This window comes from Mya arenaria, chromosome 2 (assembly GCF_026914265.1).
Source record: "Mya arenaria isolate MELC-2E11 chromosome 2, ASM2691426v1".
In the NCBI taxonomy this organism is placed as follows: domain Eukaryota; kingdom Metazoa; phylum Mollusca; class Bivalvia; order Myida; family Myidae; genus Mya; species Mya arenaria.
In genome coordinates, this window is record NC_069123.1 from 43,462,903 (window position 1) to 43,568,720 (window position 105,818).

At 36.8% G+C, this 105,818-nt stretch overlaps 9 protein-coding genes across 14 annotated transcripts; 6 read left to right on the forward strand and 3 right to left on the reverse strand.

The window, feature by feature from the left end:
- Positions 1-207: 207 nt before the first annotated feature.
- LOC128221192 (EF-hand calcium-binding domain-containing protein 6-like) lies at positions 208-21,860 on the reverse strand. Of its 3 annotated transcripts, none has more exons than XM_052929673.1 (16): positions 21,119-21,860; positions 16,075-16,166; positions 13,556-13,653; positions 12,552-12,812; positions 10,350-10,487; positions 9,534-9,646; positions 9,039-9,098; positions 7,813-7,961; positions 7,381-7,592; positions 4,996-5,109; positions 4,676-4,852; positions 4,023-4,343; positions 3,547-3,793; positions 2,520-2,692; positions 2,014-2,185; positions 208-1,729 (listed from the first exon to the last, which is right to left on the reverse strand). In XM_052929673.1, the coding sequence occupies exons 1-16, from the start codon at positions 21,471-21,473 to the stop codon at positions 1,487-1,489; spliced, it is 2,925 nt and encodes a 974-aa protein (XP_052785633.1). In that variant the 5' UTR covers positions 21,474-21,860; the 3' UTR covers positions 208-1,486. The 3 variants fall into 3 exon arrangements, with proteins under 3 accessions (XP_052785633.1, XP_052785640.1, XP_052785651.1); XM_052929680.1 differs by having other exon boundaries at positions 7,393-7,592; positions 21,119-21,857; XM_052929691.1 differs by lacking the exon at positions 9,039-9,098 and having other exon boundaries at positions 21,119-21,856.
- A 2,744-nt stretch (positions 21,861-24,604) lies between these two features.
- On the reverse strand, positions 24,605-48,753 carry LOC128221912 (U4/U6.U5 tri-snRNP-associated protein 2-like). The gene is made up of 14 exons (XM_052930575.1): positions 48,461-48,753; positions 45,393-45,456; positions 45,051-45,145; positions 44,628-44,764; positions 43,952-44,048; positions 42,302-42,357; positions 41,282-41,507; positions 40,291-40,436; positions 35,300-35,440; positions 34,946-35,074; positions 34,169-34,230; positions 28,925-29,066; positions 28,238-28,324; positions 24,605-25,503 (listed from the first exon to the last, which is right to left on the reverse strand). The coding sequence occupies exons 1-14, from the start codon at positions 48,738-48,740 to the stop codon at positions 25,228-25,230; spliced, it is 1,938 nt and encodes a 645-aa protein (XP_052786535.1). The 5' UTR covers positions 48,741-48,753; the 3' UTR covers positions 24,605-25,227.
- Positions 36,164-38,228, forward strand: LOC128221914 (solute carrier family 46 member 3-like). Its single transcript, XM_052930591.1, has one exon. The coding sequence runs from the start codon at positions 36,670-36,672 to the stop codon at positions 38,182-38,184; it is 1,515 nt and encodes a 504-aa protein (XP_052786551.1). The 5' UTR covers positions 36,164-36,669; the 3' UTR covers positions 38,185-38,228.
- Positions 48,754-51,249: 2,496 nt separating the features above from the next.
- Positions 51,250-56,624, reverse strand: LOC128241551 (40S ribosomal protein SA-like). 2 transcript variants are annotated; one of them, XM_052958560.1, is made up of 6 exons: positions 56,559-56,624; positions 55,606-55,771; positions 54,303-54,508; positions 52,673-52,831; positions 52,063-52,191; positions 51,250-51,661 (listed from the first exon to the last, which is right to left on the reverse strand). In XM_052958560.1, exons 2-6 carry the CDS (start codon positions 55,736-55,738, stop codon positions 51,353-51,355), a joined length of 936 nt encoding a protein of 311 aa, XP_052814520.1. In that variant the 5' UTR covers positions 55,739-55,771; positions 56,559-56,624; the 3' UTR covers positions 51,250-51,352. The 2 variants fall into 2 exon arrangements, with proteins under 2 accessions (XP_052814520.1, XP_052814524.1); XM_052958564.1 differs by having other exon boundaries at positions 56,565-56,583.
- Positions 56,625-56,711: 87 nt separating this feature from the next.
- Positions 56,712-73,657, forward strand: LOC128242072 (protein N-terminal asparagine amidohydrolase-like). Of its 3 annotated transcripts, none has more exons than XM_052959118.1 (11): positions 56,712-56,736; positions 63,854-63,952; positions 65,999-66,101; positions 66,408-66,473; positions 66,826-66,934; positions 67,229-67,302; positions 67,811-67,864; positions 68,037-68,090; positions 71,165-71,265; positions 71,576-71,689; positions 72,003-73,657. In XM_052959118.1, the coding sequence occupies exons 2-11, from the start codon at positions 63,869-63,871 to the stop codon at positions 72,165-72,167; spliced, it is 924 nt and encodes a 307-aa protein (XP_052815078.1). In that variant the 5' UTR covers positions 56,712-56,736; positions 63,854-63,868; the 3' UTR covers positions 72,168-73,657. The 3 variants fall into 3 exon arrangements, with proteins under 3 accessions (XP_052815078.1, XP_052815069.1, XP_052815086.1); XM_052959109.1 differs by lacking the exon at positions 56,712-56,736 and adding an exon at positions 62,624-63,258; XM_052959126.1 differs by lacking the exon at positions 56,712-56,736 and adding an exon at positions 63,287-63,350.
- Positions 73,658-74,665: 1,008 nt separating this feature from the next.
- LOC128245927 (gastric triacylglycerol lipase-like) lies at positions 74,666-79,111 on the forward strand. Its single transcript, XM_052964151.1, has 8 exons — positions 74,666-75,043; positions 75,563-75,677; positions 75,800-76,001; positions 76,245-76,488; positions 76,781-76,936; positions 77,237-77,308; positions 78,363-78,431; positions 78,756-79,111. Exons 1-8 carry the CDS (start codon positions 74,876-74,878, stop codon positions 78,996-78,998), a joined length of 1,269 nt encoding a protein of 422 aa, XP_052820111.1. The 5' UTR covers positions 74,666-74,875; the 3' UTR covers positions 78,999-79,111.
- A 1,875-nt stretch (positions 79,112-80,986) lies between these two features.
- On the forward strand, positions 80,987-84,368 carry LOC128219935 (gastric triacylglycerol lipase-like). The gene is made up of 8 exons (XM_052928124.1): positions 80,987-81,133; positions 81,387-81,498; positions 81,827-82,028; positions 82,174-82,417; positions 83,021-83,179; positions 83,464-83,535; positions 83,755-83,823; positions 84,086-84,368. The coding sequence occupies exons 1-8, from the start codon at positions 81,044-81,046 to the stop codon at positions 84,320-84,322; spliced, it is 1,185 nt and encodes a 394-aa protein (XP_052784084.1). The 5' UTR covers positions 80,987-81,043; the 3' UTR covers positions 84,323-84,368.
- A 2,383-nt stretch (positions 84,369-86,751) lies between these two features.
- LOC128224224 (gastric triacylglycerol lipase-like) lies at positions 86,752-93,972 on the forward strand. Its single transcript, XM_052934017.1, has 8 exons — positions 86,752-86,946; positions 87,360-87,474; positions 87,996-88,197; positions 88,444-88,687; positions 89,101-89,256; positions 89,612-89,683; positions 92,983-93,051; positions 93,722-93,972. The coding sequence occupies exons 1-8, from the start codon at positions 86,842-86,844 to the stop codon at positions 93,953-93,955; spliced, it is 1,197 nt and encodes a 398-aa protein (XP_052789977.1). The 5' UTR covers positions 86,752-86,841; the 3' UTR covers positions 93,956-93,972.
- Positions 93,973-96,363: 2,391 nt separating this feature from the next.
- On the forward strand, positions 96,364-99,394 carry LOC128215063 (gastric triacylglycerol lipase-like). Its single transcript, XM_052921793.1, has 7 exons — positions 96,364-96,496; positions 96,881-97,082; positions 97,291-97,534; positions 97,834-97,989; positions 98,408-98,479; positions 98,811-98,879; positions 99,152-99,394. Exons 1-7 carry the CDS (start codon positions 96,364-96,366, stop codon positions 99,392-99,394), a joined length of 1,119 nt encoding a protein of 372 aa, XP_052777753.1.
- The last annotated feature ends 6,424 nt before the right edge of the window (positions 99,395-105,818 follow it).

The window sequence follows — 105,818 nt, forward strand, 5'->3', positions numbered from 1 at the left end:
TATAGAGGGGGTATATGTTATGAAGTAAGGAGATTTTGGCCGTATTCGGGCGCTTAACGTACATCGTAGATCATCATCATATCATCATCATCATCATCATCATCATCATCATCATCATCATCATCATCATCATCACGTACAATGGTGAGCACAAATCATTAAAAGTATTGACCGACTGGCTTTTGTAGAAATAATTCGAAGGCAGAATGATAACGTAGTTTTTTATTTGTATAAACAGACATGGTTAGTGCTTGAAAAGATACAAAATCAGTTGAAAACAGATATAACTGCAAACAAAGAATAATGCGAAATTATCACAGAAATATGGATCACATATATCTATAGAAACCATTTTTACAATGCAACAATGAGAAATAATATGATCAATGAACTTAGTAAAGTTAAAACATAGTTCTAAAACTAGCACACCAGGTTTCCATAGTTCCCGGATTATGTTGTGTATGCAGGGTGTCGCTCCCTGACTTGCATACCAACTACATCCGGGAACCCGGCGCTATTATAATCCGAGACTATCCGATAAACCGGTTCCAGCAAATACATATTGTTTGAACGTGCTGGCAAAAGAGGATGTTTTTGTTTTATTTTCACGTCTTTTGCTTTCTGCAATTTCTGGACATCGGTCCTGCTTTGGACATTTTTTTTTAAAAGTGCAAGTTTAGCATAATTATACACAAGATGTAAGTAGAATCATTATTCATCATAAATACGCAGAAAGGTTCGAATGCAAATGGGAAAACGAAAAACAATAATCTAAATCTATAAATATTACACTGGAATGTAACGCACACGAGATTACGTTGGTAACAAGTATTTACAAAATATATATGCACATAAACTATGAATAACAGAAACAATCAAAACATGAAATAACAAAACAGTAAAAAATATGAAGATTTCATAGATTTTTGTTGTACAAATTTGTCAACATGTACGGTACATGTATGCTTATCATGTTATGTTTTGAACACGAAACGTGCCATGTAATACTGGACGAAAAAAAGTTTAAACGGCAAAACAATTTATGTGCATACACAAGGCCATTTTTAAAATCATGCATACATACAGATATCACAAAATCAGATATATCACACATTTGCAAATCACAGACTTATAAATCGATGCATCGCAGAAAATGCCTCAGAGTTATAGGAACATTTTGATGTTATGATTATTTCGAATTTTATACAATACACGTAAATATGTATAGATAATTTAAATTGAAGGAAAATCAACAACAACAATGAAAATACAGCGTTTGAAGTTCCATAGATATACGATTTACTAGCTTTGGAAAAAAGCTAGCCATTCAAAAGAAATAAAACACATTTCAAAAACATTTATTTATATATAAATGATATAATATAGTTGTTTGCTTGGTCGCATAATATTAAGTGAACATGAAATAATACTAAAATGAATACTGACTACCTAGTAACAGCCTAGAAAGTTTGTCCGACCCTTAAAATCATGCCGGGCGTACACTGTGTCGCGTTTCCGGTTTAAATGTTTCTTCGATGAATTTTTCATACTGAATCTTTCCGCTCATGTTATTATCGAACCGGTTTAATACATGGTAGACTTCATCCTCATCGAGTATGACGTTAGCAAGCTTCAGTACCGAACGGAATTCTGGGACGGACATGTACCCGTTGTTTGACTTGTCTAACTTCCGGAATGCGCGACGGAGATTTTTCCAGTCGCCGGCCAACTGAAAAGAACGAAATGATTGCCAGTGACTCGATTTGTAATAATTACCATTCTGCTGTGTCATATATGAATGATCTGTTGCAAAAATGGCTTTATTTTCATAACAGTATTCTTAATTGATGACTTGTTCAAAACATTAAATGAAAAAGCTAATAAATGTTTATTACAGAAAGAGAAAACATTTTCAAACGTAAATACAACACTGAATGTGGTTTTAAAAAAGACGATTTTATAACTATATTAAAGATGTCCCCACCACCCACAATACAACGTTCGTTTACTAACCTTCTGTCTGAGCTTGGCGGTGATGCCATGGAGGCCCTTCTGCGGCGGCTCCACGATGTCGCTCATCGGAAGTTCCGCTTGTGGATGCTGCAGCAGCGACAGCATGTTATTGCCATGACGCCAGATCTGCTTGCGCAGAGCGAATGGCTTCAGGAACTCGATGTAAGACACCCTGAAATGGTTGGATAGCGATATAATTATCGTTAACTTATTCCTATTGAATTTAAGTAAATCAGAGTAAACGCCTGTTATTTTTGGCCCAAATTGAATAAACACTTAAAACATTTTGGGTTGGCGACTGCATTTGGTCAGGTAAAGTTGCTGAAATGCATATACATTTACAAACTTAAATACATGTATAACAACACTAATCGTCCGAAAATTAACCCGACCCACCTCTCATGTCGACCTTCTTGAGGGCAAATCCCACCTGAACTGGTAACCCCAACCACTTAGACACTTATACACACACTCCTCCCCTTTAACATAAGTCTAACAACCCTTACCTTCCGTCCTTCTTGATGTCAAACTTTTGGACAAGTTGATCGAGCTCAAACGAGGACAGATGGACGCAGAGCTCCTTGCAGACGTCACGGAACTCCTCCTGGGAGACGAAGCCCACGCCGTAAGGGTCCATATTCACAAACTCTTTCCGTAGCTCCTCCCACATGTAGTCGATCTGTCGACAAAACATACACATAAAGATATACACATATAGATCTATATTGCACAATGTATGATTTCTCTTCGTTACGGTTCCTTTGAAAAGTGAACTTGTTGATTTAGATGTGTTTGTATTCCTGGAATGATGTTGATGATTTATACTGCTATTAATTGCAGTATAAGTATCTTCCATGGCCGAGAGTGTAAGATAGATTCATTCCGATCCGAGCGTTGGGTGTTTTGCGGAAACGAGATTTACCGAGTTTCCGCAAAACACCCTGCACTAGGGTCGGGATGAACCTATCTTACACGAGCGGCTATGGTAGATGCTTTTTCCCCCACCTCAGTTAAACAAAATTAAGTCGTATTAAGTTGTATTTTTTCTGGAACTCTTGTAAGCAAGATAAGAATTTCTAGCATGGTTTAATTTTTGGATCTACTTGAAGTAGGTGGGAGAAATATTTATCTACTGCATTCCATTCATAATTAAGTTATTTGATCTACATTTGTATTTAAACTTCTATTATGATGGTGGTAAGGGGTTGTTGTTAAGATATGTATTCGACCTATTTTCAAACAAAGCGTTTTTGACGGAAAATTCCCTCCTGGACTAAGTTGCCACCTGCCTTAAGCAGCAACTTTGACCTCCTCCAAAAAGTGGCCACTTAATACAGGTTTGATTGTAGCCTTAAAGAGGAGGTTTACCCTCGTGCTACGCGGCAAGTGTCTGAAGTCCTGTAGCGGCAAAAGTGCTTTCATTAGGAGCCATTTTCATAACTGCTGAAACAGGTTATGTGCAACTTTGGGGGGAATTATCCAGCCAGCATTAAGATTCCTCAAACACAGGATCAAGTATTGTCTCGTTAGTACCTTTGATCGGAGGCTGTCCTGAAGCATATCAGAAGCGCAGTTTAGCTTTCGTGAGCGGATCATAAAGTCAGCGTCACCGTGACGTGGCGGGTTTCGTTTTGCGTTCGGGAACGCTGCCGACGTACGAGAGAATCCGAAATGACGGACAAACTCGTAATAGTCGAGCGTCTTGTCCTTGTTTGTGATGAATGTCTTCCAGAGATCCCGGATCTCTCCTCGGGTCACTTCCGGTTTCATTTCCGGGAACCTGTGAGAAGAAAAAAAAGCACAGGTAAAAAGTGAACTGCTAAGATGGCGTCATAAACGCCATTTACGTTCCAAGAACGGTAAAAAAAATGAATATTGAAACCTAAACAGACGTCTTAAGAGAACCTATAAGAATACCACAAATTCCCATTACTTAGAGAGATAAAAATGGTACCACTTGTTTATATCGCTGAAAAGAAATAAGTAGGTAAACTATTTATTCAACATACCTTCTTAACAACTGGAACATTTGTTCTTGTGAAAATCTCATGGAATTAATTTCATCTAGCTCAAAGAACATGCGCTCAACGTCGTTGAAGCGCTTGGTTAGCAGATCTTTAATGACCCTGAACATCTCCTGCGGTGAGCGACGAGGTGCAGCCTCGTCAATGAGCGGCTCGTCGTCAAAAGTCATGTACTCGGCTATTTCCGTTTTCTGGAGTTTGGGGGCCGGTGGCTTGATTTCCGGTTTATCTTCCGGAAGTGGCCCGACTGTGACCTTCTTCTTCTGTTCACCCTCCCTACCAGGGAACAAACTTGCAGCCATACCCCTGAAAAAATAACAAACGGACATAGTTAGGTTCTGATCGTTCGCGAGTGTCATTTAATATATATAAGAAGAAGATGATTTGAGCTCGATTGTATTTACTGAATTAAATCATGCTTAAGTCCATTTTTGGGGGTAGACGCAAGAACTGGTGGCCATTTTGAGAGATCGTGAAAAGTTACACCCAGACCTGCGACCTCTTGGTGATTGGCGGAAAACTATACTATTAGGTTGTGCTCATCCCATTTTCAGCTAAAAAACAGTTTAAAGTTGGCTTGTTGATATCAAATATTCATATATTATGATATTACAAATGTTTCATAATTTAGCTTGTACCGCGTATCGAACTGCTGCATAAAATCCGTGTACTTGACTGCCCCGTCCTCGTCTAGTGGTACGCGGTCAATGAAGGATTCAAACTGGTCCTCCGTCAATGTGAGGTTGAAGCGGCTCTCCATGGCTGCACGGAACTCCTCCTGGTTGATCACGTTCGTCTCTAACTTGTCGATACTCCTGTAGGGGAGAAGGATACGTGTCAGTAACTTTCACAGAAATAGCGGGACATTAGCTGGGATAATTAATGGCGGTTAGAAAGATTGAAAGAAAAAGTGACGGTCACAGTTGTACATTATTGCAGAAATTGGATGTCTACTCACTTGAATGTTCCCAGAAGGGCGAGGAAATCTCGTTGGAACATATTCATAAGCTGTGCTTCAATAGCGCTTAGGTTGTTCTCGGACTTGGGAGACTGGCGTCCGTCAGCGTTAAACCTGTGGGAGAACAGATAGGATATACATTGTGATTACCTTGTTATGATTTGTAGCCATAAGTATTAACAAACTTATGTACAGAAAATACCCAAAGAGAAAAGGGGATATCTGCATCATATTTGTGAGTATATGACGACCTTCATTTATGTTCGAGAATTATCTACGAAAAATCAAGTCTAAGGACACCGAGTCCATCGTAATTGAAACTAGAGCCGTTACATGAGCGACGAATAGTCCCACACGCCGCCTGGACACACGAATGGTAAACTGTTTCTTTGAAAAGGGGACACAACCGCGTAAAGAATCGGTGGATTGTGACAAAAGTCGACAATTACATGTATGTTATAGTGTTAAACAAGTGTACCAAGATTTTTTTTTAAAATGAATTGTCCTGTATTAAGTTAACATCAATATACCAAATTTGGAAAATTCTTTGTCGAAAGGGGTCTATAACTGTCCAAAAGTGGTATTTAGTAATCAAAGTCAAACTTGACCTGTATTTTATAAGGTATTAGCTATGTATACCAACAATTGTTAAAAAGCCGTCGACCTTGTCATAGGTAATCGTTCGGACACAGTTTATTGTAAAGACAAATATACGTAAGAAATTGGTCGTGTGTACACCTAGTCGGACTTGACCCTTATTCCATGGTGATAAACATCATTTCATGGCTTATCGTCCGGACAAGACCGCGCGCCCAACCAACAAGCACTTTCCTATAGATACCCTACCTCATCTCTCAAAATAGTAATAAGTAACTTAAAACTTAAAAACACTTAATTCTAAGCTATTTAAAGAGTCATATTCCGAAGTAAAACACAAGATATTTATCTGTAGGAATTCACGTTTTTCTCTATGCTGATCTACTTTGTTCTAAACACTATATTCTATTGCTCTATCTTTGGTCTAAAACTACCATCAATTACAACTATAACTTAGCATGGTAATAATCTTAAACCTACTGCCTGACATTCAATTCGGCGAAGGGCAAAGTTGTGTATATACTAATGATGTCAATTATTTTGTTATTATTATTATTATCATTGTTTTTTTTTACAACTATTATTATAATTATAATTATTATTATGATTATTATGATGATTATTATTATTAATTCTTATTCTTCTTCTTCTTCTTCTTCTTCTTCTTCTTCTTCTTCTTCTTATTATTATTATTATTACATGTTTTATTATGTTTTGTGCATTTTACTGAATAGAGAAAGAATGCAACTGATGAAATAGCTAACACCATGAAACAGACAGTTTGAAAATTGATAGTTCTTTATGTATGGATTCTTCCATGGCCGAGAGTGTAAGATTCATTCCGACCCGAGCGTAGGGTGTTTTGCGGAAACGAGGTTTACCGAGTTTCCGCAAAACATCCTGCGCGAGGGTCGGGATGAAACTGTCTTACACGAGCGGCTATGGTAGATGCTTTTTCTCCCACCTCAGTTAAACAAAATTAATTAAAAATGTATTTTTTTCTGGAACTCTTTTGTGCTTAGTGAAAATAATTGCGTATGGATATGCGATAGCACGTGGTTGTCATGGATACGTGCGCAGCGATCCAGTTAGTGTTAATAGTCAAATCGGTCTTTTTAAATAGTTCTGATCCAGTTAGTGTTAATTGTCAAATCGGTCTTTTTAAATAGTTCTAAGGAAAATGAAGCATTATTTCTTTAATGGTGCGTGAAAACTCATTTATGGTGACATCTGAAGCGAGAAATAATTAATTAGCGTTCTAAATATTACCATACGACAAGGTTTCCTTGATGCTACTGACGACAGTCTTCATCAAGGGAGGTTATTATAATATGGTGACCGTTAAAAAGGAGTTCTATACGGGCATTTTATCTTCGCCCGTGGGCAAGATAAGAATATCTAGCATGGCTAAATTATTGGATCTACTTATCTGAGGTGGGAGAAAAGACTATGTAACAATCATGATAATTGTGATGATGTAAAATCAGAACGAAAGAGTTTACAATATAAGAAAGGACATCGGTCATGGTTTTTTACTTAAATATTATTTTATTAAGTCTTTGAAACATATGATGATTGGTTCCTGTAAGACATGACTGATGCCCTTGTACAAACCCATCATTGATACCGGGAATACCCGGTCAGAAAAGAGTCGCACTAGTCAACCGAAAGTAGGCCGTTCTAGACCGGAAGTAGCCTGTCACTCAGGGGTGCTCTACAGGGTTGGAGAAGTTCGGAGAAGTTTGGCCACACGTGGGTTGTTGCACAAATATAATGAAAAAAACTAACAGTCTGACTAGCCTGTGTTTGTTATCAGTGAGGATGGTGTGCGTCATGCCGCGCTCGCTACGGTCCTGGAAGCGGTGGAGGAACTCGCGGTACGGGATGGTGCCGTTCCGGTTGGCGGACACAGAACAGCGCGACAGGAAGGCTGCAAGGTATTTCTTCTCAAGTTTGAGTCCAAAGTTGGCCAGCACCTCCAGGAAGTCGTCAAAATTCACCTGAATAATACATGCAATATGTTATACCTCTGTTAAATTCCTGATTAATTTAGTTCATATACATATGATTAAATGTACACACGTAAGTTAACAATAATATTTTAGCTCTTCGGTTAATTAATTAATTAATTGATTAATTAATCAATCAATCAAAGACTTTAAATCAGTTCCGTATGTTCGTTTCATATTGTTTCCAAACATCCAGGACGTTTTTACTCACGGTGCCGTCACTCTTTGTGTCCTTCGCCTCAAAGGCTTCCCTCATGGTGGAGAATCCCTCCCGGAACTTGTTCTTCAGCCAGCGCTCCACGTCCAGCTGGTGACGCCGCTCAACCTCCTTACGACGAGGCGTCCGTTTGTTCGACCTCTCTGTGAATTGAAACAGAGGTATACAGATTATGTTTGGGAAAAGGACGGAGTTGGCATTTAGATAGCGTTGCCAGTTCAAACAGTTATTTAACTAATGGACATAAACGCATATCGTTTTTTTTAACATTTCAATACCAAAATTACATGTAACATTCAAATGTTTTTGGGTCATAGACTAAAATTGTATTGCTGTCACATTGAATGGTTTCGCTGAAAAGCACAGCTGTCCAGTCTCACTTTTAAATAGCCATTTAAAAAAGTGTTTACAGCAAAAATATATTTTTGTTAAACATTTCTAAGAACTGAAAAATAAGAAATTACATCATATCATGTCTTATTAACAAGCTTTCACGAACATACCAAAATGGTTGATGAAGCCTCGCCGAATGATTTGTAAAAAGCTTAAAAATGTGTACCTGAATAAATCCAGAAAGGTACAAACAAACAGTGAAACACCAAGCCTATACAACCGTGCAGAAGACCTAACGTGAACAGTTTTATTTTTTCATGAAGTTACACGTCAAATAAATGAGTTCATGGTCGTTTGTTAAATTCATTATATCTTTTAAAAACATGAAAGTCCATTCCCATATTTGGAAAGCTAGAATCCAGACATCGTCGTCAACCACGGTACTTTCTTCCGTTACACTTCATTCATACCGTGGGACAAATGACTTACAAAATCTCGTTTTAATGAATATGCATGAGGCAGGAGAGTCAACTCTTCTTCAAATGAATTTGCATGTTACACTAAAATATTGCTCAATAACTCTACAGGGTCAGAAGCCTCCGTGGCAGTGTGGTCTGGAATACTATCCAATATTATTGTACTGAGAAGGCGTACCCGGTTCAACTCCGGCAATCGCCAGAATATATTTCAACCGTAAAGCATCTGGTACTTTGCGGAACCAATGAAACTGCCTCATTAATTATTCATGAAAACGATATTTTCCTTGACAAATTGCCTACGGTACACAACGAAGCATAGCGTAGTGTGTATCGGGAGTATCCGACAAAGGAACCCAGAGCACCAGGCAAACTACCCAGGCAAACTCAGATCATTTCCATTCAACTTACGCTCGAGCTGTTTGAACTCTGTTACAACCCTTTTGTCCGAGATCTTAAGCTTTCTCAAATCTAAGCAATTTATAAAAAGTAAATATACTTAAATATAAGGAATACTGGAAATGATTATAATGTTTCAAAACGCTGTTAAATGCTTTTAAATTACAAGAATATTATATCTTACTGTACATTCACGTGCAATTGTACTTTAAATACTTAGATCAAAATTAATTAAATTAAAAAGAACAACTGTATTCCAAAAATGACGAAAGCAGAATCCTAATCAGATAAAGCACAAGACCAAACTCTCGCGTAACATCATGCCAACGTGAGTGATTAATATAATTGTGTAATAACTTTTTTCACAATCGTTGTAAAAAAAAAAAGTTTATAAAGTAATAAGATAAAAGGAAGTATGTATTTTCATAAAAAGGTAATTTGAGCTATTTTCTAGAACCTAACTTAAACCGAAACCAAATGTCACATGGCACCGTTCCCTGCACGTACCTGACTCTTGTATGGGTGAGAGACGGCCGGAGTCCATGGCGCCCTGGAAGTTGATTCCCAGCTTGTTCAGAAGCCGTTCACCGCTGATCGTCCCCGAGGCGTCAGGGTCGTACCTAAAATGCACAACAATGGCGTCACTAGAGCGTCGATTGAATGTCCATATCCGTTCACTGTTTCGGTGGATTTGGTGATTTTACAAATATTTACAATGACTCCGGTGCGTTTGCAAAAATGCTCAAACGATGGTGAATCTTAATAAGCCAATCTTTCTTTACGTCATCCACGCTTACACAACTCTAAAACGCCAACGTCATTGGCCAAAAAAAACACTCTAGAAATGACCTCACACGTAATGTAGGGCACAATTTACTACAAAAGATACGTTTTACTTACGTATTCATATCCTCATCAAACTATCTAAGTTTCAGAAGTACGGATCTAATGCCGAAATGAACACTTTTGCAGTTCATAATAATAGTGTATGTCACTAGTTTTACGGTCGTTCGCAGAAAACCTGCGAAAAGCTCGAAGGTTTCTTTTGATTATAAAATTTCTTGTGATATTTTCGTGTTGATATTTTCGTGTGATATTCGCTGTATATTTTCAAGTTTCCCATTATTTAAAATCCGATTCTGTTCAGAAATATGTTCGTTATTTCAGCTAGTTTATACCCGATATCATTAATCCCCTCGCATCACCATGAATCCGTAGTTTTTTTTTCAATTTCGTCACCATTCACATGCAATGCACCGCTATGCCCCCCTCATTGCACATCCATCGCCCTTGTCCCAACCCTTGCCCCGCCCCAACACGCACCTGTCCCAAAGTTTGTCGAATTCGTCGTCGTCCATGTAGAACATGAGCTTGTTAAGGAGCTGGCGAAGTTCCGGCTTCATGATGCGGCCACTTCCTCCTGGGTTCATCTGTGGAATCAGCTCAGCCACGTCCATGAACCTTCACGTGCACATAGCAGTGTTGGACCACAAAATTCACAAATCACATTTTCCACAAAATTGTGAAATATGTGATAACAAATGTCACAAATCGATTTGTGAAAAATGTCCACAGACAAACATGGGGGTCGCATACCAAAGCATATTTTTCACAGAAGTTGTTAAATATGACTGTTTATGCTTATGTAACTTTAAGTGACTAATGAAATACTGTTCCATTGTTTGTTCGTCTGTCCGTCTTCACTTAAACTGCCACTGGGCCACATGTTCAATCACACTTTTAGAATAAGCTGTACAGGTATAAAGATACCACAAAATGGCGAAATTATCTCTTAAGGAGGTTTTCCCGCAATAGTCCTTCAACATTCAATACAAATGTATATTTGCTATTCTTTCCTTTATAACCGAAATTTACAGCTATTAATTTATTAAATTCAAAACCTTTTTTAATATATTTATTTATAGCTTTATTCCAACTAAGGGACTAGTTCATAAATTGCAGAACAATGCTTTCAATATTTTCCACGTTGCATGATAAAATATGCAGTTTAGTATGTTTTATAAAACTTTACACTTTAATTGATAATGAAACCTTAAATTATAATAGCCCTGCTTATCATTTTGAGAATTTTGATTTTTAATACCAACTCAATCGTAACAACTCGGCCATCTCGTGCAAGCTTCGAGATAAATACAGGCCGAGGAGTTCTGAATGATACCAACTTCCGCCCAAATAGATGAAGGTTTCACGGTACTATAGCAATATCCATTATGTTTGTAAACCTCCTACTTAGTAATCTCCCTTGGCGACAGCAAAATTGCGAGTTTTGAAAAATGAACATTGAGCTTAATTGTTTGTTTTGAAAATGTCATTCGAAATATTGAACTCCTTATAATTCCCTCTTAATGTAAAGTATTTTTATATTTCCGTTCTATATACTCATATAAGTGAAATGTGTTACAAAAAACTTATACATTAAATAAAGCAAGGAATACACATAACATGCCGGTACAAATAAAAGGTGAATGTCATGCTATTGAAATCTATGTATTAGACCGTTGACAATATTTCTTCCGATGAAACATATGTATATTTTTGATATAATTTAGTTTTTACCGGAGGATTAGCTTGGAAAAAACAGAATATCTATAATTCCGGGCTTAAACTATTGTAACAATATTATTAACCATAATGTCCTTCGAACATATGTACACCCAACATAAAAAATATAATCATTGAAATAATAACCATTTTTGGTTATCTACATGCAGGTTTTTCTTCTAATTTCATTGCGCCGACTTGATGCTATGCATCAACTTTTTTCTTGTTCCGTTAGATATAGTTTCACTGTCCGCTGTAATGTCCGTATGTCTCCCTGTATGTATGTCAATATTTTACAACTCTGGGGCTTATCATTAGCCGTGCACCTTATTTTTCTTAATGTGGCACTCAATACCTATGCCATATCATTTAAACAAGGTCACACTTACACCTGTCTTTTTTCTGGCTGGTCTTTCTTGATTTTGTTTAAATTGATTAACATCATAAGCATCTTAATCAAATTTGTGAAATGAAAAAAATGTGAAAAATGTGCTCATGGACAAAACTACATACAACCATATACTGTGAAAACTGTGTCTAAAGGTGTGGAAAGTGCCATATCGAGCACATCATTTTGTGAACAATGTTATCACATATTTCACAATTGTGAAAAATGTGAATTTTGTGGTCTAACATAGCCGGGGTCAAGGACATTTAAAAAAAAAATCATCGGATCTTCTACTATTTTGCAGATTTTAACGGTTCGAGTGCAATTAAACAATAATTATTATTTATATGTTTAAAGAACAGAACATTTGCTTACATTTGCATATTAAAAGTATTATTTAATAATTTTCCCCGATAAGAAAAAGAGAGCAAAGACAAGGATGCAAATGTATTACAGACAAATTATTGCAAATAGCCTCTTAACTTATTCTTCTTCTGAAAAGACTTCTGCAAATCAGTGTATATAAATGCGAGTACATGGGTTACACGTCTGGACAGTATTAGTGCGCCCCCTACCTCTGTCTCGCCTTCTCTCTGAGCTGCCCGTGCACCTGATCGGCGTTCATTGTCGCCTTCTCCAGGTGTGTGCGCTGCACAGGGTCCATCCAGCGCGGATAGGAGGAGTCCTCGTCATTCAACTTCCGGAAGAGCGAGAAGAACTCAGAGTAGTTGATCATGATACGGTTATTGAAGCTAAAGCGCTCCAGTAGTTTGGAGAACTGTGACTGTGTCAGCTGGCGGCCCAGGACGGTCATCAGGATCCGGTATAGGGCCTCCCTGGGTGAGCAAATACACAACTTTATTATTTTATGACTACTTAAAGTATTAACTCTAATCTAATACTAAGCTTTATTTAAAACATGTAGATAAAAGCTGGTATTGATCAAGCTTGCATCTTGGGCATAAACTAGTGAGACTTGAACACATGATGAAACTGTTGTCTGTTACAGCAGTAAGACTGCCGTCTGTAGCGCATCATGGAAACCTTGTCTTGTAGCAATATTTAGAACGCTAGTTAATTATTTCTCGCTTCAAATGTCACCAGAAAACAGTTTTCACGCACCTTTCAAGAAATAATGCTTCACTCTTCTAAGAACTATTTAAAGACCGATCAGACCATTTACATACTCTGAATCACTGCGCGAATATCCATGACAACCACGAATTATCGCATATCCATAAGCAATTGTTTTCACTAAGCACAAAAGAGTTCCAGCAAAAAACACATTTTTACTTAATTTTGTTTAACTGAGGTGGAAGAAAAAGCATCTACCATAACCGCTCGTGTAAGATAGGTTCATCCCGACCCTCGCGCATGGTGTTTTGCGAGAACTCGGTAAACCTCGTTTCCGCAAAACACCCTACGCTCGGGTCGGAATGAACCTATCTTACAATCTCGGCCATGGAAGATACTTATATTCTAGCATGGTTAAATTAATGGATCTACTTATCTGAGGTGGGAGAAAAGACTCTTTGGTTAATGATAAAAGTAACAATAACAATAATACAATAGTACTTACCTGGAGACGTTTCCCTTGCCCTCAGGGTCGTTATTCTGGAACTGTTTTCTGATCTCGAAAAAGTTGCCTCGCATTCTCTGTCGTAATAACATCTCCAACTGAAAGCAAAAAAGCAAATGATACTTTTCTGTATCAATTGTATGGGAAAGATTTTTCAGATGTGTATATACATGTGTGTATTTTATTCGTGTCCTTATGTTTTAATTATTTCGTTCGTTCGTTTGTCCGTCATTTTGGATGTTCCTTTATTGCTTTGAAATAGTATACAGAACATATTCAGTGATTTTTTTTATAACTTAAAAAGAAGAGTTGCAGAGAAACCAACGGTTCTTTTGTAGGGCAATTCCGGTTACTTTCTTATCCGATTATAATCTACGTATGGGAACATCGGGCTGCGTATAGCGCTAGGATTGCAACAGTTTGATACGACGCTCGGATTGCAACAGTGTCGTATATCGCTTGGGTAGCAACAGCTGATTCAATGCTAGAATTGCAATAGTACCGTATAACCATCGGGTACAACGCTCCGGGATGCATCAGTGCCGTATAACGCGTACATCGCTAGGGTTGCAACAGTGCCGTATAACGCGTCCATCGCTAGGGTTGCAACAGTGCCGTATAACGCGTACATCGCTGGGGTTGCAACAGTGCCGTATAGCGCGTATATCGCTAGGTTTGCAACAGTGCCGTATAACGCGCAACAGTGCCGTATAACGCGTACATCGCTAAGGTTGCAACAGTGCCGTATAGCGCGGTATAACGCGTATATCGCTAGGGTTGCAACAGTGCCGTATAGCGCGTACATCGCTAGGGTTGCAACAGTGCGGTATAACGCGTATATCGCTAGGGTTGTAACAGTGCGGTATAACGCGTATATCGCTAGGGTTGTAACAGTGCGGTATAACGCGTATATCGCTAGGGTTGTAACAGTGCGGTATAACGCGTATATCGCTAGGGTTGTAACAGTGCGGTATAACGCGTATATCGCTAGGGTTGTAACAGTGCGGTATAACGCGTATATCGCTAGGGTTGTAACAGTGCGGTATAACGCGTATATCGCTAGGGTTGTAACAGTGCGGTATAACGCGTATATCGCTAGGGTTGTAACAGTGCGGTATAACGCGTATATCGCTAGGGTTGTAACAGTGCGGTATAACGCGTTTATCGCTAGGGTTGTAACAGTGCGGTATAACGCGTATATCGCTAGGGTTGCAACAGTGCTGTATAGCTCTCGGGTTACAACAGTTTTTACGAATGTGCGATTTTGACATTTAGAAAAAAATATTTTCCTCATCATCCCCGTACAGACTGAATCTGTTAAACAATTCCTACATTTTAAGGGACTGCTGATCCATAGTTCTATGTTAAGGCACTGCTTTACTGTTTTAAAGATTTAAGGGACAGCATAAATATCATTATGTTTAAGGGACTGCTTAACTATTGGGACTGCTAATCTACTATAACATGTTAAGGGACTGCTTAACTTTTATTACGTTTAAGGGGCTGCTTAACTTTTATTATACTTTGAGGGACTGCTCAATTATTATGCCATGTAAATGGTCTGGTTAATTTCAATTTTACAAAACGTTTTAAGGGACTGGTTAACTATATATTTTTATGAAGCACTAGTGTGCTTTTATCAAACCAAATACATTGTAGTTGGCAGATCAACCAAGGTTCACATGATCTGTTCTGATAAATTTGGATCTTATCATAAGGCGCGAAGCACAAAATATTGAACAACAAAACCCCAGCCAGTCAGTTATACAATGTCAACTATTATACATGTCTGATCAAGATTATATCGAGCCGAGCAATATGGTTAACTCTATTCTTTAAATATTGTAGTGCCATTCATTAATACACATTAGATACCAATAATTCTAAAATGCACTTCAAAAGCAAACCGATAAACGATCAGAAACGCTTTAACCTTGACGTATAATTATTGATCAATAGAATGGGATTTACTATAAGAAGATTTTCGTTTGCAGGATTTTAATTCGATTAGTGTTCATATTGCACCTAAGATGAACATATAGCAACACAGTTCCACAGACAGAAAAGCCGAAACTCTGACAGTGTCTATATGTTCTGCATAATGGCTATTGCATTTCTTTACCACCAAAGTATGGTTTTACTAAAGTCACAGATAATCCACTCTCATTTATAACCAATATCCACCACCATTGCCGTCCTACAGTAGTGGTACTCGTGTTTAATTTAATAAAATCTTATTGTTTATGCACAGTATATGGTTATTACTGCAAAAAATATATGGTATTGTTATACAATTTAGTTAGGCCACAATTAATAAGCAGCATTAGAAAACGGTCCTCCCCGCAATGCGCACTGAGGGTGGTGAGTACTCCGATTAGCTGGGTAAGTCTCCTCAGTGCATTACTTAGGCACATATATAGTGCTCAACTCACCAATATACTTAAGTTTTGGGTACTTAGCTCGTGTATAACAGCAGTTTGTATTGAAATTACGTATAGTAGAAAATAGTGAGTACTCACCTCGTCGATCTCTAGCCTGGCCTGGGCGGAGGCGGTGGAGAGGCGGGAGCCGGCGCGGCTTGGTGGCACGGAGGACACATCCGCCTTGTTGCCTGTAAAGAGTGAAATAGAGGGGCCTCAAACTGGAGTACACAAGAGGATCAGGGTAGATGGTGATGGTTTATTAATGAAAATTGGCATGATACGGACAAGGGCGGGTTGGTGACAGTGGCACGGTAATGTCCGCCATGTAACTTATGCCGTGAGATAAAGAAAATGGTGTCCGTTGGTAGCGGATGCATGTTCACAATTGGGGAGAGATGTTGGGTGATTAAGGCGAGAGGTGCCGTCAAGAGACTGTTATAATGGACTGACAAGGCGTAGAGAATATTAGATCTAGTTCTGGTCGTAACGAAGTTAAATATCTTTAAAAAAAATCATTACAAATTATAAAAATATACATCCCAACCCATGCTTTATAATATGAAAATTTGGATAATAATTGTGTTAATGGCAAAAGGCTTTCACATTCAGAATAAAACGGCTGTAAAACAATGCCACAAGAAGGTCGCCGATAGTATTGTGATATTTGCTAAAACACTACAAAACAGTCTTATAAAAACATCAAAGCTACTATAGTCATTTTAATAACAACACACTTAAGTTGAACCAAAGCAAGAATGGATTTTCTGTGAACTGATCGTGTTTCCAAAGGTGTGTGTCAACTACTTTTGTCAACTACTTGTGAAACTAACTCGACTAAAACAAATATACCAGCACTGCGACCTTGTATGTTTGTATAGTAATGCTAACTTTGTTTGGAGAACTTGAAATATGATCAAGAGAATGTGGCCAGAAAGTTATAACTGTGTAAATAGCACTGACATAGACACATACAGCAACAGTGGTACGATTACAAAGTATTAAGTATCTAATAAAAATCATAAAGGTATACGTAATAATAGTACTGTGTCACTTTTAAAAACAACAACAACAACAACAACAACAACAACAACAGCAACAACAGCAACACACGCATGAATGCTACAACTATCATTCCGTATTTTTCGGTATACATCTGTATGTATATTCTTAAATAGAAAATTGTGACTGCTAGGCAATACCATATAGTTTTAGAATATTTTAACAATTATTGAGTAAAATCCATTTCCCTATAATGAGTATCATACCTTCTTCTTTATATGTGGAAGAAGAAAACGCATGAAAATAAATCATAAGAATTGAGAGTAAATGAGTGCTTTCTGCGAGAAGTTATATACGTGTGTTTGGAAATATCAGTGTTTGTTTTCTTTTAAAAAGAACACATGCCGTGCCCTTCTAGTTGATATTCCGAGTCCTGGACGGTCGTCATGGCTCGGACAATGAGTTTCCGGGCTGATACGGTGTATATAGCGGCATTAAAGAATTAAACAAACATGATTCGAGCCTTTGAATGAATTGGAACCTATTGATCAGTCTGCCGTTGTAACACTTGAATTGTTCCCTTCTTGTTCAGGGAAATTGTTCCCTTTCGAAACCACGGGAGCTTTAATAGGCATTATCAATTGATTATAGGTGTATGTACCATAATGAAACTACAAATTCATAAACATTGCGTGCGTAGATTTTCATATACTCAGATACAGAAGCATGCGTCCGGTGAACAAAAATGTGAAGGGTTTATAAAACATGGCAGCCAACATGGAGAAGCCAAACGTAGGATGGTGTCATCAATTACTCTTTATAAAGGAGCTTCTAGATAAGACACGTGCCTTTCAATCCTAGCTATTTTCCAAGACTTATTTTGTAGTATGTCCACATGACAAACATAATTCCATTTACGTGTATATGGTTACTCACACTATATCAAACCAGTTATTATTATCAATAAAGCCATTAACCATTACCATTATATACTCTTTGTCAATGGTAAGATAAACATATGTATACTAAATATATTTGAATGTATTCCGGATAACTAAGTAGATGAATACTTTCTTTTGGGTTATAAACTCAATACCCGAATAACATAGGTTTCTGTATTTGTTAAAAAAATAGGAAGCTTCCAAAAGATGATTGTAGAATTTCTAAATCAAAGGATTTAACAAAATATACATTTTAGTATAAAAACGGGTAGAGGGAATGTGATATGCGGGTTTAGCATGCAGACAGATGATAAAAAGACTTCAAAAGTAAACATATGCATTACAAATGGCAAATATAAGAATTCTTTCACCAGATGAAATCTGCTCTGACAAAAATAGCATATGTTGAAAATAACTACATTGGTGTCACTTTATAGAAAATAATCAAAAGGAATAGTTCAAGAATAAGTGAAACCATTTTTACCACCTACTGCACAAAAAATGTATGAATCTTTTTAGAAAAGCAAAGTATTCTGATCAGTCTCCATACAAAAGTACGGTAAAAAAACCCAGACTCTTTCTAAAACCCTACTTCTACATAAAAGGAAAACTCTACGGGGTTGGTTTATACTTACTATCTCTTCCTTGACCTGTGGATAGGAACAGCATTAGTATGGTTTTGTTGAGACGCTAAAGGGTTAACTGACGGTATGAGGGCCAACCAATAAATTCATATGGCAATGGTTATATGAAATGTACGTTTAGTTAACTGTAATGGCAATGGTTATATGAAATGTACGATTAGTTAACTGTAATGGCAATGGTTATATGAAATGTACGATTAGTTAACTGTAATGGCAATGGTTATATGAAATGTACGATTAGTTAACTGTAATGGCAATGGTTATATGAAATGTACGATTAGTTAACTGTAGCCGCACCCAAGATTTGTCTAAGGTTGTATGACTAAGAACAGAATAGGGCCCTGTTTCAATCACATATCTTGTTGTAAACCTTACGTTGCTTCAATTACGAATAGATGTTCTTACGATACCTTTTTTATTGAAACGTAGATCACGCCAAAAACGGGGCCTGGACATTTACGCATTTATAAGTATTACGATCTTGATTGAAACCGGACCCAGGCGTTTATGTGGGATTACTCGAAATTCCGTGCACGGTCCGCTTATAACCGCAAGGAGACACTTTATCAATAGCTTTGCTGGGGGTAGTGTGGTATAATAAGAGTTTCACTTAAGCATATCGTCTAAACACGTGAACTCATTTTGAATATGTCATGTGTATGTCAGTGCGAAACAAGCAAACGTTTAAAACTTTTGTATTACAACAACGAGAAATGAAGTATCATTGTATTTTTGTATAAAGTATACCGAAATACCGAAATGTATGTTAATAACACACTAATGTTCCAGTATGGGAACAATAGGTCAACATAATTAAAATGATTATTAAGAATAGCATTTAAATGGATTGTATTAGTTTTTTATTCAAGATATTTTAAATGAAAATCAGGCCATCTCAAAGAGAAACCAACACTCGTCGTTTTTCTTCGTCGTTCAGGGACATAACTCAATACGTACTAAAGCAAGAGTTATGGGACTTGCTGAACACATTAAGTCGTTCAAGGGACATAACTCAAGAAGTACGAACGCCAGAGTTATGTAACTTGGTGAACACATTCAGTCGTTCGAGGGGCATAACTCAACAAGTACTAACGCCAGAGTTATGGGACTTACTGAACACATTTAGTCGTTCAAGGGGCATAACTCAAGAAGTACTGACGTCGGAGTTATAGGACATGTTGAACACAAAAGCGGAAAGTCACTGCTGTTGACATCCGTCTGAGTTGTACGTGAATGTTTTAAAGTAGATATGTGCATGACCACGCTGACAACACAAGGGCTTCGACAATACGAAAAGCAGGCGACCTAATAATAAGATTTAACTGACCAACGCAGAAATGTACATGGAATTGAAATGCCAACTACATATTGAGCTGACCAGTGAGAGGTATAGATATGGACATAATTATCCGTCATTCGATTATGTCCGGTAATCTCAGTAAATCTTCTACTGGAGGCTAGACTAAACCAGTTATCGCGTTACTTACGTTAATTTGGGCTGTCATTTTTTTAGTAAAATTGATTCAATAATCGGTCTAGAAATCGAAGGACAAAGATATGGATTAGCTATAGGGTCTTTGGTGCAGAATATCTGAGAGACTGTCAGTTGGTTTCTTAATCTCAGTTTTGTTAATAAACATTCATGGTTTGAAGGCAGTAGATTATCGGATTGTCAGTAAATGAGGTTGTTTTATAAGATGTTTGTCATACATTCTCAAAAAGTCAGAATAGTTGACACTAGGAGATAACATTGAAATCCTTACACTCATAAAAGACGATTATTGATCTAATACGCTTATAAATTTAATGTTATCCGTATATTTGTAATGGGATATGATATTTTGATAACTTTCCTGTTTTCAGTAAATATATACAATTGTAATTGTTAAAAAATAACAAAATGAAAGAAATTGAAAACGAAGCCATGCGTTTGTAAATTTAAGCAAACATACCAATTCCTTTCAATGCCGATTTCTTACAATTCTTACATACTAAGCAAATAGTTTGTGTTTAACTTTTCATTACAGTCAAATAAAGATGTTTGCTGAGTTGTTAAGGCGCAAACTGCCAGGACAGATTACTTAACAATGAGTGAAGGTGAAAAGGTTTAAATGAAATTGAATAGAAATTTTACGAAAAAAAAGAATCGTTTGAATCGAGGCCAAAACAATATATCCCCAATATTGAAGTACGCGGGATCCAAACCTTCTAATTCTTCGTGAAATATTGTCCCGCATGTTTTATGTTTGAAGTAGTTATGTGTAGAAACCATTCACTATGAGAGAGACGGGTGTGAACATATGGTATGCTAAAGGGACAACTAATGAGAGGATGAAAGAAACTCATTTTTCTGCGTTAGTTTTAATTATATACGCTTACCTAGAGTTTACGATTTACAACACGTTTCTGCGCAATGTGTACGTATAGCTCATTGCGTGCTCTTTCATTCAATGTTTTTTAACATGAATGCATCAAAACGTTGAAAACTTGCCAAACAACCGTCAATGGTATAACCTTAACCGAATTATTAACGTAAACGTATCTTTATATACCTACCAAAAATGGGCATCCTGGTTTTTCCGGGGTCGCCATAGGTGACCTCGACCCCTTCCGGTATACTGTCAATGTTCATCGCCTGTGGAATCTGGTTGTGGCTAAGGCGGCTGGCTTGGCGGCTTTCACGGCCGCTGAGTGCGCTCAACGACTTTCGGAGAGGATAGTGGCTCTCATTGGCGAGTGGACGGCCACTCACTGGGTTGGAGAGCGGGCGGTCGCCAGAGCGGGAGATACCGCGTACCCCCATATCCCCGGGGTTGCTCATCCGTGACAAAGGATGCTGAATCTGTGGCAGCGTCACCCCCGGGCGCCCCGTAGACAGCTGGGAGGCCGGACGGACCCCAACTTGCGACATGGCTGGAACTTTACTATACTACCTAAGTAACTCCACAATTGTCAAACACAGTTAATATCCAACAAATACTGCTCAAACTCCCTTAAAGTATCCCTAAACCACGTCTATATCCAACCGGATGGTAAACGGTGGCACCGGTTCTTTCAGAGACCTCAAGTTCTCGTTTCAAACAACGTCGATCGCTATTGACGACGATCGGTTGGTTACCCGCTTTCGTTCGTCACTGATTAATAACCAAACAGTGGCAATACGCTATTATTGCCCCTGACTTTTTTGTATAGGCCATATAGAAAACAGATCAACCATAGTCTATCGGTTTGAGAGAGCTAATCCACTATTGTGAAGGCATTTGGAATTGTATGCCACAAGGTTACGGTTGAAAAGAAGCCTTTAAGAAGAGGTATCAAATATGTCTCAACATTGCGCGCTTCTCTGATATATTGGTTAAATAAATAATTTCATGACAAACGGTTTTGAATCGATAGTGCTATCGGTTTAATTTTGAATTTAAATAATTATAGATAAACACTGGTGATCATTACGCAGATAGTTTTGTTAAATAAATGTGTAAACGGATGTGCCCCATGATTTTTGTGATTTACAGAACATTTATAAGAGGTGCTAGATTTTCTGATTAGGGTGAAATTGATACAAATTTATTTTGAAATAAAATACTGTATGTTTCAAAACCTAGTTAGTGATGAAGATATCAATAAGTTATAAACCAAAATAACAATCATTGTTAAAATCCATTCGCACTAGGATTAAAATACTAAGCCAGAGATTTGCCACACATTAAACATGTGCTTTTTCTAAAAAAGGGAAAAAAGTATGGGTCAAATTGGGAAGTAAAGAAACAGATTTAAAACAATGATATTTGTGTTGTGCTGTTGGACACCTTTAAAATTCAGAGGTCAACATTATATTTTGTCCAATGAGAAAGCAGTATTTCTCAAGTTTTACAATACATTTATTTCTATAGATCAGCTGTCAGTCTTTATTGAGTTTAATCAGGTGAAGTGGTAGATGTAAACAGTGGCTGGTCCAGTTAGTGGGTAGTTTACATATTATAATGTAGACCACTAAAAGATTTAAAGATTGTTAGTTCTTACACAAAATAAATGGTTATGCTCCTCTGTCACAACAAACCATTTATTTTTAAAAGTACATACTAACAATCTTCAACAATTATCCAATGATTCTCTAGTTCAGTCCCAGTAAAATTTAAATCAAGCAATCAGGTACTTATATCGTCAAATCAGAAAACCAACATGCTATCTTTGAGGGCTATATACCATTTCAAACAATTCGCTTTTTGCTGTCTGTATTTTTAAACATTATCAGTATTTCGAGTGCTCGCCACTACTGTTTATCAATTTAACGATTCAAATTTCTAAAAACATTCCTTCCCTTATTTAAACAATTAATACTTAATTCAATATAGCGCAGACTTTAACAATTATCTTCTGGACCAGCCATGTAAATGCCAGCTATGAAATTGTCATATTTACACAACTTATCTCACGTTTGCCCAATTCCAAATTAAAATCAATTCAATTTTAAACCCTATACAAACACATTAATATATATTGATCATCTGACTATGGTGCGGTATATAGTCTCAAATATCAGCCCGAGTTATATTGAACCATTGGTAGTTGACATGTCCTGGCAGTAAGGCTTTAGACTATGTTGTTCAGATTTCGAAATGTTTCCATGGACATAGATGCCCCTATTTTGCCTGATTTGCAATGATATGGCCAAGTCTGATGTAATTTGACTGGTTGTGATAGATAAAATTTGGTCCATAAATCAGGAAACCTATTAGGTGCATTCTACAAAAAGCACACATAAATTTGATGTATAGCCTTGTTTGACACTCAAGTTTGAAATGCTGCTAATTGAAACTTCAATAGTAAAGCCAAGGCAAGCAAAGTGATAAAGAAGATCTGATGAATGCATGACTTTTTTGCAGGCTCTTGAAATTAATTGAAACTTAGGGAATCCACTCGTTGAACGAGGTGTGTTTGTCTCAATCGATCAATGATTCTAACAAATATTTGCAATGAATAGAATAAGTGTCTTGAAAATGTTCTTTGAGGTCTCATGTTTCACTTCAAAGTACAAAATGTATCATTCTTAAACCACCTCAAGATACAACTAGTAGTCCATTATCTTCAAGTTTGAACACAATTCAATGAGGATGACATTTTCTGCACAGTCATTGGAATAACATATGATATATAAATAATTCCATTTTTCAGTCATTACCTGGACCCAATTTCTCAGAATATCTTTAGCACAATAAGTTGAAGTATCTTATTTCAGGTCTCCAAATTACCGAATTGAACTTGATTGTAAAAAAAAACGAAAAATAGTTCATTTTGATGTTATTTTCATATAATTTTGCTGTAAAAGCAGGAAGAGGATAAAATTACCCTATTCATATCAACAAAAAAATGCAATGAGTGTGATCCAGTGCCAAGGGACTTTATTATTCAATAATGTGGAGAAAGATCTAAAAATATTTGGCCTAATGTTTGAAGCTACAATATAACAGACACAATGAATTTAACCCTACCAATATCATTTTGTAAACTTCTCCCTTTAATATCTGAGATTAAAATGCAATAAAACAAGCAGACTTGATAATCTGGTCATGAAAGTGACACTGACTTTACAATCAAAGCCTGGTCAAAGAGGGAAGAAACTGTAAACATTTTTCTTTGAGGCGTGAAAAATATTGGTTTGCCATTAAATAATTTTATATCAATTTACATAAAAATTGTTTAATGTTCAAATCGAGTTTTTATTGAACATAGAGTGAGGATTTGTTCACTTCACATGCTACAGTATCATTAAATTGATCCTTTTTATTAACAATTAACATATCATTTAGCCAGAGATATTAATCTGTTATAATGTGACAAACAGAGGCTGAAATTCACAAGAACTTCACAAAGAAATCTTTCAAATTATACATTACAGTCATAAACGATTGATTTGACAAAAATCATACAAACGCATGTGAAAACCAGCATTTGGTACGCAATCAAAATGACCTCCTGCACAGAATATAACATGATGAATATGGGAAATTAAACAGATTTGTTCAAAATCAATACCAAAACTTGTCGTTTATGTCATTTTATTTGCCATCTCATGTTTTATATAAGGATAACAGGTTTATCATTCATTACTGCCTTCAGATATTTAACTAACATATTAAAAATAAAAGAAATCCATAATTTCAATTGAAATATGCTGCAAGTAAAATACAATGAAATCCTTACAGTCATTGATATCTTGTGTCAACAGACTATCAAGTTATTCCATTAATCCGCAGGCAAAATACAAAATTACATTTACAACTCATTTTCGATTCATTATTATTTAAAAGGAAATACTCTTAACATAATAGTTTAAACATGATCATTTCTAATGTATAACATAATTTTATATCCAATGACTATTTAAAACCTTTTTCTGTGCATACAATGTCTATTTTTATACTATGAATGGAAAGAAAGAGTTGAATCAGGTTCTATACATCAAAACTGCACATTTGTGTTAAAAACACATTCTCTATGCAATAACTCATTTATAGCACTATCCTTAATCTGTTCCTATCATCTTTCCTTTAGTGTCTTTTACCAGGAGTGTCATTACCGCATTACTTGATGTACCAATACATTCATTTACATACTGACACCATCACACTATACATCATTTTGCCAACGCCATCCTGTTTCCCTCATTCTCCAGTATCCATATCATCTGACTGTTCCTCAGCATTGTCACCTGCATTATCCCCATTGCTAGCTGACTGGTTCCCACTATTTTCTGATTGGTTATCAGATGTTCCTTTCTGTTTACCACTTGACTCTGATTGGCTCTTTGATTTTCCTGCCTGGTTTCCACTGCCTGCTGATTGGTCAGCACTTTTTCTGATTGGTTTCTTGTTACCACTGGCTGCCTGTCTTGAAGGCTCATATGAAGGGTTTGGTATGTCTGTCCTAAGTTCAAATATCTGCATGGCAAAGAACAAGTTGTGTCAACCAGATATATGTATTGGGCAAGTGTATAATTCTGGACAGTGTCAAACAAATCGAGAACCTAATGAAAAGTAATAACACACCTAAATTCAGTACCAAATTATCTTTAAAACAAAATTCATCACTAGAAACAATAATTAATACACAAGTGAGGTGTGTGTGTGTGTGTGTGTGGGGGGGGGGATTTTGAATTGAAAAGTTTTCATGTCAGTTGCTGTTCAATTTGTTTACAACACTTTTAACTTTTGTGGTGTTTAGTGAGTTTATAGGAAATATTGACCCATTAAAAGCATCTGAATATTTACATACTCTGCTGTATTAAAATGACAGGTGTTGCCAAGCAAATTGCTTGTATTAAATACGAAAAAAAAATTGATTTCAAAAATTCAATTTGTGAAATGAGAACCAAAGATTATTTTGTAGAAATCACATGGTGACTTTGCATTTTCATTTTAGAAATACTTTGAAAAGTGCCTGATATTATATCCACTTGCCTGGTAATACCAAAAGTTGTACAGTCTTACAAATGAAAACGATTACACATTGGAATTAAATAACTTATATATATCTTGTTTAATATAAATGCATGTAAATGTAACCTCATATAAATCAGTATCTGTATGACACAAAAGGGTATCAAATACCATATATGTCATAAACTTTGGTATTATTCTATTACTGCTGATTATTATAACACATATGATGAAAAGGCTTTTAAAATAGTTTTCATATTTCATTAAGGTTTTACCCTAGGTATGGACCTCCAATCATTGTGTATAAACATGTAGCTAAACCCTACCTGTACATATCACTTTAGCCTACTTGCATCTGTGGCAGCACACCTGTACACATCACTCAACCCTACCTGTACATATCACTTTAGCCTACTTGCATCTGTGGCAGCACACCTGTACACATCACTCAACCCTACCTGTACATATCACTTTAGCCTACTTGCATCTGTGGCAGCACACCTGTACACATCACTCAGCCCTACCTGTGTGTAGCTCTCTGACAATGTGATCATCTGGGGCAGTCTACCAGTCCTGTACTCATCACTCAAACCGACCTGTATGTAGCTCTCTGACAGTGTGATCATCTGGAGCAGCCAACCAGTCCTGTACACATCACTCAAACCTACCTGTATGTAGCTCTCTGACAGTGTGATCATCTGGGGCAGCCTACCTGTACTCATCACTCAAACCTACCTGTATGTAGCTCTCTGACAGTGTGATCATCTGGGGCAGCCCACATGTACACATTACTCAAACCTACCTGTATGTAGCTCTCTGACAGTGTGATCATCTGGGGCAGCCCACTTGTACACATCACTCAAACCTATCTAGGGCAGCCCACCTGTACACATCACTCAAACCTACCTGTATGTAGCTCTCTGACAGCGTGATCATCTGGGGCAGCCCACCTGTACTCATCACTCAAACCTTCCTGTATGTAGCTCTCTGACAGTGTGATCATATGGGGCAGCACACCTGTACACATCACTCAAACCTACCTGTATGTAGCTCTCTGACAGAGTGATCATCTGGGGCAGCCTACCTGTACACATCACTCAAACCTTCCTGTATGTAGCTCTCTGACAGTGTGATCATCTGGGGCAGCCTGCCAGTCCTGTACACATCACTCAAACCTACCTGTATGTAGCTCTCTGACAGTGTGATCATCTGGGGCAGCCCACCTGTACTCATCACTCAAACCTACCTGTATGTAGCTCTCTGACAGTGTGATCATCTGGGGCAGCCGACCTGTACTCATCACTCAAACCTACCTGTATGTAGCTCTCTGACCGTGTGATCATCTGGGGCAGCCCACCTGTACACATTACTCAAACCTACCTGTATGTAGCTCTCTGACAGTGTGATCATCTGGGGCAGCCCACTTGTACACATCACTCAAACCTATCTAGGGCAGCCCACCTGTACACATCACTCAAACCTACCTGTATGTAGCTCTCTGACAGCGTGATCATCTGGGGCAGCCCACCTGTACTCATCACTCAAACCTTCCTGTATGTAGCTCTCTGACAGTGTGATCATCTGGGGCAGCCTGCCAGTCCTGTACACATCACTCAAACCTACCTGTATGTAGCTCTCTGACAGTGTGATCATCTGGGGCAGCCCACCTGTACTCATCACTCAAACCTACCTGTATGTAGCTCTCTGACAGTGTGATCATCTGGGGCAGCCTACCTGTACTCATCACTCAAACCTACCTGTATGTAGCTCTCTGACAGTGTGATCATCTGGGGCAGCCTACCTGTACTCATCACTCAAACCTACCTGTATGTAGCTCTCTGACAGTGTGATCATCTGGGGCAGCCTACCTGTACTCATCACTCAAACCTACCTGTATGTAGCTCTCTGACAGAGTGATCATCTGGGGCAGCCTGCCAGTCCTGTACACATCACTCAAACCTACCTGTATGTAGCTCTCTGACAGTGTGATCATCTGGGGCAGCCAACCTGTACACATCACTCAAACCTACCTGTATGTAGCTCTCTGACAGTATGATCATCTGGGGCAGCCCGCCAGTCCTGTACTCATCACTCAAACCTACCTGTATGTAGCTCTGAGACAGTGTGATCATCTTGGGCAGTCTACCTGTACTCATCACTCAAACCTACCTGTATGTAGCTCTCTGACATTGTGATCATCTGGGGCAGCCCACCTGTACACATCACTCAAACCTACCTGTATGTAGCTCTCTGACAGCGTGATCATCTGGGGCAGGATATCGGCCACATGAAGATCCTGAAGTTCATACCACTTGCCCGAACCCTGCACAAAACAGAAATTAGCAGAATTAATGGATCTGACATCAACTGAATATTTATATTTACAACAAATTTCAAACAAACAGACTCAAAATATGATTTTAAAGTTCTCATTGTTTAAATTATTCTATTCTAACAACTGGGGCTATGAAAGTGTGGACAAGCAGTCATTGTAGCAGCATTTTTCTGTTAAAGAAATATCTTGCTATATTTTCATCAAAACTGCCAAGCCACTACTCAGTCAATGGGAAAAGCTACATACAGATTTAAGGTCAATGCTGACTGGTTGCATCAAAGTCAGGGAGTAACATGGGAGTAACATGGTGAGTGTTTCAACACATGTAAACTGATCAGGCAAAACTTGTCAACCACCAATAAACAGTTTACGGTGCAGTTAACAAGTACTTAAAAGGGCACTGCAGTTATTGACCGCAAATATTTTTTGACTTTGTCAACAGTCATAGATGTTTAATTATTTTGTCCACATTTTTATAGTCATAGATGTGTTAGGTTGTAGCTGCATAACCAGACCTACCCCTTCATTGTCAATAGAAGTACTGCATCATTTGTTTTTGATCGGAAAATTAGTGTACATGATACTGACCTTGTGGAGTATATGGACCCTGTACGTGCCCTTGCCTGGCCCCGGCTCCCCATCATGTACAATGTTTGCCATGAGATCATAGGTCGTGTTCCTGTGGCGGGCACGCACCTCTGTTGACAACAAGTCACCAAAGTCTATGTTCCTGTAAACAGGTAAATGGAGAAAAGTTAGATGATTTTGTGGTGTGAGAACTTGAACAACTTCATTTCCATAAATATAATTTTAAATGTATGTCACAAACTTGATGACAAAAGTCGAACAATTTTATGATGCTGGCAACGAATTAAAAGAAAATGTCTAGGAAAGAGTCAAAATAAAATTTTAACGGACCATCTTACCCTACTAGCCTATTACTTACTCTATATCGAGAGTAGTTGAAACCCTGATAGAACATTGTATCGTAAACCCTAACTCTATATCAAGAGTAGTTGAAACCCTGATAGAACATTGTATCGTAAACCCTAACACTATATCGAGAGTAGTTGAAACCCTGATAGAACATTGTATCGTAAACCCTTACTCTATATAGAGAGTAGTTGAAACCCTGATAGAACATTGTATCGTAAACCCTAACTCTATATTGAGAGTAGTTGAAACCCTGATAGAACATTGTATCGTAAACCCTAACTCTATATAGAGAGTAGTTGAAACCCTGATAGAACATTGTATCGTAAACCCTAACTCTATATAGAGAGTAGTTGAAACCCTGATAGAACATTGTATCGTAAACCCTAACTCTATATAGAGAGTAGTTGAAACCCTGATAGAACATTGTATCGTAAACCCTAACTCTATATTGAGAGTAGTTGAAACCCTGATAGAACATTGTATCATAAATCCTAACTCTATATAGAGAGTAGTTGAAACCCTGATAGAACATTGTATCGTAAACCCTAACTCTATATCGAGAGTAGTTGAAACCCTGATAGAACATTGTATCGTAAACCCTAACTCTATATCGAGAGTAGTTGAAACCCTGATAGAACATTGTATCGTAAACCCTAACTCTATATCGAGAGTAGTTGAAACCCTGATAGAAAGAACATTGTATCGTAAATCCTAACTCTATATAGAGAGTAGTTGAAACCCTGATAGAACATTGTATCATAAACTCTATATCGAGAGTAGTTGAAACCCTGATAGAACATTGTATCGTAAATCCTAACTCTATATAGAGAGTAGTTGAAACCCTGATAGAACATTGTATCATAAACTCTATATAGAGAGTAGTTGAAACCCTGATAGAACATTGTATCGTAAACCCTAACTCTATATAGAGAGTAGTTGAAACCCTGATAGAACATTGTATCATAAACTCTATATCGAGAGTAGTTGAAACCCTGATAGAACATTGTATCGTAAACCCTAATAGAACCTAGTGTCATACACCCTTAATGAACCATGTGTCATACACCCTTAATGAACCATGTATCTGTTAAGTCTAGTAGAACCTAGTGTCGTACACCCTTAATGAACCATGTATCTGTAAAGTCTAGTAGAACCTAGTGTCGTACACCCTTAATGAACCATGTATCTGTAAAGTCTAGTAGAACCTAGTGTCATACACCCTCAATGAACCATGTATCTGCTAAGTCTAGTAGAACCTAGTGTCATACACCCTCAATGAACCATGTATCTGCTAAGTCTAGTAGAACCTAGTGTCATACACCCTCAATGAACCATGTATCTGTTAAGTCTAGTAGAACCTAGTGTCGTACACCCTTAATGAACCATGTATCTGTAAAGTCTAGTAGAACCTAGTGTCGTACACCCTTAATGAACCATGTATCTGTTAAGTCTAGTAGAACCTAGTGTCGTACACCCTTAATGAACCATGTATCTGTAAAGTCTAGTAGAACCTAGTGTCGTACACCCTTAATGAACCATGTATCTGTAAAGTCTAGTAGAACCTAGTGTCGTACACCCTTAATGAACCATGTATCTGTAAAGTCTAGTAGAACCTAGTGGCATTCACCCTTAATGAACCATGTATCTGTAAAGTCTAGTAGAACCTAGTGGCATTCACCCTTAATGAACCATGTATCTGTAAAGTCTAGTAGAACCTAGTGTCATTCACTCTAAATGAACCATGTATCTGTAAAGTCTAGTAGAACCCCTTAATGAACCATGTATCTGTAAAGTCTAGTAGAACCTAGTGTCGTACACCCTTAATGAACCATGTATCTGTAAAGTCTAGTAGAACCTAGTGTCGTACACCCTTAATGAACCATGTATCTGTAAAGTCTAGTAGAACCTAGTGGCATTCACCCTTAATGAACCATGTATCTGTAAAGTCTAGTAGAACCTAGTGGCATTCACCCTTAATGAACCATGTATCTGTAAAGTCTAGTAGAACCTAGTGTCATTCACTCTAAATGAACCATGTATCTGTAAAGTCTAGTAGAACCTAGTGTCGTACACCCTTAATGAACCATGTATCTGTAAAGTCTAGTAGAACCTAGTGTCGTTCACCCTAAATGAACCATGTATCTGTAAAGTCTAGTAGAACCTAGTGTCGTTCACCCTAAATGAACCATGTATCTGTAAAGTCTAGTAGAACCTAGTGTCGTACACCCTTAATGAACCATGTATCTGTAAAGTATAGTAGAACCTAGTGTCGTACACCCTTAATGAACCATGTATCTGTAAACTCTAGTAGAACCTAGTGTCATACACTCTAAATGAACCATGTATCTGTAAACTCTAGTAGAACCTAGTGTCGTACACCCTTAATGAACCATGTATCTGTAAACTCTAGTAGAACCTAGTGTCGTACACCCTTAATGAACCATGTATCTGTAAAGTCTAGTAGAACCTAGTGTCGTACACCCTTAATGAACCATGTATCTGTAAACTCTAGTAGAACCTAGTGTCTTACACCCTTAATGAACCATGTATCTGTAAAGTCTAGTAGAACCTAGTGTCGTACACCCTTAATGGACCATGTATCTGTAAACTCTAGTAGAACCTAGTGTCGTACACCCTTAATGAACCATGTATCTGTAAACTCTAGTAGAACCTAGTGTCGTACACCCTTAATGAACCATGTATCTGTAAAGTCTAGTAGAACCTAGTGTCGTACACCCTTAATGAACCATGTATCTGTAAAGTCTAGTAGAGCCTAGTGTCATACACCCTTAATGAACCATGTATCTGTAAACTCTAGTAGAACCTAGTGTCGTACACCCTTAATGAACCATGTATCTGTAAACTCTAGTAGAACCTAGTGTCGTACACCCTTAATGAACCATGTATCTGTAAACTCTAGTAGAACCTAGTGTCGTACACCCTTAATGAACCATGTGTCATACACCCTTAATGAACCATGTATCTGTAAACTCTAGTAGAACCTAGTGTCGTTCACCCTAAATGAACCATGTATCTGTAAAGTCTAGTAGAACCTAGTGTCGTACACCCTTAATGAACCATGTACCTGTAAACTCTAATAGAACCTAGTGTCATACACCCTTAATGAACCATGTATCTGTAAACTCTAGTAGAACCTAGTGTCGTACACCCTTAATGAACCATGTATCTGTAAAGTCTAGTAGAACCTAGTGTCGTACACCCTTAATGAACCATGTATCTGTAAACTCTAGTAGAACCTAGTGTCGTACACCCTTAATGAACCATGTATCTGTAAAGTCTAGTAGAACCTAGTGTCATACACCCTTAATGAACCATGTATCTGTAAACTCTAGTAGAACCTAGTGTCATACACCCTTAATGAACCATGTATCTGTAAAGTCTAGTAGAACCTAGTGTCATACACCCTTAATGAACCATGTATCTGTAAACTCTAGTAGAACCTAGTGTCGTACACCCTTAATGAACCATGTATCTGTAAAGTCTAGTAGAACCTAGTGTCATACACCCTTAATGAACCATGTATCTGTAAACTCTAGTAGAACCTAGTGTCGTACACCCTTAATGAACCATGTGTCATACACCCTTAATGAACCATGTATCTGTAAACTCTAGTAGAACCTAGTGTCATTCACCCTAAATGAACCATGTATCTGTAAAGTCTAGTAGAACCTAGTGTCGTACACCCTTAATGAACCATGTATCTGTAAACTCTAATAGAACCTAGTGTCATACACCCTTAATGAACCATGTATCTGTAAACTCTAGTAGAACCTAGTGTCGTACACCCTTAATGAACCATGTATCTGTAAAGTCTAGTAGAACCTAGTGTCGTACACCCTTAATGAACCATGTATCTGTAAAGTCTAGTAGAACCTAGTGTCGTACACCCTTAATGAACCATGTATCTGTAAAGTCTAGTAGAACCTAGTGTCATACACCCTTAATGAACCATGTATCTGTAAAGTCTAGTAGAACCTAGTGTCATACACCCTTAATGAACCATGTATCTGTAAAGTCTAGTAGAACCTAGTGTCGTACACCCTTAATGAACCATGTATCTGTAAACTCTAGTAGAACCTAGTGTCGTACACCCTTAATGAACCATGTATCAGTAAAGTCTAGTAGAACCTAGTGTCATACACCCTTAATGAACCATGTATCTGTAAACTCTAGTAGAACCTAGTGTCGTACACCCTTAATGAACCATGTGTCATACACCCTTAATGAACCATGTATCTGTAAACTCTAGTAGAACCTAGTGTCATACACCCTTAATGAACCATGTATCTGTAAAGTCTAGTAGAACCTAGTGTCGTACACCCTTAATGAACCATGTATCTGTAAAGTCTAGTAGAACCTAGTGTCGTTCACCCTAAATGAACCATGTATCGGTAAAGTCTAATATAACCTAGTAACTAAAATCTTAATAGAACCTAGTATCATTAACCCTAATAGAACCTTCCATCTGTCACATTAATAGAACCTAGTATATTTTATTTACCCTAATTTAAGAACGTTGATGTTATTGGCATGAACATTGCAGATTGAAAAGACACATGTATTGTGACATTCATATAACAGACTAATGATTATAGGCTATAAGCTGATTTCAAAATGAAATTCTAAAATATCAATTTAATTGCACAAAAATGTTTAAATAGAAGCAATTATTTAGATACAAAATAAAATGATTTCAGTTTAATACAGGATGAAAGAACCTTTCAAATATCAGTTTGCAATTATGATAACGGTGTTTATGTGCTAGGATTATGCCAATCCATTGAAGAGTCTCATGTGAAGGCAAATTAACTCATCAAATCTTGAAATTGGATAAAAAATTATCGAACATTAAAAAACCCCAGCTTGATAACTTACTTGATGGGGAAGTTTACAATTGTTGGGTTCTTCTCCTGCACAAAGAAGTTTTTTGTAAATCTCTGGAAGATAAAGTTGACAATGAAGTTAAACCAAATCAAGAGATCGAAATTTCTGTTAACTTTCAGTTCAAATTTAATACAATTTAACATAGTCATGAACCCAACCACTTATGAAATGAGATCACAGTAATTAGGCATAGAACATATTTTGATACAAACATATCATGTCCAGCAAAGCAATTATCATTTTTTGTGGACACTCTTTTTAACATAATTTATACCTTGAAACAAATTAAATTGCCAAATAAATATTTGGAAGCTATGCACTGAATATGTCATATCAAATATGTTTGTAATAAATAATTTATGCTGTTTTTTTTCAATTTATGCTATGTTTTTTACAGGTTCATGCTTTTTTGGGCTTAAGTTATCTTCTTTATGGCTGAAGGCATCTTGTATACTGATTCTATGAAAGTTTGAATTTCTAACCCTAATTTGAAGCTTGATAACATGTTATCTGTGATTATATTGATAAATGTATGTGATTAACGTATAAATTGATGTTCTTAAGTATTCACCTAATGCATGCAGTGATAACAATTTCATAATCATTATAATATGTACATATTTGTGTAGTTATATACGAATACGATATGTATTGGCCATAAAACAAAATATTTAATAATGTTTGTAAACTATGCTGATTGCTGTTAAACTCTAAATTAAAAGTTTAAGTTATCTTTTTTCCCAAACTTATGCATGAAACAATCCTGACCTTTACATAGACGATGATGTATGGTGGTAGTTTGGTTAGCTGGAACCTCTTGAGCGTTGAGTCCTTACTTGTCTTGTACTCTTTCTCGAACACCCCGTTGAACTTAGCCAAGATTGAGTGGAAGGGCACCTACAGGTGTACGAGTCAATACCGTAACCAATGAATTCATACAAGATAATTATGAATAATAAATTATTTTGTGCTTGAGGTTTCTCTGACTATGTATTCATTTAAGAGTTTGAAAGACATCATTTTAGTGTTTTCCAAGTAACATCAGAAAATAATTTTTAGCATGACCATAATAACTACACCATAGAAAAACTTCGCGTGTGTGTAAACAATGTCCATCTTCACCTGGGGGATGATATTCTCCTGAAGCTCATCAGGAAAGAGTGGCGTTGGCGGCAGGTCACAGGTCAGGTACAACCAGGGCATTTCCTCTTCCCGCTCCTGATACTCCGGGGTCAGCAACAACTTCTGTTTCTCATGTTCAGCCTGTTGGGGGAATAAAGGGTGTATATTGTATAATTGAATGGTTTTCAGTATGCGTTACCTTGTCCTGGCGAAGGGGGAACATTGTTCTTGGCAACAACAGTATGCATTCATTACAACTATGTGAATAAGTCCAAATTGGATTTATTTAACTGAACACCTTCTGTTAAAGCACATTGATCAGTTGAAGAAAAATGCATCTTAAAAGCAGCCAACTTCATCAAAAACTAGAACTGTGACAGGAATGTGATAAATGCCCCCGAAAGACCACATTGTACAACCATTACTATTAGGGCCTATATGGCCTTCCGAACATAACATATTTTCAAAATGAGCTTCCGAGCAGTTTGGAAATAATAATAAGAGCAAAGCATGCACACGAAGATGATAAATCGCTGCAAGCTTGAGTAGATTTAAACACATACTTATAAATGAGAATGTTGGGCATTATTGATCATGTCTGTATGTAAACACTTTACATAATGTTATAGAGGCCTAATATATAGGAAAAACGCGAAAGAACAACTCTTATACATGACAGGATAACTACATACCCAGATACTTGATATGAATAATATAACTTGAAAAAAAATATACTAGTATGTAACTTTTTTGTCCCTGCAGTTACTGGTATTATATTTCACACTACGAAGAATAGTTTAACAGCTCTGTATCCTAACAAGGTAATGATGTCATGCATATGTTCATATCTTCATAGGTAATTGACACTGGCTTGCATAAGATATGAACATGAAAAGGAAAGTAAAAACAAATCAAAACCATGAAATACTTCTTATTCACTGAAATGGGATTGCATATAATTATTATAAAGAAAGTAAAAGTAAAAAGAAGTTCAAAACCATGAAATACTTCCTATTTGGTGCATCATTTAGTTATTATAACAGATTTTAACCTGCTTAGGCCAGCTTTTCATAAGGAAGATAAACTATTTCGATCAAATATCAGCTTATCATCTAATCTTCATAATCACATAATGATATAAATTATGACAAAACTTTCTGTGTCTAATAATGAATATATTCATTTGTACACATGAAGTCACTAGTGATTGATGACAGAGTTCAATAAAAAAATAAAATAACAAGAAGTGTTATGAACTAGTGTTTAAATGGAATAGATTTTTGGCCAAAAAAATAAATGTTTGAACAACAATTTATGTGAAGATTTATGAAGATAATTATGTGTTTCAAAAAAGTAATAGGAAATAGACCATGGTAAATTACACAATAAACAACGCCACCATGTATGATGAAACTGAGCCACTTGTTCAAAAATCAGAAAAAATCTTCAATCCAGCAAAAACAAGACCACCAATGAAGTACGCCATCATTATTCCTGCCATCGTGTTCACAGTTCTCGGTGTTCAGATTCATCTGTACGTAGTCAATGAGTGGACGCAGTACGTCATACGGAACAGTGAATTCCCGAACCTTACGGCAGTGGCAAACTTTACAGCATGCAGTGACACTGAATCGAACCACACTAACAGTGAATATAGTCAATACAAGACTGTTCAACAGAAGTCAGCAGAATGGATCACATTTTATAACATCGCGCTTCATGTGCCAGCACTTTTCTCGTGCTTCCTTTTCACAAGTTTAACAGACGCCCATGGACGAAGATTTCTATTTATTTTGGCATCGTTTGGACTTTGTTGTCGAAGTTCATTAATGGCAGCTATAATCTACTTTAAGCTTTCCTTTTCCTACGTTGTCAGTATTTACGCCCTCGATGGAGTCCTTGGGAGCAGTTATGCTATATACGCCATGGCGTATTCCTATGTTGCAGATCTTACAACCAGAGACAACCAGAGAGTGCTTTATATAGTGTTTATCCAATTTACAATAGTCGCAACAACCATGTTATCAAGTTTTTTATCCGGAAGTTTGATTGAAGACTGGAACCTTGGGTACTTCTACACAGACCTGATTTCAGTTTTTATCGGATTTATTGGGTTTTTCATGTTTGCCTTTGCTGTTCCAGAGAGCTTAACAGACAAAAGCATGATAACCAACAGACCATTCTGTACCATGTTCAAAAGACCCTTGCAATTTTACTGCAGTCAAAAGTTCAAGGAAACGCGATTATGCTATGTACTTTTACTAGCATCCTTTGCTTTTGCAGAAATAAGTGGACTTAATCGATCATCTATTGAAACTCTGTACTTTCTAGGTCAACCATTCTGCTGGGGTCCGAAAGCCATCGGGTACTTTCAAACTACAAGACATGCCATACAAGGATTCCTGGGACTTGGCTCAGTAAAACTGTTCCAAAAATGCATATCTAATGAATTTATTGCAATATTAAGTACACTGTCAAATGCTAGCTCTTTTGTATTAGAAGCTTACGCCAAAGACTATATTATATTTATTGTACCTGTGGTAGGAATATTCGGTTTTCTACTCTCACCGCTTATACGCGCAATGATGTCAAATATAACATCACCAGAGAAACAAGGTGCTGTATTCGCAGGAATTGCCGCTGTTGAAGTGTTAAGCTCCATAATAACGCTCATTGCCGAGAACGCCGTCTATGCCTGGACACTTAGCCAAATGAACGGATTTGTTTTCCTTATTATGGCAGCATTTTGTGTGATAGACTTGACTTTACTGCTGTGTTTCTGTTATGTGAAGCCATACAAATCTTTAGGGACAGAGGTTTTGATACAAGAAAGTTCTAGAGTCATCAGAACTAAATGGGAAAAATCAAAATCAGAGTGGTTCTGAACATGATAACAGTTTTCTTCTTTTGTTTAATATTAAATGACCAGCTGTTGTAAATTGCATATTTTTTTATTAAATGAAAAACAAAAATTTAAATACGAAAAAAGATTGTCAAGTTCCAATACTGTTAGGAAAAATTAAAGTAAACAAGTTTAATTAATTTTACATAATATACTTATATAATGCCCTTGATAGAGATTAGTTTAAGTTTCCTTGTTTGTTCTGCACTTTTGTTTGCAAACATTGAATCTTAAACATGTATTTGTAATTTAATTTATCTGGACAAGGATTTATTTTGTATGCCAAATTTAAAAATTAATCTGGCTCGATTCCATCCTCTGTAACCAGTCTATTTGCCATGTATAACCCTGGGCAAATGGACTGCAGAAACTTCATGTTCATGAATAATTAATAAGGTGTAATCCGGACTTTTCATTGGAAGCCTAAGACACTCCTCAGGCAATAAGGGCTAGTCAATAAGATATGGTTAAATATGAATATTCATGCATAACATAGTTTCAGAGTTTGTACATTGCATATTCTATAGAGTAATCTCTATTCATTTCTGGTAGACTGGTAGTATTTGATTGTGACATTTACATATAGAACCCCGGCATAATAGCAGTGCATTTAGATGTATATTTGTAATTTATATATACAGTAAACAGGGTCTTTTCATTCAATGCACTTATCCTTAAATATCACGAATACATTGATAATCTTTGAATGTGTTTTGACATGGTCTGAATTTCATATTAACACAGTGCATCACACCATCAATCTGAGGCTCAGATAACACATTCAGAACATGATAACATGTTTCATGTAAATAATTGATGTAATATTCATATCCATCTACAGTCGAAAATGATGTATTGACATTCTCACTGCTTTATCTATTTTTGCATATAAGAACAGATAAGTTACTTTTTTTTCACAGAGTCACACTAAAACCAAAGGTACAAATTATTTTGCCTTAAAGCCATAACAATTGTATTACATGTACCTGGATTATTTTTCTTTTGGAGTGCAGACATAAAATGAGAATTCAGAGATGCAAACATGACCCTTCATCCACTTTAATAAAAACATGTAGATAGAACTGTCCTTACCATCAAATGCAAGGACCATAATTTGATATGCCAATTTTTTGCTAATTGAAGGGCAATATGTCCTACCTACTTGCAGCTGCTAACAAAACCTGAGGTGCACAACTAATTTACCCCAACAGTAATGAGTATTATTAGGTTTCATGGCTGTTGTTCATATAGGTTTGGAGTTTTGAATGACACAAGTTTGATAATGCCAGTGTTTGGTAATTGAAGGGCAATAACTCTTCCCTTACTATGTGCAGCTGCACATGAAACCCCAGGTGCACACATTCATCATATCAAGAACATTCTCTATGTTTTTAAGATTCTAGGTCAAATCGCTTTTGACTTTTGAATAACACAAGTTTGCATCATACAGAATCACCGACAGACGCATGGATGCTTTGAGAGTCACTACTTTAATACAATAAATGAATTAAAAACCAAAAGTGACCATTCAACTTTTTTTAATGTGTGTAAAAAAATAAAAAAAAGTTCTTATTCTTTACCTTCCTAGAGCCATTAGGCCCACAGAAATCTGCAGACAAAACACATCCCTGATTATGCCTACACACACTGTCACCACCTTGTATCAGGATTGTGAAATAAATGCTTAATTGATTGTCTGCACAACACTTACTGGTAAACATACTTCTTTTTAATGAAAAAGTGACACTTCCATAAATCAAGTAACCCCACAATATGGCTTGAGGAAGACATTATGCCATTGACACTGTAAGAGATTTTCATCACAAATAAGTTATTTTCTGCACAAGTTTAAACTTTTCTTTTAAGTAAAAGGGAAATAACTGTGATTTTCCCCCCATGATCAACCTGGACTGAGATAACATAAACATAAAGGTTATTATCTGCAAGAGTTTTTGATGCCGCTTTGACCCAGCCGCCCACCCCAAAAGTTATACTTATATGTCGCATTCATTTTCAGGTGACAAAAAAAAACAAGCTAGATAAAAAAAGAAGACATATAATTTCATATACATGTCCTTTATCCACTTACCATTTCAAGAGGAGGGACTTTCCGAGAGAAGACTTTCATTTTCCCACGGAACGTCTTGTTGATTATGGAGCTGGAGAGTTTCTTTGTTCCATTAAGTGCGCCGTGCATCGCATTCAGGAACCAGGACAGAAAATCTAGGGCATCACCTGTTCAGAAAGGAAACCAGTGAGATATAAAATTGTGTACTGTTGCAGACAAGATAGGTTACAGAACACATTTTCATGCTGTTCTCTTTAGCTCATTCAGAAACAAGGGCATGACCTGGTCAAACAAGGTATAAGCCAAGATTCAAGGTCCACAACTCTATTTATTTAAGGAAGCATCATGCTTTTATTTACATGTTCCTAACCAATCTCAGTGTTTCTAAAAATGCACTAGAGTTAACAAAGGGAGATAACGTTATAATCCCAGATCTTCAAATATTTAGAAAATTTTAATGACAGCTGTCATGATTCCTGCACATACTAATAATGTTTCATCAGCATGGCCTTCTCTCCGGCCTGCTTGTGTTTTTTTCTCCCCACTCGGACAACCAATTTGGTCCATTCAAAGCCATCATTATCTTCCAAGTAAGTTAATTTTAACCATAGAAAGTATATTTATTTTGCTGCATTTCTTTGCTTTCAGTTTTGATACTGGTGTTTTTTTCTGAGTTAAAATAACCAAAATGTTTTAACACTGCCTACTATGTTTCAGAAAAAAAGTGTATGGTAAGAAATTAAGCTGAATACATAGCAAGTGTATACTCTGTAAACAATGCTTGACACTTTTCTTCATAAAGAAGTGGCCACATCAGCCACCCCTTGTTAATCCCATCATTATATATTTTTTGAGTAACAGGCCTATCGATTACGCCATGGATAGAAGAGTAAAATAGTATCTATGAAGGAAGGGTTATGGACCAGAAATCATTCTGTTCAAATCATCACTCACCAACAGACCCACATAAAGGTCAAACCCTGTTTTTAATTAATCTAAAGGTAAAACGTACCCTGGCTTGTGATCTGGAATCTCTTCTTGCTGCACAGCACTACCGACTGTAACATCTCATGTGGACTAACATGGGCCTTGAAGTTACGTGGGTTCCACAATTTCCGTAGCAGCTCACCAAACCTCTGCACGACCAGGAACATCTGGTCACCAGGCGGACGTTTGATAGTCTTGTAGCTCGCCTCTTGAAGAAAGTAGTTCCTCAGAGGCATCACATGTGAGAGAGCCTGGAATGAGCCAAGAAGTAGTTCTTTTAATGAGATCAGTAAAGCACATGAATCATTTCAGGATTTTCAGCTTTTCATTTTAGACTTTTAAGCTTTGATTTTAGTATCATGACAAAGCCCTAGATATAAATAGATTTAAAGAAAAAGAATCATAGGGTGTTTTTCTACATGCCAAGAGGTGTGTAATACTGTTATATATCAACCAGAAGAGATGAACCTTGTATGTGCAACATGTATGTGTTCTTACACCGTTAACTGTGAGCTGTCTCATGTAGAAATCTTGGACACTATCAAAGAGTCATATGTAAATAATGAAGCTACTTTATGTAAGACTCCCAGCTTTTACAAGACTTTGTCCATACTTAAAAACATACAGACTATTGATAACCAGCCTAACTCCAATTTCACCAGACAGTGGGTCGATTGCTCAGAACTTTGTAAAAGTTAAAAAGGTTGTTAATGTCATTGTTGTAAACTTTCAAAATCTTTACAGCTCTAGAAAGTTAATAGAGACACTAGTGATATGCAGTGTTTTTTGTTATATTTTTAAGACACATGGTTAAGCTTGGCGTGTTTTATTTGAACATTTCAACATTTCATATCATAAAATATTTCACCTTTAATAGTTAACAATGATGCTGTTAACAACATTGTCAACATTAACAAATTTCTAAACAATGGGTCCTCAGACTTCTGCAAACTCTATGACATCAGGGCTTTGCAATACCTTATAAAATTGTTTATTGCTATGAAAAAGGCAACCAAAGACATGGTGACATATCACTTAGCTTTACCTGTAAGACCACGTTGCAGTAATCGTTTGCTTTGATATTGTTCAGCCCAACAATACCTACAAAGCAAAAATGTTCTTATCACCACTTCAAAGTTAAAAGTTTTACAAAGAATACATCTCACAAATGAAAACAATAAACAGATACCACTACTGGCAGTACATATTTGGTATGTAACCATTATTATTTCAAAATGCCTTAAAAAGGAAGAAGTTACATAATTTTTAGTGTACAAATATAATAAACAAGAGCTGTCACAGAGACGGCGCGCTCAACTACTAGGCCGCTTTACAGTGTAAGGACTGAAAAAATTTGGCGAAACATGGATCACTGTAAAATTTGATTAGATTTCAATGCAATACATTATGTATTTGCTGAGATATTAACATGAATGTGGTAACATGCAAAATATTAACCAGAATTTCTAAGTCCAATAATAAAGGGCCATTATTTGCAAAATACAGTTATCCAACTTGGTTATTCAGGTTGGGTGGTTGAGTTCCATTGTATAAAGTCTCAATGCAATACATGAAGTAAAGTAGTTGCTGAGATATTAACCGGTGTGTGCTAACATGAAAAACCTTGCCCAGAATTTCTAAGTCGCATAATAAATGGGCAAAAATTATATAATATGCAAGATAGAGTTATCCTTCCTGATTAATTAAGAAGGTTGAATGGTTGGGAGTCTGTGTATAAAGATTCAATGCAATACATGATGTATTCGAATTTCTATGTCGAATAAAAAAGGGCCATAATTTGAATTTATTGCAACCTAGAGTTATCTTACTTGGTTAGTTAATTAGATTGGATGGTTGAGTACCATTGCATAAAGCTCAATGCAGTACATCAAGTACATGTAGTTACTGAGACATTAACCTATGTGTGCTTATATGCAAAATCTTAATCAGAATTTTTAAGTCGAATAATAAAGGGAAACCTTAACCAGAATTTTTAAGTCGAATAATAAAGGGAAATCATTTTGCATTAAATGCAAACTAGAGTTATCTAACTTGGTTAATTAAGTAAGTTGGATGGTTGAATACCATTGTGTAAAGTCTTAATGCAATACATGAAGTAGTTGCTGAGATATAAACCTATGTGTGCTTACATGCAAAACCTTAACGAGATTTTCTAAGTCGAATAACAAAGGCCCATTATTTGCATTAAATGCAAACTAGAGTTATCTTACTTGATTAATTAGAAAGGTTGGATGGTTGAGTACCATTGTATAAAGTCTTAATGCAATACATCCAGTAGTTGCTGAGATATTAACCTATGTGTGCTTACATGCAAAACCTTCACCAGAATTTCTAAGTCAAATAACGAAGGCCAATTATTTGCATTAAATTCAAATAAGTGTTATCTAACTTCATTAATTTAGTAGGTTAGATAGTAGGGAATACATATCCAAAGTTTCAATGCAATAACTGATGTATTTACTGAGATAATGACTTAAAGGTGCTTGCATGCAAAACCTTAACCAAGGTGTGACGCTGACACCACCGCTAGGGTGAGTAGTATAGCTCTCCTTATTCTTCTAATAGTCGAGCTAAAAATAGTTTGAACAGGTCATTTCATACTGATATGAATAGTTTTGGAATATTTTCAAGAGTTAAAGTTCATAATAATATATAAGTAAAAAAGTGTCAATACCAGGGAGATATGTTGTGCCATCGTATGCCCTTGACAATTTGGATGAACTATCCAGACTGGATATATGCTCACTTGTAAATGTAGGGTTCAAAACATACTGAAACATAGATATTATCATTTATGAAAAGTTGATGTTAAGTATTTTCTGCTTTTAAACTGCAAAAATTATGAGTCAATCATCAATTGGAAATCCAAAGTACCATAAGCAGATTTTGTTTGTGGTGTGTTACGGACCTTTCTGCAGCACAATTTTTCATAAATTTCAAATAACCATTGCAGTAGATAAAACAAGAGGATCTTAAAGTGAAAGCCAACACTAGTCGGTTGTATTTCAGTAAAACAGGAGGCTGACTTCGAGCATAACTGTTATTCAACAATACTTAAGTCAGAGCTACATGTATGAGTATTGCTATGCATATGTGTATTGTCTCAGGCAACATTTCTATCAAAATTCATTCAGATATATTGAACAGTTTTTCAGCTAAGGTCAAGATTTGTAATCAAAAAGTAGTAAAAGAACAACACAAGCAACACAGGATATGACAAAAACTAAAAAAATATCTTCAAAACAAACAGACAAGTGAAAAATACAAATTAATCACTCACAAATACTACTTTGCATGTAAAAAATCTTTGGTAAAATGCACAAAGTTTGTAATACAGGAAAGATACTCACGATGATGTCATCAAGAGAAGAGTCAATGATCTCATAGTTGTCAGGGATACAGTAGAACTTGTGGGTGGAAAGATTCAGAAATACATGGTGTGCATCCTGAACACTGTGGGTGTATGCATGGGACTTGTTCCCACGCCCTGGAAAAAAATTCAGCTTTGTTTTTTTGTTCTTTCACATGATACAAAACATTTTATCGTACCAGTTATCAATGTTTTGCATTAAAAGACATTCTGGTTTCTATTTTTTATATTTGTTTTCTTGTATAAAAACCATATATAACATGTCATACATGTACCGTTCATAGCCAATTGTGAAACAGGTTATATTATCCTACTAACAAAGTTCAACAGGTGAGTTTTATCAAATTAAAAGCAAAATATTTTAGAATATTTTAAGATATTAAAATTAAAAGACACAACTGACCTTGAAAGTATTTTCCACAAACAAGACAGGCGTACACGTTGATGTGTGAAAGTGAGACAGAGCATAGCTTCTCAAAGTCAAAATCCAACAAAGATCTGAAAGCAAACATGTCAACAATATCAAAACACTGCCAATAGTGAGTGAATCTATTTTTAAAAAAGGTCCAAATGGTGTGGAATTATTCTATTTCTAGGATTACTGCCACATAGTGATAATCAATTCCAAGAAAATGCAATGGATTATCAGCTTCAATCATATAAGATCAGTTTTTGACAATACTTAATCACCGTTTTATTCCCAATTAACATACATTGTTTTGTTTCATTGATTATAATGGCTTACCTGTTGATTGTATCAAGGTAGGGACATATCCTGCTCTTATCAACCTTTGGATCCTGGACAGGTGCTGAATATACAAATGAGGTGTTATAAGCATAAACAAGAGCTGTCACAGAGACAGCGCGCTCGACTATTCCGCCACTTTTCAATGTAAGGATTGAAAAGTTTTGGCGAAACATGCATGGATCACTGTTAGATTAGATTTCAATGCAATACATGGTATGCTGAGATATTAACATAAATGTGGTTACATGCAAAGTTATAACGAGAATTTCTAAGTCTAATAATAAAGGGCCATTATTTGCAAAATACAGTTATCTAACTTGGTTATGTAATTAAGTTGGGTGGTTGAATACCATTGTATAAAGTCTCAATGCAATACATCAAATAGTTGCTAAGATATTATCCTATGTGTGCTAACATGCAAGACCTTAACCAGAATTTCTAAGTCGCATAATAAAGGGGCAAAAATTATATATTATAAAAGATAGAGTTATCTTACTTGATTAAATAAGAAGGTTAAAAAGATGGGAGCCTGTGTGTAAAGTTTCAATGCAATACATGATGTATTCGCTGAGGTATTGACTTAAAAGTGGTAACATGCAAAACCTTAACCAGAATTTCTATGTCTAATAAAAAAAGGGCCATTATTTTAATTTAATGCAAACTGGAGTTATCTTACTTGGTTATTTAAGTAGATTGGATGGTTGAGTACCATTGTATCAAGTATCAATGCAATACCTCAAGTAGTTGCTGAGATATTAACCTATGTGTGCTTACACGCAAAACCTTAACCAGAATTTCTAAGTCGAATAATAAAGGCCTATTATTTGCATTACATTCAAATAATTGTTATCTAACTTCATTAATTTAGTATCTAAGAGAGTTGGGAATACATATCCAAAGTTTCAATGCAATAACTGATGTATTTACTGAGATAATGACTTAAAGGTGCTTACATGCAAAACCTTAACCAAGGTGTGACGCCAACGCCGACGCCAGGGTGAGTAGTATAGCTCTCCTTATTCTTCAAATAGTCGAGCTAAAAACTGATAATTTTCATCTTTGTTGAATAACTATATTTTTGTCAATGGGATTGTGACTCTGTCATTGCCTGATGTACAAAGCATATTTGTGCAGTTCGTAAGTACTCTCACTTTAATTTAATCATAAATGTCATTTTCAATTTCAAAAGTGAAAGTAAAAGGTAAATTCTAGTTAATTACTAGCCTTTAGAAGCACATGAGCATCAAGCACACCATTCTTGTAAAGTACATCAAATACAATCCGGCTATTCTATTTAACGGCAAGAAAACCAACTAGACAAGCTATCAGACATGTAGTCTTTTCATCTAACCATATGGCTCATAATACTTAACTTATCTTTAAAAAGACGTTTTCGTCACAAATAAGAGCTTAGTTTAAAAATCTTATGCAAAAAAAAGTTAAGAAATAGTTATTTTCATTATTTGCGCTGGTCATGTGTTAGAAGTTTCTTCAACATGACTAAATGGGATACACTTTTGGTGTTACAGGGATACATAACTAATGTCAAAAGGATTTATCCCTTAGGCTGAAGGCCTGAACAGCTGAATGCCAATTATTATGCCTAGGTGCTTGCTACGGGTACCGGTAGTCCAAATAATTGTACGTTGGCGGATTTTTTTTAGATTTTTGATATGGCAAATCCTTCACGTACAAATTGTTTAGTATCAAAAGTGGGTAGTTGTTCCGATCAGGATTCCGGGTTAAAGCATATAGAGTCTATAAAATATCATAAAAACAAGAAATATTACCAGATAATGTTATTTTATATTAGTTCCGTACACAAAAAAATAAATATCCAACTTATAATTATGAGTTTGACGGCTTTTTTTCATTTCATTCTGTCAAAACATAACGATATATACATGAAGGGCACCTGCAAGGCTTCAGGGCACAGTTTTAAATCGCTCGGAACATTTCGGCCATGGCCGAGTTGTTACGATTGTACAACGAGGTCTATCTCGAAGCTTTGTCGGAGGAGGCCGAGTTATTACGATTGTATCGAGTTGTTCCCCTTCGCATAATTGTTTTTGTGTCAGTCAACTTTCGTTTTATTGGAAAGGTAAACAACTTGTTTTAATGCATTAAATGCTTGTTTAGTGCAAAATAACATTTCACTTACATGGTAAAATATGAATATAACTCTTTATGATCAATTTCAACCATAAAATACTTCACTTAAAACAATTTCAATATTTTTAAAACACCCCCGTTTTTTGCACATTCCCGTTTAGACGTTAGGGATTGGAAGAATCCCGTATAACACGTCTATTATTTTAGACTACGGGTACCGGATGTTTCGTCACCTTACCAGTTCGTCTACCTTATTTTATAGTTCAAAATGGGTAGATGTTTCATTAACATATGTTTACAGTTCATCAACCTTAAATTATAAGTAGCAATTAATGCAACTTTTGTCCAATTTATTAGGTGTGAGCAAACACCAATTTAGGAAGAAAGGAATAATTTAGTAGACCATTATATTGAATATTTTACCTTTTGATGTGTATGTTGACTAGCGGCGTGTGTGAAATCGTTTATTACTCAAAACTGTGTTTTTGCATATATTTTACTTAAAATAGCATTGTTAATAAATGAAGAAATCTTGGTGTTTAAAACTATTTAATAAATATAAACAGTATAGCATGTACATTATTTACACAACAATCATTATAGTTAACAGTTATTTAACATATTGACATCTATCACTAAGATGGCAAACTGATAGAAACATACAAACACACGCCAATGTCTCATTAGCATTATCACATTAAAGCCCACACACACGCTGACACGTGCGGTAAATTGGGTCATGTTTCAGCTAATTGGTTTCGCATAAATATGTGAAATAGTTCTAAACAATTAAGTTGACGAAACCGCAAATAGGTGTGATGAAACATCTTGGCAATTAACTATATAGAACAAGTGTGACAAACTGGAGAGTCGACGAAATCTCCGTAATTCTTTGCTACAAATAAAAAACTTCAAAATGATAAATAACAGAAGTCACCCAACATATGTCATACCTATTTCCACTTCGAAAAATGCTTCGTCTACCTCTTTCTTCAAAGCTTGTTTCAGCTTCTTCTTTTCTTCTTTACTTTTCTTCGACTTCTTTTCTTTCTTTCGTTCTTTACGCTCTGGCGAAGATTTCCTGTTGCTTTTCACAGAATCTTCGGTTTTTGTCTTTTTATTTTCAACATTATTTCTGCTTGTACTGTCCTGACTGTCAAGTTTTCGTTTTAAAGGACTGTTTGAAGCCTTAGACGGATTATTTTGCTCGACCAACGTCGAATTGTCCGCCATGTTTGCATGCCGGTGTGAACTACGTCATCAAGTTATGTGTAGTTTGGTAAAGCCAGTTACAAACGGTTACAGACAACTATAATTGTCTCACTACAAAAGCACTGCGAAGCAGAGTACTGAATGTACATTTTTCGCAGTTGGCAATGTTTATAAACGTCCGATGGAAGACACCTCTGTCTGAATTTCCAGCTCATTTAATATGTTTCTCATTACCTTCTGTGAAATACAATAACCATACGCTGACTTTGAAGAAAAAACGGAATAGAATATTTATGCAAAAAGCTACAGAAACCTTATAGAAACTGTGCGGCCATGTGCATTGCCAACCTATAGTTGCTTCTAGAAATGATAAGACCATTGAGTTATCGACATTGAGACCATTGAGACAGTCGAGTAATCGATCGGATACCATTGTATTGCTAAAGGTATCTGGACTTAGCCGTTATGTCATAAATTGTGAACCAATTTAAAACGGTGTTACTTTGACCTCAAACTTTTGATCTCAAAAACATAGGGTTCATCTGCTTGTCATGGTTCATGGTTCACCTTGTTTTAAACCATAGGCCGAGTCTTATTTGAGTTGTTGGTCTGAAACAATAGCATTCCTAATAGAGGTCGCCATTAAATTGACCTTAATATAAGTCGGGACCATATAGATAATGTTTATCACGAATATATATATTCGTTTTAAACAATTTTCTTGTGAAATTTGAGGCCATTGGACTCAGTTCCTTTTGATGAACTGATTCGAAACCAAGCGAAAATACCTCAGTGCCATATACCATAATACATCCAGTAACATGGACGTGCATAAGAAAATCGCGGGTGGCCATATTTTATACAAAATTCTAAACAAATTGACAAGTTTGCTAGAATTAAGACGCCACAAAGATCCTGTTATGCAAAGTTTATTCAATATCGGATCATCCGTTCCAGACAGGATTTGACATTGTCAAGATACATAGCAAATAAGGAAAAAGCGTACTAATGCGAAATGTATTGAACATGCTGATGATCTTTACCTACCCTCAAACAAAATTTTACAATCTAGTTGTGAAATATGTCATAAATCAAACGGTTATATGGTTTCTGTACGTTTGTTTATATGAGTTTATTAAGGTCTGCCCGCGCCGTTGGCTGCATTATGGCTTGACCCCGTCGTGACGCCATCACGACTTAAATTGTGTTTAAATGCCATAAGTGACATGGGATAGAAGTGACAGCAATTCGCAGTCAAATCCAGACATTGGAAGACTTGAAAAAGCTGTGAGAAACAAGAGATCTGGGTACGATACCCTTGCTCTTTGCGAAAAGACCTCTTGGTTCTTTAACGTGCTCAGTGTAAAGCACCGATACACAGGATACAACTTTCCTGGGTTGAACCAGTACTGAGTACACCACTTTTCCAAGCACCACCCTTTAAATTCCGAGCGGCAGGCAAGGGAGCTACTTGTAGCAAATTTTGACGTCTTTCGGTACGATGTGGCCCGGAATCGAACCCACGACTTCCCGCTCCGTAGGCAGACACCTCAACCACAAGGCCACGAAGACAGTTGGTTTCTGTATGGACACAGTTGTCCAAATAAGATCGGCTATGTTTATTACTGTCACAGAAAACAACATCTGTTGGTCCAAGCAAACCTACAGCTGAAGCTCATAGATCAAAGCATTCCCATGCAATTGCACTAGCAATTTTCAACGGCTGTGTGAACTTGACTTTAGAGCAATCTCTTTTGGTCCGTCTCGGTAACAAGCGATTGACCTTGACCTTTTGAATAACCATCTACTGGTGAAATCCAACAGACCGCTGAACTATAATACAATTCCAACTTGCATTTGCTACTTGTCAACGTCAACCTACCACTGAAGTTTCAAGAACTACATCACGCGATTGTGCAAACCCCTAAATGACTGAGATAATTACTCGGTGTGGATAACCTACAAATTTAGTTTCATAATCCCAGGGAAAAACAATTCATTGGGCGACCAGTGTTTGTCCCACTGTTGACCGTTACCTCGCCCTTAATATGGTCAATCATCGTCGGCAACCATGGTACATTTTCCGCCACACATTATGAATTGTAACCAAGTCTGTTCACCAAGCCCCAACAAACAATATGGGCAACCTACCCATGGTAACATGGTCTCAACGTCTGCTGACAAAGCCCAAGCACAAAATGGGCAACTGGTTTAAGGGTCCTGCGTATAATGTTTACTTAAGTATGGATAAGACATTGTCTGCCAACATTTGGGACCTTGATTATAAAAAACAAAGTCTCCAAAGGAGTAGAATAATAAATATTTAAAGTTTCATGGTGATTGAATATAAGTAGCCTCAAACATCGCCATTTTTTTATAACATACATGCAAGTACCCATTTTTTTTTTTATAAAGGTCACCATGTGACCTGTACGAGACAGAGTTGGATGTTTGAAGCAGTATAGGAATTATAACATATATATTACTGGTAGGAGACGTTCATTATTCCTTGGGCACGAACAACTAAAAATAATCTTGACTTTTTATTTTTTCCTTCTTTAACACAAGTCAGATGATACCAGACTGCTTTTTAATATATGAAATCTACTGTTCATGTGATCTAAGCTTGGTGTCTAGCTCCAGTTCTCCACAGAGTCGCCTCCCCACTGTGTAGTGGGTGGTGCTGCTGCTGCTCCTGCTCCAGATGCTGGAGCAGGAACCTGCTTGGACCAGTCATCAGCGGGAGCAGACCAGTCCTCGGTTGGTGCCTGACCAGTCATTGCAAACTGGCTGCTCATGGGCTGTGATGGCAGTGTAGGAGCCTCTGCTGCCCAGTCAGACACCTCAGGGGCAGACTGCATGGGAGGCGCAGCATCAGGAGCCCATTGGTCTTCCTTGGCTGTCACCTTGTCTGCGATGGCAGTCTGCTCCTCCTTCTCAGCCTAACAACAGAAATATCAAAGGACATGGTTTAGTGAAGGTGAAGAAGTTGGAAATTACAATTGGTAGGTTGTCTTCAAGATTTAATCTGAATATCACCTATAGTTTCATTCTGTAAAACATCCAAAAGCACTTTATTTAAATGAACTGTAAATAAGGTTATATGAAATGCAAGCCCTAAAGTGAAGAAGTTGAAATTTCAGATCCATTGGTTGTCTTCAGGTTTTATCTGAATTACGTCCCTTGATATCATCATACATGGCTTCTTTTTCACAGTTGTACAAAAGCTTCTTTTTCAAAACTGGTTAATACATTTTCAGATTTCACTTGTATTTTTGTAAACTTCTACCTTTCAAATTCTAACTTGTTCCCTGACGAGTAAATAATATTAAACCAGGCCTACCTCCTCTGGATCCCTGTAGAAGTAGAGATCGACCATCACCTCCCATGGGTGTTCACGAGAAATGGTGCCACGCAGACGGAGAACCTCGCGAGCCAACAGCCACCACATCAGACCAATGGACTGGGGACCCTTGATGCAATTGAAAGATACTTTATATTAGAAATCAAAGAACATCTAGAAAATCACTCTATTTCTCACTTACTATGTCAGATGTTAATGTTTTGTGTCTATAGTTCATTGTCGTTTTGGTCCTAGCCTTATGCCCCTTAGCAGGTTTTATTTTTAAATTTTCAACTACTGGCCTTGTCCCTTCATTTTTCATAGTATTATTTTAATCAGAACTGGCACTTTGCTTTTGAGAGACGAGACAAAATATATCCTCACCACTTTTAACTTTTGCTTGCAGTTCATATAGTCAGAAGGGTATGTTATCTTTAATATTTCCGAATTACGTCCCAAGGGTTCATCATTTGATATGAACCATTTCATAACCATTAGTAATTTATAGTAAACATGTGTTAAGAACAAGTTGGTCTCATAAACTTTCATTGGACGTTGATACATCATTTCATTATTTCTAAAGTTCATGCATATTTTTTGTGTACCATACCTTGTTGTTACATGGGATAGCAATGTCCACGTATCTCAGTGGAGAGTCAGTGTTACACAGGGCAATGACAGGGATGTTGACGTATGATGCCTCTGTCAAGGGCTGGTGGTCTGTTCGGGGGTCTGTCACAACCAGCAGACGGGGCTCCCTGAATGCAGCCTGGAAACATCAACACGTATTTATTTCAATATTATACCAGTATTGTAATTAGGTAGAACAAGTACAGCAGACATTGTTCCAGTGCACAGCTTGTCACTAAGTTGTTCTTATTTAAACCACTGCACATGTCCTCTTTGTAAGTTTACTCATACAACCAGTCAAATGACCTCAGATTTGAAATCAAGATCAGAAACCAATTCAAACCAGATTTAATAGTTGATGTATCAGTTTGGTAGTTTTCATCAGTTTTATTCTGAATTACGTCCCGTAAGATCATCATACAACAACTTCTGACTCCAAGAATGGTACTTCCAAGATATTGTCTAGAATACTTATTCGTGTCATCTGATTTTGAATTACACACAACTTAAGTAGAACTGAGTTGAAATGAAGATCAGATACTAATTAAAACAGACTTCAAAGCTGATATATCAGTTTGGTAGTTGTACATTGCACATGACCTCTTTGCAAGTTAACACACTCACACATCCAGGCATAAGACCTCAGATTTAAAATCAAGATCAGAAACCAATTCGAACCAGATTTAATAGTTGATGTATCAGTTCGGTAGTTGTCATCAGTTTTATTCTGAATTACGTCCCGTAAGATCATCATACATCAACTTCTGACTCCCAAGAATGAAACTTCTAAAGATATCGTCTAGAATACCCATTCATATCATCTAATTTTAAATCACACAAGTAGAACTGAGTTGTAATTAAGAACAGATACTAATTGAAACCAGACTTCAAAGCTGATAAATCAGTTCGGTAGTTGTACACTGCACATGACCTCTTCGCAAGTTAACACACTTACACACACAAAATAAACCAAGATTTAAAATCAAATCAGTGACCAATTCGAACAAGATTTTATAGAAGACTTGATGTATCAGTTCGGTAGTTGTCATCAGTTTTATTCTGAATTACGTCCCGTAAGATCATCATGCATCAAGCAGACCTAGAGTTATTAAGATGAGATCATCAGTTTTATTCTGAATTACGTCCCGTAAGATCATCATGCATCAAGCAGACCTAGAGTTATTAAGATGAGATACTTATTTAAACTAGGGGTGGTATTCATAAAACATCTTAGGTCATTTCCTAACACGAGTCATTTCTTAAGTCTCCCAATCATCAGATGATATAATAACTCCTTAATATCCGACATACTATATTATCATTTATTTGATTCAAAATACATACTTTCACATTAAAATCACATCTACTTTTCATCCGACTTTGAAAAATCTAGGAAATTGACCCAAGTTAAAAAATGACTTAAAATGTTTTATGATTACAGGCCCAGACTTAAGCTGATATATCAGTTCGGTAGATGTCATCAGATTTTTTCTGAATTACGTCCCGTAAAATCATCATATTTCAACTTATGCCTGGGGTTGGTTCTGCAATATTTTGTCATACATTCATTTGATTACAAGCTCAATTCGGCTCTTCCCTAATAAACACACCTGAATCTGATTGGTGAATGTACCAGGTGTAAACCTGCCAGCAATGGGTGTAGCACCAGTAGCTGAAGCAAACTTCAGTACAGCCCTCTGGCCATATGGGCGGGCTGAGATGATGCACACATCAGCTGGGTTCTCAATGGCAGCAATGGCCCTGGCAGCAAGAAGCAGCTTCTCCCAGGTCCTCCTCAGATTGATGATGTACACACCTGCAATCAGCAGTGCATGAAACTGTCAAAAGCAATTTTAAGACAGAAAGTTTTTTCTTTTAACATGTAATCAACACCAGTCATCAAATATTTAAGGAATGAATTGCGGGGTTGATGTCATTATCGCGGTATGAATGCAATTGGGCTGGTCAAAGTGTGTGGAGTCCACGCATACTCTGACCAGCCCAATTGCGTTCATATCCCCGATAATGACATTAACCCCGCAATTCATTCCTTATATTTACACCAATAGTTCATTGTTTCATTCAAGAAATGTTAAAAAAATACTTCATTTCATTTTAGAAAACCGTTCACTAATCCTTTCTACCCATTCTGTAAATAGAACGATCCCCGACTGTAACTGGAACATTTTTCAATTGACGTCACAATAACGCGGGAAAAGATCAACCACTTGAAATCACTTTTAAATCTTAAAATGAAAAACTTATGTTAACGATACATCTAAAATATAATAAATTAACACTTTCTAAAAAAGTTGATTTATATTATACAGGACCTGCCGACACAATACAAACAAAAACAAGATCAATAGTTTTCATGCATATTGTTATGCGCTGAATTGCTATCCGAACATGTTGTGTTCATCGATTGATAAACACAATTGCCGAAAGGCAGTTTATTTAAGGAATGAAAGTTGAGGTGTAAATATAAGCTGATGAACAACCCTCAACTCTTTTACTAATGGTAGTGGGCTGACATAGTGTTTTAACAAGTCATGCTTTGTAAATTCCTGTATTTAAGCAAGCTCAGCAAACATTTTACTACTGTAGGGCTTGCAGGCTTGTGTACATGTATATTGTCATTGCATGTGTAGGTCTTCTAATGCTGAAAGTTCACACAGACATAAATAAAATAGACCTCGGACATAAAATAATGAACAGTGACCAGTTGATATATATCAGCTCGGTTGTTGTCATCAGATTTATTCTGAATTACGTCCCGTACGATCATCATGCATCAACTTTTGTCTTGGGTCAACCATGCTTCATTCTGCTATTTCCTCGCACATACAAACCAGAATCTGATTAGTGAGTGTACCTGGAAAGGTTCTCATAATCCTGTTTCATTCAACCTACCATCAGGCTTCCTCTTGAAGCAGTACTGTTCCATCTGAAAGTCAACATTGGAACTGCCCAAGTGAGTTGAGCAGCCCAGAAATTTTGTTACATCTTCCTCCTTGAGAGCAAGTGCGTCTAAGCCTCCGGACATCGTGTAGCTGATCGGTGAGTTACGGTGACCAACCTGAAAGTATTCATAAATAAGTGGTAAAAGTCAAGTAGCAGGGCATATATCACTAATCAGAATTAGATAACAGTGGTACATTACACATGACATGGAATCAAAGCAGAGTTTAACGATATAAGTACTGTACTACATGTTACATTAGGTTTTCAAGATATTAAAATGTACTGTCTGCACAAATTAGAAACCTACTTCCGTTTTACAAAAACCAACAACATAACTACGTTTACAGAGATGATTTAGCCAAAAATCAAAACTTGACGGGGACAATAAGACCATACCAGTGTAAAAACAGTCCCAATGATCAGTATCATTAAATAAAAAAATACTAAATTGTTTGTGCAAGACATATCCCAACTCCTTTACACAAAAGTGGAGAAGTTTTAATAAACTTTTGAAAAGAATACCTTGATATCGCATTATCATGTGATACAAAAAATGGGGGAAAATGTTTTCACAAAAAGCAGGGGAAAAAGAAACGCTGTCAAGTCCGATACTTTTACCTCGAAACTTGGACATTCAAACAAAGATATTGGTTATGTTTAAGCAAATTTATTTGACTAATAAGATGTTGAACCGTTCGATGTATGCATACAGTATTATACTCAAGAAATAATAGGTCGCGAAAACATATGACAATTTTCAATAAAATGCATTTTCTACTATTTTAAAGAACGTTTTATGTTCGACAATAAATATCACAGATAAAGATAGTTTGCTGTGTTGAGGTGATCACATGTTATCAAATATAATAAATGAATAGAAGTGAATTGTGCAGAAGTATTACGTTTACGTCTAATGCCGAATGGAGTCCGACGTGAAAAGGAAGTCGAAGGGGTTTCCATGTCGAAATTCAGAGAGTGCTATTTGGTATCCGGCTTTATTGAATTTGTCCGATACATAGCGGGACACCATATATTAATAAAATCGAAACTGAAAGTAGAATGCATTGTGGTGTCAACAAGGTAAGTGATCAAAGGCTACATTTGTTGTATGATTTATTCTAAAATGTTCTTCATCGAATTGATTTTATAACAGAAGACCAGTTGTCGATAGAACCTGAAATTAACAATGAAAACACGAGTTATACATAACCAGAAAGATATCAGAAAAAGTGAAAAAGATCGAGATCTGAGTAGCTACAATAATGAGCGATCAGGGATCCTTTTTATTATTTTGATATTTCTTATGTATCCTTGTCTGCCATAGTAAAAAAAATCGCCAAAGGACTCGTTGACGGACATTTAGGTGGACTAATCTTGGGGGCTGCCACATCTTGGAATTACTTTTGATACTGAACTCCAGTTCCGTCACCATATGAATGGCTAAATTAACAAAGCCAACAAGATTACTGGGCTTGTGCCAGGGGCGGATCCAAGGTTCCACATTAGAGGGGGCGTAACTAAGGGGCGTGACCTTTTGAGTTGCGCCCCTCTCTCAGAACCATACTAATGTTGGTTTAGTGTTGGCACGGGGGTTTGGGGGTATTCCGTCATTTTTTAACGATTTCTAGTCAAAAATGTAGTCCAAATAATTGTACGTTGACGGATTTTTATAGATTTTTGATATGGCAAATTGGAAGAATCCCGTATAACACGTCTATTATTTTAGACTACAGTAGTCAAAAATGGTGCAAAACTTGGACCTTGTAAGGCACCTTGTTGGCGCGGGGGTTTTGGGGTGTTCCATTTTTTTTAACGATTTCTATTCATACTACTACAAAATTCTTTCATAAGCTTTACAAGACAGTTATACGATAACATCTGAAATGTGTATGGGAAAAAGTGTATTCAACCCAAGGTTTGTAAAAGAAATTGAAGCAATTCTGAAAGAGTTCTGAAAAGGGCAACCAAGCTGGTGTATTATGTAAGAAACATGCTTGTTATGTACTGAAATATTTAAAGCTTTCAAAATTCCATCGCTTTCATACATGTACAGCAAATTTCGAGGAGATATGATCGAAGTTTATTAACTTATGAATCGCAACGAAAACATCTATTATAAAAAATATAGTAATTTTGGAGTAGATTTCCCTTCCACAAAAACTATAACGATAACTACAACGTTTACAAATTATTAAAAAAAAACCCTGCTAGATAGCTACATGCAGATTTTTTACACAGTTTATCCGGATAATCTGCTCTTGAGGGGTTATATAAGTTGAACCAACTTGCGACCCCAACCACAGATGTAAGATGTAAGATACATCTACAACCAATATGGTTTGCGGAAGAAACGTTCTTGCGACACCAAAATTATCCTCACCGTATAGGATTTCTCTGCTGGGCTTGATGAAGGAGAGCAGATAGACGCAACACTCTGGGACTTTTCAAAAGATTTCGACCTGGGCCCACACCAACTAGGCCACTACGGACTTGATGGAAATACATTCCAGTGAACCTAGAGCTTCCTCTCCTACCGCAGTCAACAGGTTCTTGTCGAAGATCATTTGTTTCTTCAGCCCCTGTCACATCTGGAGTCCCACAAGGCACAGTCCTCTGCCTTTTCTTTTGTACATGAACGACCTCCCGCAGCAGGTCTCACCAACTCCCGCCTATATGCAGACAAGAGTCTCCCCTACAGGATGATGCGCACTCAGCTGCCTTCACGGCACTAAAGGACGACTTTGATAGCACGCAGAAACGGGAGGACTGTCATTTAACCCCTCCGCAAGTGTTTTGTGATCAGGATCACTAACAAACGACCACCAATCAAGGCCAATTATGCCATCTATGACCATAACCTAGCCATAGAAGGGCAGCCAGGTTTGTCATGGGAGACTAAAAGATCACAAGCAATTCCAGCACGATGATAAGAAACCCTGGCTGGGATTCTCTACAGTATATATGTACAAACTAAGAACACAAACTGGTGACGATGTATCGAATCGTACACACTCTCTTATACATCCCATGTTATGTTTCTGCATCCAGCTACTCTCAACATGCGCAGCCATATAGCATGCTACAATTTTAAAGGACGGACGTGTACCGCCGCTCGTTTTTCCGAGCTTGTGTTCGCCTGTGGAAGCAGCTACCAGAGCATATCGCCACTGCCCAGACCACGGATGCCTTCAAGGATGGGCTTGCAGGCTACCACTTCTGAGCTTTATAAGGAGTTTATTGGCTTTTATCCTTTTTACATGAACGCTTCACACATCACAACGACATTTCATATGCGACGATGCTTAAGAGTGGGTCCAGCATATGATATGAAAGAAGAAGAGGACGAAAAAGAAGAAAATGAAGAAAACCGACAAATAGTAATTAAATAGTGATGAATGATTTGTAAGCGTTTGAATACTCTAATGGTTTAAAATAACTGTATTTACTAGCTTGATGACAGACTACCTCAGCTGATCAGATAGTTATCATGAATTGTGTGAAAAAAACATGAATAATTCTCATGAATATTTCCTTGGACACCAGACACCATTTTTTATTGCTGCATGTACATTTAAACTATTCTGTTTAAAATATGTATACGTATAAGACGACCTTTATGGACGACAGGCCGAGAACTCTATTTTATTCAGTACTATACTTTATACAGTCTGTGCGAATTGCGAAATGCACAAGCCCGATGTCCTGACGCCAGGAAAATATCTTTTTGGGTATCCTATAATCATTTCCTTGAGGACTTGACAGTGCTTGATCTACCATTTGTCGGGGGGGGGGGGGGGTCGAGTGCCCATGTTGTGTCACATACAATCTGTCCGAGCCCTCCATCGTGACTTGAACTGGTGAGCCCTGGTGGCGGATAATATGGGTTAAAATAAGGAGCATAACAGTTAACATCTCTGTGCATATGAGAACATAAACACCTCCTGTACTTACACTGTTAGTATACATTCATCGGCGTTGGTTTCGCCGGTAAAATATGTCGTTCTTGATTCATTCAATATGGCCGCCAAAATTCAAGATGGCCGCCATTACAATACTTATGTTAATATTTAGTTGTGGGATTTACTGTGACATTAATAAATGCCTTGTTTAGTGATGTCCTCAGTGCCGAGGTATCCATTATCCTAATTAGTTTATAATCATCGTCTGATGAGCACTAAAATTTGAAGAGGGCTGTGTGTTTCCTGGATTTTTCAATATTTTCTGTCTTGTCAAAGCAGTAGATTAACAATGAATCGGTATCTAACACACCATGTTTTAATGTGTGCCATAATTAATTATTTAGTTTATTTTAAACAAAATAGCTGATATCTTAATCCATAAATGAAAGAAAAAACAGCACTTACAGTGATATACTATAATAATAATAATTTCTGTCCACTGTGTCCAGGTTCATTGTACACTACCTTCTAGCCACCAGTAATGTTTTTTATCTGAAAAAGGGGCAATATTAGCAACAGACTGTGTAGAAATCGATGTGTATAAGGGTCACAGCAGGGTTATAATAACAACACCCCACATAGCAATCAGTTGCTTGTTTTTGTTGGGAATTCATGGTCAATGTAGGCTTATGCTTTATATTGTACAAGTATTCCTCTTAAACAAGATTTATATTTTCCCTGAAAAAGAATTATTTATCGATTTTAAAGGCCAAGAACCCTATAATTTCATAAGTTGATGCTTACTACAAAGCATTAGATGTGTTGCAGTATTGCAGAAGTTTGGAACTTAATTTCGTGTAACCTATGTTCAATGAGGACAAAATGGCATTCAGGATGGCCGCCATAAATATCTAATCGGGTATTTTTCTATCTCTGAATATATCATACATTTAAATAAATAGAGATGTGTATTAAAATGTGTATTGCTCATGTTCCCAATGTACCTATATTAATATGATGCATTGATTTCCTCAAGGTCAAAGTACGATCATTCCGCAAAATGTGTGATTTCCTGTATAATGTTCTTGTATTGTGCTAATACAATTTTGGATGACATACATGTAATTTGAACATTCCTTTACATCAGCTTACCTTTTATGGAATAGTTAACAAAATAAGTTAACTTCCCTGTTATGGTTAGTGTAAGGACCCACTCAGGATTATTGGCGGATATATCCAATAAGTCTGCTAAATCCAATATGGCCATCACATGGCATTAAGTAGTATAGTCTTGATAATAGAGCTGCACAGGGGATGGTTTGCTTTGAATGAGCTTTATGGTCTAGGTCAAGGTCACTGTTGCTAAAAAAAGAAATAGTTTTAGTACTGAATAACTTAAGTAAGGGTTAACATAGTGTGACCATACTTGGTATATAGGACAAGTTTAGGCAGAGCTTTCATGGATTGCCTTTTGGCCCCCTAGGGTCAAGGTCACTGTTACTAAAAATAGATTACTGTTTCAGTTATGGTTGACATACTGTGACTAAACTTGATATGTAGGAAGAGTTTATGGAGGATTTTCATGGGATTGTGTTTGGGGCCCTTAGGATCAAGGTCACTGTTACAAAAAATAGAAGAAAGCAGTTGAAACTGAATCTCTTCTGCCAATCATTAAAAACCTGGTTTTGTCACATCGCGATTCTTGTTCACTTTTAAATTTGATTGTTTTATTGCTTTTGACAGGCACATATTACATCGTTATTGTATTGACTTCTAAGTCAATGCGGCGTAGTCGAGCGCGCTGTCTTACGACGGCTCTTGTTATTTTACTGATACTCACTAGAAAGCATGTAAAAACAAATATTTATTTATAATTTTTGTGTTCCTCTATAAAATAAGGGTGATGGCGGCCACCTTGGATTTTGGCGCCCATCTTGGACGAAATTTAGGCGAGTCCTGTGCTTTTTTACCTTTAACTTGCAAATGTGTCAACAGGCAAAGTTTCGTAATTTTAACCAAAAGTGCACAATTTGTTAAAATCTTGTCACAAATATGACTGGACCATAATACCATGACTCTTAAAAGTTAGGCCCCAAGACATTGGATCTTGGGTTTTAGACTCCGTTATGCCCGGTTTATTCTGGAAAAGTTGGTGCATCTGAAAACAATGTCAACTTTTTTTATTCTATTCATTCTTTCAGCTTTTCTATATTTTTGTTTTTGTTTAAAGCGTTCCTGTTCATTTCTATGCAAAATTAGATATCCCATGTTTGGTCAAAATGACGTATTTTGACGTGAAACCCCGGGCCCATCATCAAAATGTAAACGGTCCCTGACATTTTCCTACAATGCATTAGGGGATTCCTTAAAAGTTCACAAGTGGCCTTTTTTATTACAATATCATCAAAAAACACATTTTTGGTGTTAAAAAACATTTTTTAGGGAATATAAGTATCTATCATGTGTTTCCGGTTCGGATAGAAAAATCCGACCCGAGGGCACGTGCGTAAGCCGGTAACGAGGCTTGCCGAGTTATCGGCCACGCAGCGTGCCCGAGGTTCGGATATTTCGATCCGGACCGGAAAAACATGATTGATATTTTTTCTTGCATATCTAAATGTATCAATGTGTGGAAAAAATGACGTTGAAAACGAATTTTTGTACAATTAGTGCATCAAAAAGCGTTTGCGACGTTGTTTACTGACGTCATGAAGCGCAGTATTTTCAAATAACTAAAATAGCGTTTTTTACGATTATTTATTTTCAATTTTAATTAAAAGTCTTGCAAACATATATATATATGATTGTGCTTTATTGAAATGGCACAATATATTTTTCATAAACCATACAATAAATGAAATAAGAAGTGGCGCGTTGTTGCGCGTGACTCATCTTACATGGGGTATGTAAGATGAGTTTTTCCAGCACTGGTAACATGACCGGAAACACACGTCCGGTGTGCAAGAAAACACCCTCTACCTCACATTTAAAGTCTACCCCGCCAAAAAACGTCCCTGTAACGTCAAATCCTGGATCCGCCCCTGTATAATTGTTTCAAGGTTGTAGGAATTTACAACACATACTGCCGCTTTATAGGCAGTGGCCGAGTTGATATTGACATACATGTTTGAACATGCATGCTATTGGTTTCTATAATAAGATATACATGCATGGCCAAGTACTTTGATTTATTCTAATTATTGTTCTGATAGTAAACTTTTGCTGTACGAAATATCTGTTAATGGGTTATATGCGCTATGTTTTATTTCAGGTGGTTATCGATCAGTAGATAACGTTAATTTTCAATACAATCAATCCACTATTGAAGTTAGCAGAACATTTTACGAGCAGGACTGTTATCTGGTATTTACTATTACCGCTGATCAAAACTTCGGGCTTGATTGCATTTTATTTTAAACATTGGAGTTCGAAGTGATACTTTTCTAAATAAGAAATTAAGTTTATACAGACTGATTAAAGTAATCTGATTAGTCAAAAGGTCACATTTGATCTTGCTTTAAGAGAAAACAAGGTTTACGACGGTTTCTTATGCTGTTATTATGGTACTGTGAACATTCAGTGTGGACATTCCGTGTGGACATCCAATTAAGGACTATTGAATTGGGCGTTTTAAATGCCCTGTATTCTGCAAGACTTGGCATTATCACAACATTGGACTTGCACGCAAACTAAAAACTTGAAGGTATGGAGTAAACTACATACGATTTGTAGCTATGCAGGGATATTCTTTAATGTAATTTTATTTGTTTGCGGATATAACATTCAAATATTTGGGTTTGTGCAAGTTTTCTACATTGCCTTACTTAAAAATTGATAAGGATTTTTGAATTTGAAGTACCAAGCTTTAAACAAGACAAGGTGCACTAAAGAATAAGTCCACTTTGCAGTTGTCAAATTACTCATTGACAAGTCTTGATTGATTTCCACTTAAATATTGGTTCTTTATACATGTTTGTCTCGGGCGTGATTAAGTGCATGTCCGTATATGTACAAGTACATTCAGTTTCTGACGCTTTTCGCAATATGCAACAAGTACAGTGTGCTTTCCAATTAATATCCAATAATACCAAATATGCCACTAGTCTATTTTCATAAACATGTAATTAAGATATCTGTCCTGAATTCCGAGTAGTGCCTCGTGCCTTTTGACTAATAATTTTCATATATACCCAACATCCCCCCACTAGCTATACAACTTGGCGTTTTCAGGTGTAATTATTACTCAGAATGGCAAGGATTTAGTTAAACATAAACTATGCGCACATGTGTATTTTCAGGCGTGATTACCCAGAATGCCTCTGCTAGTGGACGACCAGCCCTTGGGCTCGAGCCCAAAGTCAGTGGCCGAGTTTCTACAGAGATACCCGAAATTTAGGGTACGTTATAGCTACATCTTATTAGCAAAGTATTATATTCACAAGTAGGATTAAGTTACGACGTTCTAGAATCTATTTATGAAACCGACGATGAATTTTAAGATGCGGCAATATTTGCGAAAACAAATTTATACGGTAGCTTAAACCTCCATGGAAGAAGTTTTATTGCACATGCAGTGCGCTATACAATCGTTCGACTATTTGTTTAAGAAGGCTTTTAGCACGCAATTGCACATAAAGAGGCTTCAAATGTTTATAAGGACGTATGCGGAAAATATAGGTGCAACTATATCAAGACTACGAGCGAAACTATTAACACCAAATATCATTTCTTTAAGCGTAATGATAGATTCACTGTATTTTTCCGAGTGCATGATTCTCTTTTCATGCAAATTGGTTACTTCTTCCAGTGTTAAAATAAATTTAAAGTAAATTTATATTTCTGGTAATTCGAAAACTACACGCATTGTTGATGACCTATTTTTGAAGTTGTTTGTCATTTTGGGCCATTATATCTTAAATTAAGGTATTGAATTCTACTTTAATTGCTTATTTCTATCAAGTAGTTTTTTTATCACCAAATGAACGAATTAAGTAGCTGTTGAATACGTTAATAATCATTCATATCTGATCAGAATTTTTACCCCATTTTTCAAGTGCCATTGTATTCTATGCACGTTGTACGATTTGTCTACAATGCCGCTTATGAACTATTTACAGGATCAATAACTTCGGAGATGAATTGTTTATTTTACATTGTTCAGTAAAAAAATTCTGTCAAAATAAAATCATTGGCAAATATTTGCCCCATTGTTTAATAATGCAATCGATACTATTGCGATTTTTGTAAACAATAATTGAGACTGTCAAAAAGAGAATGGAATGCATTATGCAGTAATGAGCATGGTTGACTCTAAAAGTTATTTATAAACAATTGCGGCATAATTTTATTTGATGATACTTGTTAGTATTTCCGTATTTTCAGATTTTACTGAGAGTATCATAAGCAAGCTTTTCAACATTTTATTTCCGAACGAAGCAAGCTTATTTGAAGACAAAGACGTTTTGACCATTGTCAATTATCAAAGTGTAGGTTCCTAAAATAGATATACGGTATCACTCTATTACATAGGTCAGAAATTATGTATTGTGATCAAACTTGGTATGGAAGAAGCTAACAATGTGAACACGTTGCTTGGACCTGATTTAGGGGTCATTTGGGCAAAGCTCAAAATCGTTGTTACTAAAAATAAAAATCAGCTTCCGCTAAATTACCTGAATTTATAAATCAATCATATTAAAATATCTCACTAATGTGAATAAGTGCCTTGGGATTGCATTTGTGGAATAAAGATCAAGGTCACTGTTACTAAAAATAGAACATTGATTTCTGCTATCGTGTTGAAACTTGGTGTATAGCAAGATCACGTTTGGATGCCCCTTTGGACTGTGTAAGTGAGGTTTTTGCGGGGTCGGGAGGGGGTCAAGATCAAGGTCATCGTTTCTAAATTTAGAAAAATCTGCTTCTGCCCAATTGTAAGAGTTAGGAACAACGTACATTGATTACACGTGGTTTGTTGCAAGTGTAGTGGCATACCTTTATATTGCATTGGAAGTGTGTATGGTTCGTGGCACTATATTGCATTAAATAGGAAACCAGTAGTTATGAATGATCTACTGTGTTTATGTTTGGTATTTACTAATGTCATATTAAGATTTACGCTCTTATATGTAAGAAACTTAAACATCTTTATTGCATTATAATTATTTTTATCATTATTATAATTCAGTCAACTTCTTATATCATTAAAATCAATGTACGAGAATGTTTATATTATCGAACAGATACATATTATTTATCTTTAAAACATTTAAATGAAATGAAAGCTTTTGCAATCAACCAAACAAAAATGTAATTCAAGTTTTATTTGTGCCAAGCCATATTTATACCGGATATGTGACTGAAGGTTTTTGTATGGACTACTTTTAAATCGTCGTTTATTTGTCACTCTAGTGAACGTACTATTACGCTCGTATCTATATCAGGAGAGTGGCGTGGTTCTAACGTCCAAGCCAACAAAGGCGGTCCCTCCACATGGACTACTCTACATAGGTCAGAGGGAAATGGCAGTTGTCGGTCCTGATGATGGTAGGTTGTTTCCCTTTAGCGGTTACACATTGTGTAGTCTTATTTGACTGTAACAAATTATGTAAGGATCTTTAAGATTTACTGTTTTACTGTAAGTGAGATTATCTTTTTGGCTTCTAAGCCATTTTCCACAAATCAATTTTATAACATTTATTTTGGCAACTTAAAAATCTAAAGTAGTAATCTGTTCTATGTAATGATTTTTGTCAATTTGTTTGTTTTTGGATTTGTTGAATCTTTGGCACGTTATAGAATGATTGTATTACATTGATGCAATAAAAATATTACTTACGTCTTTTGTTCCAGGTCAGATACAGGTGATGGGCACTGATGACGCCACCACATGCCACATCGTCATTCTTAGACACACAGGTAATTTGTTAAGCATATGTATGCATATCTGTTGATCTACCAACTACAACTACACCTACACAAAGGATGATACAATTAATGCTTCATCTTCTATGGCAATTGGCTTGGGTTGACAATTTAACAAGCTGTTGTCTGTTTTAGCTTCCATGGTCACGGGTATGGCCACAACCACGGGTTGGTATTGTGAATTTAACAAACTGTTGTCTGTTTCAGCTTCCATGGTTACGGGTATGGCCCATAACCACGGGGTTGGATTGGCAATTAAACAAACTGTTGTCCGTTTCAGTTTCCATGGTAACGGGAATGGCCCATAACATTGGGTTGTAATTTCACAAACTGTTGTCTGTTTCAGCTTCCATGGTAACGGGTATGGCGCATTATGATGGCTCGGGGTTGGCTCAAGCTACTCAAAAACTTATAGAGACGGTTATGACTGTAACTGGCGGAAAACAGTGGGGAAGGTATGGTCTATTTCAAAATTGGTATTAAAAAAACTGTAACAACTGTAACAAAATGCCTCGATGCTTTGTAATGGCAAACGTTATGCAAATTTTACAGTTATAAAATTATGCTGATAGAGAAAGAATAGACCTGCGAATTAGGAATCGTAAAGTTTCTCAAAAAAACAATCCAGTCTCGATAGAACATAATCAATAAAACCTGAGACATTGGCAATATTTACAAGAAAGCAATCTTCAAGCCAAACAGTGTTTATATTTAAACTATAAAAATAAATATCTTTATTTCGTTTCTAGGTTAGAACTTACATTGGTCGGGGGCTTTAAGGACGACAAAGGGATGTCGGAAGAGCTGTCCGTAAAAATTCTAGGTAAGTTTGTTTCTACTGTTTGCAAGTGATTTTCAAATCAAGTTCAACCTCAATAGCCTGTCATCAACCTCCTACGCCAAAGGAAACCGACTACAGTCACCAGCGAATTTGCATATAAATGTACTTTTACTTATCACCATGAACTAATTCGGCGGGTCAATTTCGCCGCAAAGTATCCATACATGAAAGTTTTGCATCAGCAGACCAATTAAATCTTAGTTTGAAATAACGAGTTCATGGACGGCACGGTTAACAAACGAATCTCTTTGAAGTGCCGTAATCTTACTCTTTAAAACCACCATATCTGCGGTACAAATTGACTGTTCTTGTTTTGTTCCAAAAGGACATTATTAACCCGATTTTACTAAGTTGACGTGTATGCTTTGCTTAGTTCATTCGAAATCAGTAGTTTATTTAATCGAATTCACCTCATTTAATAGAGTGTTGTATTGAACATGCTCTATATACTTTATTTAAACATGTTTTGTTTAACTGTATCTATTTTCAGATGTTTTCAATAAAAATCCAACAGATGTTCACTTAGTAACTGCATGTATAACAGGTACTGTTTCATTTCAATATCATTTCATGCATTAATAACACCACAGTTTTGCCTTTTATCGTTAGGAAATGAATAATTTACGTTGCAATTAATTTCCCAATGCTGTTGTTTAATGTTAAGTACTCGCTTGTGAACAATTTGCAAAAAACGTTTTATTGTTTGTGAATTTCAGATCTCAATACCAGAACCGATAAAGGTGTTCCATTTCCAATCATTTACGGCCTAGGTGAGTAAACATGCTGTTTACTGGTTGATAAATAACAAATATTTAGGTATTCATTCGGGTACTCCCGTTTTTCCCATAGCACATAATCACATCATATGAAAGTATCCTATGTATCCGGCTTGGTGACCACCAAATAACATCAGTGGAGCCAAGGCCGGGAATTGAGCCAGACTTTTAGCTATGTTAATTGAAAAGGAAATCGAAATCAAAGCGAATTTACTATGATATTACATATTGATGTTTATTCGATTCCCACTCACCGTTACATGAAAGTTTCATGCGATTCCCACTCACCATTATATGAAAGTTTCATGCGATTCCCACTCACCGTTATATGAAAGTTTCATGCGATTCCCACTCACCGTTATATGAAAGTTTCATGCGATTCCCACTCACCGTTATATGAAATTTTCATTCGATTCCCACTCACCGTTATATGAGTTTCATGCGATTCCCACTCGTCGTTATATGAAATTTTCATTCGATTCCCACTCACCGTTATATGAGTTTCATGCGATTCCCACTCACCGTTATATGAAAGTTTCATGCGATTCCCACTCACCATTATATGAAAGTTTCATGCGATTCCCACTCACCGTTATATGAAAGTTTCATTCGATTCCCAATCACCGTTATATGAGTTTCATGCGATTCCCACTCGTCGTTATAGGAAATTTTCATTCGATTCCCACTCACCGTTATATGAGTTTCATGCGATTCCCACTCGTCGTTGTATGAAATTTTCATTCGATTCCCACTCACCGTTATATGAAAGTTTTATTCGATTCCCACTCACCGTTATATGAGTTTCATGCGATTCCCACTCACCATTATATGAAAGTTTCATGCGATTCCCACTCACCGTTATATGAAAGTTTCATGAGATTCCCACTCACCATTATATGAAAGTTTCATGCGATTCTCACTCACCGTTATATGAAAGTTTCATTCGATTCCCACTCACTGTTATATGAGTTTCATGCGATTCCCACTCGTCGTTATATGAAATTTTCATTCGATTCCCACTCACCATTATATGAAAGTTTAATGCGATTCCCACTCGTCGTTATATGAAATTTTCATTCGATTCCCACTCACCATTATATGAAAGTTTCATGCGATTCCCACTCACCGTTATATGAAAGTTTCATGCGATTCCCACTCACCATTATATGAAAGTTTCATGCGATTCCCACTCACCGTTATATGAAAGTTTCACGGATTCCCAGTCGTCGTTATATGAAAGTTTCATTCGATTCGCACTCACCGTTATATGAAAGTTTCATTCGATTCCCACTCACTGTTATATGAGTTTCATGCGATTCCCAGTCGTCGTTATATGAAAGTTTCATTCGATTCCCACTCACCGTTATATGAGTTTCATGCGATTCCCACTCACCGTTATATGAAATTTTCATTCGATTCCCTTTCACCGTTATATGAGTTTCATGCGATTCCCACTCACCGTTATATGAAAGTTTCATGCGATTCCCACTCACCGTTATATGAAAGTTTCATGCGATTCCCAATCACCGTTATATGAGTTTCATGCGATTCCCAGTCGTCGTTATATGAAAGTTTCATGCGATTCCCACTCACCGTAATATGAGTTTCATGCGATTCCCAGTCGTCGTTATATGAAAGTTTCATGCGATTCCCGCTCACCGTTATATGAGTTCATGCGATTCCCAGTCGTCGTTATATGAAAGTTTCATGCGATTCCCACTCACCGTTATATGAGTTCCATGCGATTCCTAGTCGTCGTTATATGAAAGTTTCATGCGATTCCCACTCACCGTTATATGAAAGTTTCATGCGATTCCCACTCACCATTATATGAAAGTTTCATGCGATTCCCACTCACCGTTATATGAAAGTTTCACGGATTCCCAGTCGTCGTTATATGAAAGTTTCATTCGATTCCCACTCACCGTTATATGAAAGTTTCATTCGATTCCCACTCACTGTTATATGAGTTTCATGCGATTCCCAGTCGTCGTTATATGAAAGTTTCATTCGATTCCCACTCACCGTTATATGAGTTTCATGCGATTCCCACTCACCATTATATGAAAGTTTCATGCGATTCCCACTCACCGTTATATGAAAGTTTCATGCGATTCCCACTCACCGTTATATGAAAGTTTCATGCGATTCCCACTCACCGTTATATGAAATTTTCATTCGATTCCCACTCACCGTTATATGAGTTTCATGCGATTCCCACTCACCGTTATATGAAAGTTTCATGCGATTCCCACTCACCGTTATATGAAAGTTTCATGCGATTCCCAATCACCGTTATATGAGTTCCATGCGATTCTCAGTCGTCGTTATATGAAAGTTTCATGCGATTCCCACTCACCGTAATATGAGTTTCATGCGATTCCTAGTCGTCGTTATATGAAAGTTTCATACGATTCCCACTCACCGTTATATGAGTTTCATGCGATTCCCAGTCGTCGTTATATGAAAGTTTCATGCGATTCCCACTCACCGTTATATGAGTTCCATGCGATTCCTAGTCGTCGTTATATGAAAGTTTCATGCGATTCCCACTCACCGTTATATGAGTTTCATGCGATTCCCAGTCGTCGTTATATGAAAGTTTCATGCGATTCCCACTCGTCGTTATATGAAAGTTTCATGCGATTCCCACTCACCGTTATATGAGTTTCATGCGATTCCCACTCACCGTTATATGAAAGTTTCATGCGATTCCCAATCACCGTTATATGAAAGTTTCATGCGATTCCCACTCACCGTTATATGAAAGTTTCATGCGATTCCCACCCACCGTTATATGAAAGTTTCATGCGATTCCCAGTCGTCGTTATATGAAAGTTTCATGCGATTCCCAGTCGTCGTTATATGAAAGTTCCATGCGATTCCCACAAACCGTTATATGAAATCTAGGTGATGTGTTTCGGTACATACACACCTTTCTCACAATCAATTATTGTCGCATTCTGTTCTCATTAAGTTAGCACCAACTTTCAGTATAACAATGAGTTCACACTTCCTACATGTAAATTTGATATTCAATGTATCTTTTGTTATCTTGAACTCTCCAGCGGCGATAATTCAGACTGGCGAGATGTTTCCGGCCAAGTTCCAGGACCGGGGACCAGACCAGCCGCTCAGATCCGCCAGACACTTCACCGGATCGGAGGAGGTACTTACCACCACAGATATATGAAGCGTATAGAGAACGTGTTCTAGTGTTAGACCAAGCCTCAGTGTTCAGATTTATCTATTTCCAGATGAAACACAATTTCCGACATCCATGTATGCATTGTATAGAGATAACGTCGAGATAAATAAAAAACTAGTTTCGCACTAACTTTACTTGTGTCTCGTTTTTACCAAGGGTGGTTCCGTATTCATCTGTACTCTCGAATATTACGTTGTCAAATAATACAAAAACATACATACAATGAACCCATGTGTATGGTTTCATTTGGCGATTTTATTTGTCTCCTCAGGTGCTGAACATTTACGACGCCCGCCGGAAGCAGCTTGTAATCGGACCGTTCGACTACAGCACTATGGACGAGATCGACCTACTATGTCGACTCCCTGACCCCATCATTAGAGAGGTAAGCCCGGGAACGATTACATGTTGGTGATCTAATTAATTGACACTGGATGTGTCAATGTATATAAATCTGAGGTCTGATGGAAAACGTGTCCACATCTCACAAACAGTTCCATGTTCGAGCCTTTTTAGAAGGAAGCACTTGCTCATGGGCTCACACGTCAGACACTAGAAGTTTTTTTTACATGTGGAGTATATTTGATCCAATAAAATAATTGTTTTTTTTTAATTTATTTAAGAGAGAATATTTTTATAGATATTTATAATATCTGTGGTGGTAAAGTGTATGTTTAACATAAATGTATCACCCACAGCATCTGTCCACGTCACCGGTACAGGAACCCAAGCATTTTGAGGCGAGCGTCCGTGCCGCTCTCGTGCAGATCAGGGACTGCCCCGACCCCCTCAAAACCGTCTTCAAGGGCAAGGGCCGACACTATAAGAAGGAACCCGATGGTAAATGGACCAAGGTCGATTAACAAGATGTGGACCATGTCAATCTACATTATATGAACCGGAGCAACCTACATTATATAGTTCGGATCAATTAACACTGTATCAACCGGCGTCAAATAACACAGACTCGAGCCGTAGAACACATTTATTAGACTTATGTGTTATAAGGTTATAGAATAAAGAAGGTGCATATAGCGTCATCATTTAACACATATCTTCAATTATTTATTTTCTCTGTGCTTTAGTATTAATTTAATTCATTGACAATTATGCATTTTTAATGAGAGAAAAATGCCGCACGTACTTCAAACGTACTATCGTTTTGGTAGCTATTAGTTTATGTATATATGTAGAACATTTGTTTTATGAAGGATTTTCAGCTTATCAAAGACTGCTATCTTTATTTTTTTATTTTACTGTTTTGCATGCAAATTGCCAAATTGCTGTTTTAATCAAAGTTCATTTCACCAAAGATGAAACATGATAGGATGAAAATGTTGAAAAATAACTTTGCCTTAAAAAAGTTGTCTTGTACAGGCGTGTAAAGTCAAAAGCGGGGACAATACATGTACAACATTTTCTCATTTATTTTTCACATAAAGTTTATATCAGCACTAAGTTTTAATTTCTCAACCTTGACAACAATTCTATGCACTCTGATAGAATACACATGTATACAAAAACAATAATGCTCACGCACACACACACATACTCATACATTCGCACACCCGAATATACAAACATTTTAAATAAATGTTTATTCAAGACTATATAGTGCTAAGTATTTATATTCAATTACATAGCATATTGTACCACTGACGTGTACCCTATCACCCATTGTATCACCATTTTGATATGATTGAAGCCAAAGAGTATTTAGTTTAAACATATCTATTTAGTTCAAGGAAATATTAAAAAGATGAATACACAATATACACTTAAATAATCTGGATTACAAAGAAGTTTGCTTATACATCTAATAAGGTTGGGGACTAGATTTCGTTGAGACATAACTAGGAAGACTTAGTAACTAAACTGTGTTTAATGTTTTTGTGACGGGTATACATATGGGTATTTAATGAGTTCATTTAACATGCTAAACTGAAGGAACATTATAAGATGTGATATTACAAAAAATTGCCGGCAGTCTGTCAACAATTATATGTCCTTGCAACACTACGCTGTATTTTACATGTTAAACATTGGAACTTAATTTGTGGCCGAACTTATTAGTTATAAGAAACTCTTGGAACCTAACCATATCGAGCCGTGAGCTTCTTTAGTTTCTATATGTGCATGTATAATTGGACGTTATCATTTAAACAGACCAATCTCTGTATCTTATTAAGTGAGAATGTTTGCCAGTGTGATTATATGTATACACTTGAAAAGTAGTATATGTGAAGATCAAAATATATTGTACATAGTATGTGTTCATTTCTGTCGTGTAGTACTGTTTACCAAATATTTGTGTAAAGATTTTTATTCCGACGTTGAAAATAAAGAGTGTCACGCATTATTACATTGCGTCGTTTTTCCGAGTCCCAATTTCCAAAAGGCTATAAAACCTTTCATAACTCAACACTGAATTACATTTGGAACAAATAGGATATATAATAATGAAAGCTTCAACCATTTTGGTACCGCCCTGCACTTATTCCTCCACGAGGTCTATGAATCCATTCAATGTTATTGAGGTCAATACTGACACTGCTTGAAACTAATGGTCAGTGGTCAATATGTTGACCATGGATAACCCAACATGTATCATTTATGACCTCACGTACCTAGTAATAAGTTGTACGGACGTTGAACAATTATTTCATGATGTGCTCATCAATTTGGGTAACACAAGCACAGCTGAAACAAAATATTGTTAGAAATACTGCTTATAACAAGTGTTTCCTTTAAACTCCCAGAGCTGTAAAGATTTTAAAGTTAACAACTATGGCGTTAACAACGATTGGGTTAACAACGTTGTTCTCTTAAACAAAGTTCTGAACAATCGATCCATTGGCTATAAATATTTAAAGCTATGTTGAGAGAATTTACTGTCTTGTAAGTTTAAACTTTACAAAACTTTGCTCCTTGGAATGAAAGACAACTGAATTGAATGAAGATGATTGTTTACATGACTTTTAACACGTTACGCGAAGATCTCGTTTATGAACGATATACTTTTTGACCAGGGGTAAGGCCGTCTCAAAGAGATAATAATGTGTACAGTCACTACAGCCTGGCAAAAACAACATCAACAACTTCAAAATAAAACTATCAATCAATCAACTAACAAATCAATCAATCATTTTATCAATCCAATTCTTTATATACTCTTGACACTGGGAAAAGGAAACAGGTTTACAATGTACAAATGCTTTTTCTCTACATTTTGTTTCTTTCACTAATTAAAGGTTTAGTAGGCTTTAAAAGCTAAAATTAAACACATATTCACTTCGGCACGGCCTATGTAAATAAATCACACCATGTCTCTGGAGTGTGTGTTTCCTGAACCTTTGGTACTTAACATCATAATGTGTGCATGATATCATTGTTTATACTCGCGGAGCGGGTAATGATTCTTTTGTAAACATAACCTTTCGAGCAAAAAAGAATAACAATGGCCACGTGCTTGTGTAGATGCTGAAGGAAAATATATAAGCTGGGCTGGACTGCAATCGTCTATGTTTCAGAGAAAAAGAATCATAAGCGATAAATTTAACTTCATCTTATTATGGCTGAAATTATAACAAGAATGTATAGATACCGAATGGTTCTGTTTATATTTTGGTTGTGCGTGCCACTAGTTGTTTCAAGCAGTGTATTTCACGAGGTGGATTTGCAGAATGCTGTGGACCCGGGCGTCTCCAGGGGTGATATTCCAGAGGAACACATGAATGTGGTAAGTGGACAGAAGGATCAGAGTTGTGTGGGTTTTTTTCAGCATAAGTTGTATATAGATCCATGCTAAAATGCAATTTTCATGAAAAGTTATGATACTGCCGAAACGCCGCAAATGATTACTTGTTTTGTCCCATCCGACATATGATAAATTAATGTGTATGCAAAAAGGCTTATTATTTTATCATATTCTCTTACATCAGAGCGATGATGCTATAGCCTAAAATTTATCATCATGAGACCACTGCTGAATGAGAATGTGACTTTATTTATTCAATTAAGAACATCGATTAATAGAATAACGATTTCGACATTCGAATTACAAACGTTGGATCGAATATTCTTATTTTCGAATGATCGTTTGCATACCCCCCCCCCAAAAAAACAACAACATGGCGGTTGCACACAACCTACAACGCAAGTTCTAGTTCCACCGTTTCATTCGAATGAAGGTTTCGATCAAGAGCAAGTGCATTGAAGCTGTACTATTAATCTTATTCACATGACTCTGATGCTACAGACCCAGCTGGTCACGAGCAAAGGTTACCCGTGCGAAGAATATGACGTAGTGACCAAGGACGGCTATATTCTGGGCGTCCAGAGAATCCAGCATGGAAAAACGAGGCTCCTATCTGGTAAGCGTTACCGACTTGTGCTGTACTGATTTATTGTTAATATATGTACCATCCTGTCGACCAGAGGCTGAATGTAACGCGTACTATTATATTTATAACTAATCTATTATTCCCGTCTTAAGGCGGTCAGCGGCCTGTGGTCCTTCTGCAGCACGGGTTGCTGTCCAGTTCCGCCGACTGGGTGATAAACCCCGCCAACGAGAGCCTGGGGTTTCTCCTTGCAGACTCCGGGTTTGACGTGTGGCTAGGAAACAGTCGGGGAAATACTTATTCCTTGCGGCACCAGACCATCTCACCCGACAGCCAGCAGTTCTGGGACTTCAGGTAGAATTGTAATGTTCATTCGAACAAATTAAAGTTATAATAACTATATTATGTATTTTGTTTTACACACTTACTCAAAATCACTTGTATCAAAGATGATATACACAATACAATAATCATCCCGTCTGCCTGGATTTCTGTACAACATAACTTCTTAATATTGCAAAGTTGCTAAAAATGATTATACGAAGACTGAGCTTATTGCGACTCGCTATTAACCTTTATTATACCATATTTCTGAAGCTGGGACGAAATGGCAGCGTACGACTTGCCGGCCACCGTCAGTAAGGTACTTGAAGTTTCCGGTGCCACGGATCTCGTGTACATTGGTTACTCCCAGGGTTCCCAGATGGCCTTCGCTCGCCTCTCCACAGACCTGAAGTTGAGTAGACAGGTCCGCCTGTTTGTCGCCCTGGCACCTGTGGCATACATTGGGAATGTCATTTCACCGTTACGCTACTTTTCACCATTCGCATATGATCTCGCGGTATGTTCTGTTTTATGTTCTGTAATGATACAAAATGATGTTGATTTCACGATCTCCATTCCACGTTGTCAAATATTCTTCTGAAAATCGTTGTTCGATTGTATATTTCAGTTTGTAATAAAACACTATAGGAATGATTTCGTTTACATTTGTTATTAAATGCGTATATTTTAGCGGCGAAACAAAATGCTTTTTTGTGAGTCCGAGTTGAGGGATGTCCTTTTAAATTATTGGCTGACCTTTTTCTTCCGTCTGTTTGATGTGAAGAATATCCTGTTGGGACTTATTTCAGTTCTTGTTCCGGTTGCTCGGGGTAAAGGATTTTCTGCCCAGCGATTGGCTGTTCCACTGGCTGGCGCGTGAAGTATGTGGTCATGAGATTCCCGACTTTTTGTGCGAGAACATTCTTTTCCTGTTTGGCGGCTTCGACTACAAGTACATGAACATGGTATTCAATTAATAAGTATGACTTCAGATACAGATGAAATTGATAAATACATTTAATAACCAGCAATATTGTTATCTTTTAAACAATATACAGTTTAAAATAATACGTGCCTTAGAGTGAAAGATAAGTATATATATTATGAGGTGGCAAGTTACAAGTATTTCGATGTTTGCAAAGCTCTGTTGCATTCATGTCGCGCCCGAACAATAATTCATTGGCAATCTGATATTGTTTAAGCTGCTTTTTTTTACGAGACCTGTTTTCCATACTTGATTCTTTTCCATATGTGTTTATTTTTAGACCCGCATCCCCGTGTACGTTTCCCACTCTCCGGCAGGAACCTCGGTGAAGAACATCATCCACTATGCCCAGGTGACTGTTTATTGTAAAGAAAAAACAACTACTTTTAACAATTCTTATATATACATGCGTACATAATTTCAAAAGAAAATACATGCGATTCAGGATAAAAAATATAAATCAAAGCGCTGATAGCGCTGCATGAACAGGGTTTAATACGGGTTTTCACCCTTATGATTCACGATCATGTTTGTATTAATAAGCTGCTGATACGTAGCACAGCGAATCTAAGAGTCCCCGTGTAAAACAACGTCTATACGTACACTATAAAAAGTATTGAAAATAAAGTTAACATTAAGTCTTGAAAAATCTTTAATTTCAAAACTTTTTTTTCCTTCATTGTCTTTATGGTCAGCAAATATCTTCTTTTTCTATATCGTCAGCTAACTCGTCAGCACTTTAGTACGTGCCTGTCAAAATGGCGTGTGTTTGTTATTCCCATGTTGGCTATCACGTGATTTTTTAAGCGGGGCTAACTGTGCGATCATTGAGATCAATGAGATCATTGTGTCACGTGATGGAATGATGCGCTTTGAGTGGATAGTAATTATTTGTTTACGTTTCGATGTTCATTCATTTTTGGGCGCAGGGATACTACTTTAATATTATCTTTATTTAAGTTCAACAAATTAAATGGTTAAAATAGATAGCGTTATGATTGCTTCTTGCTTTGTCAAATCTAGCTCGGTTATTGGAAACATAGCTTGCAATTTATATAGTCCGCACTTTCTCAAACTGTATTTTTGGTGGTAAAGAGGCAGACGACACTTGTTACTATTAATAGGCTTTTTATGTTGTGAGTGTCGAGTTTGTGGCTACACTGAACAGGGTTAAAAAACAACCCTGTTCAAAAACGGCCATATCCTAAATGCAAGGTGTATACGTTTTAGCAAATGGTGGAATCAGTGGGTAACGACCGCATTCAATTTATATCTGAACAATCTTTTTCAAAATACTATTAAACTACAACACCGTTTATCGTTTTAATGAAATATGTTAATCATTTGATATTACACTTTCTTAATTTTTATGTACGTTTTAATATCATAATCTGTTCTTTTCACAGTCTGTACGTTCAGGAAAGTTTCAGAAGTTTGACTATGGAAGTCAAGAAAACATGCAGAAATATAACCAAGTAAGGAAGAACTCAACTAATTAAACTTTATTTGCATCAATTTCAATGAGGATATTTTATCAATCATATGTTAGACATCCCAATTTACAATTATGACACGTTTGATTCGTGAAATCGGTGGTCCAACAATGGTATAAATAAAACATCTGAGTGCATGATTTGTCAAAAATAACATACGAGACAAAACCCGAGATTCTCTTTTGGACTTGAAATGCGCATATATTGAAACCTAAACGACATCGTCCGATTAATACGAAAACAAGATTGAAATTAAATTCCTTCTTTAAAATGTGCTGAGGAATTGACCCGTTGTTATTTTATCAGCCCACGCCGCCACAGTATGTACCGGGAAACATTCGGGTACCAGTTGCACTGTACTCCGGAACAGATGATTGGTTGGCCGTCCCACGTGATGTCGCCAGATTGAGGCAGGAATTACGTCACGTCGTGAAAAATCACGTGATACCGGATTGGGAGCATCTTGACTTTACATGGGCAATCAATGGGCCCAGTGCATGCTTTGGCGATGTCATTGAACTTATTAGAATGTATTATAATATAGCATGAGAGTAAAGAAGTATGTTTTTATAATAATGAAACTGCAGTATTTCGCTTCATTTTGTCAAAAAGCAAATTCAGATTGAGTTTGATATTTGGAATAAACATTATATAAAACAGAAGTTCAACTTATAAGTGATTTTCGGGTAACGGCCAAATATCACGGTCGTTTGATGGAAATGAAATCCTGCTTTGTTGTCGTATGACATGAACACAATTTAATAACATATACATGTAATGCACCAGTCAATTGTAACCAAAGTCCCCCCAGATCCGGGGAAAATACACACATCAATTTCAATGAGGATATTTTATCAATCGTATGTTAGACATCCCAATTTACAATTATGACACGTTTGATTCGAGAAATCGGTGGTCCAACAATGGTATAAATAAAACATCTGAGTGCATGATTTGTCAAAAATAACATACGAGACAAAACTCGAGATTCTCTTTTGGACTTGAAATGCGCATATATTGAAACCTAAACGACATCGTCCGACTAATACGAAAACAAGATTGAAATTAAATTCCTTCTTTAAAATGTGCTGAGGAATTGACCCGTTGTTATTTTATCAGCCCACGCCGCCACAGTATGTACCGGGAAACATTCGGGTACCAGTTGCACTGTACTCCGGAACAGATGATTGGTTGGCCGTCCCACGTGATGTCGCCAGATTGAGGCAGGAATTACGTCACATCGTGAAAAATCACGTGATACCGGATTGGGAGCATCTTGACTTTACATGGGCAATCAATGGGCCCAGTGCATGCTTTGGCGATGTCATTGAACTTATTAGAATGTATTATAACATAGCATGAGAGTAAAGAAGTATGTTTTATAATAATGAAACTGCAGTATTTCGCTTCATTTTGTCAAAAAGCAAAATCAGATTGAGTTTGATATTTGGAATAAACATTATATAAAACAGTAGTTCAACTTATAAGTGATTTTCGGGTAACGGCCAAATATCACGGTCGTTTGATGGAAATGAAATCCTGCTTTGTTGTCGTATGACATGAACACAATTTAATAACATATACATGTAATGCACAAGTCAATTGTAGCCAAAGTCCCCCCAGGTCCGGGGAAAATACACAACTGCTGGTAAAATACCAGCCAAATGCCGCTGCCGTGACCCCAGGATCTCTAGGTAAGGCCCCCCCCCCCCCGCTATTTTTGCGCGAAGACAAAACCACCGCATTCACCCGGCACTGCGGGGCCACCTGGAAGGTAAAACCCGGCCAATTTCCACGGCTATCCCCGGTATACCCTCGGACGGGGGGAGGGGGGTGGGTCGAAAGACATGCCAAGAAAATACTTATTACTATTTCGGTAATTGTGAATTCTTATAATGTCACATGTTACTACACCACATATTTCCCCATTTACAGTACACAGAGACGTCGAGCAATGACAATAATACTCCGATGAGCAATAGAGACGCCGTAAACATTTTTGTTTACATCATTTTTTAATCATAATCATGTTAATTCCTTGTTTATTTCTAGTAATTTGTTCAAACATTTTTGGCTTCAAGTTAAAAGTCTGCAATGTTTATGTTGTTAATGGCCAAATGCGTACTATCTAATGCTGACTGCCAATAAATTCTGCACTTTAAATAATGTTAACAAACCAATCACTGTCGTGCAGATATGACTGCCATTCTGTTGCTTATTTGACCGTTGGCAGACTAAAAAATGCATCACATACCTGCAGAAGTATATACTGTAGTTTGATATAAAAACAAAATATAATTTTGAACCTCAATGCATTATCATATCTAACTCATTTGACTTTAATAATCATAAGAAAAAAATACGAATGTAAAAAGTATATGGTGTTTTCAACTATTGTCAAAATATGCATTACTAAACAAGCAACTAAGTTAGTAACTAGTTCACTACATCTGATAAGGTTTGCATGGTCTGGCATGAAGAGTGGTGCCATTATAATCATGTGATATCATTAAGTTTGAACTGTGACCTTTTAATTGTGTTCTGAATTGGCATACTGCTTGCCGCGGTTGCCCTGTGCACAGCTCTATACAGCCATGTTTGGAACTGAAAGTGGCTATGTCTGGATTCTGGCGATTCTCTCCGTGGCCTATGGCTCTGTGGACCCTGAAGTGTTCATGAACACGGTATGGAATTGTGTAATGTATCTTTTTAGCTTTGACTTGAAGTAAACTAGTAATACATCAGACCAGGTTTGTAATCTGGTAAAAAGCTTATTAGTAGGACCAGTCACCTTCGGACATTTAAGACGACTGATTGCGAGTGTAGGCAATAAAAAATACGTCTTAAACTTACACAGTTTCGTACGCGGTAAAAGCAAGGTTACTGATATCTAAACCTCTTCATTTGTGTACATAACAACTGCATTGACGTCCACAGAGGCAACTGATTACGAGCAAAGGTTACCCTTGCGAAGAGCATGACGTGCACACACAGGACGGATACATCCTGGGCGTCCAGAGGATACCGCACGGGAAAATTGCGAGCACCGGTATCACAGTTTAATACAATAAATAGGTTAATCAACCACGCCCGTGAAAGTCATTGTAAGGGTTTCGTCCTATAAATAGGTAAATCAGCCATGCCCGAGTAGGTCCTTGTAACTACACATTTTTTTATGAAATGTTGTTTACTTATTCATTGGTAAATATATTTCGGATATGATGCCATGGTCACGCCTTAAAATCATTTTAACCAAGCATACTAGTAATCGTTGCAACCTGGCTATCTTCGGCAAGCTTCGAGATATATGTTGGATAATGGTGGAGGTGTTCCGATTAGCGTACTAATTGTGGTTTCTTCACCAAATTACGTCGCAGGTACAGCCAGACCAGTAGTGCTCCTCCAACACGGTCTTCTCTCATCGTCGGCGTGCTGGGTGGAGAATCTGGCCAACAATAGTCTTGGATTTATGATGGCGGACGCCGGTTTTGACGTCTGGCTCGGCAACAGTCGGGGAAACACGTACTCCAAACGCCATGAACACTTCGCGACGTCCTCGCACGATTTCTGGAGATTTAGGTATTAAAAGGATATCTTAATACATTTGCGAATGTATGAACAAATGTATTAATTTATTTCACTTTTAACCGATACAGATTCCAATGTCATATTTTTATCGCAAGCATCATTTACATTTTGTTCACGGCTCCTTCTTTTCCTCTAGTTGGGATGAGATGGCTAGGATCGATCTACCTGCAACTGTTGATTTCATACTACAGAGGACGGGCGCCAGCCAGCTCTACTATGTTGGCCACTCCCAGGGGTGTGAGATTGCCTTCGCCGCCCTTTCTGAGAACCCAGCACTTGCCGCAAAGGTTAAGATGTTCGGGGCGCTAGCCCCCGCCGTCTTTCTGGGTAATGTGCAAAGTCCCATAAGGCTTCTACTTCCGGTTGCTGACGGCGCCAAGGTAACAATCACTTGCACAGTTAATTGTTTAATTTACGATCTTTATTCCCACATGATTAAAAAATGTAAAAGTGTGTTTCCTTATAATGCAATATGCTCAACAGTATTGAATCCACAAGCATTGATTTTTTTTTTATATATACCGTGAAACTGCCACTCCGTGCATTCTGGTCTAGCTACACTCCTTTTACAGCCACCATAATAAATTGAACCCTGTGTTGTGGTAGTGAGCTGATGATGTCCATCCGTCCGTTGGTTCCGGTCTATAGCTGAAAGAACCCCGCGTTAGGCATATAATTATACACGTCAAAAGATCACGACTGTTGACTACCGGGAGCATTTATATTTAATGGATTGTTTTGTTCACTATCCACTGCAGTACATCCAAGAAGCCATCTGTGGTTACGACCAACCCTACTGTAGTGCCTTTGCCAGTAAATGGTATTTTAAGAGTCCCTGAAAAATTGGCAATGATGGTGCTGAAAAACATAGTTGTCAACCAAACTCAAAGTTTGGTGAACAGAGCATAGCATCTGCAAAAATACGGAACATGGTGCACTTACTTCAATGGTGGTTTGAATAGATATATATTTTTCCTTTTAAGTTTTTCCTGGATATGTTAGGTTCGGGCGAGTTTCTCCCCACAACGGGCCTCACACGCATGTTGGGACGAACCTTCTGTAATACTCCCGGAATCCCCAACCACATCTGCGAAAACATCATGTTTATCCTCGCCGGATATGACGCAAAACAAATGAATGAAGTTAGTTTCCTATAAAAATAGTCAGGACTTCTTAGTCTGATAGATAATAGTTTTAACATTAACTTTAACGAGTGATATTCTCCCTAGTTAACGAAAATCGCCATTTTCACAAAGACAATGAAAAGCTACAAAAGTTTTCAATAAAATGATATATCATTATTTCCAATTTAAATTAAGGACTGCTTTTACCGTTTCTCTCCAGGGAAGCATGCTTTATATTGAAAACGATTTCTGAATGTCAGTTATTTCTTCAGCTTCCATAATATTCAAATGACCCCTTTCAGAGCCGAGTACCCGTGTACATAGGTCAGCATCCGGCCGGAACATCCACCCAGAATATAGTGCACTATTCCCAGGTAATAATGGTTGCATTATCACTCAGTAATATAAAAAGAGAGATAATTCTAGATGTGAGTTCAACGTTTTGCTAATAACGTTTTTGTTCCAATGGTGCTGTTCCGGGGTCGGCAGCATTAGATGCCGTCTCGTTTAGTACATGGAAATATCAATGCGCTGTTGCAAAAACGGTATTGATACGGAAACAATGCTCTGCATATCTTTATTTATATTTTCAGTCAATCAAGTCAAAAAAGTTCCAGAAGTATGATTACGGATTTCTTGTCAACATGGTCAAGTATCATCAGGTATCAATGTACATGTATTTATATTTGTCTCATTATATTTAATTGGTAGCATAAAGTACGTAGACTAAATTCAACATATTTAAAATTGTCATTCTCTGAAAGAAAAGGTGTGTGTATTTTAAGTAATCTAGTTATTTTATTTTCATTATATGCGTTGTATTTTGGTAGCTTGCTTTGTCAATTTATGCATTTTGACACGTCTATAGGATATCGATTTTAAGCAGTCAATATCAATATAATTATTTTTTATCTACTTCTCCAGACATCACCACCAGAATACCGTTTAGAAAATGTCCAGACACCAGTCCTTCTGTATGCCGGCGCCAATGATTGGCTGGTTACCCCACGTGACGTCAGCACACTGGTTTCCCGCATCCAAAACTTGGTTAAATACCGGATGATCCCCGAGTGGCAGCACCTCGACTTCATGTGGGCTATGAATGCTCCCCAAGAGTGCTACAATGATCTCATTGCAGAAATGATGAAAACCGTAATATAATGAATAATGTGTGAATATTCCAGAATAAAAATACGCATATAGATAATATGTTGTCAATACAAACTATATTGACGACCCAAGTGGTCAAAAATTTAACTATGCACTTGTTCAAAAGTCGAACCGACAATCAAAGAGGCACAAGTCCCGACTTGTGTCCTGATTTCAATACGAGGGTCAACCAGTCTGTTACGCAACTAAAACAATGATATTGTTACTGTAAACAAATTTCATAAACATGTTGTGCGTGTCAATTAAGCTACAGTTTAGTTACAATTTTTCAAAGGATTCAATGATTCTGTCAAAACTTAAAGAAATGACAAACATGTAATTCCACAGAAGGATTTTTACGTTAAAGTAAAAATATGTCTATTTCAAGTGTATTTTTTCCTTAATTTTTAAGACTTTTACTACGAACATATAACATGGGACACTTTAATCAGATCCTAGACTCGTATATTACCTTAGAGGCACTAAAGTTTAACGTTAACAATGTTAAGCATTCATTTGGAAATACTAAATTGTTCATGTTTGTAAATAATCAGCACATGTTCGATGACGAAAGAAATTTGTGTGTTTTTTATGCAGAAAAGTTTTATTTTAAGATAAGCTGATTTTCATGAATAAAAAATGGTTTGATTAAAACGCTGTTTATTTTGTTTGAATAACGCATTTAAGTATACTAAGGTGGTTAAATATTTACTAGTGCATCTAAATGCATGTTCTAAATATTTCTTCGAGACGTGACTTATCTCTTCTAATGTCTGTTTACAAAACGTACATGTCAGAACCTTTCCATTATTATATGAGTTTATTTGAACAATTAAATATATTTGTTTGTATACGTTTATAACATGTACATTTCAAGTCTTGCAGTGATAAAAATGGTAAAAAGGGGACCAACAAAACCTCTCCAATTGAAGGAAGTGAACATTTTCTTTTGAAATGATATGCATAGCAGAAATGCATAGCAGAAATCTGAATTTCTGACATTTAGCAATAAGAAGTCTCTATAATAAAAATAAACACGAGCATTTGTTGCATTATATGGCCAGATTCAAGATTCAAGATTCAAGATTCAAGATTTATTTAGATCATGGGTTATTACAACCATGTGATCAGAACAATAACGCTTTAACAGACAAATAATTAAACATATATATATAAACAAAGTGGACATATATTACATACAGTTTCCTATAATAGGAAATACTAAGACAAATAAGTCGTATTGTTTTTAAAGGAGAATGACTATTTGACATTAGATAAAAGGGATTTACAAAATATAGCCTGTTTAATAAGTTCTTTTTTGTTTTTACTGTTCATTAATTGATCTAACTAAATACAATTAGAGTTACGACAAAAGTACAATTTAATATTTTTCTTTCTATCGTCTGAAAAATGTTGACATTCAAACAAATATTGAAATTCATCACCTAAACTATTACTACTTCACAAATGACATGTTCTACGAAATCTCTCAACATTTTGACCACGCCCGACTTCAATGGGAAATTTGTGATTCATAATTCTAAATTTAAGCAAATGCAATGAAAGATTCTTGGGTAGTATATCAATATAGCTTTCAAACCCAAAATCTTTTTTGTATACTTTATACATTTGACATTTTGGTGAATTTGAAACACTACTATACCAATTTTGAATAAATTGGTCAGATAATCTGTGCTAGGTAAATGCCCCGGCTAGCCTCGTTTTGGTTATTTGGTTTGCTTTATGCAAACACTTGAAGATAATAGCATATATTGCATTAAAGCTGCACTCTCACAGATTTACCGTTTTGACAACTTTAAAAAAAATGTCTTCGAATGAGCCTTTGTTAGGTAATTATCTGTAAACCAGTGATATAAGACTGCTGACAAAAGATCTGATCGCAGATTTTTATACTTCCATTTGAAAATTAATGTTTTACGGGCACGATATACTATCCCCTAACGCCCATCGTAAGCCTCGTTTTGGTTGGTGTATGTTGTTTGATGCAAAGACAAAGTAGATATAATGCCTAGGTCATATCAAACGACGAAGTAGACTTTCAGATGGCAGTGTACAGGTGTATTCTCCACTTTAAGCAAACTTGGAACGATAACTCCATCGCTGCGATTCATGATTGTCTTAAAATATCTCTGTAATATTTCTTATTGATTGTTGGTCATGGCGATTAATGATTGTGAACGAGGTTTATCACCTTTTTGGTGTGAAACATTCATTAAATACGGAACGGAACGGGCCATTGTAGTGAACATATTGTAAATATCCGGTATGTTAGCACAAAGAAAACAAAATGTGAATAAAGAAAAAAATGTTTAGTCACTAGCACGATAACCTCGTCTTAAAGTGTGGCTACGTCCGGCTGCACTATATAGGGCGAATTGATCTGATAATGCCAAAAGTCGCTATCAAAATGTGGCACTGGTAAATGTTCTGATAGCTTCAAGTGTTCCTCTTCATATGCATATAGACTATTCAGAAAATAAAACTATTTGTTTCGTAATTAAGTCTTCAGAATGGTGCTCGTTGCCCTGTTGGTTTTCACGGTAGTGGTAGGCGAAACTAATTCTTTGCCAAACTTTTCCAGCCTCTATGAGGATCCAGAAATTGGATATAATACTGTAAGTAAAGAAGAATCACCATTTTGTCCACTTTTTGTGAACAAATAGTTTATGAAAATTGAGGTCGTTATCTAATGTGTTTCAAAAGAAAACGAAACTCGTAGCGTCGATTATATGAATGAGTCAATGCACATACGTGCGTATTTCTCATTGTGAGTTATGCAACGGCTAGGAAACGCGATACTCAAATATATTAATAGTTTAATTAAGCATTTACCGGCATAGACTAAAATGCCGTATGAAATTCACCACATTTCAGTTTTACCATCTTTGACAAGAATCACAAATGAAAGATGTATTTGTTAATTTGTAAAAAGCAAGACAGATTGTAGGAAAGACTGATCATTTTGAATTCAAAGGCATGTGTACACTGAACCACCTCTTCAAACAAATGTTTGCCTGATCCTTTTCAGAGCCAATTGATCACGACCAAAGGTTACCCGTGCAATGAGTATGACGTGGAGACAAGTGACGGCTACATTCTGGGCGTCCAGAGAATCCCGCACGGCCGCAAACCAAGCCCCGCTAGTAAGGTTAAGTCATCATTCCCCTTAACAGGCTATCTGTAACATATATGTCTAACATATATGTCATAGACATTAACGGGAAAGATAGCCTAATCAAACAGGTTGAAAATTCATCTTTCTGTTCAAACAACGTGGAAATCGCTTATTTCTTATCAAACTATAGTAGAAATCGCGTATTCCTTTTGGAAAGTCTTACACATGAACTCCTATGTATTACAAATTAAGTACCCTTTTCGCAGAGAACAAATCACCATGAAATCACATTTTTATCACATGCCGCTTGGTTCAAACTTTAAACGTGGAACTCGGTATGTTCCAACCTCGTCAAATTTCATATCTTTGTTAAAGCCACACGGAAATGACCATTTCCGCTTATTCCATTTAATTCACGTGGTTATCATCTTTATTTCCGTATCGCGTTTTTGGAAAAATCAAAGCACGTGGAAAACTTTGTTTATTGCGTGTGTGTTTTTTTTGTATAGAACAACAACATGAAAATCACATATTTCCTCTGAAACTCAGATGTCACGAAGCCAGTAGTGCTCCTACAACACGGCTTGTTCTCGTGCTCGGCCTGCTGGGTTGAAAATCTGGCCAACAATAGTCTGGGTTTCATGATGGCGGACGCCGGTTTTGACGTCTGGCTCGGCAACAGTCGGGGAAACACGTATTCGCGCAGACACAAAACTCTATCCCCAGACGACCTGGACTTCTGGCTTTTTAGGTAAACCGATTAAATGTTGTGTGTCCAAAAGCATATATCAAAGTCCGAAAGCAAATTAATTTAAACCGGAAAGACCTTCTTGTGGACCTGTTTTCAGTAGAACTAAACGACCTGTCCAATTAATGATACATATCAATTCGATAGTATTTACTAACTCAATGTGTAATCCATCTCCATGTTTTCTTAAATGCCCTATTTAATCCATCATAGGAAAGTTTCAACATATATTCATTATTACCTTTTCAGCTGGGACCAAATGGCCCTAATCGACCTGCCTGCCACCATTGACAAGATCTTAGCAGTCACAGGCGCACCAAGCCTCTACTTAGTCGGCCACTCGCAAGGGGGCACCATCGCGTACGCATTCCTCGCCAAGTACCCGGCCTACGCCACTAAGGTCAAGATGGTGGCTGCCCTCGCCCCGGCCGTCTATATCAACAACATAACCAGTCCGATTAGATATCTAGCACCTTTTTCGAGGGATTTTACAGTAAGCATGTAAAGGCTCATAAGGTGTGGATTGAAGTAATCAATTATAATAAGACAATACATTTGAAAGAATGAACGTTAATAAATAAATAAATTCAATAAATCTAAAAATAGCAATTATAAAAAGAAATCGGCAGCGAATTCATTCTTAGGGCCTTCGTTTCCGAATGTCGAATGTCGTCTGTCGTTTGTCGATCTAGCTCAATATTCAGTGTCAATTGTCATTATTCATACATGTATTTAGCCGGCATGTTTAAAATACTATGTATTTTTATCGACGTCGTGGATTTCAATGTAAAACAATAGATGCACATATTCTGTATTTCTATAAAATAATTTATTACAAAATAACATTCAATTCAGCTACTGACTTCGAAAGAATATGCAAATCATAACACAAATCTGAATCTGCAGATCGTCGATGAGTTACTGGGTCACGGTGAGGTTCTTTCTCATACCAAACTGTTCGACATTTTGGCCAGAGACTTTTGTGACCGAGAGATCCCACAATACCTTTGCGAGAACGTGCTTTTCCTCATAGCCGGATATGACGTCAAACAAATGAACAAGGTACGATGCACACGAAAGAAAATACACTGTTTACTTGTGAGCAAAGCATTTAAAATGATTCTTATATTTTTTAACATATATTTATCGTACAAACGTTAAAAGTATACATAATCCATGCCCTTGCAACAACAAAATAATGTGACATTGATGACAATTTTCTGATGTTTTGATGAGCCCTTTTTAATACACCCTTTTTCTTTTAGTCTCAACTAATGACATCAAATGTTTACACTTCAAGTACATGTTTAAATCTGTGTGATGTATGGTCCCGAGTACCAGTGTACGATGGTAACTTCCGGCTGGGTCATCAGTACATAATGTTCAAATGTTTAGACATGTGTGATGTATGTTTCAGTCCCGAGTACCAGTCTACGTGGGCCAGCATCCGGCTGGCTCATCAGTACAGAATGTTCAACATTTTGCTCAGGTAAATCGCAGTAGCTTACAGGTTATGGGGCATGACAATCTTAAATCTACTGGAACATCACAGATGGGATCGGGGGCAGCAAGTTATATAACTTAAATACTGGCTAAAACTCACTCACCCATATAATTATAAGACAAAAACGAAACAATGACACTGGTAATTTCAAATTACGACTTAGATTTTGAATGAAACAGGCCCAAGTCGATCTTAATCGTCTTAGTGTCATAGTTATTTGGTAATATATTTGAGTGAAATGAACTTTAGCCAGTGTTAGCAATGATGACAACGTTGAGGAAATAAAGATAAACACTATGTTGCCATTGGTGATGTTACTAAATATTTAAGATTAGTGAAGTTAGAACTAAACTCCTTTATTGAAACGGGCCCATAGCCCAAGTACTCTTGCCATCCCATTAGGACGGTACGAAATATCCATTTTTATGATTCTGGAGTGCAAGTGTCTTAATGAAAGCGTATTCTAGCTTTAATGTACAAGAAATGCGTCAGTATTTGTCACACATCTAAAATTCACTACAGTATATCGCCATATACGTTCTTGTTTAGTACATACAGAGGCGGTAATCACGTGGTACATTGTTTTGATACCAAGCACTAAAAAAATGCTGCGCCCAGTGAGACGGTATGTTTTTTTTTGTTTATTTTCTTTCCATAATTAAACAATTAAATTTTCTAACATCAACCATGTTCCAGCGTCCAATTTTCCCTGTAATATGGTACCTTCATTTTGTCAGACAGTTCTGTAGTTTACTTGGAATTTTTCTAAATTTCGTCATTTATATACGCAATTTCGTTTACAGAGCTATTTATGAACATTGCATGTAGACCTATTGATATGCCCTTAGTTATGTTACCATAGCAACGTACGCATTTTGCGGTAATAACGCTAAAACCGTTTTTCGAACCAAGCACTTACGAAATATTATACGAACCAAGCACTATGTAATTTTTATATTGTTGCAGAATATGTTATGCCGACATTGTAGGAAATCATACAAGACCAAAGGCGCATTAAGTATACATTAAAGAAAACATACAGGCTCAGCACCATACAGATGCTGTGAGCTTATGTTCTTTAGCCAAAGCCACTCAAAACGCCACAGGTAAATTATCCGTTTCAGATTGCCATATTTCGAAGTCGTTACATTTATGTTTATGCATATAAAATATTAACTTAAATATAAAGAAATCTTTTAAATGTTACAATTTGCAAATACAGGATACAAACATTCTTAAAATAGTTATTAAATCATATTTCAGAAGTTGTGCCCATAGTGAGGAAATGCAGAGCCAGTGTACCGACTGTGACAAAGCGTTCGCCACAAATGGGGATTTGTTTAACCATCGGAGAATGGTACATACAGACGCCCAGATCGAATGTGAAATTTGTGGTGCTAAATACCACATTCGACGAGATCTGGTGGTACATCTGTTATCCCACCGAGGGGAGGAAATGTAGCTGTGGTAAAGAATGCACTTCACGTTCCGGCCTGAGCTTCTACAGAAGCGTCCAGAAGTGCGCAAATCAGTGATTGAGTGAACTGTTTTTTATATTTTTTAAACAGACTAATGTCTGACGATGATCGGTTCTTAACCCAATTGAATGTTATATCAATCTGTGATAATCTTCTGATTATGTTTGCGATTTGTAATTACTATGTTAATGATACAGTTCTCGAGTTTTGTTTAATTGCTGTAATATGTTCATGGTTGTATGTATTTACATAAGTCAGAGTATAATTATACACTATTTATTACATGAATATAGCATGTTCATGTTAACAATGGTTTATACACATTCTATACATACACTCATACTGTTATGTTAGTTATGTGTGTTGTTTTCACACTGCATGCTTTTGTCATAAAAAATAATGAAAATAATAAACATTTATTCGAATTGATTATTTGTTCCTCATCCATTTCCCGAAACTTATACTCTTAAAGTATAAGAAATTTATAAGCTAACTGTTAATTGATATATGTTTGATGCTATAAAATACAATATTTTAAGGTATGCAGATCAATAAGAGACAATTGGACAGACGCATACAATGTTAAGAGCTAAAATGTATAGCAACATATATTCTCTTGGTTTATTTTAAACGTTAAAATATGCGAAAATATTGTACTCAGTAGAGATACAATGATCAATGATGTTCAGTGCACTTCACAATGAATAAATACTATGGTAAATCGTTATTTATTTCAAGCCTATCCGTTTTGTAGTAACCACTTTCGAGTCATTTCTACTGGCTTTCTCCCAACGCACACCCAGATGACCCTTTAGCGAGGCGTTTCTATCTGTTCAAACAGTCGTATATTTTCCGGCCTGGCAACCTTTTCCGTGCTTATAAGTCAAATGCATGATACCTGTTAATTAAAAATACATGAGTTTAGTTATGAGTTAAAATAAACGATTACAACAAAATAGTACTTAGGAATGAATTGTTGTGACGTATACAAAGAAATGGCCATTATATTATGCGAGTTAATGTAAAGACGAAAATAAATTACCGCCAACATGGTGCAGTCATTGCAGAAACATTTCCTGATATATTTTTATATAACTTCAAATCCATATCTTCGATGAATGTTTTAATCGATCATGATTTTCAAAGACATTATAAGAATACATACACAACCTTTATAGTACTATGCTACAGGAGTAGTATGCGTTTCCAGCTGTTGAACGGCTTGTTTATCAGCCTGAAAAAGAAATACATTAAGCGTATAAAATGATGAAGTGCTTGGTTCGAATAATTTTTCGTAAGTGCTTGGTTCGAAAAATGGTTGTAGCGTTATATCCGCAAAATGCGTACGTTGCTATAGAAACATAACTAAGGACATATCGATAGGTGTACGGTCAATGTTAATGAACAGTTATGTAATCAAAATTGTGTATATTACGGACGAAATTTTGAAAAAATGGACAGTTCATGCTTGGTTCAAAGATTTCCGCATCACATTTCGCCTCGATTGAAAACTTGTGACACGCATTCCAAGTAAACTGTCTGACAAAATGAAGGTACCATATTACAGAGAGAATTGGGCGCTGGAACATGGTCGATTTTAGGAAATTAAATTGTTTAATTATGGAGAGAAAATAAACAAAAATACATACCGTCTCACTGGGCGCAGCCATTTTAAAGTGCTTGGTATCAAAACGATGTACCACGTGAATGCCGCCTCTGACATAATATATTGTGTACAATGCATCGTTTAAGCTAAATTTGCAATCTCTTTCTGCTTGAGATCAAAATATATGTTCATCAATTTAGATGATAACAAGCAAGGAGTTCCAAATGTTTGACTACGGTCCTGAAGAAAATATGCAGGTCTACCATCAGGTAAGTCTACCTTCAGGTACAATACTTGTCTCCACCATTTGTTTTTTAATATGATGCACAAAATTGGATTTTCTGTAAAGGTACCTGATGTATGATGATGCTAATTTTGGATACCAGGTGACAACATAGTTAATTGGTACCAATTCAAAGGGTAGACGTGTAGAGAAAGAATACTTGACAAATAAACCTTAAAATATATTACAATTTTTGGCCATGAAAGATCACAAAATGGGTATTCTACGTTCGATATTTGTTGAAATAAAGAACTGACATCAATAACTAATTCGGTAATATATGATAGTAATCAGTTTCAAATGTTACCAATATTATATGGGGTCACCAGGTTTCAACATTTAACATTAAAGTCATTGGCTCAATAGATTGACAAGATTATGTGTACATCGGATAGCTTATATACATTGTATACTTTGAAATGAAACCTCTATTGTTGAAATAATATATTTAGAAACTAATAAACATGGCCCTTAACTCCTCCTATTATGTTCGTCAGTAGAACGATTATGTTTTTTATTGTGAACCCTGATGAAGACCGTTCGAGGTTCGATAAAGTTTGGTAAATTAAAAGGTAAAAACAGCAGCTCACTAGCTGCAGTTATGCAAACCACACTATATAACTTCCATCCTCATGTATGGTACCTCTCCTTGTTAGGTGACACCACCCGTGTATCCCATCGGCCAGATCACGGTGCCAATCATGATGTTCCATAGCACCAACGATTGGATGGTTGTCCCCAGTGACGTCAGCAGGCTCGTGAGGGAGACGCCGAATATCGTTTCGGAGAAGTTTATTCAAGGATGGGAGCATCTCGACTTCATCTGGGGGATGGACGCACCACAGGAATGTTATCGTGATATAATTGATGCTTTCAAAAAACAAGTTTAATAAAGTCATAAAAATAACACATTGATTGTTGGAATACTTCTAAGACATGTACAAATATGTATACTAAACATGGTTTCTGTGGAAAGGTTGGTAAACTTAACAAAAGCGGAGGATTAGAAGTGGACATGGTACAAATGAAAGGAATATCAAACCTTTTCAAAATCTACTCACCTTTAAACTCTTCATTTATCAATGTAAAGTCGTCTAAACTATAACTATAAAACATGACATCAAAACGAGTTTAAAATGGCCATGAGCAACTACTAGGAAATATAATATACCTGGATCAGATTAAATCACCTATGCCGCCATGAACGTTAAAATAACTCATTTTTTTGCATTTATCTTAAATGCTAACAACAACACTTTAAAGAAGACTGAAAACAAGATTTGGACAAAAATAGAAATGTTGCCTAAATGTTCATGAATTTTTCGAAGGCGCTATTGTTTACCTTTCGATCTTCTATTGTATGAAGTACGTCATAAGATTAAACCCTATTGAAGCAATAGAATGACAATTTACGATCTTAAAAACATTTACAAAGGAGTTCCTCATGGCTCAATTTTAGGAAAGATTATATTTAACATCTTTATAAATGAAATATTTCATTTTTCAAAGACAGAAATTCATGTAATCATGCTGATGATAATGTTTTGTCTCCTGCCGATACTTGATATTGAAATATAAGTTAAATATGTGCTTGAACAAGACAGAATGTCATATTGGTAAAAATCAAACAAGTAACATGCAAATTCTTACAAGTTTAAGGCTATAGCAATTTGCAAATTAATACATACCGAAAAGCACTTTATTTTAACGTTTTGAAGGACGCTTTTCTGCATTGAGAATCAAAAAGCATTTGCATTCAAACACAGAAACTACCATTTTAGAAACATAATTGGCATTGTGACAATAAGAAACAAATCCGTTTTCTCCCAGCCAAGATAAATAAATCCAGGTTTTTGGTAATGCTGGAACTAACTTTTCTCCCACATAAAAAAGTAGATAAAAATAATTGTGCTAGAGATTCTTATCTTGCCCACGGGCAAAGATAAAACAAGTACCCCTATGGAACTCCTTTTTTATTTTCATCACACAATTACTCTTGTTGAATTTCGTCGTCTTCAGCATCATGGAAACCTTGTCTTGTAGCAATTCTTAGAATCCTAATTAATACTTCTGGCTTCAAATGGCACAATAAAAAAGTGCTGCATTCTCCTCAGAACTATTTCAAGAACGATTGGAGTATTGACATACTGCGCGCATATCCATGACAACCACGAACTGTCAAATATCTATACACATGTATTTTCACTACTCACAAAAGAATTCCAGCCACAAAATTCATTTTTACATTATTTTGTTTAATTGAGGTGGCAGAAAAAAGGCATATTCCACAGACGCTCGGGTTGGGATGAACCTATCTTACACTCTCGGCCTTGGAAGACACTTATTGTTATAAACTTAATGGGGAAAAATAAATATTGGCAAGAACCCGTATGGAACTACTGTTTTTATCGTAATCACACAATTATATCCCTTGTTCAAGATCGTGAGAATTGCTGACCTTAAAGCTAACCTGAGCTAGAAGTGTATGTGGTGAACTCTTATGACCGTGTCTGCTCTGCGTAAATGGGTTAAAATACTTTTCGACAGAAGCAATGCTTATGTACGGCAACGGTGTTCTAATTTATATAGAAAACAATGTGATTTTTTACTGTTAATAAAGTGATTATTCTGCACTGATAAAAGGAGTTGTATTTATAATAAAGATATCACCATGGTGAGTTGTCCCTACTCACTACCTACCTACTCTACTATTGGTGCACATATACGGCATTTTTGAAAGTGCACAGATAAAGGGGACGTGTCCTCTAGCTGATTTTTCTGCTTATATAAAGGCGCCATTGACTTTTCGTTTTACTTTAACCTACACATAAGGTTAGACAGAACAATTGCAAGTAAAACAGTTTGGAATATGATGATCTTCTGTCTGTTGACTTTGGCCCTACCAGGCGGGGTTCTCTGTGGAGTTAATGATGATCCGGAAGTCGGATATAACACTGTAAGTACAGACGCGAGTTTTCCCACCGTTGTTTGGAATTGTTATGATGGGCAATATTACTGCATATATATTTTACTCACACGGAAATCTTAAAGAGCTTCACAAGCATGATAACTTCGATTAAATTATTCTAAGCCATGCCAAAACAAAACAATACCATTTTCACCAAACAGCTAGGTATCTTTAATATTCTAAGGTTTTCTGGAAACTGTCATTAAAACCATTTTAAATGAAAGAAGTCATTTTCATTAACGTAATACAACCAAGAATTCAGCGTTTTAGATATACAATTTAAGGCTGAACCAGATTGTGGTATCTAGCTATACATAAAAATGCCAAGAAATGCCACTTCAGAGTCAGCTAATCACAAGCAAAGGTTACCCGTGCGAGGAGTATGACGTGGAGACCACTGACGGATACATTCTTAGCGTTCAGAGGATACCACACGGTCGCAAACCAAGCCCCGCTAGTAAGGGTTTGATTTAATTTTAATAGATTTTTAGTAGTTTACCTTATGATTAAACACCCACAAGTACAGTCCACTTTAGTAATGAATTAGCTAAGCCAGTTAAACAATAATAAACTTAATACCAATAGCTATGTTAATATAACCCTAATGATTTAACACCCAAACACCCAGACTTGGAAAAGAACCAATCTCCGCTAGAAATAAAACATCCTTTGATCGGTTGAAATGTGTTATCAAAAGATAAAAGGTTCCCATAAGAATTTGCCGTTCCAACAAAAAGCCTTCCTTGTGCTTTGCAAATGAGTTTCTTGTTTGAATAAGCGTTAGATAACGAGTTGTGAGAATAAAAAAGTTTTTCCCGTTCCATTACGTATTTTGAAATTGATTTAGACGTCACCAGGCCGGTAGTACTTCTGCAACACGGACTGTTGTCATGTTCCGCCTGTTGGGTTGAAAACCTTGCCAACAACAGCCTCGGTTTCATGATGGCGGACGCCGGTTTTGACGTTTGGCTTGGAAACAGTCGAGGCAACATGTACGCCCGCAGGCACAAAACACTGTCACCCGATCAACTGGAATTCTGGTTGTTTAGGTAAGCTGTGTCACTGCTTAGATATTTGTCAATGTATTTTCCTCTCTGAGAAAAAGATGCCGAGCGGTGTTATACGTATATCATTTCCATAGTTAATATATATACAGAAGTATTTGAGTTTATTTTGTTGCTTCGGTTTGTGAGTAAACCTCCAGATGTTTAATTTTCTTCCAAGCAAATCATTTCAATCTTCAAATACTTAAAACAGCTGGGACCAGATGGCCCTACTTGACCTGCCGGCCACCATTGATAAGATCCTCGGGGTAACGGGTGCCCCCAGTCTATACTATTCTGGCCACTCCCAAGGGGGTGCCATAATGTACGCCCTCCTATCACGTGACCCCACCTACTCCACCAAGGTGAAGACTATAGCAGCCCTAGCCCCTGCCGTCTATATGAACAACATGACCAGTCCGTTCAGATATCTGGCACCGTATGCCAGGGACTTTACGGTAGGCAACTAAACAAGGGGTTGTATATTGTCATTTTTCATGAGCAGCAAAGAGTTATACTTTCATTGTTTTTAAGGCGTGTTCACTGCGTTATTTAACGAACTGTTGTTATACCAACTTGTCGTGTCATTCTTTTAAGGAAATGTACAACGGCCATAACAGGTTCTTTAACTTTTACCTCAAATCATGATACATAGCTATTGAAAGTGTGAATATAAGGAATGAACAAATGCACACACAGTGTCATACTGTACATATATGCAAAACAAAACAAGAATCAAAACAATTTGACGCCATAGATCATAGATGAGCAGCTGGGCCACGGTGAGCTTATGTCACACAACAAGTTGTTGGATCGGTTGGCCAGGGAATACTGTGATAGGGATAACGCACAATTCGTTTGTGAGAATATCCTATTTCTCATGGGCGGATATGACTTCAAACAAATGAACAAGGTCAGTATGGAAGCCAACAAATGTCAATATAAATGTCACTATTTACAATCGAAGCTATTTGTTTTCTGTTCTGACTCTTCTATGTCCGTGATTTAGCCCTTCTGTGACAGAAAATTGTCTTTATTTTAGAGTGTTTTTGATCCAAAAAAATGGTAAATATGTCGACGTATAATAAAACACGTAATTATGTCACTCTCTCGCATGAAGCTCTTGGCAAATCCTTAATGACCGTGACATCCAAGAAAACTACTGTCATTTAATTTACTATGTCTGTCGACTCTATACGATGAAAATTTATCTTTATTTATGTATCATCCGCCAAGTATTGTCAATTTAAGTCCCTTTTAAGCCCGTTTTATGTGAATACATTAAGCAAGTAAACCGGGAATTGGTATAACGCATACTAGGTATGTTTCAGTCCCGAGTGCCAGTCTATGTAGGCCAACACCCGGCGGGAACATCAGTTCAAAATATTCAACATTTTGCTCAGGTAATTCACTACTAGCTCCTTGTATATTATGTAATATTTATTATACGCCTCAGACCCCTCAATGGCGTGAATGACTATTGTAACACAATTTGTATAGGGTATTTGACTTCTAAAATATCTGAGTTGTTTTGGCTAGTCTAATTTTAACTTCCTTATTCGATACGATTATTATATACAGCAAGTACCACAGTCAGAGTAAGCTTTAATAGTTTACGCTGAGCTACCATATTCTTAAGTCGGGCAGTAAATTTATTTGATACAAATCCATCGAATGCTTTTTGTTGTTCTGTGTTTAAATTATTAATTACTCGACTTCTTATCGATTTTTCAGATGGTGACAAGCAAGGACTTTCAAATGTTCGACTTTGGGCCTGTCGACAACATGAAGGTCTACCAGCAGGTAAATGTACATGGGAACCTGGTTGTAAATCTTATCGCAAGTGAGAGTAAACATAAACAGAATTTTCCAAAACAACAACACGAGATTGACATGGCATATAATTATGAACATAGATACCACTTTAGAATTTAGGTACAACAGTAAAATAAACCTAAGAACGCGACAAAAGGCCACAACGAACATGTTTATTGCTGCTGCATCAACATTCCAATGCTATGTATTCTATCAGTTTGTATGCATATGTCTTTCATATGTGTACGTCGTCTTTCTAGGTGTCGCCACCCGTATACCCCATAGGAGAGATCAATGTACCAATCATGCTGTTCCATGGAACCAACGATTGGTTGGTCAGCGTTAGTGACGTCACCAGGCTACTTAATGACACGCAGCCTACCATCTCAAAGAAGCTTATTCAAGGTTGGGAACACTTAGACTTCATTTGGGCATTAAACGCGCCACAGCAATGCTACAATGATATTATCAGCACTTTCAAGAACATGAATCGAACAGAATAGAATAGAATGGAATATAATATTATAAAACAGATAAGAATAGAATAAAAAATAATAGATTTATGTGTAAGTATGCAAAATATGCAAGCGGGAGAGCATGTCTTGGTGTTATTCTTTATATTGCGTGTTATTGCTTGAAATAAAAGTAAATCTGGAACCGGGTTTTTGTTAAATTAAATGCGTTCAAGTGTCCTTGATACCACACCACAAACTATAGTTTCGTAACTGCATATAAGCTTTACAGTTTTGGAATTGCACAAAACACTGAGCGCTAGACGCTTTGAGTGTTTTGATTCCAATGTAAAAATACAAATCATGTCATTGTCATAGTTCTGAAAAAAGACATTATCTCAGCCATGATAAGATTTCCACTGAAAGCATATATCTTAATGTTGTTTGACTTAAATGATCAGTGATTATTCGAAATTCCGTAGCAGAGAAATTTGAAACGAAGCCGGGCCCGTGAATAATTTTATACTCCTTATATCACCTGCTCCTGTTTAACCCATTTAAGTAAGATTTAATTCAAATGAGCACATAGTAATTTACACATGAAATAAACAGCTAAGATATCTCTGATTTGTAAATTTGTAAAAACCTAGAACAACTTTGGATAACGTCGCCACTCTGGTGATAGCGACCCATTATTACCAAAGCATTTAAAATGGCTAATGAATCTTCGAATCTAAGATGGCCTTGTCCTAAATGAATCTTCGAATCTTCGATGGCATTGTACTAAATGAATCTTCGAATCTAAAATGACCTTGTCCTAAATGAATCTTCGAATCGACCTTGTCCTAAATGAATCTTCGAATCTAAGATGGCCTTGTCCTAAATGAATCTTCGAGTCTTAAATGGCCTTGTCCTAAATAAATCTTCGAATCTTAAATGGCCTTGTCCTAAATGAATCTTCGAATCTTCGATGGCAGTATACTAAATGAATCTTCGAATCTCAAATGGCCTTGTCCTAAATGAATCTTCGAATCTCAAATGGCCTTGTCCTAAATGAATCTTCGAATCTTAAATGACCTTGTCCTAAATGAATCTTCGAATCTTAAATGGCCTTGATCTAAAGTTGCGTCATCTATGAAACAGACAGCGCTTCGAGTTCCTAAAATCTCCATACAAATGTCATTAAACAAAAGTGTACCTAACGACATCAAGTTTTTTTCTTGCAATTGTATGATATGGTGTGTTCTATGATCAATTAAAGCAACGTCAAATTAACCACACTCAAGAACTACTTACACTCATCAGCACGGATATAATTAGAATAAAATAGAATTAGCAAGGACATTTCCATGCAGCAAGATTTATTACCCGCAAAGTACGGAGGCACCGATCACTTGACACATTAATAACAGGCACTAAACTATGCAGCCACCAGTGCGAAGGAATGTATTTTCGATCGGATTTTCTCAATAATAAAATAAAACTAATCCTAACTTCAGCCATTTTCCAGCGACAATATTCCATGTGGTTGTCCATGGGCACCTTAATTATGCCGAACAGTTATTATTTGTTACATAATAAATAGTTTGCGTTTGCCTTATGGTGCACCCGCAGTTCTGTTTTCATGGTAAAGTACGCATCTTGCAAACACGATGCTATTTCTCATTTTTCGAACCAAGTACCAACGAAATATATACAGAACCAAGCACTACAGAGCTTTATTTTCCTCGCAGATGACATGTAAATACATCATAAAACTACCCCTAAAGTATCAATGTCAGAGGATGTGCTCATGGTTAGGGAAAACAGTACACAATCTCGGACAAAGCGTTCACCATTATTTGTTATTTATGAAGCCATCGGCGGGTGATACACTCAGACGCGTAGGTGGAATGCTACATGAGTGGAGCTAAATACCACTTCCGGCGATATTTAAAGGTTCATCTGCAATACCCAGTAAGCGCTTTAAGACGGTGTCTCAAATTTGCTCAGTCAAAAAATATAATTGACTTAAATCTATAAATTAGATACAGACATTTTGAAGATATATATATAAATTTATAGATTAAAGTCAGTTATAATGTTTGACTGGGCAAATTTGAGACACGCATGTTGGTACGCATATTTCCGTTTAGCATGTTTTGCCGAGACTCAAAACTTCAATCGGAACACCTCGGCGAGTATCCAACAGGAATTAGCCTCGGAAATAATACGGGTTATTAGAAAAGAGCCCGACCAAGAAGATTTTCAAACAACCAAGCGATATGTCAGACCAAAGACAGAATGAGGGGAGAACTTTTTTGTGTGTAAGTGTTATTTTTATACTTGATATATATTATTTAAATATAAAAATGCTGTAAAAAGTCCCCTAATGAGAAATCAAGTGGAAATGTCATTTATTTTTAGTGGGTGGGGTTAAGTCTGCTTCCAATTGGCTCCTGTTGAGATAGTAACAGTGATCAGTGGCAAAAACACAAATACTTTATTTGATTTCTTTGAAATACAAATAAGTCTGAATCTGACATTACTTAGATCTATAATAGGTTAGACTTTCTTAACTCAGTGTATTTACAAACTTAATTTTTTTACATTTCTTTAACCAAGGACGTTTGGTTTATATGTCCGTGCTAAAAACATACCTTTTCTCCAAATATAATCTTTGAATGTCAGTGACAAATGCCAACAATATTTGTGTCCCTTAAAAATAAATTATTGTAATTATTATAATTAAGGACCTAATTATTTAATGTGAACTAAAAATGTTTGAATTCCGTACACATGTAGGCCTACATGATAACAAAATAAATAAAGGCCAAAATAAGCAGCCAGTTTATCATTTTTAAAGGGCAAAAACAACATGTGTGTTTCTACTTCGTCACAGACCCTATATACACGTGTGTTTCTAGTATGTCACTGACCCTATATGCAAGTGTGTGTCTAGTATGCCACTAACCCTATATACACGTGTGTGTCTAGTTTGTCACTGACCCTATATACACATGTGTTGCTAGTATGTCACTGACCCTATATACACGTGTGTGTCTAGTTTGTCACTGACCCTATATACACATGTGTTGCTAGTATGTCACTGACCCTATATACACGTGTGTTGCTAGTATGTCACTGACCCTATATACACGTGTGTTGCTAGTATGTCACTGACCCTATATACACGTGTGTTGCTAGTATGTCACTGACCCTATATACACGTGTGTTGCTAGTATGTCACTGACCCTATATACACATGTGTTGCTAGTATGTCACTGACCCTATATGCAAATGTGTGTCTAGTATGCCACTGACCCTATATACACATGTGTGTCTAGTTTGTCACTGACCCTATATACACGTGTGTGTCTAGTATGTCACTGACCGTATATACACGTGTGTGTCTAGTATGACACTGACCCTATATACACATGTGTGTCTAGTATGTCACTGACCCTATATACACGTGTGTTTCTAGTTTGTCACTGACCCTATATACACGTGTGTTGCTAGTATGACACTGACCCTATATACACGTGTGTGTCTAGTATGTCACAGACCCTATATACACGTGTGTGTCTAGTATGACACTGACCCTATATACACATGTGTGTCTAGTATGTCACTGACCCTATATACACGTGTGTGTCTAGTATGACACTGACCCTATATACACATGTGTGTCTAGTATGTCACAGACCCTATATACACGTGTGTCTAGTTTGTCACTGACCCTATATACACGTGTGTGTCTAGTATGACACTGACCCTATATACACGTGTGTGTCTAGTATGTCACAGACCCTATATACACGTGTGTGTCTAGTATGACACTGACCCTATATACACATGTGTGTCTAGTTTGTCACTGACCCTATATACACGTGTGTGTCTAGTATGTCACAGACCCTATATACACGTGTGTTGCTAGTATGACACTGACCCTATATACACGTGTGTTGCTAGTTTGTCATTGACCCTATATACACGTGTGTGTCTAGTATGACACTGACCCTATATACACGTGTGTGTCTAGTATGACACTGACCCTATATACACATGTGTGTCTAGTTTGTCACTGACCCTATATACACATGTGTGTCTAGTATGACACTGACCCTATATACACATGTGTGTCTAGTATGACACTGACCCTATATACACATGTGTGTCTAGTTTGTCACTGACCCTATATACACGTGTGTTGCTAGTTTGTCATTGACCCTATATACACATGTGTGTCTAGTATGACACTGACCCTATATACACGTGTGTTGCTAGTATGACACTGACCCTATATACACGTGTGTTGCTAGTATGTCACTGACCCTATATACACGTGTGTGTCTAGTTTGTCACTGACCCTATATACACATGTGTGTCTAGTTTGTCACTGACCCTATATACACGTGTGTTGCTAGTTTGTCATTGACCCTATATACACATGTGTGTCTAGTTTGTCATTGACCCTATATACACATGTGTGTCTAGTTTGACACTGACCCTATATACACATGTGTGTCTAGTTTGTCACTGACCCTATATACACATGTGTTGCTAGTTTGTCATTGACCCTATATACACATGTGTGTCTAGTATGACACTGACCCTATATACACGTGTGTGTCTAGTATGACACTGACCCTATATACACATGTGTGTCTAGTATGACACTGACCCTATATACACATGTGTGTCTAGTATGACACTGACCCTATATACACATGTGTGTCTAGTATGACACTGACCCTATATACACATGTGTGTCTAGTTTGACACTGACCCTATATACACATGTGTGTCTAGTTTGACACTGACCCTATATACACGTGTGTTGCTAGTTTGTCACTGACCCTATATACACATGTGTTGCTAGTTTGTCACTGACCCTATATACACGTGTGTTGCTAGTTTGTCACTGACCCTATATACACGTGTGTTGCTAGTTTGTCACTGACCCTATATACACGTGTGTTGCTAGTTTGTCACTGACCCTATATACACGTGTGTTGCTAGTTTGTCACTGACCCTATATACACGTGTGTTGCTAGTTTGTCACTGACCCTATATACACATGTGTTGCTAGTTTGTCACTGACCCTATATACACATGTGTGTCTAGTATGACACTGACCCTATATACACGTGTGTGTCTAGTATGACACTGACCCTATATACACATGTGTGTCTAGTATGACACTGACCCTATATACACATGTGTGTCTAGTATGACACTGACCCTATATACACATGTGTGTCTAGTATGACACTGACCCTATATACACATGTGTGTCTAGTTTGACACTGACCCTATATACACATGTGTGTCTAGTTTGACACTGACCCTATATACACGTGTGTTGCTAGTTTGTCACTGACCCTATATACACATGTGTTGCTAGTTTGACACTGACCCTATATACACATGTGTTGCTAGTTTGTCACTGACCCTATATACACGTGTGTTTCTAGTTTGTCATTGACCCTATATACACGTGTGTGTCTAGTATGACACTGACCCTATATACACGTGTGTTGCTAGTATGTCACTGACCCTATATACACGTGTGTGTCTAGTATGTCACTGACCCTATATACACATGTGTGTCTAGTTTGTCACTGACCCTATATACACGTGTGTTGCTAGTTTGTCATTGACCCTATATACACATGTGTGTCTAGTTTGTCATTGACCCTATATACACATGTGTGTCTAGTTTGTCACTGACCGTATATACACGTGTGTTGCCAGTATGTCACTGACCCTATATACACGTGTGTTTCCAGTATGTCACAAACCTTATATACGCGTGTGTTTCTAGTATGTCACAGACCTTATATACACGTGTGTTGCTAGTATGTCACTGACCCTATATACACATGTGTTTCTAGTATGTCACAGACCCTATATACACGTGTGTTTCTAGTATGTCACTGACCCTATATACACGTGTGTGTGTGTGTGTAGTATGTCACAAACCTTATATACACGTGTGTTTCTAGTATGTCACAGACCTTATATACACGTGTGTTTCTAGTATGTCACTGACCCTATATACACGTGTGTTTCTAGTATGTCACTGACCCTATATACACGTGTGTGTGTGTAGTATGCCACAGACCCTATATACACGTGTGTTTCTAGTATGTCACAGACCTTATATACCCGTGTGTTTCTAATATGTCTCTGACCCTATATTCACGTCTGTTTCTAGTATGTCACATACCCCATAAACACATGTGTTTCTACTTCGTCACAGTCCCTATATACACGTGTGTGTCTAGTATGTCACAGACCCTATATACACGTGTGTTCTAGTATGTCACTGACCCTATATACACGTGTGTCTCTACTTCGTCAGTGACCCTATATACACGTGTGTCTCTACTTCGTCAGTGACCCTATATACACGTGTATTGCTAGTATGTCACTGACCTTATATACATGTCACAGACCCTATATACACGTGTGTGTCCAGTATGTCACA

Excerpts from the sequence above, each read along its gene's own strand:
- LOC128221192 (XM_052929673.1), bottom strand. The coding sequence starts at position 21,473 with ATGTCGCAAGTTGGGGTCCGTCCGGCCTCCCAGCTGTCTACGGGGCGC. Across the intron at positions 9,647-10,349 it reads TTCGACAAACTTTGGGACAG|GTACGACCCTGACGCCTCGG; the intron begins GTGCGTGTTGGG and ends TGTGCATTTTAG. Across the intron at positions 2,693-3,546 it reads AGGACAGCCTCCGATCAAAG|ATCGACTACATGTGGGAGGA; the intron begins GTACTAACGAGA and ends TTTTGTCGACAG.
- LOC128221914 (XM_052930591.1), top strand. The coding sequence starts at position 36,670 with ATGGTAAATTACACAATAAACAACGCCACCATGTATGATGAAACTGAG.
- LOC128221912 (XM_052930575.1), bottom strand. The coding sequence starts at position 48,740 with ATGGCGGACAATTCGACGTTGGTCGAGCAAAATAATCCGTCTAAGGCT. Across the intron at positions 40,437-41,281 it reads ATTCCAGATCACAAGCCAGG|GTGATGCCCTAGATTTTCTG; the intron begins GTACGTTTTACC and ends CTTTCTGAACAG. Across the intron at positions 25,504-28,237 it reads TGTCAGAGAGCTACATACAG|ATATTTGAACTTAGGACAGA; the intron begins GTAGGTTTGAGT and ends TTTGCCATGCAG.
- LOC128241551 (XM_052958560.1), bottom strand. The coding sequence starts at position 55,738 with ATGTCCGGAGGCTTAGACGCACTTGCTCTCAAGGAGGAAGATGTAACA. Across the intron at positions 54,509-55,605 it reads CTTCAAGAGGAAGCCTGATG|GTGTGTACATCATCAATCTG; the intron begins GTAGGTTGAATG and ends TGCTGATTGCAG. Across the intron at positions 52,832-54,302 it reads CATTCACCAATCAGATTCAG|GCTGCATTCAGGGAGCCCCG; the intron begins GTGTGTTTATTA and ends TGATGTTTCCAG.
- LOC128242072 (XM_052959118.1), top strand. The coding sequence starts at position 63,869 with ATGCCTCTGCTAGTGGACGACCAGCCCTTGGGCTCGAGCCCAAAGTCA. Across the intron at positions 66,935-67,228 it reads GGCGGAAAACAGTGGGGAAG|GTTAGAACTTACATTGGTCG; the intron begins GTATGGTCTATT and ends TTTCGTTTCTAG. Across the intron at positions 67,865-68,036 it reads AGTAACTGCATGTATAACAG|ATCTCAATACCAGAACCGAT; the intron begins GTACTGTTTCAT and ends TGTGAATTTCAG.
- LOC128245927 (XM_052964151.1), top strand. The coding sequence starts at position 74,876 with ATGGCTGAAATTATAACAAGAATGTATAGATACCGAATGGTTCTGTTT. Across the intron at positions 75,044-75,562 it reads CAGAGGAACACATGAATGTG|ACCCAGCTGGTCACGAGCAA; the intron begins GTAAGTGGACAG and ends CTGATGCTACAG. Across the intron at positions 76,937-77,236 it reads ACTACAAGTACATGAACATG|ACCCGCATCCCCGTGTACGT; the intron begins GTATTCAATTAA and ends GTTTATTTTTAG.
- LOC128219935 (XM_052928124.1), top strand. The coding sequence starts at position 81,044 with ATGTTTGGAACTGAAAGTGGCTATGTCTGGATTCTGGCGATTCTCTCC. Across the intron at positions 81,499-81,826 it reads CGGGAAAATTGCGAGCACCG|GTACAGCCAGACCAGTAGTG; the intron begins GTATCACAGTTT and ends ATTACGTCGCAG. Across the intron at positions 83,180-83,463 it reads ACGCAAAACAAATGAATGAA|AGCCGAGTACCCGTGTACAT; the intron begins GTTAGTTTCCTA and ends GACCCCTTTCAG.
- LOC128224224 (XM_052934017.1), top strand. The coding sequence starts at position 86,842 with ATGGTGCTCGTTGCCCTGTTGGTTTTCACGGTAGTGGTAGGCGAAACT. Across the intron at positions 88,688-89,100 it reads CTTTTTCGAGGGATTTTACA|ATCGTCGATGAGTTACTGGG; the intron begins GTAAGCATGTAA and ends CTGAATCTGCAG. Across the intron at positions 93,052-93,721 it reads ATATGCAGGTCTACCATCAG|GTGACACCACCCGTGTATCC; the intron begins GTAAGTCTACCT and ends TCTCCTTGTTAG.
- LOC128215063 (XM_052921793.1), top strand. The coding sequence starts at position 96,364 with ATGCCACTTCAGAGTCAGCTAATCACAAGCAAAGGTTACCCGTGCGAG. Across the intron at positions 97,083-97,290 it reads CTGGAATTCTGGTTGTTTAG|CTGGGACCAGATGGCCCTAC; the intron begins GTAAGCTGTGTC and ends TACTTAAAACAG. Across the intron at positions 97,990-98,407 it reads ACTTCAAACAAATGAACAAG|TCCCGAGTGCCAGTCTATGT; the intron begins GTCAGTATGGAA and ends GGTATGTTTCAG.